Below are 144,179 nucleotides of genomic sequence, written 5' to 3'. Positions count from 1 at the left end.
GGGCTAAATAAAGTTCCTTCTTCTCCTGAGCTTTAATAGAAGCTCAGGCATCCAGCAAGGCTGCAGATTACAGACCATCTGAAAGATGGCTTGCAGCATGAAAGGAAGACACACATAGACATCTCTTGGCTATCTCCAAGGTGCGGCAAAGGCAACAAAGCAGAGGCACATTGTCCTTCATGCTGGAGGTAGTGATAAGCCATTGGTAGCTCTTTCCTCCTTAAATTGGCTGAACCCTCTTTGAAAGACATCCAAGTTGGTGGCTCCATGAAAGCTCCTTTATCATTTCTGGACACAATTCCTTTCCTTGTCAATGAATGGAGAAGATTCATGGGAGGGGTTTTCAGTCCACCCCTGGTAGACAGAGAGGAGCAAAGAGCTCTGGCGATCTTCTTGATGGAACCCAAGAATGCTGAATTGCTTTTGTCTTTGCATCGGGAGAGCAGGGCCAGACGCCACTGGTCACTTCCTCCTCCTAACCGGAGGCCTTGCCATTAAACCATCAGCCTGATGGAACGACACAGGCTTTGTGGTGAAGGGCTGTAGCTCAGTGGGAGAACATCTGCTTTGCTTGCAGAAGGTCTCAGGTTCAATCCCCAATGACATCTCCTGGCAGGGTTGGGAGAGACTTGCAGAACCACTGCCAGGTAGTGTAAACCATGTTGAGCTATGGGCCAGCAATCTGACTCAGGATAAGGCTCCCTGCCTCCCTAGTGGCACGTTCTCCCCATGACCCATCAACTGTATCTCACCTGCAAGCCTGCTATCTTCTGCACTCGCTGAAATCAGTCTGGTCCCCTTCCAGATTGTATCTATCCTGCCTGCTCTTCATCTGCAGTCCCTGCTTCTCTTCCCAGGCCTGCCTGCCTCTCTCTCTGCTTTGCTAACCCAGCCATCGTCCATCCATCAGCCTTCTGGGCCAGCCACATCTTTTATCAATCAACGTCTTCCTCCTTCCGGGGAAAACGGATGGCTGTGTGTAAGCTACACAAAGGCATTGGCCCACATGGAGCAATGTATGTCTGAAAGGAAGCAGAGGAACTTGCCTTACACTGGCTATTTGCCCAGTATTGTTTAGAAGGGACGTATCTCAGTCTGCTTTGCAAACAGAAGGTTCCAGGTTCAATCCCTAGCATCCCCAGGTAGGATTGGGAATGTACCTTTTTGGACCTTCTGGAGAGCTACAGTCATTGTGGACAATACTAATCTAGCTGGAGCAATGGCCTGAATCAATATAAGGTAGCTTACCTGTGTCTTACGTCTATTGTCAGTGGCCCTCCAGAGTCTCAGGCAGAAAGGTATCACCTGCTAAAAGATCCCTTAAACTGGAGATGCCAGGAATGGAACCTTCTGCAGGCCAAGCACATCCTTTAGCTAGCTACCTGAGCTGTGGCTCTTCCCCATGAGCTCCAACACAGTTGGGAATTGGGTTGGAATGGAGGACTGCACTTGAGAGTGTCAGCAGAATCCAGGGAGCAGGTGTGCCTTGGGGGGGGCATGGGTGGGGATGCAAGGTCAAAGAGGCAAGAGGATGGAACAACTTGCCTCTGAGGAAAAGTATGCAGTGTTTGGGGCTTTTTAGTTTAGGGGAAAGGTGAGTCAGGGATGGTATGATACAAGTCTATAGAATCATACCTGGCACAGAAAAAGTGGATGCAGAAATGTTTCCGCCCCTCTCTCATAACACTATAACATGTGGACATTCAATGAAGTTGAGTGTTAGAAGACTCAAGAAGGGCTTCTTTACACAGCCCATCGTTCAACTATGGAACTCCCTCCTGCAGGGGAGGCAATGATGGACACCAATTTGGATGGCTTTAAAAGAGGACTGGACAAATTCACAGAGGATAAAGCTATTAACGCCTGTGCTCTGCCTCCTTGGTTGGAAGCAGGAATGTTTCTGAATACCAATTGCTAGAAGTTGCAGGAGGGGAAATTGCTCTCGTGCTTGGATCCTGCTTGCTGGCTTCCCATTAGGGCATCTGGTTGGCCACTATGAGAACAGGATGCTGGACTAGATGGGCCACTGGCCTGATCCAGCAGGGCTCTTCTTATGTTCTAGGAGGGTGGCAGGCAGGACAACCAACAACCAGAGGCAGAATATGGCCAATTGAAGACCAAAGAGTGGCCATTGCCCAAGCCTGACTTGGAAACATTATAGTTCAGCCAGGTCAGGTAGAAACAATGTGCTCTCTGGAGAGTGTCCCTATGGTGTATCAAGTACCATATTTTTTGCTCTATAAGACGCACCAGACCACAAGACACACCTAGTTTTTGGAGGAGGAAAACAAGAAAAAAAATATTCTGAATCTCAGAAGCCAGAACAGCAAGAGGGATCGCTGCGCAGTGAAAGCAACAATCCCTCTTGCTGTTCTGGCTTCTGGGATAGCTGTGCAGCCTGCATTCGCTCCATATGACGCCCACACATTTCCCTTACTTTTTAGGAGGGAAAAAGTGAGTCTTATAGAGCAAAAATTACGGTAGTTTTCTTTCTTTTATATTCCACCTTCTTCCATTGTCAAACTCAAGGCTGTATACATGTGGTCTCCAGGCAGTCACCCATTTATCCACTGACCAGGTCCAGAGCTATTTTGCTTCAGTAAATTTCCATTTGTTGCTCTGCTCCCTTTCTACCTCTGGCATTGTTCACTACTCACTCCTTCATGGCCCCTGGGAGAATGCCCAGAAGGGAATGAGACCCTCAGGTTGAAAAAAAACAGCCCTTCCCTATTATCTTTCTTGGATCATATCTGCACCATACATTTAAAGCCCATGGCACCCCCTCCAAGGAATCTTGGGAGCTGTAGTTTATGCCCCATACAGCTGGAATTCTCAGCACCCTTAAAAAACTACCACTCCCAGGATTCCCATGGGGGAAGCCATGTGGGTGATGTGGATGTGACCTTAGAGCCACCATACCTGATCACCATTATGGTGCAGCAGTGAACCTTAAGAAAATAGTAAGACTCCAGCAATCTCATGGGTAGGGCATGGAGGCAAAAGCCCTCCTTTACTGAACATAAGTAGAGCCTTGCTGCTGGGTCAGGCCAAAGGCCCATCCAGTATCCTGTTCCCACAGTGGCCAACCAGATGCCTATGGGAAGCCCGCAAGCCTTCTCCCCTCCAGTTGCTTAAGACCATCACATAAGAGCAAAAAGAGAGCCTGCTGGATCATGCCAATGGTCCATCTATTCCAGCATCCTGTTCTTACGGGGTCAGCCAGATGTGCCAAAATTGCCTTGATTGAGGAGGAGGAGGAGGAGGAGGAGGAGGAGGAGGAGAGAAAGATGCTCAGGGACCACCAGTGAGGAGCATCCTGCCTCCTGCCCCTCTGAGCACCGGCCGTTTGACACTCGAGCCGCTTGGCAGTTTGATGGACGAGGAAGTGCTGATACAGCCAGCACTGTCTTCCGACTAACATCGCTCGATACTTTGCCGAATGCATCCATTTATACGCCGTGATATATAAGGCTATCAAGCGGGTGCAGTAATAGCTCCTGCGAGGATTGGGTTGGGCTCCCCTCCCCTCCCTTCCCGTGGTCCAGGGAGGAGGCGTAAATTTAGCAAAACAGCTTCACTAACCTTTGCCTGTCTATTATGCCCAAGCCTCTGGGGCCTGGTTGGAAATTCACATGTTGCCTAGGCTGGCCAAGAGTGGAGACGTTGGGGCCTCTGCCTGGCTGTCGCCAGCACCACATTGCATGGAGGACTGGTCTGCTAGGAAGAATGAGGCACTGCCCCCACCAACCTCACTCTGCGCTGAGCCAGCCTCCACCTGCCTGCCTTCTTACATAAGCAGTCCAGAGGGTGGCCCTAGCTATTAGCATCCTCCCCTTTCCATGCCCTTGTAGAACTCGGTATGGAGGAGGGGAAAACTAGAACTGGCTCTGCCTGTCATTGCCTCTGGCGCCACCTACTGTTGGCCTCCTGCCTTGCACCCTGCTTTTCCCAATGGATGCCAGGCCACAGCCTTCACTGGCCCTGCTGTGCACCCTCCTTGAGTGTCTTTGGCTTGCTGGTTGTGTCCTTGAGCTCTGATCTTGCCTCCTGCTTGCCTGGATGGAGGCTGTGTGAGAGTGTGCCTAGAAACCAGTCTGCCATCTTTCTCGCTCCACCCACGTTTGCCCCGTGACTGGCATGTGGCCCCCTGAAGGTCACCCAGAAAGGAATGTGGCCCTCAGCATGACAACAGTCCTCCACCTCTGCCATTTGTTAAAGGTAGAATCTGGTTCCACACCATCATCCTTTCTGCTGAGTAAGTTGCTATGGCTCTTCTGGAGAGATGGCTCTGTATTGTTGTACCAAGCTGGCTCTCAGTCCATTCAATCAGTCAATGACTCAGTTCAATGACAGGCGGTGGGGGGGGGGGGAGATTAATTGGACTTTTTAGTGTCAAGAAAAGGCAAGTAGAGACTTAATCTCAGGGGTGTGGGTTCGAGCCCCACATAGGGTGAAATATTCCTGCATTGCAGGGGGTTGCGCTAGATCAGCCTTTCTCAACCTGTGGGTCCCCAGATGTTGTTGAACTACAACTCCCATCACCCCTAGCTAGCAAAGCCAGAGCTCAGGGATGATGGGAGTTGTAGTCCAACAACATCTGGGGACCCACAGGTTGAAAAGCGTTGTGCTAGATGGTCCTTGTGGTCCCTAACAACTCTGCAATTTATGACTGTAAAATTATGCATGAAGAAGAGTTTGGAAGAAGAAGAGTTTGGACTTGATATCCCGCCTTTCACTCCCCTTAAGGAGTCTCAAAACGGCTAACAATCTCCTTTCCCTTCCTCCCCCACAACAAACACTCTGTGAGGTGAGTGGGGCTGAGAGACTTCAGAGAAGTGTGACTAGCCCAAGGTCACCCAGCAGCTGCAGGTAGAGGAGTGGGGAAGCGAACCCGGTTCACCAGATTATGAGTCCACCGTTCTTAACCACTACACCACACACAGCGCAGAGAAAATGGATAGAGCAAAGTTTTTGCTCTTTCTCTCAAAACACTGGAACTGAAGGTTGGGACAGTCAGGACAAATAAAAGAAAGAACTTATTCGTGCAGCACAGAGTTAAGCTATAGAACTCACTGCCACAGGAGGCAGCGATGCCCATCAACCTGGATGGTTTTAAAAGAGGATTGGACAAATCTGATGGAGAATAAGGCTATCCATGCTGGCCATGCATTGCTCCCACAGTTGCGGAGATTTTGCTTCTGATGACCAGGTGCTGGAGCCCTCAGGAGGGGAGAGTGGCTCTTGTGCTCATGACCTGCTTGCAAGATGGGGACGTTTTCCACAGTAGTCAGGGTGGCCACCGTGAGAATAGGATACTGGACATGTGGATAGCTCAGTTGGTTAGAGCGTGGTGTTGATAATGCCAAGGTCACAGGTTCGATTCCCTTATGGGACAGCTGCATATCCCTGCATTGCAGGGGGCTGGAGCAGATGATCATTAAAGTCCCCTCCATCTCTATAATTCTAAGTACACTAGATGGGCCACTCTTCTGTAGCCCAGAGCTGGAAAGACAATAAGGTTCCTACCAGAGTGGAATGGCAGACTAAGTTGTTAGACTATGCAGAAAAATGGCAAAAATGACTGGGAAAATCAGAAATCAGGAGGACCAAAGCTTCAGGAAAAGATGAAGGAAATTTATATTATATTTGGGAGACCACTGTAAACAGGAGAACTCTTTAGCAGGTCTTAAATAACTCTTGTAATGAAGCAAAGACTTTGGACATAATGGAGAACTGGAAAATTAAAGTGACTTATAGTATGCAGTTGAAAAGGTTAAGTAAAGAACCCAAGGAGGGGAGGCTAGAGATTTGGAAGAATATCGTGCATTTGTTATTATTTGTGATTTTGAATGTGAATATTAATTTGTAGAACCAAATTAAAACTATTTAAAAAGAAGAAGGATGGGCCTCTCTTCTTATGCATATTAGTCGGTTTAATGATTAACCACCTAAAGCCCTTGACTGGCCAACAGTTAAACCACAACCCTTCTGGTTTCTAACTGGCTTGCAAAATTGGCAGAGAGGCACGGCTTAACCTGGCCTTTGTGGCCACCTCCCTTTGAGGCACAGATTACCCTGCGGATGTAGTCAAGTTTAACCAGCCCGGGCCACCGTGGCTTTTTTTGTGCGAGGCGTATAACGTTGGCGGCTCCATCTCATCCTCCTTGCGCGACAGCAGATAACATTCTGGGGTCAGTTTGCCCGGTGTGGTGTTTTCCTTGGGGACACTCTTCGCCGGCTGCCAATATTGTTCTTCTCTTCCAGAAGTGAAGCTTCCCTCCGCCCCCAACCTTTGAAGTCCCCAAGGTGGGGTGGGGGAGCGGGGACGGTGGGAGGAAGGGAGGTATGATTCCAGAATCAAATATTCTGATTGTTTTGTGGGGAGACGATGCCATGCCACCCCTGTCCGAAACAAAAGAGGAAATCACCATAAACTGGGGGTGGGGTGGGGGTTGCACACAGCTGCGATTAAAATGCAGCAATTGACTCGGGTCCCTCTCAGCTGTGGGGCAGGCCGAGTGGGATTAGATCTGATTCACAAAGGAAGGAGATTGTTTTATCGGGGGCGGGGGGGAGAAGGAAGCAGGGCCAGGAAGGGTCTGCTCAGAACACATGTCAAAACCCATCTTTACATTCCAGTGTCAAACCGTTTTGCTGAGAGAGAGAGAGAGAGAGAGAGAGAGAGAGAGAGAGAGGCGAATGGCATTTAACTGCCTGGTGAGCAGAAGGAAGAAGCATTTCGAAATCAGCTGCATTTCGGGGACTGGGAAGAAGGCAATGCAACAGCGAGAAGGCAGTAGCTGAGTTACTTGAAAGGCTATATAACCCCACCATGCAGGTGGCTCAGGATTGGTGGTGGCCCTGCTCCAGGGTCCCTAGCTCAAGGAAATTCAGCAAGTATCCCCTAGGAGCTAGGCTTTTTCACAATTCCTTACTAGCAATACATACCCTCCAACATTTCTCTGATGAAAATAGGGGGTTAACAATAATAATAATACCCCACCCATCTGACTGGGTTGCCCCAGCCACTCTGGGTGGCTTCCAACATATATAAATGCATAATAAAACATTAAACATAAAAAAGCCTTCCCTATACAGGGGTGCCTTCAGATAACTCAGGGGCTGGATAACTCCATACCCTCCAACATTTCTCCAATGATAACAGAGACGTCCTAAGGGAAAGTGGGACATTCTGGGATCAAATCAGAAACTGGGACAGCTTCTGTAAATCCGGGGGTGTCCGTGGAAAATAGGAACACTTGGAGGGTCTGGCCATATCAATATACCCCCCTCAGTGCACCTACATTCCATTTCTAAACAGTTGATATTCTGTGACATCACAGCAGCTCAGCGAATCGGTTTTGAGCATGGGAGGAACTTGCCAATATCTGCTAGATGGCAAATAATTTTCAAAGCGCTCTCTCTCTCTCTCCTACCCACTCTCTCACACTATCATAGCTCAGTAATAAGAGCACCTCCTTTGCATGCACAAGGTCCCAGGTTCTAGGTAGGGTTAGGAGATACTCCTGCCCGAAACCTTTGGACAGCCGCTGCCACTCAGCGTGGGCAAGACTGAGCTGGATGGACCAATGGCCTGACTCTGTCCAAGGCAGCTTCCTCACATCTGTGTTAAAAAAAGGCTTCTGAGTCTCACGGCACAAGGCAGAAATTGGAAACATCTGAAATGTATGGACGAGCGTGGAGAATATCTGGCCGGGGTTCCATGGCGAAGAGCTTAAGAACAATACAGGACAAAACTGCCTGTGTCTCTTTGCAATTGGATGTGCAGCTAAACAGGCCCCTGCAATTCTAGCTCCTTGCCTCCCGCTAGCTCAGATGGAGAAGTTTGCTCAGGCGGCCTGACGCTGTGCACCTCAGGATGCGCAAGGCTGTTAAACAGCTGCCCAGCGTCCTCCAGGCCACGTGCCCTGCAGGCAGCAAGCCTGCGCCTGCGACAGCTTTGCAGTTTTATCAAGTGCCCAATTAAAATACTCTCACTCTGGTCGGAAGACAGCTGTGTCCTGCAAAGGCTGGGGTGACTTGACGTGTCCAGTCCAGCCTCTCACACTCTCCCATTTGCAGTAACAGGGGCTGCCCTGTTCCGAGACGAGGGTCCCCTCCTTCCTTCTTTCCCGCCCTGCTGAGTTTTCAGCTTTGCACATCAGATACCATTTTTGTCTGAACTGCATGCGGTCGTGACGATCGAGGCTGGAGGTTTCGCTCCGCGGGATCATCGCCGACCATTTACATAGCCCCTTTCCCCCCCACCCTCCAGATCATTGCTGCATCTCCCCTGAAGTAGAATATGAAGCCCTGCAGAGGCAAACCAGCCTTCTGATATATTGGAAAATATTCCTGCAAAATTGCAAGAAGGGAATATAAGAAAGAGCTCTGCTGGGTCAGAGCAACAGCCCATCTAGTCCAGCATCCTGTTCTCACAGCAGCCAACCAGATTGCTCTCCCTTATTGTGGCTTCCAGCAATGATCAAAACCTGTCCTGCTTTCATCAGACTACCAAGCCCATAATGCAGTGCGATTGTGAAGGACAGACCCCCCCCTACTGCAAGAAACTGCTCAAGCACTGTACCTGCACACATGCCATACATTTCAAGCACATGGCTTCCCCCAGAGAATCCTGGGAACTGTAGTTCACCCTTCGTAGAGCTACAAACCTCAGCTCCCTTAACAAGCTACAGGTCCCAGGAGTCTTTGAGGTAAGTCATGTGCTTGAAATGTACGGCAGGCACATGGCCTTAGATAATCATCTGAGGCTCTGCTCCAGATCTTTTCTTCCCCACTGTCTGAGATTAGATTCCTGGTAAGCAAAGGCAGTGTCAGGAGTCCAGCCTACACTCGAGTAGGACTCTGGCAGAGACACATGCCCGACTGGCATGTTCCCTCCCTCCTGGTCGATCGTTTGGGAGCTTCAAAAGCTTTTGTCAGCCTGACCATCACAGCAACTGATGCCAACTGACACTGGCACACTTAAGGGTCTGCAGAGTTTGCGCATCTTGCGTGACAGACCTCAGCAACTCAGCTTATTGGCTGTTCTACTTTATTTACATATAAACACATACAGAGCACTGCAACATGGCTCCCTCTCTCTCTAGCATCAGACAGCAAAGAGAAAAAAACAACAAAGAACAATAGTCCCACTTCACAGAACACAGCAACACAAACATCCTGTCTCTGTCACTTCCCACTCTGTGGAGTCAAAACATATACCGTCATGTGAAAGACAAAAATCCCATGACTGCAATCATAGATCAGGAATTCTAACAGGCAGGGCCTCCTCAGAGGTGGCACCATGCTTATGGAATGCCCTTCCCAGGGAGACTTGGCTAGTGTCAACTGTGTTATGATTCTGGCACCAGGAGAAAAATGTTTTTATTTGCTCTGGATTTCCAGCATGCAATGTTTACTGGTTTAAATGACTGTTCTATCCACCTTGCTGAATTTTTATCTGATCTGCAGTTTTCTTTTAATAGTGATTTTTATCTATATTGGAAGAGTGTGTCCTCTTAGCCGATGGCACTTTTTCTTATACAAAGTGTGCAGTGTTTAGCTAGTGAATCTTGTCTAGAGAGCAGACTTTACTTATTACAAGCACACAAACACTCAGAGACGCTTGTAGGTAAGGAAATAATAAAGTCGTCTGTGATAGGAAATGCAAGTTGGATAGAAAAGTTTCTAGTTCTCATTGAACTAATCTAGAGAAGGACAAGGGAGCCATGCTTGGGCCTTTGTTCTCTCAGATCAGGGGTCTGCAACCCGTGGCTCCGGAGCTGCATGTGGCTCTTTTACACCTTTGCCGCGGCTCCGGGGCGGATACTGGCGAGGGGAGGAGGCGCATTGTGCGCCCCGACACTCCCCACTGTGGCGGGCGCTGTACTGGCTGTGACGTCGCATGGGGGCGGTGGGTGCATTAGTCACGCACCGTCCCGACGTCACCTTCCCGCCCGCTACATTGTAAGGGGCATGTACGCTGGTCACTGCATTGAAAGGGGGCATGTACGCTGGTCACTGTTTTGAAGGGGAGTGAAGAACACACACACACAAAAAGGTAATTTGTTAATTTAACGTTTATTTCTATGAGGAGGAGTAATTCTGAGGGGTCAAACAAAGAAATAATTTTAAAAAGTGACAAAAAGTTATTTTTATAATGACGAGTTTTGCGGCTCCCAGTTTTTTTTTCTTCAGAAACGGGTCCAAGTGGCTCTTTTTGTCTTAAAGGTTGCAGACCCCTGTCTCAGATGATAGCTCCTGAGTGACCTCTCATCCTGAGATCCGAGAAGAAGTTGTAAAATAAGATGCCTCCTAAGACCTATCAGTCTAAACAACAAAGAGACAGAGAGAGAAGTCAGCATAGAGATCAAGATATGGGAATTAGGCTAGAAATCTGGAGGTTCCTCACCTTCTCTGTCTTAACTCCATGCATTCCCCTCTTTTGCAAGATGAGTTACACCCAAACTTCTAACCATCTACCTATTAGTCATTCATTCTGTTGCTTTCTCTGTTTTTAATTCGCCGAGCGCTGTGCCATGGAGCTGCTGATCTAGCTCGATATCTGAGCAAATATCGAAGAGTCCTGTTAGTCTTCCTCCACGTTGCAGAGGTCTCACTGGCCTCATCTACAAGTCAGGCATGTAGTGTTGCTGGTGTTATAAGAATTCTAAGGTCCCAAATATAAAATAAACGTTCATAAATGTACAAGGCAAACACATACATAAGTATATAAACCACAAGTGTCTGAAATAGAACAGGAGAGCAATCCTGAAGCCATTTTGACTCTTCCAGTGACCTCAAATATTTCTCTGCAAGGAGGAAGGAAATGGGAAACCCTCCCCATTGTCTATTGCTTACCCGTCTAAAAGGCATATGTGTGTGTGAATAGGGTGATCCTGTGACCTGGATTCAGGAATTAAAGTATTTACCATCACAAAAGAATTGCCAGGCTGCCCAGGTAAAACAATCAGTGACCATCATCAAGTATCCTGGCAAACAGGATTTCTGCTGGAGACCACCTCTTTCTGTGATGTATGTATGATGTTTCGGGGGGGGGGTGGTCTTGAGTTACAGGGTGGGCAATTCAAAAGTCTATATAAGGGCTTGCACACTATTGTTCTGGGTCCCTCCTGCCTCCTGTGTGTGGTCGTGAGCACCCTGCTGCAACAGTTAATAAAGATCAGGCTTACTAGCTGCCTTGCTTCTCAATATTCTCCAATTGGCCTCTGTTATTTTCTCCTTCCGATAGGGGACCTACTTATGAACTCTATACAGGCTCCTGGATACCCCATAAGGGGAAAGGAGCAGTATTTTCTTATAACATTGGTTCTCATGCGATGGAATGCTCTCCCAGCAGAGATTCAGCAGGCACCCTTGCTTCTGACTCCCAAGAGACTTATTTTTATGTTGATCTATCCAGTCTTCCTCTCCCCAGTCTTATGGGTCCACTCTTTTGTGGATTTACTCATTTCGTTTATTTATACTCACTCGTGAGAAAGGCTTCAGGAGCAAACCCTGAGGGGAAGTCCCTGCCCATTGCCTTGCAGAAATCTTCGGGAGAGTAGAGTCCCTAAGGCGGTTGCACACCTCCTTCCAGCAAGTCCTGCAGCCAAGCTGGTGCCAGATGTATTGTTCTGCTTTCCTTTGGACCAAATCCGTGAGGCTGAGAGGTGACAACCCAGGGCCTCCATGCACACTGCCCAGGCTTGCACCCCAGAGAGGTCATTTTTGGTGCTGCTGATGCAGGAAAAACAATGCAGGAGGCAGCAGTGACGAGTTACTGGTCTCTGCAGCCACAGCAGGCGCTGTGATTCTCCAGCAGTTTGAGTTCACCCCGGAGGTGCACTCAATTGTCTCTCAAGACAGATGGACACCAACACCACCAACAACAATGTATTTGTGAAATGTTGTTGTACACTGCCTTGATGTTATGCATGAGATGGTGGTCTGTAAATATTTTACAAATAACATGCCCAAGGATTAAGAATTTCTGGGAGATGATTTAGAATGAAATGAAAAAGGTATTTAAATATACCTTCTTGAAGAAACCAGAGGCCTTTCTCCTGGGCATGGTCGGCCAATTGGTGCCAAAGAAGGATAGAACTTTTTTTATGTATGCTACAACAGCAGCAAGAATACTTATCACAAAGCATTGGAAGACACAAGATCTACCCACCCGGGAAGAATGGCAGATGAAGCTGATGGACTACATGGAATTGGAGGAAATGACTGGCAGAATCCAAGACCAGGGAGAAGAGTCAGTGGAAGAAGATTGGAAAAAAATTAAAGTATATTTACAGAAATATTGCAAAATTAATGAATGTTAGATGGATGCTGGAATGAACCTATATGGCTTTAGCAGAAATGTTATAAAGAATTAAGTAAAAATAGATTGTTAATGGGCCAAAGTGGAAAATTTGAGGTTAGATTGTGTTAAGATAAATTATAGAACAAAAATTGAGAAAGATGGAAAGGATTTGCTGAAATAGCTAATTGAACTAGAATACAAAAGGGGAGGTGTGAGGAGGTCGATGAAACAAGTAAATGAAAGATAAAGATACGGAAATATTGGATGTGTTTTTAAATGTTTTTGCTTTTCTTGTTGTTTTGCTGTATTGTTCTTTGTTTTTCTTTTTTTCTGATGTATTGTAAGGTATTGTTTTGTTTTGTTTAACTTTTCATTGTTTCTTTCTTCTTTTTTCTGTAATCTTCAAACTTCTAATAAATATTATTTAAAAAAAATAAAAATAATATTTTACAAATAAATAAATTTGATAACAAAAACCAACAGCCTTGCCGATTCTAAGGGGGGAGAAGTCCGGTAGTTTTGAGATTTTTTTGGGGGGGTGTTTGGAGGAGGTGGTGCAGCCTTGGGACCCCCTGTGTACATCATCCAGTGTTCCATATGTGAAATATTTATTTCCTGAATTTTATATTCTGCTTGATTGTAAAACAACGAAATTATCAGTAAAAACGGTGAAAATTTTTTATTTTTTTTAAAAAACATTCACTTTTTAAATGAATAAACTGAAATTCAGATTAAAATATTTGGTGAGGCTTGTGTAAACAAAAATAAGAACAGAAGAACAGCCTCCTAGATCAGGCCAGTGATCCACTTAGACCAGCATCCTGTTCTCACAGTGGACAACCAGCTGCCCTTAATAGGAAACCAGTAAGCAGAATTTGAGCACAAGAGCACCCTCCCCTCTGTGGTTGCCAGCAACTGGTATTCAGAAGCATTTTTGCCTCCAGCTATGGAGGGTGGAGCATAGCCATCGTGGCTACGAGCAACTCATGGTCTTCTCCACCATGAATTTGTCCAATCCTCTTTTAAAGTCATCCAAGTTGGTGACCATCACTGCCTCCTGTGGCAGTTCAATAGTTTAACTATGTGCGGTTTGAAGAAGTGCTTTCTCTTGGGCAGAGAGAGAGAGAGAGGTTTGGAAGAGATTCTTACTCTCAGGTGAGAGCCAGTGTGGTGTAGTGGTTAAGAGCGGTAGACTCGTAATCTGGTGAACCGGGTTCGCTTCCCTGCTCCTCCACATGCAGCTGCTGGGTGACCTTGGGCTAGTCACACTCAGTCTCTCAGCCCCACTCACTTCACAGAGTGTTTGTTGTGGGGGAGGAAGGGAAAGGAGAATGTTAGCCGCTTTGAGACTCCTTCGGGTAGTGATAAAGCAGGATATCAAATCCAAACTCCTCTTCTTCTTTACTTGCTCATAGCAGAGTTAGCCCAATGGCAATTCCTCCAAGCACATTAAAAATTGGTTAGATTTTCATCTGCCCTCATCCACCTTTAAGCAAACACTCCACACCAAAACATTTAGGTTAGAATAAATCACAGGCATTTAGCTTTGTAAACAGGTGAACTTTTTCACTTCCAAAAGTTTCAGGAGCTACAGCAACCAAATTTTCATCCATTGGCCGTAAAATAAGAAAAGGGGTTCCAAGTGACTTAAAAACAAAGGATTTAGTTTCTTTACAAAAATAAAATAAAATCATGCGTTTGTTGCAAATGCAGACAATAGAAATATCATTTTAGAGAGATTCATTCACTTGTTTTTTCTCTACAGCTGGGAGCCATGCTGCAGCTCCAGCTTCAGAGGAAGCTCAGAGAAAGGGAGGAAGCAAAGCCTGCTGGAAGCCTGCTAAGTCTCACCCACTGGCTACTTGAGCTCAAGGCTCAGGTTAACCCTTTCATGAACATGAGCTAATAACTAGCTGTTACAACATTGCTCCCCACCAGGTGCCAAAAAGAGTAAAGTGAAGGCACCTGCCTGACGTCAATAGGCAGGGAATGGGTCAACAGACAAGTGTGGGTGCTGCCACCCTAAAAGCTTGATTTCATTATATATATGTAACATCACCAACAACAGAAAGTGTGGGTCTTTGCTCTGAGGAGCTTGCAATCCAAATGTATACAGTAAAGGAAACCAGAGAGGAAGGTGACAGGTAAGAAGGATCAGAATATTTTTCATTTCTGTGGGGGAAATTTTGCACATCCGTTTTTGCCTGAAGGCTGCTTTTATACTTCAAATACATCTGAATGACAAAAATCTCAAACGAAAAATCTTATTTGAATGCGTTTGCATAAAAATTGATGCTGTATATAACACATTCTTTCTCTGAAAGTTTCTGATATTCCTATTATAGGTATCATTTGGTTTAATAGTTTTAGGAAAAGAACTGAATCTTGTGCAACTGAATATGTTAAATATTGTTGCCTTAAATCTCACCACCTAACCTCACCAAGATAAATTACAAGAGCAAAACTTGGAAGAGTCATAAAGTTGGAAGGGAACCTAAGAGCCATCTAGTCTAATTCCCTTCAATGCAGGAATCACAGCTAAATAATCCCTGGTAACCTCTGTTTAAAAAACAGTTTAGGTAGTTAATTTAAAAAAATCCGGATGAGGGATAAGGAAATATTTTGAGAGGCATTTCAAATTTCATATTTCATATTTTGAAAGACACACACACACACACACACACACACACACCCCACTTGTAGGAGAACTGAAACTGACCATGTGGAGAAACCTTACGCACGGTTTCTGCTGATGCAAAACTTCATTCAAAAAATCAAACATGAATCAGACCATTTCGACAAACTTCTGGTCTTGTTTCAGCTCATTTCTCAACCTGCTTTTGGTGCTGTGGGTAAATATATGTCCCTGAAATTCAGATTTTTGGGTTTGTTTGTTGGGTCACATAATCAAGAAACTGGGTTCTTGGCTAGCAAACATTAAACCTCCAGTGTTCAGCTCTCTGTTTCACTGTTTGGATTGTGTGTCCTGGTGGATCAATGAAAGAGGCTCCAGTGGAAGTCTGCTAGTTGAGACCACTGGTCTTCAACTAGTAAGTCAGAATCCTCTCCTGGGTCACAGCCTGATCCAAGGTGGGTCACAACAGGAGCACTACCACCAAGCAGATACAGTGGAACCTCAGTTTTTGAGCGTCTCGGAAGCCGAACGATTCGGAACCCTAATGCTGAAAACCCGGAAGTGAATGCTTCCGTTCTCAAACGTGCCTCGGAAGTCAAACAGCTTCTGAGGCGTGTGTCTCCATTTTCTCAATGGACTTTGCCAACCGCCCATTGCGCCTCAGTTGTCAAACGTTTCGGAAGCCAAATGGTCTTCCAGAACAGATTACGTTCAACAACCAAGGCTCCATTGTATAGGGCAAAAGAATAAGGAATGAGTCCCCAAATACATAACTGGGTTTAAGGCAGGTCCTTGGTCTGAAATGGTTCAAGTCTAATGGTTTAGACTACCTTTGAATCTGGATCAGGGTTTGATTTGACCCCCTCCCCCGAGGTTTAAACTCCAAAACCCACAGCTGGACAACACCTTTGTTGTTTAGTATGCAGACCCTCAAAGTGTCCCTATTTTCCAGGGACAGTCCTTGATTTACAGAAGCCGTCCCAGTTTCTAATTTGACGCAGGGGCATGCATACCCCAAACATTTTGTGAATCTTTGTACTTTTGTCCAGTTACTGTATTTATTTCCCCCGATTTGAACTATAAAATGGTGATTTTCTTTTCTTTCTTTCTTTCTTTCTTTCTTTCTTTCTTTCTTTCTTTCTTTCTTTCTTTCTTTCTTTTATCTTAATATTTATTCATTTTCACAAACAGTTTTATACAGCCAATCGCATTTTATCACACATTCATTTTTTTTACTTCCCTCAGTTTCTCTGCCGATCTTCCGTTTACATTTATAGTTTTAACACATTTCTAAACTTAATATTGCCTTTAAATATCTCCTCTCCATCTTACTCTCTTTTTTACAATATTCCTTGTTTTTTCACAGAGTCTCTTGAAAACCAACAAGCGTTATCTGTTCATCACTTATACTAAAGTGGTGATTTTCTTGAGTCAAAGTGAGAGTACCTTAACATTTTTTTAAAGACAAAAAAGCACTGGATGTCCCTATTTTCATCCAAGAAAAGTTGGAGGGTATGGAGTTACCGGTATGTGACCTCTGAGCCATAGGTAACTATACAACCTTTAGTAACTCTGTCCTCCGAGGAGATAAGTACTGGTAACTATACAACCTTTAGAAGACATCTGAAGGCAGCCCTGTACAGGGAAGTTTCTTTTAATGTTTTGTCTTTTACAGTGGTACCTCAGGCTACAAACACTTTGGGTTACAGACTCCACTAACCCGGAAGTAGTACCTCGGGTTAAGAACTTTACCTCAGGATGAGAACAGAAATTGTGCTGCGGCGGCGTGGCAGCAGCAGGAGGCCCCATTAGCTAAAGTGGTACCTCAAGTTAAGAACGGTTATAGGTTAAGAACGGACCTCCGGAACAAATTAAATTCGTAACCAGAGGTACCACTCTATTATGTTTTTATATGTGTTGGAAGTTGCCCAACACATATAAAAACATAGTAGCCACAGTTGGAGGCAGCAATGCTGGTATTCAGGGGAAAACCAGGGAAGAGGACTCTTCAGCATCAATTTGGTCGCTGTGAGAACAGGATGCTGGAATGGATGGACCATTGGCTGGATCCAGGAGGAATCTTCTCATGTAGAGACATCCTAGGAGGGTGAAGGCAGGGCAACCCACAAAGTCTCGCTCAAGGGTGCAAGGAGCTGGTCACCGCGAGAGCTGGACGCTGGGACATATGGGCCGTTGGCCTGATCTCGCAGGCCCTTCGTGTGTGCTCATGCATTCCCATGTATGGGCTCGCGGTCCTTCACCCCAAGATATTCACAGCCTCTCCCCCGCCATAGCCCCAGATGGAACCATCACCCGGAATGGAGAGGTCGCTGGAAATGGCAGGCAAGGCAGGCCAAAAGTAATCAACCCGCCGGGCGACCCTTCACCCCTTCCTCGGCGTTACACATGCCCGGGCTAATACACTTGAGTCCAGCTGCTTGAGCAGCTGACCCCCCCTTCCTCCCCCCCAAAGGCCCCCTTGCTGACAAAAGGCCTATCTTCTCTCCACCTAAATGATTTAAATTCTAATCAAACATCATTTATAGTACATCTCGCAGCCGTCTCCTGGGAACGGCTCCCACGTGAGCTGTTGCCAGGGCAACCAGGGGGTCTCATTTCAGAAATGTCAGATTGCATTATTGTCTTCACACTTCTCTGATAACCTGGTGTCTCTCTCTCCTCCTCTCCACCATCCCTGTGGTTTTCACTGTCTCCCCCCCCTTCAACTCCTCCCCGCACCAGTCCGCCCCCCCCTTTGCAAACCCCTGCATCCCAGGAGAAAATTACCAGCTCTATTTCATTACCTGCTCTAGCCTCCATCATCACCCCTCCTCTTACACACACACACACACACACACACACACACACACACACACACACACTTCTCCCCTTTGGGGCTTGACTGTGTGGTCTGGTCTCATTTCATTTCACTAGATATGAAAATGAGACATGGATTTTTTGTGTGTGCGCGCGCACCAGCGATGATAGCACAAGCACAGTTGTTCCTGCAAATCTCCCTGGAATCGGGCTGGTTTTTGGTGGTGGGAGGCTACAGGTTCTAGACCTAGTCCCTGTCACCCACGGCTATGAGACCCAGGAGAAATCTAGGGCTATATGAGCAAGGTGCCTGCCACAGGCCTCTCACGTGGCTTTTAAAGATCCGTTTCAAAAGAGAAAACATATTTTCAGCAAGGAACAGGGCTGTTCCTTGTACACCAAGGCTGTGCATGTGTCATAAAACACACACATTTCAAAGACTCCAGGGAACTGTAGTTCATTAAAAGTGCTGGCAATTGCTGCTCCACGAGGGGTAAACTATAGTTCCCATTGTTTTTTGGGTGTATGTGTGTGTGGAATGTGCTTTAAATTTGCAAAAGAGTAGTCTCTGTATAGGAGTAAGACCTCAGAGCAAAAGAGCAGTCTCGTCTTGGAGAAAGACCAGTCAGTCCCTCACTTTGATTTAGTCTGACACCTCATTGCATGGGACTGTCCTTTGGTTTGAGGGAGCCCAGAGCAAAATGCCCTCTGCAGAACGCCTCCTACATCAGTGAACCAGCAGTGGGTGCCCAATTATGCCTCACCAAAGAAGGATGCACAAACTTGCATGTGCTATTCCCCCCTCCCTCTAAATGCAAATTTAGAAAAAACTCCCTCAAATTTAAAGTTCAACTCGCTGTAATTAGGAAGGTTGTGGGTCCCTCCAGATGTCCTTCATTTGTGATGATTTGTGCTCGCAGCAGACACACACGAACCTGCTTTCTTTTCTATATAATTTTTTAATTAATTTTTCAACATTTCATTTTCAACAATAATTAAACGTACTTTTACATCTTATACAATTTTTTTACTTCCATCATTCGCATCTGGAAATTTTCCAATCTATTCTCTTAATTTACATTTTTTACATTTCTTATTTTCACTATTACAATTAAATCTCATAGCTAACATCTCTCTTCTTTCTCTTCTTTGCAATATTTCATATACTTCTCCTTACAAAACCTCTTGTAGTCCTACTAGCGTAATTTGTTGATTACAGTTGCTCTTCAAATAATTCGTATATTTCTTCCAATCTTCTGTGAATCTCTGGTCCCGCAGGTTTCGAATCCTTCCTGTCATTTTATCCAATTCTGCGTAGTCCATTAATTTTGTATGCCATTCTTCTTTCATCGGTATTTCTTCTTGCTTCCATTTCTGAGCCAACAATACTCTTGCCGCTCACACACGGACTTGCTTTCAACACCGTTGGTGCCCACAAAAGTTTGCACACCCCATTGCTTCTTGCTGAAATCCGGTAACTTTTTAACACCACAAATGTTCCAGTTATTATTGATGACACTGATATCCTGCCATTCCTCTAAGTTGCTCAAGGAGCTCTCCTCTTCCTCCCCTTTTTAATCATTATGACGACCCTGCGAGGTAAGCTTAGACTGAGAGACAGTGACTAGCCTAAGCTCAGCTGGTGAGTTTTGTGGCTGAGCAGGGATTTGACCCCTAGTCTCCTAAGTTCTAGCCTGACACTCTTAACCACTATGCAACACTGCCTTTCTCTTGTTGCACTGGGGCACCAGGGTGTCGCTCCAGACAGCAAGAATGTGGTAACGCTGGAGAAGCATGGCAGAAGAATGTGCAGCAAATCTTGCATAAATTCACACTGAGGCACTCTTATTGCATCCATGACATGTTTCAGGCTACACCTGCGAAATAATCATAATAATACCAGTCTTCAGGGTCCTATGACCAGGAGGCCTATGGCCCCATTCACAGCTTGCATTTAAAGTGCTATGATATCACTTTAACAGTCATGGCTTCCCCCAAAGGATTCTGGGAGACTTAGTTCGTTAAGGGTGCTGACAGTTGTTAACAGGCACACACACCCCATTCCAATCACAGAGGTAAAATTCCCATAGTTCCCCGGGAAGAGGGATTGATTGTTAAACCACTGGGAATTGTAGCTTTGTGAGGGGAACAGGGGGCTCCTCACAATTCTCAGCACCCTTGCCAAACTACAGTTCCCAGGCTGTTTTGGGAGAAGCCATGTTTAAAGTGTCACAATTCTGCTTTGGATGCATAGTGGGATTGGGGCATTAAAGATCAACTTGTTGGAGTGGTCATGTTGTTCGGATGTCTGATTATCATCTTCCAAAGCAACTACTCTATTCCAAACTTTAAAATGGAAAGCATAATGCTGGTGGTCAACAAAAGAGGTTTAAAGGCTGTCTCAAGGCAAATCTAACAAAATCTATAAACACCAACAATTGGGAAACACTGGCCTGCAAGCGCTCCAATTGGAGAACAGCCTTTACCAAAGGTGTCATGGGCTTTGAAGACACTCAAACTCAGGACACAAGGGAGAAACGTGCTAAGAGGAAGGCACGCTTGGCAAATCCACACCGTGATCAACTCCCACCCGGAAACCTATGTCCCCACTGTGGAAGGACATGTGGATCCAGAATTCGCCTCCACAGTCACTTATGGGCTCACTGTGTTTATGGAAGAGAATCTTACTCGGCTACGAGTGATCGCCAAAGAAGAAGAAAGATTTACAAAATGTCATTGGAATGGGGAGCAGGCAGGGCTTAAAGTTGCCCACCCACAGGTAGACCTTTATAGCAGACAAATCAGGCACACATCTTCTCCACGATGAGGAGATATTCCAAGCTTTTATCCCGCCCCCGCCCCCCTGCCATTATTTCTAAATTTGCATCTATACTTACGCTCTAAAACTTTTGGGCACACCCACATAGCACATTCCACAGAAAACCAATCCTTCACCCTTCAAAATTTAGGAAATGTTCCCTGAGAAAATTACACATTGTTTTAGCACATAGAATGATCCCATTTGTGACCTCTCTTACTTACTCTAAATATTTCCTCTACAGAAGGAGATATCTTGGAGACCACTTTCCCAATAGTTCTTTCCCTTACAAACCCTACAAATTCTGTCTTAAGGGCATATTTTGTGTGTGAATAGGGTATGCGTGTGACCTGGATTCAAGAAGCAATGTATTTGCCATCTCAAAAGAATGGCCAGGCTGCCCAGGTAATGCAATCAGTAAAACATTATCAGGGATCTTGGCAGACAGGAGAGAAGCTACACTCTCAAATTTCTGTGAGTGTATGTATGATGCTTTTAGGGTGGTCTTTGGTTAAGGGGTTGGGCAATGTCTAAAGTTTTTAAAGAGACTTGCAAGGTGGGGGTGGAGTGTGGGAACTCTGTTTTGCAACAGAAAAATAAAGACCTGCCTTGCTTTTTCTGGATCCTGCCTCCATTTATTCTTCTCTGACCAATCATGGACTTAGGGGACTCAGAGTCCCTTGGTGAGTTGGGCAGCAAAAGCCATCCCCCCAATTTTTCTACAACACATATACATTAGATTTTGTGCAGCTTGTGTGCAAACTGGTCTCCTTTTACTTAGTGAGGCATCAGCAGCCAACCTGTTTAAAGGGCATCCCATATATATCTTCCCCAGGGACAAAATAAAGACACTGTTTCATCAGGGGCAGGGCAGGGACAAGGAAACAGGGATTGTCCTTGGTTAGGGATGGGGGCAGAAATTAGATCCGGTTTGCATTCAAAGGCAAGCCTGCCTGATTTGCACATTCCAGAGCAAAGGGAAACCGCAGCCCACCTTCAAAATTTGTCTTTCTCCAAATTCTGCGAGGAAGTTCCTCCTGCTAAGTAATGTGTGCGAAGCTGCATGGGTTCAAAAGTGTGAGTAAAAAGGCGTGCATTTGTGAGAAACGAAATGCAAAAATTCATTGCATTGGGAAAACTGCTTTGCAATTTTGCAAAGTGCATTAGGCAGAAACCACAAACAAAAAAGGCCTATTTTCAGCATAGTGAATGCTACAATGCTGATGATTTTTCAAAAGGACTGTTTTTATCTATTTTAAAAATTGCAAACTGCTTTGGAAATGTGGTGAAGTGAGCTTAAGTGTGGGAAAATGAGCTGCTGAAGGAAACTTACCGTATTTTTTGCTCTACAAGACTCACTTTTTCCCTCCTAAAAAGTAAGGGGAAATGTGTGTGCGTCTTATGGAGTGAAAGCAGGCTGCACAGCTATCCCAGAAGCCAGAACAGCAAGAGGGATTGCTGCATTCACTGCGCAGCGATCCCTCTTGCTGTTCTGGCTTCTGAGATTCAGAACTTTTTTCCTCTCGTTTTCCTCCTCCAAAAACTAGGTGCGTCTTGTGGTCTGGTGCATCTTATAGAGCGAAAAATATGGCAGTAAATAGGATGCCTGGATTTTGGGCAACCCCCCTGTTCTTTGGTTGCCCTTGACATCCAGCTCCTTCACTGGCAACCCTTTCCTCCTCCCTCCTCTTTCCTTTACCTTGTGTGTCATGTGCTTTTAAATGTTTGCCCATAGGGCCGGACCCTTATTTACACACTGTGTGTGTGTGTTAAGAAGAGTTTGGATTTGATATACTGCTTTATCACCACCCGAAAGGAGTCTCAAAGCGGCTAACAATCTCCTTTCCCTTCCTCCCCCACAACAAACACTCTGTGAGGTGAGTGAGGCTGAGAGACTTCAGAGAAGTGTGACTAGCCCAAGGTCACCCAGCAGCTGCATGTGGAGGAGCGGAGACGCGAACCCGGTTCACCAGATTACGAGTCTACCGCTCTTAACCACTACACCACACTGGCTCCCTGAGAATCTTTTTGGCAAAGGGGTGTGGGGCATTGTTATTATTTTTTTTAATACCACTAATACAACATATGCCCCCTTAAAATCCCCCAATGCTTTTGGTTCCTGCCTGGCACCTGTGTGCGCCTGGGCACATTAGAAGGGAACACGTTCACTCGCAGACTGGCACTGCCAAGTCAGAGTGGGTGGGCTCTCTCTGATGAATGTGTGCGCCTGTAATGAACCTTCTCTGCGAAGAATAAACCCGCCCTGGCCCAGGCGGTTAATATTTAACTGAATCAAGAGCCATAAATATGGAAAATGGGACTTTTAATTAAATAAGCAGCTTTTAAAAAGACCCTTGGGCCGGAGAGGCTTTTGTTTAAATATGATTGATTGGTCTCCTTTTCTCGTCTGCTTGTTAAAAGTCCAACGAGAGGGGCTGCTTGGTCCCTGTCACACTCCAGAGGCCTGGCTGCTTACAGGGATGTCTTCCAGGTGGGCCGGGCACAGGGGGCCAGTTTCTGAAAGAAGGAGGGTTTCGTATTTTAGTGGGGAAGGGCCTTAGCTTGGTGCTTGGAGAATCTCCTTTGCAGGCAGAAGGTTCACAGGTTCAATCCCCAACATCTGCAGGTGGGGCTGGGAATATCACCTGCCTAAAATCCCGGACAGCAGCTGCCAGTCAGTGCAGACGATACTGGCCTGAATGGACCAATTTTCAGACTGATATATGAGAGCCTCCTATGTTCCTATTTAATTCAGCACTTCGTTTATAACACTGAGGACTAGAAACTCATTTTTTTCCCTTTAGAGGAAGGGCTGCAACTCATTTCATTTCACTTTTAATTTGTATACAACCTTTCTATATTACTAAAAAAAAGTAAAGGACCCCTGGATGGTTAAGTCCATTCAAAGGTGACTATGAGGTTGCAGTGCTCATCTCGCTTTCAGGCCAAGGGAGCCGGCGTTTGTCTACAGACAGCTTTCTGGGTCATGTGGTTTACAAGCTGAAGAAACGAAAAAATATACAACCATCACACACCTTACAACAACATGATCCAATGCAAATAATAATAATAATAATGACAACAACAACATAACTTTAACAACTTATATCAAAGTAATATTCAATAATCCATTAGGATATAATTCAGTGGTACCTTGGTTTCCGAACGTAATCCGTTCCAGAAGACCGTTCGGCTTCCGAAACATTCAAAAACTGAAGCGTTTTCTTCTGGAAGCATTTACTTGCGGAAAACTCAATACGGAAGCCACGTGGCATGTTCGACTTCCGAAAAGCGTTCATAAACCGAAGCAGTTACTTCTGGGTTTCTGGCATTCGAAAACTGAAACGTTCAACTTCAGAGACATTTGAAAACCGAGGTACCACTGTAGTACACAAAAAACAAATATCAGCAAATAATAATTAGAAATAAAATCCCTCTTAACAATTACAACAATTAATTACTAAATGATATGCAATGTAAATAACAGCAATAAAAATAATGCAATAAATAAAACCACAATACAGGCAAACCACGTTAAAGGATGAAATTGAGAAAGAGACATAACTTGCAAAATTAATGGGGTTTTTTCAAACCTTGAACAACTCCTCTCTCTCTTCCCAGCTGTTTCTGCTGTTCTTAAAGTCATCGTCTGGGAGAGGCTCCTTGGGCTGGAGGGTGGGGCAAGGCAGGTGGAATAAACCATTCCTTGAAAGCCAGCACAAAATCTCTCTTTCCTCAGTAGTAGCACATCTGCTTTGCACGCAGAAGGTCCCAGGTTCAACCCCCAAGCATCTCCAGGGGTGGGTTGCAATATCCCCTGCCTCAAACCATGGAAACCCTGAGGCAGTGCCGGATTTACGTATAAGCTAAACAAGCTATAGCTTAGGGCCCAAAAAAATTAAAGGAAAAGAAAACTGGATGTACATTTCCAAAATATAAGATAAAAAACAAATAAAATAAAACCTACATACAGTACAGCAACTGTGTTTTGTGTTGTGTAGGCTCCTTTGATGTAAGTAATGGGCCCCGCCTGCACCCTCAAATATCACCGGTTTGTTCATTTCTATATATAGGGTGCCTACATTCTGCATGGACTAGTTGCATAGCAACATGTGCAAATGGCTTTCGATACCTATTAGGTCCATCAATGACCATACAGCATATATTCAACACAAAAAAACAGTGACAATTTGTTGTTGACAAAAGACAGCTGGACATATAAAAGGCCCCATTACCTTCAGTAGCTTAGGGCCTCATCAAACCTAAATCTGGCCCTGCCCTGAGGAATAGATGTGAGCATGCTGGCAAAAGTTGTGATGGCTTGAACCCTGGACAGGAATTCATACTGCAACAATTTGCCTGTGGTCTCATTTCTCCTTGTACTACATCAGTAAAGAAAAAAGAAATGTGTGTGTGGATCTCTGCATTGCCTCATTTGCAGGTGCCTTAGCTCTGCAACACCGAACAAAAATTGCAGAAATGCACAAGCCATGTGCTATTCTAAAAGTACAGCTGGTTACTTTATACTGAGTAAAGAGTATCAGTCCACCCAGTTCAGCTCACACAGACTGGCAGCAACTCTCCAGGGTTTTGGGCAGGAGGCTTCCCCCAATGTATTTATACACGCAGCCTATAGTTAAACTATGGAACTCCCTTCCACATGGGGCTGTGATGGCCACCAACTTGGATGGTTTTAAAAGAGGATTAGGCAATTTCTTGGAGGCTAAGGCTAGCCATGATGGAGGCTAACAAATTTCTGAGTTTGCTGTGAATAAAAAACAAACTAATGAACTTAGGATCAATCTTGGTTTGAATTATGCAAACAATAAATTTTGTTGGGTCAAAGTGAGGACTCATTTTCCAGAGGTACGGCCATACTAAATTTGACTTGCAAAGCAACTAATTTTGGATCTCAGAAGTATCTCTTAGTCAAATGACCAGGTCCAGCCCAACACATTTTGCTGCCTGAGGCAAAGGTCAATATATCCCCTCTCTCCTGTTTCCATGTGCAAAAGCCAACCAGTTTGGCAGCTGCATCTTACTTGACACTGTAACTGGGTCAGGATCCCCCGCTGCACCTGAGAGACACTGGCGAGATTAGGGCTGTCCGTGTGACATATGCTTAAATGTCTCCCCATTAACTTGTCAGCTATTACACCTGAGCTCAGACAACTGCACTGGTCATCGTTTTGCTACCAGGATGAGCTCAAGGTGTTACTATTAGTATGTAAAGCTCTCAACATCGTGAGACCAGTTTACCAGCAAGATCACCTTGCCCACTTCAATCAGGTTACAGGTCCCACATAACACCATCTTTTGGCATGGCAACACTTACAACTTTGGAACTCCTTGCTCGTTGACGCCAGGCAGACACCTTCACGATATTCTTTTTGGTGCCCGCGCAAAGCATTCTTGTTTAGACAAGACTACCCAGATGTTTACAAAACTGATGTGAGTTTTAATCTGTTTTTAGTCTATTGCCATTTTAACTTTTCATTATTGCTCATTTTTCTTAGGTACTTTGGTTTTCAAACAGCTTAGGTCTCTAACATTTCATCTCCCGAATGCCGCAACCCCGGAAGTGAGTGTTCCGGTTTGCGAACTATTTTTGGAAGCCAAACATCTGACAGGGCTTCTGTGCAGGAGCTTCCTGCAGCCAATCAGAAGCCGCGCTTTGGTTTTTGAACGTTTTGAAAGTCGAACGGATTCCATTCAGCTTCCAAGGTACGAGTGTGTGTGTGTGTGTGTAAACCGCTTTGAGGTTTGTTTTCTGCAGTCGAGCGGTGTATCCCTTTTATGATACAAAATAAATTGCTGCCCACCCTGCAAATTATGAGGCGCCCATTGAAACCACCCAAATAGTCACAGACAGTAAGCTGCCTTGTGATTGTGCTCAGGTCCTTCCTATTGTGTGCCCTGGGGAGACTAGGACAAACCCCTTCGCCGCATGAATCATTTCAAAGCGGACAGTGCCCTTCAGATGTGAAAAGGAAACCTATGTCAAGTTCAAATGGCTTGATGAGGATTAATTGCCCCCAGCTGTTTTAGGAATAACAGAACTGGTACCACAGAGGATGGATTGGTTGGATGGCTAGACAGATACACAACTAAGTTCTACTTAGCAGAAGTGTACCTAGGACGCGGATAGCACTGTTGTCTAAACCACTAAGCCCCTTGGGCTTGCCAATCCGAAGGTCAGCAGTTTGAATCTCCGGGACGGGGTGAGCTCCCGTCATTCGGTCCCAGCTCCTGCCAACCTAGCAGTTCGAAAGCACACCAGTGCAAGTAGATAAATAGGTACCACTGTGGCGGGAAGGTAAACGGCGTTTCTGTGCACTCTGGTTTCCATCACAGTGTTCTGTTGTGCCAGAAGCGGTTTGGTCATGCTGGCCACATGACCCAGAAAGCTGTCTGTAAGCAAACACTGGCTCTCTCGGCCTGAAATGAGATAAGCGCCGCAACCCCGTAGTCACCTTTGACTGGACTTAACTGTCATGGGGTCTTTTACCTTTTACCTAGGGTCCCTTGCACCCTTTGGCAAGGAGGTGTATCCGCACCCCCCCCCAATCACTTTACTTGAATAGATGCATTAGAAATTCCTACATTTTACACAACCCAAGGAGAGCGGAGGAGGAAGGGCGGGAAAAATTCACACACCTTTGTGTCACAGTACAAGAAGGACATGAAGCTTCTTTTGCGGTGGAATCTACATGAATATAAAAAGTGTTCTGAAAAAGCTTTTTAAAAAAAACGTTTTTAAAAATACATTGAATTTTCCATAAGGCTCACCATCGCCATCTAGTGCCACATTGTATATTGCACTAAAAACACACTATAAACATTTTATTTGCAACTCTATAGCTGAGTCCACATGGGTCTGATCCCGCTGAGACAGCAGGGTTGTTTTCTTGCACAGTTCTGCGTCATACACTCCACAGGTGATTTTGAAGTCCCTCCCTTTGGTGTGCACCCGCAGCAGGGGCCGGTTTCGCTAACCCCTCCGCACAACTCTGCTACTCAAGAGTAAATCTGAAGGAACCTCAGCTCATCACATCCGTTATTTTTTATGGATATGCTCTGAGCGGGACTAACGTTGGATACAAATCCAGGTGAGGATGAAATAGTGATGGCCAGCAGCCATTCCCAACGAAACCTCCACGCAGGTAGGAAACTTTAAGGCCACATTCACGCCATGCATTGAAAGCGCTGTGATGCCACTTCAGTCTCAGCTTCCCCCAAAGAACTCTGGGTGCTGTGGTTTGCTAAGGGTGCTGAGCATTTTTAGGTGACCCCCTTATTCCTCTCAGAGAGCTACAATTCCCAGAGTTCCCTGGGAAGATGGATTGACTGTTAAACCACTCTAGGAATTGCACAATGCAGTGGTTCCGAATGAGCAAAGTTCTTCAAAAGCCAAGCCAAAAGCCAAGGCTTTTGAAACTATTGACATTTCTACGTTAGTTTTTGTTATGTGAATGGTGCCAAGGACCACCAACTGGGAACCACTGGTATATGGTATAAGCTTAGCTTCCTATGTCTTAAAAGAAGGACTGGAGAGCCTCTCTTCTATGTGCAGAAGGTCCCAGGTTCAAATCCCCAGCATGTCCAGGTAGGGCTGGGAGGGACTCCTGCCTGAAACCCTGGAGAGCATCTGCCAGTCAGTGTAGGCAATATTGACCTCGATGGACTAGGGGTCTTACTTGGGATACACCAGCTTCTTTCTGCTCCCTTTTCAATCAACCTTTTGTTCGGAACAATGAGGGCTGGAATCTTGCATTATTTTCACAGATTTTGCATATCCGTATCAGAGCTTTGTGTGCAGAAAGTCCCAGGTTCAGTCCCCAGGTAGGGCTGTGAGAGATTCCCTGCCTGAAACCACTACCTGTCAGTGTAGACACTGCTAGTCTAGATGGACCAAGGGCTAGGCTCAGTAAAAAGCAGCTTCCGAGGTTTCCTCTTGGGCAGCCAATGTGATGGAGGTGACTGTAAGTTGCCTCTGGCTCAGCTAAGGTGGCTGGTCTTGCTGCAGCTGTGTGTGTGTGTGGAGTGACATTGGAGCTTAGATGCAAGACGGTTACACACACACACACACACACACACACACACACACCCTCCGTGGCCCCCTCCTCACACACTGCTCATCTGTGGTGGTTCGCAGCTACCTGAGCTGAGAAAAAAGAGAGAAGGGGGGGAGAGAGGCAACTCATCATCCGAGGGGTCCAGCCACTCGCCCCGTTGCCATGGCAGCAGCTGTGGCTTGGCGGAGGCAGGCATGAGTGATGGCGCAAGGATGTGCCCCAAGGCTCTCTCCATAAAGCCGGGATACGGCAGCTGTAAATCGCCCTCCTCGGAGCCGGTGGGCCTGGAGGAGGAGGCAGCCTCGGCCCTTCCTGCCAGGAAAGAAAAGAGGGAAGAAAAGCAAAAAAGAAAGGGATGGGGGGAGAGCGCAGCAAGGAAATATTGAAGGCTGTCTGGGCCCTTTTGATGGAAGGCACATGCCATCCCTGAGCATCTTTGGGGTGTCCAGGTGCACACATGGATTGTGCAACAGACTGAACGCTGGCCTTGGATCTGGGAAGCAGGGGCATTGTTAGATTGCAGCTCTCTCTTCTGCCAGGAATCAATTGTCTTCGCTTCCCTCCTCCTCTTCCTCATCCAATTTCTTATTTCTTTCTCTTCATATGTGGCCACCAAAACTGGGCTGTTATCGTCCCTCCCTCCCTCCCTTCCTTCCTTCCTCTCCTTCTCTCTCCCTCCCTCCCTCTGTTTCTCCTTCCTTCCTTCCTTCCTTCCTTCCTTCCTTCCTTCCTTCCTTCCTTCCTTCCTTCCTTCCTTCCCTTCTGCCAATGCTGTTTCCAAAGACCAATCCAACCCTTTGGCTTGGTTTTTATGTACTAAGATCAATTCAAATCTCAAATTGTGGGACGAGCCCTGGCTCAATGCCAGAGCATCTGCCCTGCATGCAAAAAGTTCCAGGTTCAATCCTCAGCAACTCCAGGTAGGCCTGGGTGTCTCCTCTGCCCAGAAACGAAAGCGATTTGTTGGTCAAAAGGTTCATCAACCTAAAGCAGTAAAATGAATAACCTATGGGGTAGTGGTGGATTCGCGGAAGGTCAGGTCGTCTCAATTGCAGAGAAAAGTGAAACTGAAAGTGTTAACCACAGGCTGCCCCTGAAGCAGACCCACTGAAATTGACGGAGAGGATTAATTTTGGGCCATTGATTTCAATCAATCGGCCAAAATTGGACGATGCCTTGTGTGTCTCCTTCCAGCAACTCCTGCAGCCAAGCTGGTTCCAAATGTCTGGCTCTGCTTTCCTTTGGACCAAATCCGTGAGGCCGACAGAGGGAGCGTTGTCATTGGGGCAGGCCAGGACCTCCATACACAGTGCCCAGGCTTGCGCCCTGGAGAGGTCACTTTAGTGCTGCTAATGCAGCGGTTTGGCCTCACCCCTGGAGGTGCACTCCATTGTCTCTTGAGGCAGATGGGTGCCTAGAACAACAACTTCTGAGTAGAACTTAGGCTACAGCCCTGTATCTGCTATAGGACTGATCACGTTTCAAACCATCCTCCAGTCGATTTGCAACAACCGGAGGGGCATGGCCCAGTCCAGTCGCTGTCTTTCAGCCTAACCCACCTCGCAGGGTTGTTGTGAGGATAAAATGAGGAGGAGAATTGTGTGCACAAACTTGAGCACCTTGGAGGAAAGCTGGGGTATAAATGTAAGAATCATAATAATACAGAAGGTCACAGATTCAATCCCTGCAATCTCCTGGTAGTGCAGGGAAACATCTCTATCTGAAACCCCAGAGTACTGCTGCTCAGTCAGTATAGATGGTGGCTCATAGCATCATAGAACTGTAGAGTTGGAAGGGACCCCACAAGCCATCTAGTCCAGCCCTCTGCAACGCAGGAATCTCAACTAAGGGAAAGGGACCCCTGACCGTTAGGTCCAGTCATGTCCGACTCTGGGGTTGCGGCGCTCATCTCGCTTTACTGGCCGAGGGAGCCGGTGTACAGCTTCCGGGTCATGTGGCCAGCATGACTAAGCCGCTTCTGGCGAATCAGAGCAGTGCACGGAAACACCATTTATCTTCCCACCGGAGTGGTACCTATTTATCTACTTGCACTTTGACGTGCTTTCGAACTGCTAGGTTGGCAGGAGCAGGGACCAAGCAATGGGAGCTCACCCCATCGTGGGGATTCAAACCGCCAACCTTGTGATCAGCAAAGTCCTAGGCTCTGTGGTTTAACCCACAGCGCCACCCGCATCCCAATCTCAACTAAAGCATCCATTATATGCATACTGCTACCCTATGACTCAGATTTTCAGGAACTTCAGTGTGACCAGTCTTCCCTGTTCCGTAGTACAGTGGTGCCCCACAAGACGAATGCCTCGCAAGATGAAAAACTCGCTAGATAAAAGGGTTTTTCGGTTTTGCGTTGCTTCGCATTTTTTTAAAAGCCGCTTGAAGAGGCGCAGTTGCGACGGACCGTGCTTCGCAAGACGAAAAACATCGCAAGACGAAAAGACTCGCGGAACAAATTATTTTCGTCTTGCGAGGCACTACTGTAGACTGTTGGAGAGGCACCTTTCAGGGAAGGCAGAGCTTGCTACTGGAATACAACTTACCCAGGGATTGGTCCGAGTGTGTGATTGTTGCTGAAACTTGCCCTCTGTTAGTATTCAGCTTGAACCTTGCGAAAGGTTGCCTCGCCAGAGAACAGAAGGGGGGGGGGGAGAGATCTTTGCCTTTCATTCCATAGATTTATTCTGCATTCTCACTTCCTCGTCGTGAACCCAAGGCATTCTCAACGGACTGACTCAGTAGAGAACAGCTTCCTGTGTAAATTCATGATCCACAGATTATTAGCGCTAGCGATTTTTGCTCCAGTGGTTTCCCTTTGGTCAAGGCACCATCCTGAGCTTCCTGATTTATTTATTTTCTCTGTTGTGTTTTTGTGGGATTTTAGGATGGTGCTCGTACCCAATGCTTTTTTTTTCCTAAATAAAAATGTTTAGGGGTACTCTCATTTTCCTACTCATATTGAAATACTGCCCCTCAATGAGGTCAAACTTAGATTCAGGAAATATTTAGGGGTCTGCGTCCCTCTCCCCCTGAAATAAAGCACTTCTTGTTCCTTTGCCTCTTGGCTCTGATTCTCTGTGGCACAGCTCCTAGCTCCCCTGTGCCTGAAGGCTCATGCCTGATGGACAAAAAACAAAAAACAAGCAGAATCTATCCCGGCTGCTGGAGTAAACCTGCCCCCCCCCAAAGGTACTCCAAATCACTGGGAAGAACTGCAAGGGGAACAACCCCCTCCACCCCCCCCCCAATCTCTAGGTTAAGGAAGAGGAACAGAAACGGCACCCTCTGGTGGCGAGAGAGAATACTGCTAGACCTTCCTAGGAAGTGGCGGCTCCATATTCTCCGGTTAATGTCCCATTGCTCAGCCAACTCTAAATTATCACCTCTTCCTGTTGCCACAGGGAACTCCAATAAGAAGGCAGTGGACACAACCATTCCACCTCATATATGCCGCTTACTTTTTCTTTTTTGTAAAAAAGAGGACTTAATAGCTCTGGCATTGTTTGACATTTGGGTTTTACTTACTGTAGAAAGCAGCACTAATTACTTCTGCGTTTCACTGCAGCGGCAGCAAGCTCAAGGCTTTTTATGGAGTGCCGGAGACAGCTGTGGCAAAGTCCTACCTGCCGCCTGGCGTGGAACTGGTGAGAGCCACATGCACCCCGATCCAACACCTCTTGTGCTATCAATACTTAGATCAGCCCAGAGGCAGTGTGGTGTAGCAGTTAGTGTGTCGGACTATGACCTGGGAGACCAGGGTTCAAATCCTCACTGGGTGACCTTGCCCCAGTCACCTCCTCTCAGCCCAACCAACCTCACAGGGTTGTTATGAGGTCGAACAGCTCTGGCAGTAAGTCAGAGGGGAGCAGTCTCCTGCAGGAGGCTGTGGGCTCTCCTTCCTTGGAGGTTTTTAAGCAGAGGTTGGAGGGGCCACCTGTCATGGGTGCTTTAGCTGAGATCCCTGCATTGCAGGGGATTAGACTAGATGACCTTTGGGGATCCCCCTTCCAACTCTACAATTCTATGATTCTATGAAATGGGGCAGAGAACCATGTACGCCACCTCATGTTCCCTGGGAAAGTAGGTGGCACATAGATGTGATAAATGTTGTTGTTGTTTAGTCGTTTAGTTGTGTCCGACTCTTTGTGATCCCATGGACCAGAGCACGCCAGGCACTCCTGTCTTCCACTGCCTCCTGCAGTTTGGTCAAACTCATGCTGGTAGCTTCAAGAACAATGTCCCACCATCTCGTCCTCTGTCGTCCCCTTCTCCTTGTGCCCTCCATCTTTCCCAACATCAGGGTCTTTTCCAGGGAGTCTTCTCTTCTCATGAGGTGGCCAAAGTATTGGAGCCTCAGCTTCACAATCTGTCCTTCCAGTGAGCACTCAAGGCTGATTTCCCTCAGAATGGATGGGTTTGATCTTCTTGCAGTCCATGGGACTCTCAAGAGTCTCCTCCAACACCATAATTCAAAAGCATCAATTCTTCGGCAATCAGCCTTCTTTATGGTCCAGCTCTCACTTCCATACATCACTACTGGGAAAACCATAGCTTTAACTATACGGACCTTTGTTGGCAAGGTGATGTCTCTGCTTTTTAAGGTGCTGTCTAGGTTTGTCATTGCTTTTCTCCCAAGAAGCAGGCGTCTTTTAATTTCGTGGCTGCTGTCACCATCTGCAGTGATCATGGAACCCAAGAAAGTAAAATCTCTCACTGCCTCTATTTCTTCCCCTTCTATTTTTCAGGAGGTGATGGGACCAGTGGCCATGATCTTTGTTTTTTTGATGTTGAGCTTCAATAAAAACACATCTCAAGTAGGGGGCTGGGGAGGAATAAAAGAATGAAATCTTTAAGGCAGGGATGGGGAGCCTCAGAGCTGGGGAGCAATGTGGTGCTTCAGATCTCTTTGGCCCTTGGGAATCCCCTCAGATCACACTCTTCAACATCCCTTCTTTTGCCTGGGTGGAATGTGCCACTGAACTCTGATGGAGGGTAGAAGGGGCCCTGCTGAACCAAGGGTCATGGTTTTGAGCCCCGCTTTGGGGAAATATTTCTGTATTGCAGGGGGTTGGAGTAGATGACTCTCACAGCCCCTTCCAACTCTTGAATTCTATTATTCTATGACCTGGCAGCTGGATCAAGCCAATAGCCCATCTAGTCCAAGACCCTGTTCTCCCTTTTTGTATGACACAACTGCAGCTATAATTTTGTTGGCCAAAGATTGGAAATCACAAGAAGTACCAACAGTGGAGGAATGGCAGATGAAGATGATGGACTTTAGGGAGCTAGCCAACCTGACCACAGAAGAATCTGCAACCAGAAGGAGGAGTACCAGGAGGAATGGATGAAATTTAAAGGCTACTTAGCTAAATATGCTAAGATAATTTAAATAGAAACACTTGCAAGTACCAGATTGGCTTAGGATTTAAATATGTGAAGTTATAGAATAATATATCTAAAGTTAAAATGAAAAGAAAGAAATATGTTAATTGAGTAAGTAAATTTTATGAGAAATTAGTTTTGGAAAACTGTTACAATGATATACATAGAAACTCAGCCAGGGGGATTCAAGGAAGTCACCTAACAATGTTAACAAAAGTGGAACTATTATAGTTAGGATTTATGTTTGTTTGTTGATGTTTGTTATAAATTTGGAAAATCAATAAATTTTTTGAAAAAGAAAAAGATCCTGTTCTCCCAGCAGCCAACCAGATGCTGCAATGGGAAGCCCCACAAGTAGGACCCAAGTGCAAGAGCTTCTCTCCCCTCCTGAGGTTTCCAGATTCAGAAGTATTGGCGATTCTGGCAGTGGAGGTAGAACAAAGCCATCGTGACTAGTAGCCACTGATCAAAGGCAACAGGGTGAGTCAGTGGTCCACCAACAAGGAAGCCTCACCAGCATTCAGCTCAGGAGGACAGCTGAATGGGCCTGATGGACCACTGGTCTGCTCTAGCAGGCTCCTCTTATGTTCTCATGTTTAATTACAACTCCCGTCAGCTTTGGCCCCTGGCCATGCATGCTAAGGCTGATGGGGTTTGTAGTTCCGCAACATCTGGAAAGCCAGAAGCTCCCCCACTTTTGTCCTACAACAACAATTTGTTACTTATACCCCACCCATCTGGACGGGCCTCCCCAGCCACTCTGGGCGGCTTCCAACAAAATATTAAAATACAGTAATGCATCAAACATTAAAAACATCCCTAAACAGGGCTTCCTTCAGATGTTTTCTGAAAGTCTGGTAATTGTTGTTCTCTTTGACATCTGGTGGGAGGGCGTTCCACAGAGCAGGTGCCACTACAGAGAAGGCCCTCTGCCTGGTTCCCTGTAACTTGGCTTCTCTCACTGAGGGAACTGCCAGAAGGCCCTTGGAGCTGGACCTCAGTGTCCGGGCAGAACGATGAGGGTGGAGACACTCCTTTAGATATACTGGACCAAGGCCGTTTAGGGCTTTAAAGGTGAGCACCAACACTTTGAATTGTTTGGGACCTATGCCAATTGCATTCTTGATGCATTCTTGCATTCTGCGGGCTGCAGAAGGACTTCCGACGACCGTCCTGGCTCAATCTCCCTCCTCACTCCTTGTAAGATGCCTCCCTCCTCTGGCTCCTCCTTTCCCCAGCCAGGAAGCCGACAATGAAAATTCACACCTCCGGAGGAAATTATCTCCTCCTCGCTTAATTCTCAGGGCCGCAAGAGCTGCCTGGACAAGCCTGTGCAAGAGAGTGGTGGCAAACCATCCCCCGCTTCTTCTTTCTTTCTTTCTTTTTTTTTTTAAAAAGGAGGGGAGGGAGCGAATCTTTCAAGGAGAAAATCCCCCACTGGCTCCACAAGGCAGAGGTGGGAATGAGATGCAGCTGTCTCTGGTGGGGCCCAGTGAGAGCTGCCGATTTCACGCTTCTGGATGCAGTAACTGGATTCGAAAGACGGCCAAGCGGATGTTCAAACGCCTCTCCTCTCCCAGCCCCTCGGCGGTTCAAAGAGCGCTATCAAATGGGGAGCAGCCTCTTCTCCCCACACCGCAAGGAGTGAAGGGCACCCATTGCAGCTGGACCACAGCCAAGAAGCCACAGCCAGCTTCCAGCAGAGATGAGCTAAGCTGTCCGTTTTTGTTCGTATCAGTTTTTTTTAATTATTATTATTATTATTATTATTATTATTATTATATCCCAAGGTGGTGCACACAATTCGTCTCCTCATTTTATCCTCACCACAACCCTACGAGGTAGGTTAGGCTGAGAGAAGGTGACTGGCCCAAGGACGCCCACTGAGCTTCATGCCCAAGTAGGGCTTGAACCTTGGTCTCCCAAGTCCTAGTCCAGCATTCTAACCCAGGCTTCCTCAACCTCAGCTCTCCAGATGTTTTTGGCCTACAACTCCCATGATCCCTAGCTAGCAGGACCAGTGGTCAGGGATGATGGGAACTGTAGTCTCAAAACATCTGGAGGGCCGAGGTTGAGGAAGCCTGCTCTAACCACTACACCACATGGGCTTCTGTTAATGCAGGTGGTGGTGGAGGAATGTTTTGCCCTCCGGACGTTGTGGAACCTTTGGCCCGCCATGCTTGCTAAGGGGTTTCTGGGAATTGTAGTTCCGCAACATCCAGAGCCGACTGTTCTCCACACCTGCATCAGCGCCAGACATTTACAGCTCTCTTATCCCATAGTCACAGATTCCCACAGAGAATCCTGGGAGATGTAGTTTGTGAGGGATTCTTGAGAGATGTTAGGAGACCCATATTCCCCTAACAGAGGCACCATTTCCAGAGTTCCCTAGAAAGAGGGACAGACTGTCAAATTACTCTAATATTGTGTGTGTGCTTTCCAAAGGCATCCGGTTGGGAAATGCAGAAACAAGATACTGAGTGAGCCACTGGCTTCATCCAGGACGGCTTGTCTTGCCTATCTTTGGGTGAATTTCTCCAGCTGGGCCCGTCTCCCATTTTGGACTCTTCTGCAGGGAGACTTGGAAGGTGATGGAAGGTTGCAGGATTTGGGAATTATGAGTTCAGAGGAAAAGCAAGGGAGAGGTGACCTGGTTAGACAGTAATAAAATTATGCATACTATGGAAAAAGTGGATGGAGAACAGTTTCCTTTCTTTCTCTCCTAATGCTAGAACTTGTAGATATCCCATGAAGATGAATGTTGGAAGAACGTTGGAGCAATTTCTTCACGCAGCACATAGCTAAACTGTGGAACTCCCTGCCACAGGATACAGTGATGGTCACCAGTAGATGGCTTTAAAAGAGGACTGGACAGATGCATGGAGGAGAAGGCTGTTGACGGCTACTATCCCAGATGGCTATGCTCTGCCTCCACAGCTGGAGATAGTAAAGTGCTTCTGAACACCACTTGCTGGAAACCACAGGAGGGGAGAGGGCTCTTGAGTTCAGGTCCTGCTTCTGGGTTACCCAAAGGCATCTGGTTGGACCCCGCGAGAGAACAGGATGTTGGACTAGATGGGCTATTGGCCTGATCCAGCAGGTTCTTCTTAATGTTTTAATCTATTCTGGTGCCCCACACAACTCTGGTGCTTCAAACCCTACCAGGATTCCTATTTTTGCTCTTACATCCCTGGCTACAAATGCTGGGAAACTGGAGGGAGAGCAAAATAATGGAATAGTGAACACTAGTTGGGAGTAAGACAGAGAAACCAGGCAGTGGGAACAAAGGATAGGTTGTTTTATATTAGGACGTGTTCCTTACAAATAAGTTATGTACACATTTTCTCTCTTTCAAAACTATACAAGTTATTAAGGAAGGACAAAAACTGAACTGCTGATAAGCTTTTTCTTCCTTTTGCTGGTTCATCAAGCCGAGTTGTTGCTTTTCCTAGCCAGGAAACGGCAGGCGAATGAAAGTGATGAGTGCCATCGCTTCAAAGCTGCTTGTTCAAAGGACTCTCCTCTTCGGGGTTCACGGGACAGATCCACTTGGGTTTGAGGAGGGGCCAGAACCCCCTTGTTGTTCTCTCGGCCGTGACTCAGTTCTGAACTGGGGCTGGTGGGGGAGAGAAAAGATACAGAGTGTTACGTGGGTGGCTTGATCCTTGGAAGGGAGCATTCTGCCCAGCAGAACTTGAGCACCAGGGAAGGACCTGAGGAAGATCACGTAATTAGGACCAATACCGCAGAGGAGGCTGGTTCATTTTGGCAAATAGGGGGGGCTGCCCCTCCAATTTCACACTGCCCCCAGGCAGCCCCACCTTGCCTGCCTTCTTATTTACAGCTATTCCAAGGGCTGGCACTGCTTGCCTCCTGCTCTTCCGTCTTAGGCCTCATTCACACCAAATGTTTAAAGCAGTGCGATACCACTTTGAACAGCCATGGCTCCCTCCATAGAATCTTGGGAGCTATCCAGGGTGCTGAAAGTTGCTAGGAGACCTCCACACTACCATTCCCCTTCCAGAGCTATGCTTTCCAGAATTCTCTGGGATGAGGGAATGAAGGTTAAGCCAGACTGTTAAAGGGTCACGTAACAAGCACCCTTAAGCCTCTATCCCTCTTCCCAGGGAACTCTGGGAACTGTGGCTCTAGGAGAGGAATAGGGGTCTCCCAACAACTCAGCATCCTTGACAACCCCCAGTTTCCCCAATGGTATGGCACGAATGTGGCTTTAGTGCTGCCCCTTGTAAGGAGGAGGATGGAGACGAAGTTGGAATTTGTTGGCTTCGCCTCTCAATGGCTCAGGCTCCGCCTACTGCATGGGCTCCCCACGTTCTGCCCCACCGGACTCGACAGGCACCTGTCGCCTCTGAAGCACACTGCAGCCGAGAAGGTTGAGACACAGAGAGAAAGCAGTTCCGCAGATGAAGATCTAGGTGCCTGCAAACTATAAATGCGAAATAATTGGTTTGAGGACCACTGGCAGTGGCGAAGCAGCTCTGCAATGGCATCCGGCAGAGCCCACCACCCCACAACTCTCTCCCCCTCCCCACCCAGCAAGAATTGAAGAGCTTGGGGAGGGAAGAAAGTAAAGAAGAAAAGAGGGGAACGCAATCCCATCTGGGCAATGCATCACACTGAAAACGGCGCCCCGCATTAAAAATTCACCAGCCAGTGAATTTTCAAGGGATTTGTAGTAATTAGATGACAAAATGCTGGCAAATCTCAAGCTTGCCGAAGATGTTACTGAGGGGTCAAAGACTCGACACTTTTGGCTGGGTAATTTGTAAGTGTCAATCACGCTCAGCCATCAGAGGGAGAGGCAAAGCTCTGGCGGCTGAATTCCAACTAAGTCCAAGGCTCCCAGCCCTTTAGTCACCCTCTCCCCTCCACTCTGCCTCCTCCCCGAATAATCTCAGAGGCCTGCATGCAAATGCAGAGGCTTCTCCTTCCCCTCTCAGACTTAATTCATTTATTTATACCCAGCGCCTCCAGAAGGAGAGAGTGTAAATTCCCTGTCTACATGTACCAACGATGCGCGCACACATATTCTGCGGGGATTTGCTCCTGTAGGAGGGCCACCAACTTGGGAGAGGATTAGCACAGGTTCATGGGGGCGGGGCTACCAATGGCTGCTGGCCATGATGGTTGTCTTTTGCCCCCGCTGTCACGAGGCAGTTTGGCTCCGAATGCAATAAATAAAGCAGGAATTGGAAATCTCTGACCCTCCAGACGTTGTTGGACTCCCAACTCCCATCAGCCCCAGCCATCATGACCAATGGCCAGAGATGGTGGGAGCTGTGATCCAACAGCGTCACTGATTCCACAACCCAGTCTTACATTCTTAGGCATCCAGACTAGACTACTGCAATGTGCTCTGTGTGGGGCTGCCTCTGAAGACTGTTTTTGAAACTGCCAATGGCCATGGATGATGGAAGATTTAGTTCTGCAACATATCTGGGAATAGAGGTTCTCTACCAGCGAGCTAAATCTTTGAGCTTTTCTTTTTTAAAAAAAGTACGGCCAAAATAAATTGAGGGTAGCTTGCATGGTACTCTGAAGGTTGTCCATGAGGAGTGCATTCCCAGTTAATGCCAAGTTTCCCAATTAATGCCGAGGTGTGGCACCTATGCTTGACTCTTCTTCTGGTCTGGGCCTCTTCCCACTGTCTGAGATTGCTGGGCATGCTGGCTGGAGTTGATGAGAGTTGGGATCCACCAATACCAAGAGAGCCACAAGTTCCTTATCCTTGCCTTAAGTCAGGGGGATAGGGTACACTGGGGTCTTCCCAATAGTGATGTATGGAAGTGAGAGCTGGACCATAAAGAAGGCTGATCGCCGAAGAATGTATGCTTTTGAATTATGGTGCTGGAGGAGACTCTTGAGAGTCCCATGGACTGCAAGAAGATCAAACCTATCCATTCTTAAGGAAATCAGCCCTGAGTGCTCACTGGAAGGTCAGATTCTGAAGCTGAGGCTCCAATACTTTGGCCACCTCATGAGAAGACTCCCTGGAAAAGACCCTGATGTTGGGTAAGATTGAGGGCACAAGGAGAAGGGAACAACAGAGGACGAGATGGTTGAACAGTGTTCTTGAAGCTACTAATAAGAGTTTGACCAAACTGTGGGAGGCAGTGGAAGACAGGAGTGCCTGGCGTGCTCTGGTCCATGGGGTCACGAAGAGTCGGACACAACTAAATGACTAAACAACAACCTTATACTGAGTCAGGCCACTGGCCTATCCAGGTCAGTATTACCTGCACCTCAGAAGGTGGCAGCCTCTCCTCCATCAGAGGCTTTTAAACTGAGGTTGGATGGTCATCGGTTGGGAATTTTTCAGTTGCAATTCCTGCTACCACAGGGGGTTGGACAAGATGAGCCTTGGAGATACCTTCCACCTCTACAGTTCTGTGATTCTGTGAGAGCGGACGTTGCTGTGACTCAGCTGAGCAGGCAGCGGAGAGAGCCAGGAAGAAGTTAACCAGGGCCCCAGGCGCCAAATGGGAAGCCCCCGCCAAGGCTGCTAAGCTGTCAGCCTGCCAGCCTTGCTCTCTCCTCCGTCTGCTAACAGAGATGCCTATTATTTTGCTGGCACCCTGGCCCTGGTTTGCATATTTCACTGATTCAGGTCACATCGCCGTACACACACATGCCACAGCCAACGTCTGTTGATATTCTCGGTCTCTCGCCCAGCTCCAGTTTGAGGTGAAAGCCTTCCTTATTAGCCAATTTGGATACCCATTTACTGTGAATTGCTCAGCCTGATTATTATTCATGAATGGATAAATCTGAAATCTCAGCTCCCTGCTACGCCATTTCTCCCTCTCCCGAATGAATACGCTTGGAGGGGAAAAACAGGGAGGCAGAAGTGCCGGGGCGCAAGGGAGGAGGATGGCTTCTTCCCTGCAGCCCCAAATGGGGGGGGGGGACATTAAACCATATAGGATCCGATACCCCCCCACTGAGAAACACGTGGATTTTTAACCCCCACCCCCAAACGTAAAGGGAAGCGGCATGGCAAAATGCATGTTTGCTCCTAACTTGGCAGCAAGGGCAAAGGAGCTTCCTGGATATATAACCCGAGGTTTGGAAATGAAGGTACTGTCTCTGTGCACCTGATGCCTCCCTGCAGGAAGCACAGGCAGCTGGCCTGTAATCCAATTAACACAGCCCCTTGTTTAAACTTCCCGCTCCACCCCCCCTTTTTATTTTTGAAAGGACAACCTAAGACATGGCCATCCTCAAAAGAACCACCTGAGGCACCTCGGACTCCCATTGCAGAGGTTGTGTGTGATACGTGCTGTGCCTGCCCTCTGATTTTTCGAGTCAAGGCGTTGGTGTTAACTTTCCAAATACCAGGAAGGGGATCCTCAGGCCTATTACAGTCATATCTTGGATCCTGAACATTTTGCAAGTTGAACGTTTTGGCTCCCGAATGCCGCAAACCCGGAAGTGAGTGTTCCGGTTTGCAAACGTTCCTTGGAACCCTAACATCTGATGCAGGTTCCATAGCTTCTGATTGGCTGCAGGAAGCTTCCTGAAGCCAATCAGAAGCCGCGCTTTTGTTTCTGAACGTTTTGGAAGTCAAACGGACTTCCGGAATGGATTCCATTCAACTTTCAAGGTACGACTGTATTATCCTCAAGCCTGTTGTTGTTGCTGCTGCTGCTGTTATGCCTGAACAGGACTCAAGGCAGCTAACAGGTAAAATAGGAACAGCTAAACCACGGGGGGGGGGGGAGCAAACATTTTAAAAAACCTAAACATTAATAAATTCAGAACTCTCTCTCTGATCTAATAAAGCTTAGTTAATTACATTGGTACCTCGGGTTACATACGCTTCAGGTTACATATGCTTCAGGTTTCAGACTCCGCTAACCCAGAAATAGTGCTTCAGGTTAAGAACTTTGTTTCAGGATGAGAACAGAAATTGTGCTCCAGCGGTGCGGCAGCAGCGGGAGGCCCCATTAGCTAAAGTGGTGCTTCAGGTTAAGAACAGTTTCAGGTTAAGTACGGACCTCCGGAACGAATTAAGTACTTAACCCGAGGTACCACTGTACAATAAAAACAACACAGCACCAGTCCTTCCCTTAGAAGACCAAGTCCCCCAAAGCCTGCTGCAATAAAAAAAGTCTTCACCTGGCAGCAGAAGGACAAGGAGGGAGCAGAGTCTGACTTCCCTAGGGAGGAAGTTCCACAGTCTGGGAGCAGTCACCACGAAGGCCCTGTCCTGCAGACACCTTGAGCCACCGTGAGGGTGGCAGGATACAGCCCTCCAGGCCTCTCTCTAACTGGCTATTGGAACTCTCCCCAGGACATACCCCATCTCCCCAGACCACATACATTTCCCCAGCCTTGCTTTCTATCCTCTCTTAGTAAGAAGGTAAGAAGAGCCTGCTGGATGAGGCCAATGGCTCAGCAAGTCCAGCATCCTGCTCTCTTGGTGGGCCCAGAAAATGCCTTTGGGGGCCCACAAGCAGGACCCAAGCACAAGAGCATTCTCCCCTTCCTGTGGTTTCCAGCAACAGGTATTCGGAAACCTCCGGCCATGAACGCCGAGCACAGCCATCATGGCCAGTCACCACGGATAGCTTTGTTCTCTATGAATTTGTCCAACCCTCTTTAAAACCATCCAAGTGGGTACTCCTGTGGGAGTGAGTTCCGCAGATTAACTATGCACTGCATGAAGCGGTCCTTCCTTTTATCTGTCCTGAACTTTCCGACACTCAGCTTAATCAGATGTCCACGAGTTCTACTGTTATGAGAGAGGGAGAGAAAAACTTTTTCTCTACCACTTTTTCAAATCTTGCTGGGTTGTCTCCTGGCTTACCTGGATGGAGAATGGGGAGAGAGAGAGAGAGGAATGTGTACAGAAGCCAGTCAACTGTACAAAGGGGGCAGCCAGCACATTATTTGCTTTCCCCACTTTTGCCTACGGCTATGCCCACCAATGCAGGCGCCCTGCTGCTTACTGGAGCTACTGCACTGATCCCCAACTGCCTCCTCCATTGACCAAGCAGCAAGTAGGTGGGAAAAGATCTCTCTCGCCTGAGGCTCTGGAGGGCCACAGACAGTCAGGCATAAGACGAGCCCTGCAGGATCAGGCCCAAGGCTCATCTGGTTCCAACATCCTCTTCGCACCGTGCCCAACCAGATGCCCGTGGGGAAACCCTTGAGCAGGACCCGGGAGCAACCGTGCTCTCCCCACTTGCGACCCCAACAACTGCTGCTCAGAGACATGCAGGCTCTCTCGGTGGATGCAGAACATAGCGGATGGGGCTAGTAGTCATCACAGACAGCCTCCTCCTCCATGAATTTGTCTAATCCTGTTTCAAAGCCACTCAGGTTGATGGCCATCACTGTCTCCCCTGAGAGTTTCATTGTCCACAAGTCCTAGTGTTATGCAAGAGGGAGGAAAGCTTTGCCCTATCCCACCTTCTCTGCACCAGGCACCACGGGATTAAAGACCATCTGAAGGTGATTCAGAAACTTCAGCAAATTTAGACAGCCCAGTTGCTCACTAGACATGCTTGGACTGCAACGGATATTGCCCCTAATCAACAACTACCATCATCCGATAATCACGAGTCCTTCCCTGGCTGACGAACAAAAAAAGTTAACTCCTCGACCTCCACCACATCTTTCCCACCTCTGGAAGGCAGCCCTGCGGAGGGAAGTTTTTAATGTCTGGTGTTTCATGGTTTCATGGCGCTTTTATGTTTTGCTGGAAGCTGCCCAGAGTGGCTGGGGCAAGCCAGTCAGATGGGCAGTGTATAAATAATGAAATAATAATAATAATAATAATAATAATAATATAATAATAATAATAATAATAATAATAATAATAATAATAATAATAATCCATCTTCATAATCCATTATGTTTTACCTTCCTGCTCGTTTCACTGAAAACAGGAGGGAGGATTTTTAATAATTCCAGAGGTCCGTTAACGACAGGCAGATATAAGTCTAAAAAACTCCTTTATTCTGGATTGCCTCAAGCAGGTGTGGGGAACCTTTAGCTCTCCAGATATCTCTTCCGAACGTAGCAATAACCCTTCTCTTTCGAGTAATTAATAACAACAACAACAATCACTGAAACAAACAAGCCAACTGGAGTGAAAAATGTGAAGGGGCAAGATTCAGCCTTCCAGATATATAAAAGCGAATTATTATTATTATTATTATTACTACTACTACTACTACAACAACATTAATAACAACAACCTGCACTGCCTCAGTGTTATCTTCAATACAAGAAGAAAAACAGCCAACCAGCCAGTGCTCTACTACTTAAAAACTCTTAATTAAGATTGAAGTTTCACCCACTCTGGTGTAATTAACAAATTAACTTGCAATTCCCTCCCCCACCACTAAATTCAGTGTGATTAGAATATTTCGGGGGGAGGAGGAGCAGGAGCAGCATTTATTTATTTATTTAACACCCCCCCCCCCGGCACACCGCCCCCAAAACTCATCATGGAGGCCAGAGTCTCCTTTTGACAAAGAAATTGTCAACAAGTGGTCCTTGCAGCTGTGTGTGCAATTGTCCATCAGAAGAGATTCCTTTTATACTCGTAACATTATTAGGACAAAACAAAACATTTTTTTAAAAAAGCCCCAAACAAACCCCTGGTGAAAGGAGATAAACATCATTATTGAGGGGGGTGTGTGGTTTGAGATATTAAAAGTCTTCATCAAGGCTGGAAAAAGGGGGGGGAATGGAAACAAAAACAAACCCAATCGCGTGCTGCGGGTGGGGAGGGGGAAATCAAACGGTTAAATTGATTTTCATAAAAATGCAAACTTCAGAAAGCGCTCTCTGTTCTCTTCAACCCCTCCCTCCTCGCCACCCCCCATCCCAACCTCTGGTGCCTTTGAACATCTGACTGGCAAGCATTTCATATTTCAATCTCAGCAGAACAAATTGAATTAGATGTTGAAACCAAGCTCGCCTCTGTACGCGAAAGCCTACCTGCTCTGCCTGCACTAATCCTTTACCTTGGTACTGCAGGGGAGGCAGCTGGGGGGGGGAATCCACCCTGCTATGGAAGACAGTATGGGGAGGGGAGATACATGCTGCTTGTGGCTGAACACTTTTGTTGCATGCTTGTTAGGGGTGTCCGTCTCACTCGTTATTATCCATGAGCATCACTTGCAGCTGGCAGTGCTGGAGTGGGAGGCCGGGAGGCCAACAGTAGGTGGCGCCAGAGCCAATGACAGGCACACCCAACCTAATCCTAGATGGGTTGCCTGCATTTGTATCTCCAAGGTAGCGTACATGGTTCTCTCTCTCCCTCCTCATTTAATCCCCACAACAAGCCTGTGGGGTAGGTTAGGCTGAGAGGCAGGCAGGGACTGGACCCTTCCCCAAGGTCCCCTAAGAGAGCTCTGCGGCCAAGAGGGGATTTGAACTGCTCTCCGAGGCGCTAATAGACCACTCTCCACTCTTGCCATTTATATGGGAGCCAGGGCTAGGCGATATCTGGTTTTCAACACTGCGGTATATCACCAGCTGAACATTGTGATATACTGATATATCATGATGTCTGAAATAAGGATGGAGCTATGTAGAGGCATTGGCTGGCTTCATGGTTTTTGCGACAATGTGATTTTTGCATCACACACACACACACACACACCACGATTCACAATATATTGCCAGGTCAAAAATTATGAAACCAGTATCACAATATGGACTTGAAACTTTTTTTGAACTATCTATTGATACATCACCCAGCCCTAAGGGGTGCATTCATTTCAGTACACGATTCTCAGTGAGGAATTGCCACCAACACCAGTTCAAGATTGACCTACGTTACATAGTGTGTTGACCAGAGTTGGCCACTGTGGTCCCCCCTTTGGATGACTCCAACTCCTATCATCCTTGACCATTAGGGCTGATGGGAGCTAGAGTCCAATGACACTTGGAAGGCACCATGTTGGCTGCTCCTGGTGTAAACCCAGAAGGAGGGAGGTCAACAGTAGGTGGCGCCAGAGCCAATGACAGGCACAGGGAATGAAATTCTAGTTTTGTCCCCATCCTCCTCCTCCTCCCTGCTGAATTATATACCTCCTGGACTGCTTGCAAGTAAGAAGGCAGGCAGGTGGGAGCTGTCTGAGAGCAGACTACTAGCCATGATGGGTACATTCTGCGCCCAATGCTACTAAATACCAGTTGCTGGAGGGGAGGAATTGTTCTCATGCTCAGGTCCTGTTTGCAGGTTTCCCAGGAGCATCTGGTTGGCGATGGTGAGAAGAGGATGCTGGGCTAGATGGACCTGATCCAGCAGGGCTCTCCTTGAGATGTTCTTGAGACTGAGCTTGGTGGAACAGTGGCCCAGGAGCCCAAATGGACCAATCATCTCCACCGCTTACAAGGACCAGAGGCTTGTGACTCAACTTCCTCTGGTGTTTTCTCTTGAAATTTAGCGTGGTGCAAAATTAGCAGTGCCTACTGATGTACAGAAATGGCTGTGAGAGTATGTGGGCTGTTGCTGCTGCTGCTGCTGCTGTTCTAAAACAGGGATGTCCAACCATGATCAACAGCTCGATCCCCGGGTGATAGCAGTTGATCGTGGTCTCATTTTCCTCTGCCGGGGAAAAAGAGCACGATTGCAAAAACGGAAGGTCGAGTTATCACTGCTGGTGAGTTTGGCAGAACTCTGGCACCCCCCTCTAAAAAAAAAGCTCAACAACTTTGGGTGTCCCTCCCCCAGCATCTCCACCAACTTTGGTTGTCACCCCCCCATGGGTTGATCACTGCTAGTTTTTTCCCCCAGGAGTAGATCGCAGTCTCTTGGGAGTTGGATGTCCCTGTTCTAAACCAAGGAAACATTTTGTCCCCAAAAGTGGAAAGAATTATCCCAACTATTTGGGGGAGGAAAAGATCTTTTACATACACTTGGCAAACAAAGCAGGCTTTGCTGAGAAGCGAGCAAACTCTGTCCTTAAGAAACAAGAAGGCTAAGGATCATAATGCATGTTGGTGCAGCAATGGCTTTAGACCCGGTCTTTAGGGGAATGTTTAGGGGACGCAGGTGGTGCTGTGGTCTAAACCACAGAGCCTAGGGCTTGCCGATCAGAAGGTCGGCGGTTCGAATCCCCATGATGGGGTGAGCTCCCGTTGTTCGGTCCCAGCTCCTGCCAACCTAGCAGTTCGAAAGCACGTCAAGTGCAAGTAGATAAATAGGTACCGCTCCAGTGGGAAGGTAAACGGCGTTTCCATGCGCTGCTCTGGTTTGCCAGAAGCAGCTTAGTCATGCTGGCCACATGACCCGGAAGCTGTACGCCGGCTCCCTCGGCCAATAAAGCGAGATGAGTGCTGCAACCCCAGAGTCGGTCACGACTGGACCTAATGGTCAGGGGTCCCTTTACCTTTAGGGGAATGTTGGATCAGCCTACATCACCCCATCCATAAGTACATAAGCAGAGCTCTGCTGGATCAGGCCAATGGCCCATCTAGTCTGGCATCCTCTTCTCACAGTGGCCAACCAGACGCTTGTTGCAGGACCTGAGCTCAAGAGCTTCTCTCCCCTCCTGTGCTTTCCAGCAAGTTGCGTTCAGAAGCATCGCTGCTTCTGACTCCTGCTTTCTATGGCTGCCGTCAAGGCATCTCTCCCTCTGCGATGGTTCAGAGTTCCCCTCCTCTCCCCCTTTGAGCGGCTGAGGTGCCATCACTGATCTGCATGGAAGACGGTCGCAGACAACCTGCAATGGTGCAAGGAGCCCCTCCGCCAGCACCCACATTACCCGAGAACATGTGCCCTCCCTCCCTCCTGTTCCTGGCCTATTGCTGCGCGGCACTCTTGCTGACGGGCCAAGCAGTGGGGCGGCCGCAACTCACCCCCCCCCGGCAGATTACTGGGCTTTTTTTTTTTTTGAGAGACCCCTCGGCGGCGGGGAAGCCTCTCGAGTGGCGGCTCAGGGCTCCATCTGGCCAACAATTGCCTCTCGAATACACCTGCCTCCTTGGTGGGAGGCATCGGGGGGCTCTCGTGATGAAAGGGAAGCTGCCGGCTAATCCCCGCCAGGTTAAGTCGCAGCCACCTTCCCACTGCGCTTCTGGAATAAGCACAGGGCCTCTGGAAGAGCTCTTAATTTCAGGGTGCCTCTGGATGCCTCTGACTCTGACATCTTCCTCTGGAGAGCACAGCTTGGATTCGGGGAGGGGGGTGGGAAGAGAGTGGAGGGAGGGCAGCAGCCAATCTTGATGAGGGCCAGCGCTCAATGCCAGCAGCAGCAGCAGCCAGAGGGAAGGCTTGGGGAACGTCCAGGGTGGCCAAAGATCTGAGAGCAAAACACTGCCTTCTGGCCTGTGAGGAGGCTTCCGTGAATGAAGGCAGGCCTTTCACCATAAGCCCAATCAGTGGCCCAGATTATGAGGCTTGCCCACATGGGCGTAGCCAGGGGGGTGCAGCTGCCCCCCCTCCAAACCAAGTACAGTGGTACCTCGGGTTACAGACGCTTCAGGTTACAGACTCTGCTAACCCAGAAATAGTACCTCAGGTTAAGAACTTTGCTTCAGGATGAGAACAGAAATTGTGCTCCGGAGGTGCGGCGGCAGTGGGAGGCCCCATTAGCTAAAGTGCTACCTCAGGTTAAAAACAGTTTCAGGCTAAGAACAGACTTCCAGAACAAATTTAAGTTATTAACCCGAGGTACCACTGTAAATCAATAAAAATACTTACCGTATTTTTTGCTCTATAAGACTCACTTTTCCCCTCCTAAAAAGTAAGGGGAAATGTGTGTGCATCTTATGGAGCGAATGCAGGCTGCGCAGCTATCCCAGAAGCCAGAACAGCAAGAGGGATCACTGCTTTTGCTGCGCAGTGATCCCTCTTGCTGTTCTGGCTTCTGGGATTCAGAATTCCCCCCCCTCTTGTTTTCCTCCTCCAAAAACTAAGTGTGGTCTGGTGCATCTTACAGAGCGAAAAATATGGTAACTAACTAACTGACCAACCGAGTTGCAGATAGCTCGGTTCTGCCCTCCGCAATCATATATCCTGGCTATGCCCATGCTTGCCCACATGTCATGGTTCTGCAGCAGTCCAGGATGAAATGGCAAGATTCGGGACAGGCGAAAGCAGATATTTCTTCATGCACTGCACAGTTAAACCGTGGAACTCACTCCCACAGGAGGCAGTGACAACCAACACTTTGCAGGGCTCTGCTCTGTCTCCACCGTTGGAGGCAGCGATGCTTCTGAATGCCAGAAGTTGGAAACCACAGGAGGGGAGGGACTCTTGTGCTCGGATCCTGCTTGCTGGTTTCCCAGAAAAGGCATCTGGCTGGCCACTGTGAGAACAGGATGCTGGACTTGATGGGCCACCGGCCTGATCCAGCGGGCACTTCTTATGTTTGATATTTATTGAATTTACACCCTGCCCTTCAGTCCCCCGCAAGGAGGCAAACAGGCACACAATTCAAAAGCAACCTGAAACAGCTAGGACGTTATAACTTAAGACATCTAAATATGGTAGGGGAGGACAGCGCTCTCCCAACTTTGCAGTCCCCCTCAGGGTGGGGTGGGGGCATGAAGGAAAACAGCAAGCATGACTTCCAGAATCCAGGCCCTTAGTTCTAGAGAGAAGGAATGGTTTCTTCTGCTTTCTTCAATTGTCGATCAGAGGAGCTTGGCCCACTAGGGGGAAAATGGGCAATGCCCCACCACGTTCAGACTGTCCTCAACCAGCCCCCACTTGCCTGCCTTCTTAACTGCAACCAGCCCTGGGGGCAGGCTTATTATTTTTTGAATTTATATGCCACCCTATACCTGGAGGTCTCAGGGCAGTTCTGGAAGTCTCAAGGCTGTTAGCTTCCTCCTCCTCCTCCTTAATCTCCAAATTCTCCTTTTTTAATTCAACAGGCAGAAGGATATGCGGACAAAACTAGGACCTGCTTGTTATGGGCTCTGGCTATTGTTGGCTCTAGCCCCACCTACTGGTGGCCTTCCTCCCTTCTGCCCAATCGGAACCATCCACCATTGCCTGTAAGTCTGGGATGCCCTACTTTAAGCTGAAGCCTTGTTGCTCCAGGTCAAATGCATCCTTCCAAACATGCCTGGCTCACGGGACTCTCTCCTCTGCCATCCTTTGTATTTGCCCACATCCACTTTCACCCCCAGTCCTGTCCCCCTCCCAAAAGATTGCCCACAGGGGAACACAGCCCTTAGGCTTCAAAAAGACTGTTGACCTATTAGCAACATTATCTCCCACGTTCCCTCCAGGAGCTTACTCTGACGTTCAAGATTCCTTTCCCTTGCATCTTTATATTTCACAACGACCCTACGAGCTAGGTTAGGCTGAGGGGCTGAGACTGTGGCCCCCAGGTCACCCAGCATGCTTCACGGCTGAGCAGGGACTTGAACGCTAGTCTTCCAAGGTCCTAGTCCAGTGCTGTGACAACTACACCTTACTACACCCACCCGGCCTTAGCGGAACAATAGGAAAAAAAGAGGTTTACAACTGGATGCAGGATCCTCTCTTACGTCTTCTTTCAAATAACCTTCCCTGTTATCAAGTTAACAGTAGAGAGGAAGAAAGAGAGACCCCTCCCCTTACCTCATCGTTCTGGGGCCAGTGGCATTAGCTGCTTTCCTCACCCCCTTCATCCTCCAGCTTCTCCAGGATTTCTTCCAGAACAGCTGATCGCTTTGTTTTCTTTGCTGTCGGGGAATCTGCAAAGGGCCAAGCGAGAAAAAGTTGAGGTTGTGTTGAGGGGGAAGCAGGCAGCTGTCGCTTTGTGCTCCCAGCAGCCAATTGGCATGAAGACATTCCAGGTAGGACTGGGAATGTGTCCCACCTGAAACCTTGTTCTCTAGCAACACAAAGTTGGGTGGGACAATTGCCTGGCTCACTAGAAGACAGCTTCCTTTCCATATGCTCTGCCAACGAGCTGCGGCTCTTCCCAATGGGGCACAACCCACCAGAATATTCTCCTGCAAAGATCCCCACATCTGTTATGGATGTTTGGCAACTGTGACGTATGTAACATGACCTCTGGAGCTTTTTATTCATTGAGGAGGTCATGATGTGCTAACTGGTCCTAACCCACAATCCCAACCTTTTCTGTGTTTTATATTCTATGGATTTTCTAGCAAGAATCTCCAGAAGAGCACACATGATTGTTTTCTCTGTCTCCCCCTCCCCCAGTGTGAACAAATGAATCAATTTATTTCGTCCGCTGACCAGAGTTTTCTCCCAATGAAGCTCTCAGCAATCACTTCTTGCTGCAAGGGCAGCAAGGCGATGCCACTGCACAAAGACTGCCAGAAACCGAACCTGCCGCGGCGTAATGAGAGCACGGTGGCGGCAGCTGATGGCGGTGGCGGAAAGAATGGGGAGCTGGTGTGCAGATGCAGGGAAACCCCCAGGCAAGCAAGCCAGGCTGTGGCTCTAAATGCGGGAGAGGAAGCAGCTCCCCACCCCCCCCCGATTCAGGTGGGGGTGGTGTCGGTAACATGGCAGGAACTGAGGCAGAAGGGTCACCGAGGCCGGTCCCCTCCTGCCGCGGCTCTCTCCGCAAGGCTGCTCCAGCCAGCAATCAGAAAAGACCCTCCAGGCAGTAACAGATGCTGCCGCCGCAGCCCAAATGTGGCCACCTTTGGGGCTGCGGAAGGGCAAGGCATGGTGGCTGCAGCTAAGGATGTAAGGAAGGTCCCCGTGGGGTCAGACCAGAGGCCCACCTAGCTGGCGCTCTGCCCACCAAGTGCCACGCAGGAGCTTGCAAACAGGCCACAAGGGCAAAGAGTTTATCCTGCAGAGATGGTGGCGTTCAGAGCTGCACTCTGCTTTTTCCTGACTCCGACGGCTATGCCCTGTTGGAGGCAGCAAATGCTTCCGAATACCAGCTGCTGGAGACCGCAGGAGGGGAGAGGGCTCTTGGGCTTGGGGGTCTTGCTTGGCGGCTTGCTGCAGGCATCTGGTTGGCCACTGTGAGAACCGAATGCTGAACAATGATGGGCCACTGGTCTGATGCAGCAGGCTTGCGCAATTCCGCTGCAGAGCCGCACCAGGATTTCCCTGGCTATGGCCTCGCGGTCCTGCCTTTATCTTTAGGTGGCTTTGCCAACTGCCTCAGAGCAGCCCATGAGGAGTGTTTAAGATGCAGGAGGAAAGAATTGCTCCCCGCTCTGACTGCTCACTGCTATGAACTTGAAATATTTCGCGGGCACCATGCACACTTTTCTCAAAGGGGTGGAACGGGACCTTTCAAAATCACCACTTTCCGGAGGGGAAACTGAGGAAGGAGCTGATGAACCGGCTGGGTCGTAAAGCGGAAAAGAAGAGGAAACGTATTCCTGCCCCCCCCACCTGACCAACAGCCATTAGCACCACAACCACATTGTAGAATAGCAATGTAGAGCCCCACTAAGTATAATTAATGCCCAAAGGAGGACCTTCTGGCAGTTCCCTCACTGCGAGAAGTGAAGTTACAAGGAACCAGGCAGAGGGCCTTCTCGGTAGTGGCGCCCGCCCTGTGGAATGCCCTTCCATCAGATGTCAAGGGAATAAGCAACTACCTGACGTTTAGAGGACATCTGAAGGCAGCCCTGTTTTGGGAAGTTTTTAATGACTGATGTTTTAATGTATTTTTAATCTTTGGTTGGAAGCCTCCCAGAGTGGCTCGGGAAACCCAGCCAGATGGGCGGGTAGAAATAAATTATTATTATTATTATTATTATTATTATTATTATTATTATTATTATTATTATTCTCCTCCTCCTCCTCCTCCTCCTCCTCCTCCTCCTCCTCCTCCTAGCATCTCTTGCCTCACTGTGACGCCTCTGGCTTTCTTGCCTTCTACCCCCGCCGTACTTTCCTCTGCTCACTCCGTCTCCATTTCCTTTTGTTTCTCAGCAGATTTTTATTTACCCCTCTTCTCTACCAACACCTTAGAGCTTCTTCCTGCCTCTAGACTCTGAGAGCCGACCCCTCCCTGCCCAACATTTATTGCATGCTTTGCCCACATTCCATGACTGGCCCTTCCCCTGGAGACTGTTCGTCAGCATTCCGTGACCTCACACTATTTCAACCAATCCTGGGTGCTAATGGGCAGAATAGGGGGAAATGAAGTCTCCCCACTCCTTCACCAAACTAAGTTTGGTTTAACTTCTGCAGGGCAAGTGTCAGTCATGGAATGTGGAAAGAGCATGCAAGAGGTGGCAAACAGGCTTCTTTTGGGGGAAACCTCATAGAGCCTAGGGAAAGGAAGAAAAACTAAGCAGTTGGCAGAGGAGTAAAGGGGAAAACACAAAGCCATATATACATATTTTATACAGATATCTCCTTTACTATTTCCCTAACTCAGAGAAGGATCAAGTGAACAGCAGAGGCTCACTGTGAACATTCCTTGCAAAACACGCACCCCCCTTCTGCACTTCCCCCGCAATTTTAGAAAGCAGCTCTCCATGTGGGGAACAGCTGTTCAAAGCCCGATCTCAGCCATCAAAACACCCATCTCAAACAAACAAATAAAATGTACTTGCAGGACTCGGGGAGAGGGTGTAAAATAAACACATAGGACAAGCTGCTGCATTTACTTTTAGCATTACAGCTGCTTCCGAAGATAAACAACAAGTAAATGTCACAAAACATCAATACGGGAGAAATTAACCTGACAAAAGCCGTGCTTTCCCCTGCTCCGTCCTCGACCAAACAATTTTGCATTTCTGGAGTCCCCCCCATCTAATGATTTTTTTTTTATTTTTCCAATTAATTCCTTGACAGAATGCCAGGACCAAGTTGTACTTCTGCTCTTGTACTTTTTACGAACGTTGCGGGAGATGGAATAGGCGGTGGGGTGGGGGGGAGAGTGACAGGAGCCCTTCCTATCCCACCAACGACTTGACGTAGCTTTGTCCAAGCGTCAGAGCTGAGAGCCAGGGAAGGCGTCATTTGGAGACAGGTGCCCACACCTGTTTCGAGGCTGGGACAAGATTACGATTTGGCCGCATGCATTTATTTATTTTTTAATGGAGGTAAAAGTAATGTCTTGTCTCTACAGATTTGCTAACTCGCTAAAAAATAAAAATCTGATTGGGGGGCTAGGTGGGTGGATTTTCATTTTAACAAAAGAACATAAGATGAGTATGCTGGATCAGGCCAGTGGCCCATCTAGTCCTTCTTTCTTCTTTGGCGATCACTTGTAGCCGAGTAAGATTGTCTTCCATAAACACGGTTTTAACAATGAGTCCATAAGTGACTTTGGAGGCCAATTCTTCTTCCTCCTAGCATGTTTCTCCCTTGCGTCCTGAGTTCAAGTGTCTTCAAAGTCCATGACACCTTTGGTAAAGGCTGTTCTCCAACTGAGGCGCTAGCAGGCCAGTGTTTCCCAGTTGTCTGTGTTTATACTACATTTTTAAAGATTTGCCTTGAGACAGTCTTTAAACCTCTTTTGTTGACCACCGGCATTACACTTTCCATTTTTAAGTTCGGAATAGAGTAGTTGCTTTGGAAGACGATCAACAGACATCCGCACAACATGACCAGTCCAATGATGTTGAAGACTCATTGCTTCAACACTGGTGATCTTTGCCAGCATCCTGTTCTCATGGTGGCCAACCATAAGATGCTCGTAGAGAACCTGCAAGCACGATATGAGCCCAACAGCACTCTGCCCACCTGAGATTCTTGACCTAGCGCCTCTGACAGTGGAGGCAGAACATAGCCATTGTGGCTCATAAAGGTAAAGGGACCCCTGACCATTAGGTCCAGTCATGACCGACTCTGGGGTTGCAGCACTCATCTTGCTTTATTGGCCGAGGGAGCCGGTGTACAGCTTCCAGGTCATGTGGCCAGCATGACTAAGCGGCTTCTGGCGAACCAGACCAGCACATGGAAACACCATTTACCTTCCTGCCAAAGCGGTACCTATTTATCTACTTACATTTTGATGTGCTTTTGAACTGCTAGGTTGGCAGGAGCAGGGACCAAGCAACGGGAGCTCACCCTGTCGCGGGTATTCGAACCGCCGACCTTCTGATCGGCAAGTCCTAGGCTCTGTGGTTTAACCCACAGTGCCACCTGCGTCCCTATTGTGGCTCATAGCCTTGTCCTCAATGCATTTGTCTCTTCCTAAGCCATCCAAGTTGGTGGCCATCACTGCCTCTTGTGGGAGTTACGTTTCCATAGCTTAACTATGAGCTGCATGAAGAAGTCCTTTTGTTCTATCTGTCCTGATTCTTCCAGCATTCAGCTTCATGGGACACCCATGATTTCTAGCATTATGAGGAAAAACTTTTCTCTACCCACTTTCTCTGGGTTATAAACTTTTCACATGCCTCCTTTTACTTGCCTTGTCTCTAAACTAGAAAGTCCCAAGCGCTCAGGAGCCCAGTTATGTCACCCCTTGCTTGCAGAGCTGGCAGCTTCTCGCCCTTTTTCAAACACCCTGCCTTATGGAGTGTTCCCTCAGTCTCCTCTCACCTCTCCTTGAGAGTCATCTGGGCAGCTGCCACCCCTGGTCTCTTGAGCTGCCCCCTTCCACCCCAAAGAGAGGTGCCTCCTCACACTGCCCCACAGGGGCCTGGGAAGCCCTCTCTGGCCAGCCCCAGAGGCACCATTCACCTGCAGAGCTTGTAGCCAGGGCCGCTGCAACGAACACCTGTGTAAGCCCTTGGGAGGGAGAGACAGAAGAGGGCATCAGAGGAGGGAGGGAAGGAAAGAGGGACAGAGGCCAGTGTTGCCTGCGGCACCCCTGACCATTATTCATGGCACCCGAGGGTGCCATGGCACACAGGTTGAAAACCACGGCTTTATGGCTTAAGGTTTTTTGATTGTTTGCTTTCTTTCTCTTGTTTTGCACTTTTTGATGTTGTTAACAAATCAATAACTTTAAAAAAGAAGTTTCTTAACAACTCTTTGTGCAAATTATGTACACGACGAAAAATGAAAACAGGGGACTCACCACAAGTTACAAAACCTTCTGGTTAACCATCTATCACCTTCCTATACCCATAATCCGGAATAAGAACTTGTGCTATTTGATTGTTATTCTGCATGCATTGCCTAAACACCGGCTTCTGGGTTACAGTTATTTATCTGTAGGGTGGGTTTGTTTATTTTTTAGCTGAGTTCCCTTACTTTTAAAAAAATAAAAATTAAACTTTTTTTGTCTGGGTGTGCTGGAACGGATATACGCCTGTCAGGGGTTCAGAAGCAGAGACGCAGAGAAGGGTGGAAACAGAGAGCGAGGGGGAGGAAGCCGAAGGGAGAATGAGTGATGATGACGACCCGAGATCTCCAAGCCTAAGCAGTGAGTCAGAGGACTCCCAAAAGGGAGCCCCAGTGAGCAGAGCAAGGGGGGGATCCGGGGGGACACCCCAGGAGGAAGGGAACAGAGGAGATTCAGAGAGCAGCAGCTGGAAGTCGGGACCCACGCTCATAACTGAGGGCGGCAGCAGCTGGAAGTCGGGACCCACGCTCAAGACTGAGAGCAGCAGGGAGGAAGGTAGCCAGGCATCGGGTTCCGGAGGCTGTCAGCAGGAGGGAGGGCACGAGTCAGGGGTGGTCACGCCCTCCTCAGAGAGCGAGGCAACGGTTAAGAGGAAAGTAGAGAGTTGGGCGCGCGCGCCAAGTTCAAATGCAGCGGAAGCTGGAGCAGTAAGCAGCCCGGAGAGTGAGCCAGGTCCTAAAGCCCGCCGCAAGGAGGCAGAAGGATCAGGGGGGTCAGCGTCAGAGGAGAGTAGAAGGGAGGAGGCCCAGGGGGGCAGAAGGACCCAGAGACGTAGGGAGAGGCGAAGGAGGTGGAGCAAGGCTAGGGTATTAAGCTGGTGTGCAAGAGGCGGGGACTCAGACGGGTCTTCGCCGACCTAGAGCAGAAGGTGTAGAGCTGCACGCTGCAGTTCGGAAATGAAACCTGTAACTCAATAAAGACTCTTTTAAAGTGGACGCTGTGTGGCGTGGTCCTATGTGAGCTGGGACCTGGTAGCAGCTCTGACAGTAAGACCCGTCTCTTCAAAGCTTCAGAAACCTGAAACCTCGCAGCGGGAGCAGAAGCCGCTAGGGGAGGAAGAGGGGTGTCTGTAAGCGAGCTCACAAAGGTTAGCAAGATGACGGAAGAACAGAGGATCTCCGCGCTGCAAAAGGCAGTGACCCAGTTGTCCTCAGAGGTATTGGCTTCCAAGAAACGGGAGGAGGAGACTACAGCCGCCTACAGAGACCTACACGCCAGGTTTGAAATGCTTGTTAAGCAAGGGCAACCGGGACCCAGACCGGAGGGCGTGGGATTGGCACGGAGAGCAGGAGGGCTTGTGGCTCACTTCGATGGGACTTTGCAACAGTACCCTAATTTTAGAGCAGACGTGATGTGCGCACTGCAACTGCTGGCAAAAGACTTTAGAGATGAGGAAGAGAAGGTGGGGTTCATATTGTCCCATTTGCATGGGGATGCCAAAGCCTGGCTGCGCAATTTGTGGAGGGATAAAGATCCGGCGCTTCAGAATGCAGATGCCTTTATCAAAGCGATGGATGCGTGTTTTTTGTCTACTATTGATGTGGATCTTGCCAGACGGGAGATTCATGGACTAAAACAAGGGAGGGCGAGCGTCCGGCAGTATCACGCCCGATTTTTTGCGCTGGTCAGTGCTTTAGAATGGGTTCGGGATTCGCCCCCTGTCAGAGACCTCTTCTGGGAGGGTCTAAGTTCAGCGGTTAAGGATGAAATTGCAAGGGGGGAGAGGCCCCGAAGCACGCAGGAGGTGGTCCAAAGGGCGCTGACTGTGGGGGTGAGGCTGGAAGAACGTCCATGGTGCAGAGATGAAGGACGTGGAGGGCGCGAAGCAGCGAGAAGTTTCTCTTTCGTTCCGAGGGAAGCAGCGCGTGCGCAATCCACACCTCCGCCAGGAGGGGGAGGGGAACCGATGGAGGTTGGAGGTGCAAGGGCTCAGTCAGCAGCCAGAGCCCTAGCACCGGCAGCAGTGAAAGCGAAGCCTCCTAGAGGGAACAGGAAGTGTTACATCTGCGAGGATCCAGGCCATTTGGCGAAGGAGTGTCCCCGGAGGCTCCACAAGCACACTGCAGCCTCAGCAATGGTGACTGCAGCAACGCAGCAAGGAGAACCACAGCAGGGAAACGACGATGTCTGGCTGGAGACGGAGGCACTGGGGCCCAGCCAGACGCATCTGTGAAGCAGTCCCCAGCAATCTTGCAACCCACGGATCCCCTCCCACCCAAACCAGTAGTGCAGCTCACAGCATCTCTCCAGCTACCCGACGGCGTCACTATCGAAGTGCCGCTTTCTGTGGATTCTGGAAGCAACGCAGACTTTATAGCGCAGAGCTTTGTGGAGCAGCACGCTATACAGCTATTGCCTGCCACTCTGCCCCTGCAAGTCGTCACAGTGGATGGCAGAGAGTTGCTAGGGGGGCAGGTGGTGAAGCAGACGCCACCGATGGTGATGCGCCTTGGCAACCACAGGGAAGTCATCAGTTTTAATGTCACCCAACTGTCGGACACGCCCATTGTGTTGGGCATGAGTTGGCTGGACAGGCACAGTCCGACACTGGCTTGGTACCAGAGACAACTGATCTTCGGCTCCTCTTATTGCGCAGAACACTGCATCCTGCCCCGACGGGAGGGAGAGGAGGAGGAATTACAACTGCAGTTGGGAACGTTGCAAGCGGTCCCCCACAAATACGCGAGCTTTTTGGAGGTCTTCTGCGAGAAGGAGGCGGACAAGCTACCCCCTCACCGGCCATATGACTGCAAGATTGACCTCCTACCGGGGGCGACGCTGCCGAAGGGGCGGCTATACTCCATGTCTGAAGATGAAATGCAGGAACTCAAACAGTTCATCGAGCATAATCTGGAGCGTGGCTTCATCAGAGAGTCCAAGGCAGTGGGGGGCAGTCCCGTTTTCTTCGTGAAAAAGAAAGACACGCCCCAAAAAAGACTAGTTGTGGACTACCGCCTTTTGAACCAGATGACCAAACCGTCTGATTACCCCATGCCCAGGATTGACGACCTCCTCGCGACGGTGCGCAAGGGACGCGTGTTCACCAAGTTGGACCTGCGAGGGGCGTACAATCTCATCCGCATGCGGGAGGGCGATGAGTGGAAGACGGCCATGTTCACACCGCTGGGCACCTACGAATACAGAGTTATGCCCTTTGGATTACAAAATGGCTCTCACTGTTTTCAAGCTTTTATGCATCACGTGTTGGAGGGACTCCTCTACAAGACATGCGTCTGCTTCCTGGATGACATCCTGATTTTCTCTGACTCGCAGCAAGCTCACGACCGAGACGTGAGGGAGGTGCTCAGCAGGTTGCAACAACATAGACTGTACGCCAAGCTGGAGAAGTGCCAGTTCGACACGACGGAGGTGGATTTCCTGGGATACAAGTTGTCGGACAAGGGGATAGCCATGGACAGCACCAAGGTTCGTGCGGTATTGGATTGGAAAAGCCCGCGCAACCGGAAGGAGGTCCAGCGGTTTGTCGGCTTCGCCAACTTCTATCGCAAGTTTATCAAGGGGTTCGCGATGCAGACGGCAGCAATTACGGACACGCTCAGCTCCAAAAAAAAGAAATTCATCTGGACGGAGCAGGCGGAACAGTCCTTTCAAGCGCTCAAGCATCTCTTCGCATCGGAGAAGCAACTGCTGCATATCGACCCCAGTAAACCGTTGAGGGTAGAGACAGACGCGTCAGACAGAGCCGTGGGAGCTGTCCTGCTGCAGCGAGACCCGCAGGGGGTGTGGCGGCCGGGAGCGTTCTACTCCAGAAAGCTCAGCAAGTCGGAGCAGAACTACACCATCTGGGACAGGGAGTTGCTGGCCATTCATGCAGCCTTCAAGGCGTGGAGGCACTTCCTAATCGGCGCCAAGCACACGGTGCAGGTCTGCACGGACCACAAGAATCTGGAGCACTGGCGCACGGCTCAGTTCCTGAACCAGAGGCAGATACGTTGGGCGGAGTTCTTTGCTGACTTCAATTTCCGAATAGAGTACGTCCCAGGCGACACCAACATCATGGCGGATGCACTGTCCCGAAAACCGCAATACCTAGAAGAGGTGACGCCAGCGGCGGCCATGCACATCTTCGCACCGACGGCGTGGGCGTGTGCCTCAGCTACAGTAGACCTGGATGCGGTGCGACGTGCATTGCGGGACGACTCATTCGCGCAAGACAAGATGGCGGAACTGCTCAGAGGCACGGCTACCACGGACGAGTTCCAGGTGCGGGACGGCTTGCTCCTACGCAAAGGGGCTGTCTATGTACCAGGAGACGACCTTCGCGCCAAGGTACTGCAACAGTTGCACGACGCACCCACGGCCGGTCACTTTGGCACAGAGAAAACGATGGAATTAGTCGCGAGAGACTTCTGGTGGCCCAGGCTGAGAGGAGAGGTCGCGGACTACGTCGCGAGGTGCGACACCTGCCAGAGGGCCAAGCCGGTACACAGACCACCGGCGGGACTGTTAGAACCGCTGCAAACACCGTTTGAACCGTGGGAGAGGGTGGCCCTGGACTTTGTGACGGATTTACCCAACTCGAGAGGCAAGACAGCTGTGCTAGTGGTGGTGGACTTGTTCACCAAGATGGCACATTTCATTCCGTGTGCGAAGGTGGCCACGGCGGAACAAACCGCCAAACTGTTCATAGATCACGTGTTCAAAGTGCATGGCCTGCCACGGTCTATCCTGTCCGACCGCGGACGCCAGTTCATCTCGTCTTTCTGGCAGAAGCTGATGGGTTTTCTCAATGTCAAGGTCAATCTGGCATCAGCAAGACACCCGCAGACCAACGGGCAAGCAGAGAGGGTCAATGCCATCATGCAGCAGTACCTGAGATGCTATGCCAATCAACAGCCTGCGACGTGGGTGGATTACCTGCCGCTAGCCGAGTTCGCTTACAACAACACGAAGCACGTGTCCACAGGAGTGACGCCGTTCTTTGCCAACAATGGGAGGAATCCCAGAACCTTCCCGGGACTGGAGAGAGTGGGGGAAGGAGAACCACAGACGGCGGACGCGTTCGCGTCAGAGCTGCAGGCGGTCCACGATCAACTCAGACGGCAGCTGGAGCTAGCTAAGCACGCCTACAAGGTGCAAGCTGACAAGCACAGGCGGGTTGGCGAAGTGATCCAAGTGGGAGACTGGGTCTGGTTGGCAGCCCACGCAGTGCCGACCAGGTCGCTTGCCAAGAAGAAGTTGGGGCACAAGCAGATCGGTCCGTACCAAGTCGAAGCGCAGATCAACCCGGTAGCCTTCCGACTGGCGCTGCCGGAGGGTTCCAGAATGCATCCGGTGTTCCACAGGTCGGTGCTCACTCCCTACAAGGCACCTCACAGGTTCCAGGAGCCAGGGACGGCGCCAAGTCCGCTCCGGGAACGGACGGAGACGCGGGAGGTGAAGCACCAGGACCACATCAACGAGGTCACGGAGATTTTGGACTCCAGATGGGGGGAAGAGGGAGTCGAATACCTCTTAGCCAGAGAGGGCACCCGGGCCAGCGCCAATAGCTGGGTACCAGACTACGCTTTGGAGGAACCCCTGCTCAAGGACGAGTTTCATGCCCTCTTCCCACACAAACCCATGCCAGCGAGCTTCTTCGACGACTGGTTGTTCACACCCACACTTTCTTCCAGCACGTTCCATGGATTCGACTCAGAAGGGGAACCCGCACGGAGCACCCGTTCCCCAGAAGGTTCACCGGCAGGTTCGGCATCAGGCAACTCGTATTGGTGGGACGATCGACCTGAGGAGCGATGGCGCAGGAAGTGGCTGGAGATGCCAGGTCGAGCGACCGACGCAGAGACTGACATGGACGTGTTCGGGGAGGACCTCGGGTTCGAGCACGGCGGTACAGAGATGGAAGAGCAACAAGTCAACGTCGACGACCGCGAGGGGGAAGACTCGGAGGTCTTCAGTTGGCGGCCACCCACGGGGAGCGACCTGTATCCAGCATTCCCTCCCATGATGATGGAGCGCCCAGCACCCACACCTGACAGCGGGGAGGGGGGAAGGGGGGGCTTCGAGGGGGGGATGGATGTCAGGGGTTCAGAAGCAGAGACGCAGAGAAGGGTGGAAACAGAGAGCGAGGGGGAGGAAGCCGAAGGGAGAATGAGTGATGATGACGACCCGAGATCTCCAAGCCTAAGCAGTGAGTCAGAGGACTCCCAAAAGGGAGCCCCAGTGAGCAGAGCAAGGGGGGGATCCGGGGGGACACCCCAGGAGGAAGGGAACAGAGGAGATTCAGAGAGCAGCAGCTGGAAGTCGGGACCCACGCTCATAACTGAGGGCGGCAGCAGCTGGAAGTCGGGACCCACGCTCAAGACTGAGAGCAGCAGGGAGGAAGGTAGCCAGGCATCGGGTTCCGGAGGCTGTCAGCAGGAGGGAGGGCACGAGTCAGGGGTGGTCACGCCCTCCTCAGAGAGCGAGGCAACGGTTAAGAGGAAAGTAGAGAGTTGGGCGCGCGCGCCAAGTTCAAATGCAGCGGAAGCTGGAGCAGTAAGCAGCCCGGAGAGTGAGCCAGGTCCTAAAGCCCGCCGCAAGGAGGCAGAAGGATCAGGGGGGTCAGCGTCAGAGGAGAGTAGAAGGGAGGAGGCCCAGGGGGGCAGAAGGACCCAGAGACGTAGGGAGAGGCGAAGGAGGTGGAGCAAGGCTAGGGTATTAAGCTGGTGTGCAAGAGGCGGGGACTCAGACGGGTCTTCGCCGACCTAGAGCAGAAGGTGTAGAGCTGCACGCTGCAGTTCGGAAATGAAACCTGTAACTCAATAAAGACTCTTTTAAAGTGGACGCTGTGTGGCGTGGTCCTATGTGAGCTGGGACCTGGTAGCAGCTCTGACAACGCCCAACCAAAAATCCACCTATATCTGTAATCAATAAAGTTGTGGCCGTTGCTACTCCAGATCATTGTCTGCTTACGTTTATTAATCACATCTTACATTTAACCACTGCCTGGTAGGGGGCTGTGGCACTGTGACTGGGCCCGCAATAAACTAACTTTCTTTTTGGTGAGTTCCCCCGCCTTTTTTCCAGAAAAAGCATTGTTTATCTGTATGATGTTGCTATATGTCAAAAGAATTTAATAAAAATGGGGGGGGGGGGAGAGGAAAGAAACAACACAACACAACCAGGCTTGGATGAAGCACTTCTGGCTAAATCTGCTCTCATCATTTCAGCGCCTGACATATGAAACAGAGACACCCCCGCCTCCCCACATCCTGGACCCCCACGACCTCCCAAGCTTTCCATTTGCGTCTCGTCCCGCCCCCCTCCATCCAAGGCGTGCTCGCTTCTCCCCCACCCTCCATCCCAAGCCTCAGCCGGGCCTGAAAATTTCCCCTCCTGTCAGTTTAATTCTTTGATCGATGGGGAAGAGCAGGATGCTTGGCCTCACACAGCTGGCCTCCCAAGTTACCCCTGGCAGGAGACCGCCGGCCCTGCTGGTGACGGCTGAGTGAAATGTTTGTGGAGCGCACGGAACACAAGTCAATAGTAATTTAGCGGGATTGGGAGCGGGCACCTCCTCCGCACGAACCGCGGCTCCCGAGAGGGGGGAAGTGTGCACAGGATTATTACTGACTCACTCGGAAATATTTCCAAAACAAGCCTCCGATTAAAGGGGGTTGGGGGGGTGGGGAGGAAGGGCGGGGGGCCACAGGAGCTGGCGGCTGCCGTGCTTGGCACTAAAATGTCTCGCAAACCCATCACGGAGCTCGCAAGCGGAGAGAGGAAAATTCAGGCAGTCACGAAGGAAGCTGGTTGCTCAGCTTGGGAGCAGAAGGAATGGGCGAGGCCCAGGATTTGGAGGAAGCCTTGCTGGGTTCTGGAAGGGATAGCGGTGCTCTTGAGAGGCCTTGCAATCCGGAATACAGACGGTAAGGCTGTCTGGGATCACTAGGTACAATGGCTACGTTCTCCCTCCTGTGTCAGACGGTAAGATGTCTCCAAATACCAGCTGCAGTGGTACCTCTGGTTGCGAACAGGATCCGTTCTGGAGCCCTGTTCGCATCATGAGCATAACGCAACTTGCGTCTGCGCGTGTCGCGATTCACCGCTTCTGCACATGCGTGTGACATCATTCTGAGTGTCTGTGCATGCGGCGAAACCGGGAAGTAACCCGTTCCGTTACTTCCGGGTCACCGCGGGATGCAACCTGAAAAGATGTAACCTGAACCGAACGTAACAAGAGGTATGACTGTACTGGGAATTGCAATTGTGTTGCTCAGGTTCCGAAGCTCACTGGGTGACCACTGCCACCAGCCATTGGCTCTCAGCACAACCCGCCTCACAGGGTTGTTGTGGTGATTAAATTGGGGGGGGGAGAGACCACACACACCACCTTGAGCTCCTTGGAGAAAAGGTTATAAATGGGTTATAAATGCAATAAATAAATAGATGAAGAAAGCAAAGTTCCCATGCGTGAGACCAAGGAGATGCAGCAAACCGAGCTCTTGCAATGCCAACGTTCAACAGAAGTCAGGTTACGCCAGCGAGGCCAACAAAAGGTACTTAGGGACGTCACTTTTGGAAAGCGTGGAAGGGACACAAGGTGCTCCAAGGCAAGATTAAGAGATATTGAAGCCAGTGCCTGCAACACGATGAGAGGAACTTGACACTGACTTCAACAACAGACAGGTACGGCTCAGGAGGACAGAATCTGGAGGTGGGTCTCGCACCAGTAGCCTTCGCCGTCGAGAAAAGTCATGCGTGTAAGGATTTGCCAGTATTTTGTTTAAGAATATATCCCCCGCTTTAGTATTAAAGAAAAACGCTTAAGTGGCGTACAAAACTCAGTGCATAAAATCAGCAGTGCCAAAATATTGATTGCCACATCATTATAGCAGCGGATAAAACACAAAACTGCTGAGCATGGGAGCCCAGCTTCAATGACCAGATTCAGCACCTTGGGGGCAGGGGAAAGCCTGGGCAAATAAAGAAGTATTTAAAAGACAATCCAAAGCAAATTAATAGAGGGGGAATCCTGTACGGTGGAACGGAGAGAGCTCCAAAAGCACTGGGAAAGTCAGCCATGGAAAAGGAGTCAAGTTTTTACAGGATAACCACATATTCAAGTAACACAGTCGGGATATATATCAAGTTTGTTGGAAAGACAAAAGAAAACGATAATGGCTGTTCTGAAGCTGAAGTTGCCAAGGGGGTCCACAGGGGCACAATTCCTCTCTTGAGGGTCTACATCCTCTGAGCATCGCCCACCCCATTCACTGCCACCTTCGTCAACACCCAAAAGAAACACAAAAGCTGCAAAGTGGATTCCCCCAAATTAGGGTTGTTGTGATGTGGACAGTTCATGGCTTATCTGCATCAGAGGTGAAGACCCTCAGGCCTGGGGTTCTGGCCAGCCTTTGGAATGGTACCCATCTTCCTGAGGATACACCCCATCACTGTCCCTGCTTTGCACTCTGATGCTTTTAACTGGCTGGAATGACTCCTTGTCCTGTGCGAGTGTCTGGAGGAGGTTGGAGGACGGATAGCGGCTAACAGATTGAGGTTGAATCCTGACAAGACAGAAGTACTGTTTTGGCGGGACAGGGAATGGGTGGGGGTGGAGGACTCCCTGGTCCTGAATGGGGCAACTGTGCCCCTGAAGGACCAGGTGCGCAGCCTGGGAGTCATTTTGGACTCACAGCTGTCCATGGAGGTGCAGGTCAATTCTGTCTCCAGGGCAGCTGTCTACCAGCTCCATCTGGTATGCAGGCTGAGACGCTACCTTCCCGCAGACTGTCTCGCCAGAGTGGTGCATGCTTTAGTTATCTCCTGCTTGGACTACTGCAATGTGCTCTACGTGGGACTACCTTTGAAGGAGACCCAGAAACTGCAACTAATCCAGAATGCGGCAGCTAGACTGGTGTCTGGGAGTGGCCACCAAGACCATATGACACCGGTCCTGAAAGACCTACATTGGCTCCCAGTACATTTCCGAGCACAATTCAAAGTGTTGGTGCTGACCTTTAAAGCCCTAAACGGCCTCGGCCCAGTATACCTGAAGGAGCGTCTCCACTCCCATTGCTCAGCCCGGACACTGAGGTCCAGCTCTGAGGGTCTTCTGGTGGTTCCCTCACTGTAAGAAGCAAAGCTACAGGGAACCAGGCAGAGGACCTTCTCAGTAGTGGCGCCCGCTCTGTGGAATGCCCTCCCACCAGATGTCAAGGAAATAAACAACTACCTGCCGCTTAGAAGACATCTGAAGGCAGCCCTGTATAGGGAAGTTTTTAATGTTTTATGTTTTATTGTGTTTTTAATATTCTGTTGGGAGCCACCCAGAGTGGCTGGGGAAACCCAGCCAGATGGGCAGGGTATTATTATTATTATTATTATTATTATTATTATTATTATTACCCTTGAACTGTGGTGATGCCTCTTGCATCCTGGGGTGGAGATGGGTCATGTCTGCTTTTGCCACAGCCACTGCTGGCACGCGGACCCCAGAAAGCCACCTGTGAGAAAACATGGCCCTTGGGCTGGGGGCGGAAATCCCTCACTCCAGATAAACCCTGGGGAAAGAGCTATGGTTCCAGAGACCCTGCCTATGTGCTGCCTGCCCCAGTAAAAGACAATCCTCAGCCTCAAGGAAAGCAGATTGGGGCTGGCTCCCTTTTTGTCCATGGAAGCCAGCCCTTCTGGGACAAGTGGCACGCTGCCAGCTGCAGAGGTCGCAGCGTCCAAGGTGAGTGGATAAGTGCACTGACCTTCTGCATGGAGTGGTCTGCCAGCAACAAAAGGGACCGGCGATGGAAGGAGGGGCCCGGAGAGGAAAGGCAGAGAGGAGCATGTAGCCAAATACTAAAACCCATTTCCTCCGACCCGAGAGAACAGCAAACAAAGATTTTTCGAGCAGATACCTCCGGCACCATTATGCTCTGTCCAACGGGTTTCTAGGTACTGCAGCCGGGAAATGGGGGCTGAAAGCCTCTCTCTGCTGCGGGCCTGCTGTTTGAAATGCCCTCTGGATGAATAGCACACAGCTAGCAGCGTTCGCTCTCTGCCCCCGCTTGCACTTGGCTTTTCTGCCAGCATCTTTCTCTCTCCCCCCCCAACCCCCCCCCAAACAAACACATCCCCAGAAACATGTTCCCTCTTTGCTGGCTTGGAGAAGTGAGGGACAGATATGAGAAATAAAAATAAATAGTAGTCTAGGCTTTGGCGGAGGGGGAAAAGGCGATGCATGCAATTAGTTGTTTGCAAATGTGTAAAACCTCATCAGGAAAGGGAGTGAGTTGTTTCCTGCCTTTCAAAATCAAAAGCACTGGTTTCAGAAATGCATTCAGCACTCCATAGTCTGCGGGGGTTTGCTTCCGTTGCTCTATGCATACCTCAAGGCCGGCCCTACCATTGGGGGAACATTAGTGGGGGACATTTGGCCCATCAAATGTTGCTGAACTACAATGCCCAACATTGCTGGCTACTGGCCATGCTTGGTAAAGCCGACAGAAATGGCCATTCATACGGAGGACCAAAGGCTCCCCACTCCTGCGTTAGGAAAAGTGAGGTGGCTGCCTGAGGTACGATAAGCTGGGGGGTCGGGGTGGGCAGGGAGTGGTGGTGCAGTGTCAGAGAACAGAGCTCTGGGCACCGTGCATGGGTTGGCCTGTCCACTCTAAGCCGGTCTGCTGTCTTCAGGTATGGTGGAGGATGCTGCCCGATTGTAATGACGTCAGGTGTTTTAAAGAATTGTCCAACCTACCTGTCAAAGTCAGCCCATAGGGCTAGCAGGGTGGAAGGAAGATAGCGACTAAGCAGGATTGAGCTCTCTGCCCATCAGCTAATGTGCAGGTAGTTCAATCCTGCTTTCTGCAAGGTGCAAGTGCGCTAGTGAGTTTGCTGCAGGGAATTTGCTCATGTACCTGAAACAAACAGGACTGAATTGTACACCCGCCATCTTTTGAACAGGGAGTTCCAGCCTGCTTTCCGCAGGGATTGTGTATGCGATGTGTGGTTTGGGGGGAAAGGCTCTGTGGGCCATGTAGAGAGGCGTGGTGAGCCAATTCTGACTTGCAGGGGAGAGGTTCTCAACCTGTGGCATTGGATAAATTGATTCTGAGTAACCCCCCCTAGGCCTCATCTATCCAAGATCCTGATTCCGTTTCAACACCTTCCTTGATCTTGTGCGGATTCTCTCAACCTCAAGTCTGCAGTGGTGGGGTCCCAACGTTTACAACAACATGTGTGGATCCCTTTTTCAGCCCGAGGGCCACATTCCCCTTTGGGCAAACTCCCAAGGGCCGTGTGTTGGTGGTGGGCGGGGCCAGAGGCAAAAGTGGGTGGAGCAAGAAACACAAAATGTTATCTTTGCGGTTTCAGCGCAGGCCCCTCTGCATCCTCCCTCCAGACAAGCAAGGGACTTGACATCAGCTCTTTTCCGAGAAGTGCAAAGTGGGCAGGGGGAGACTGAGCCAAAGGAAGACCATTGATCTACGTCTTATTCCCAGTGCTAGGTTGGGGGGGGGGGGACAGGGGACGAGAGCCTTACACTAATATTTGCCAACCAGTACATTTGCACCTGTCAATGCTTGTCGATAGCTGCGTCGGACAGCAGTTTCCGTCTCTGGCCTGTCAATGCTGGGACTCTGATCCAAAGAGACTAATCCACTGCTCCTCAGAGGAGCCTTCTCCCTTTCAGTAGGATTGCACATCCCCGTCAACAGAGGCAGCACAGCGGAAGCAGGGGCTAACCAGAGGGAGCTATGCGGGGCTTTGTGAATCCAGGTTTCAGGGCCCTCTTTAGGAAGAGAAGGGAGAACTTGGTGGTGTAGTGGTCAGAGCATGGGGAGGCAAACTAAGGCTCGGGGGCTGGATCTGGCCCAATCGCCTTCTAAATCCGGCCCGTGGACAGTCCAGGAATCAGCGTGTACTCTACATGAGTAGAATGTGTCCTTTTATTTAAATGCATCTCTGGGTTATTTGTGGGGCATAGGAATTCATTCATTATTATTTTCTCAAAATATAGTCCAGCCCCCCACAAGGTCTGAGGGACAGTGGACCGGCCCCCTGATGAAAAAGTTTGCTGGCCCCTGGGTTAGAGTGTTGGACTAGGATCTGGGAGAGACAAGGGTTCATATCCCCACTCGGCCAAGAAGCTGGCTGGGTGCGACCTTGGCCCAGTCCCTGCCTCTCTCAGCATAACCCACCTCACAGGGTTGTTGTGAGGATGGGATGAGATGGGGGAGAAGCCTTGAGATGAGATGATTAGATGGGAGAGTACAACTGCAGCCGTTGGCAGGCAAAATGGGGCCAGTGAATGGGACCCATCTGCTACAAATACAGTCATACCTTGGAAGTCGAACAGAATCCATTCCGGAAGTCCGTTCAACTTCCAAAACGTTCAAAAACCAAATCGCGGATTCTGGTTGGCTGCAGGAAGCTCCTGCAGGAAGCGTTCGGCTTCCGAAAGAACGTTCACAAACTGGAACAATCACTTCCGGGATTGTGGCATTTGGGAGCCAAAACGTCCGAGTTCCAGGGCGTTTGGGATTGAAGGTACGACTGTACTAGAAGCCTGGCACAGGAATGCAGGAGGCTGCCTTATACTGAATCAGGCCATCTTGGTCAACGGCCCACACTGACTAGCAGCAACTCTCCGGGGTTATACTGAGTCATACGCTTGGTCCATCTAGCTCACTATAGTCTGCACTGACCGGCAGTAGCTCTGCCTGTCTGGTTTCAGGGGTCACTCCTGAAATGAAGATGCTGGGGATTGAATTTAGGACCACTAAGCTGCAGCCATTCCCCCCCCCCGAATATCCATGTGCACAACCTAATTTGAGCTACGGCAAAAGGGCAATAGGGTCGGGGCAAAGCTTGAACAAGTTGAGAGAAGAACCATTCCTTATGAAGAACAGTCGAGGGAGTTGGGTATATTTAGCCTGGAGAAGAGAAGACTGAGAGGTGATATGATAGGTCTGAAGGTCTATCCCTTGGGAGATGCAGCAAGCTTGTGTTCTGCTGCTCCAGGAGGTAGGGCCCAAATCAAGTTACAAGAAAGGCAATTTCGACAATACACTAAGGAGAACTGTCTGACAGTAAGAACTGTTCAACAGTGGAACAGGCAGCCTCAGAAGGTGGTAGGATTCTCTGTCAGTGGAGGTTTCCAAACTGAGGTTGGGTGGCCTTCTGCCAGGGATTCCTTAGCTATGATCTCTGCATTGCAGAGGGCTGGACCAGATGACCCCCATGGGTTCCCTTCCAATTCTACAATTCTGTGATTTCATTATTCTAGGTGCAACAATCTATTGCCACAGCTTGGCCCTGACAGACAATGGCTTGCAGGTTACAAAAAAAGCGGTATACAAATTCCACTAAATCATCATCATCATCAGTGAAAACAAAATCAACAGAAATGACAACTGAAATAGCACATATGTGCTACAGTACCGTGAAAGTGCTCCGCCGTTTTCCGCCTCAGGGCCTCCACTGTTTCCTCCGAGTCAGCCCATTCCAAGACCAGCCTCCTGCCGTACAAATGAGTGCTGTGGCAGAGGGCGTTGAAGGCTCTCTGTGGAAAAAGGAAGCAGGAAGGACGCTGTTCAGCTTGTTTTAAAGAAAAGTTGTCACCACTGCACCTCTCTCGTTCTGCCCTCCCCACAAATGCAGAGGTCGATGGAGCCCTAGTGTGCACCGAGTTTCCTCGGTAGGGGAACCGAATTGGTTCGGCTGGGCTTCCTGGTAAAGGAGCATTTTCAGAGAGACGAGATCCATCACAAACTGAGCCATGTGAAAGATAAAGGGGGTGTGTTTTTTCCTAAAAGGGAGTTTTCTGATAGCATCTTCCCCCAAAAGTAAATGTACGTGGTTGGAAGATAGGGAGAGAGGCTGGAAAGCTAGCTGCTCAATGCACAATATAAAGCTTGCTGCTTGAGACACAAGGGAAAGCTAGCTGCTCAAGATACAACAGAAATGCACCCACTGTCAATACAATAGATATCTACATTGATGTCTGAGCTAGATGTCTGCACTGAGTGACAGTGGCTCTCTGGGGTTTCAGACAGGGGTCTCTCCCAGCCCTACCTGCCAATGCCTTAGACTGAACCTGGGACCTTCTGCATGCAAAGCAGATGTTCTAAACCAGGCCCAGGCAAACTTGGCCCTCCAGATGTTTTGGGACTACAACTCCAATCACCCCTAGCTAACAGGACCAGTGGCCAGGGATGATGGGAGTTGTAGTCCCAAAACATCTGGAGGGCCGAGTTTGCCTATGCTTGTTCTAACCACTGAGCTATGGCCCTCTCACTAGGATACACCTCATCCTGGTGGACAGCATAAGGAAGTGCCTTGGACCACCCAGCTTAGTAGTGTCTGCACTGACTGGCAGCAGCTCTCGTTTCAGACTGGGGACATTCCTGGCCCTACCTGGAGATGTCACCTGGGACTTCTGGGACCCAAGGCAGGTGCTCTACCACTGAGCTATGGCCCTGGTCCTTCCCTTGGGCAGAGAGGACTCCTGCTTTTCTGCTGGAAGTTCTCCCGAGCCCAAGGGTGGAAGAGTCTTTGATGGGAGAGCTGCCACTGGAACATCCATCTCAGAGGCGGCCAGGCCTCACATTGTGTCATCAGGAAGATAGTGGAGTTTATCACAGAAGTGATGGGGTGATTTGAGTCATTTCTTGCAGACAACATGACTATAGGTGGGCAGAAAAGGAGCTAGCTGGGGCTTGAAGGAAGAGGCCTTTCCTGGAAATGGAAACTGTAGAGAAGGCCTTCCCTGGGCATTGGAAAGGGTGCCTTTCCTTGACACTAGCTGTGTCCTCTTCCGGAGAATGAAAATACTTTTTTTTATTTGCTTAAGGTTACCTTCTCCTGCGGTTGACATTCCTTGCAATGCCGCAAGCTTACGGTTGTTTTTATTTGCTGCTGCTGTTGTGTGCGTGTTTCTAAATGCCTATTTTCACACCGAAATGTTACCCAATTAGCAGCGCAATGTGTTGGCTTAAATAAACACCGCTGTGGGGTGGAGGGAGAGGAGAGGAGAGGAGAGGAGAGGAGAGGAGGAGGAGCCAGCTACAGGGAGTTGCAAGAGCTGTTTATGTTGGCAGAAACCGTCGTCGTCCCGGCCCTGGCAAGCAACTGTGGCTCTAATTGTAGGCTCTCGTTTACTAATTTGTACTTTTTAATTTCACACTTCCCAGCGTTGCGTGCGAGAGGGAGAGCACGCAAGGTTGTGTTGCGCAAACCTACATGCACATGAAGCCTCGACAGCTGGGCGCCACCAGATTCTTGAGGTCTCACCCAGGCGGAGTGTCATGTCAGTTCCAAAGCCCTACCAGTTTCCATTCAGCTTTTCACAGCCTTAAGGACAGGTGGTAGGAATGCTCTTGGAACCATATTGCACCAGTGGCGGTGTAATGGTTAGCATGTTGGACTAGGACCTGCGGGAGCAGGGTTCAAATCCCCACTCGGCCACGAAGCTCACTGGGTGAACAAATAATATGTGTGACTCCATATTTAGCGAGAGCTAAACGGAGCTTCATGATGCCTCTGAATTTCCACCCCTGCTTGCAGAAAGGTGACAGACTTCTGGGAAATGATACATGATGAATTTTAAAAAGATGTTTAAAATAGCCATTCCCAAGAGGCCTGAAGCATTTCTTCTGGTGATTATAGGGGCAGAGATTCCAAAAGATGTTTAGGTATGCTCCTACCGTAGCCAGTATACTGTATGTGCAGAGGTGGAAGGAAGTCTCAATGAAAGAAGAATGGATTTTAAAGTTAATGAACTGGGCGGAGATGGCAAAGTTGACAGCAAAAATAAGAGACCAAGAGGATGAGAACTTTGTCAAACAGTGGAGGTCCTTTTAAGACTACAGTGGTACCTCGGGTTACAGACGCTTCAGGTTACAGACTCCACTAACCCAGAAACAGTACCTTGGGTTAAGTACTTTGCTTCAGGATGAGAACAGAAATCGCGCGGCAGCGGTGCGGCGGCAGCAGGAGGCCCCATTAGCTAAAGTGGTACCTCGGGTTAAGAACAGTTTCAGGTTAAGAACAGACCTCCAGAATGAATTAAGTTTTTAACCCGAGGTACCACTGTATTTGAGAAAAGAACTATAGAAATGAAATCGCGAGCAGGATATTTGAATAATAGGCAAGGGAAGGAAAATAAATAAATGATTCTAATACAAGCTATAATGCACAATAGAAAATAAGTGGCCGTTGTGGCAGCAGATAAAGGAATGCAACAGGAACATCACAGAGCATAGCTGTCAATTTTTTCCTTTTTTTGCGAGGAATCCTATTCGGAATAAGGGAATTTCCCTTTAAAAAAGGGAAATGTTAACAGCTATATCACAGAGGGGGAAGCCAAAATGTAAGAAATTATTATATTGAAAGGGAATTAAAGAATGTCAAACTTTGTGTAAAAAAACCCCCTAAATAAATTATTATTAAAAAATGAATTTCCATTCCGGGGGGGGGGGTGTCCTTTCCTTAATGTGCACATGTACTGGGTGTCAATCTACATGCAGTGCCCAGCTTCAAATATCTGGCTTACTGTTGGTGCTGAACATGCTTCATTTTTAAAAATGAAATATACGAAGCATCTGTAAACATGGGTGTACAAGCAAATCTCCACCTGTCAGCCTGTTCTGTCTGTAAGGTAAAGGTAAAGGTAAAGGGACCCCTGACAGCAAATGTAAGAATCTGGGTTAAAATCTGCTGGTTCAGGCCAGTGGGAAGAACACAAGAAGGACCCGAGCCACAAGAGTGATTCTTCCTGACTGTGGTTTCTAGCAACAGGTTCTTCTGAACATGACTTCCTCCAATGGCTTTCAAGGAGGATTGGACAAATTCACGGAGGATAAGGCTACTAGCCATGATGAGGATGCTGTGCTTTGCATCCGTGTTTGGGAGACAGTCATGCTTCTGAATACCAGTTGCAGGAAGCCACCAGAGAGGAAAGTGCTCTTGCGCTCATGTCCTGCTTGAGACCTTGCCATGGAAATCTTGTTAGCCACTGTGAGAACAGGATGCTGGACTAGATGGACCACTGGCCTGACCCAGCAGGTAAACGGTAAAGGGACCCCTGACCATTAAGTCCAGTCGTGACCGACTCTGGGTTGTGGCGCTCATCTCGCTTTATTGGCCAAGGGAGCTGACGTACAGCTTCTGGGTCATGTGGCCAGCATGACCAAGCCGCTTCTGGCGAACCAGAGAAGTGCACGGAAACACCGTTTACCTTCCTGCCGGAGTGATACCTATTTATCTACTTGCACTCTGACATGCTTTCGAACTGCTAGGTTGGCAGGAGCAGGGACCGAGCAACGGGAGCTCAACCCGTTGAAGGGATTCGAACCGCCGACCTTCTGATCGGCAAGCCCAAGAGGCTCTGTGGTTTAACCCACAGTGCCACCCATGTTCCTCTGTCTGTATTGGGGCTTAAATTCCACACACCTTGGGAGTTTTGTTAGCATGACTGTACATATAGCTCACAGATGCAAGGAGAGAGGGAGGAAGGGAGGCAAGTGTCTGGGTTTCAGAACTGCCATAGATCAAGGAAGCAGGCCACCCGAGTTCACCTCCCAGGGGGACAACAGCTCACCAGATCTAAATGCTCTTAATTTGGGGGACAGGGCCACTCTGCCTCTCAGCTCCCCGTTGCCCTATTAAATGCTCGGCCCAAAGAGCCTGGAGGCAAAGACCATTAGCAGGACACAAAAGGCAGACAACATTAGGCTGTTGATAGATTTCCCATTCTTCCTAAAAAACAAAGGCTCATCAGCGCTTGGGTGGAGGACATTCCCTGCAGTGCCAGCTGAGCTCCTCCTGCTGAAAGAGGTCTGTGCCTCACCCCTAAATGGGAGGTTTCTTGGTCCTTCGGAGCAGCTGAATTTTTAATACTGCCAGCGCCAGGCCTCCGCTCTGGGCAGCCACACAGACTAGAGCCGGGGAAAAGAGGAACGCTTTGCAAAAATGATGCCGAAACAGATCCTATATTGATATCTTTTCCTGGGGTAGCCAAAGCAGTGCCCTCCAGATGTTTTAGATCAGGCCCGTCCAAATCCCAAGAGAGTAAGATCTACTCCCAGTATAAAAAAAACTGGCAGTGTTCTACCCATTGTCAATGAGGATTGACCAGAGTTGCTGAGCTGTCTGGGGGGAGATCAGAGTGGTTGAGCTTCTTTTGGGGAGGATTAAAAAGAGTTGCGGGACGTGGGTGGCACTGTGGGTTAAACCACAGAGCCTAGGGGCTTGCCGATCAGAAGGTCGGTGGTTCGAATCCCCGTGATGGGGTGAGCTCCTGTCGCTCAGTCCGTGCTCCTGCCAACCTAGCAGTTCAAAAGCATGTCAAAGTTCAAGTAGATCAATAGGTACCGTTCCGGCGGGAAGGTAAACAGGAGCTCATCCCATTGCAGGGATTCGAACTGCCAACCTTCAGATCGGCAAGCCCTAGGCTCTGTGGTTTAACCCACAGTGCATATTAAAGGTAAAGGTACCCCTGCCCGTACGGGCCAGTCTTGCCAGACTCTAGGGTTGTGAGCCCATCTCACTCAAGAGGCCGGGGGCCAGCGCTGTCCGGAGACACTTCCGGGTCACGTGGCCAGCGTGACATTGCTGCTCTGGCGAACCAGAGCTGCACACGGAAACGCCGTTTACCTTCCCGCTTGTAAGCGGTCCCTATTTATCTACTTGCACCCGGGGGTGCTTTCGAACTGCTAGGTTGGCAAGCGCTGGGACCGAACAACGGGAGCGCACCCCGCCGCAGGGATTCGAACCGCCGACCTTTCGATCGGCAAGCCCTAGGCGCTGAGGCTTTTACCCACAGCGCCACCTGGGGGTGAGTTTATAGAGCCAAGGGGGCGGTGGCATAAAAAGATCGTTTGGGAGCTCTTGATCCCAAAGGCACCTGTGATGGGATGATGAGCTGCTTGTGCGTAAAAGCCAAGTCCCTCAGAGTTTGTTCAAGTCCGCAAACCTCTGTCTGTAACGGAGCCCCTTAAACATGGCTCCGTCAGTCGCTGGCAGATTCCGACAGTGGTTGCTTTCGGAATCGCTTCCAACATAAAAGCTCCTTAACGGAAACACGTCTTCTGGACTCACGGCGTGACAGTTTCCGGCGAGGAGTGGGTGTCCCCATGGGAGGTCCAGAAACCTCCCCACTGTTCTCGCTGGAAGTGTCTCTGAGCCATTCCTCCTGCTCACTTTCCCTAGGAGACCCTCCTCTCCCCCTGCTGGTTCCCTCTTCAGCTGCTGAGTCTCTCCCAACCTCTGTGAGCCCTTCCACCTCCTGTCCTTCCGATGGCAGTTCCCTGACAGCACCAAATTGGCTACCCTGGTGTTATAGGGTTAAGAACGTAAGTACAGAAGATGACCATGCTGGCTATTAGGCCAATGGCCCATCAAGTCCAGCACTCTGTTCTCAAAGCAGCCAACCAGATCAGGGGTCAGCAAACTTTTTCAACAGGGAGCTGGTCCACTCCACTGTCCCTCAGACCTTGTGGGGGGCCGGACTATTTTTTTTTGAGGGAGGGGAATGATGAAAGAGCACCACGAGCCCTGGTGGCTGCTTACCCATTTATCTGCTTACCCGCAGCGGCGGGACAATGAGTGGTGCACAAAAGGGCCCTGGAGAGGGGCTGCTTAAAATGGCGGCCGCTCAAGCGCTGCTGCTGCTGCTGGCAACAACAAAGCCCAGCCCCCTTCCTCCTCTAGGCAGGGCGGGGAGAAGCTAGGAGGAGGGAGGGAGGAGGCACTGCTGGCGCCGCCGTGGGAGGGAGAGGGAGGCAGAGGGGAAGAACGTGCGCGCTGGCGATCCACACGGCGATTCCCGGACCATCCGCAGATTGGATCCAGAAGGCAATTGGGCCTCATCTGGCCCGCGGACCTTACTTTGCCGACCCATGAGATACCCCAACGGGATGCCCCAAAGCAGCACCTATGTGCAGGAGAACCTCTCCCTGCTTTTGACTCCTAGCACTGGTACTCACAGGCATGCTGCCTCCATCAACGGAGAGAGAACAAAGCCATCATGGCTAGCTACCGATACCCTTATCCTCTGTAACAAACTGCTTATTGAAAGTAATTTGCTCCAATTTGTTGGGAGGTGGATGAGGCAACCCTGGCTTTAGGCCTGATTCGTTTGCAGGGGAGGTTAGGCGATGCTGCGCCGAAACAAGTGTGACCCCCACACTTTCTAGGGAATTTCCCCGTTGCCTTCCTTAATTGTCACGCAAGAGCGCCAAATCAGCTTTAAATGCACAGGTAGGATTTGCCGGCACGTGACTGAATCTCACCCCAAGATCAGCCACAGACCGGAAGCACCTCTCACTGCTCACCTTAGCGTCCTGCTTTGTGAGGAAGTCCACGAAACCGAAACCACGGTGCTTTCCTGTTCCAGCCATTTTCTTTGGCAGGCGAACGGTTTTCAGTTCTCCAAAGGTACTAAAGGCAGGTGATTGGGGAGCAAGGGAGAGAACAAGAACAATAAATAAATCAAAAGCAATAAATAATCAAGAGCATAAAGGGAGGGGGTTACCTCCCTTTCAACACATGCTCATAGGCAGCATTAGAAACTCAAGATATATAATCTAATCGCCAAATGGCACCTTAAACCTAGGTGTCCAGGCGCCTTTTTTGTTGTTATTTTCATTTCTATACCGCTTCTTTTTCAAAGAACAAATCTCAAAGCAGTTTACAACACACTGAAACATCAAATAAAACCATCCAGAACAAAACAAATTCAAGCTTGAAGGAAAATATTTCAGATCCTTCTCTAAGTGACATTTTGCTTTCTGTAGTCGCCGCCATCCTGGCATCCAGAGATTCCCATGGAACGTTAGGAAGGACTTTCTAATGGTAAGAGTGGTTAGACAGCGGAACTGACTCCCTCGGAAGGTGGGGGGTCTCTCCTTCACCGGAGGTTTCTAAACATGGATTGGATGGCCGCCTGTCTGTGATTCCTTGGCTGTGATTCCTACATTGTAGGTGGTTGGACTAGTAGAGTCTTGAGGTCACTTCACACTCTACAATTCTATGATTCTAATGCAGGGGTCAGCAACCTTTTTCAGCTGTGGGCCGGTCCACTGTCCCTCAGACCATGTGGTGGGCTGGACTATATTTTTTTGGGGGAAATATATGAACAAATTCCTATGCCCCACAAATAACCCAGAGATGCATTTTAAATAAGTAATTTCGTTGTCCCCGAAGGGGGCAATGACAATAAAGATATTATTATTAAAATAAAAATAAAAATAAAAGGACACATTATAATCATGTAAAAAAACGCTTGTTGCGGGCCGGATTTAGAAGGCAATTGGGCTGGATCTGGCCCCTGGGCCTTAGGTTGCCAAACCCCTGTTCTACTGCATGGACAACCCACCTATCTACTAGAGCAATTACCTTCCTTACAGTGGACGAAGAATGTTGGATATGTGACCCACAGGCTGAAAAAAGACCCCCCAGCCCCACTTGGTAGGAAAGCGAGTTCTTTCTTTGTAGACCTATAAAGCCTTATCTCAAGCTTTTCGAATCCATGGCTCCCTTGACCATCTACATTCTTTCTGCAGCACCCCTGTGGGGCTCAGGAGCCCAGTTATGTCACCCCTTGCCTGCAGAGCTGGCAGCCTCTCACCCTTTTTCGAACACCCTCCCTTGTGGAGCGTTCCCTCAGCCTCCTCTCCCCTCTCCTTGGGAGTCCTCTGGGCAGCTACTGCTGCCCCTGATCTCTGAGCTGCCCGCTTCTGCCCCAGAGAGGGGTGCCTCCTCACACTGCCCCACAGGGGCCTTGGAGGAGGATGCTCCTAGCTTTAGTGGCCCAACAGAGACTGTCCAAAGGTGAACATGTGGCCAACACCTTACTTTGGGAGGCAGCAGTGGCAGCAACGGGCGCTGCTGGGCCTGCATGGTGGAAAGGCTCCCCTTCAGCACTGAGCACTCAGCTCCCAAACAGGCCTTGCACACAGCAAGCACAAGAAAGGCCAGTGCCCAGCCTCCCACTTGCCCGTCCATTGCCAACAGAAAGGGTTGGTGGGCTGACTGACTGGGCTCCCTTGCCCACTTGCTTGCTTATTCTGATGCTGCCTCAGCTCCTGGCAACCAGCACCCCCTGGCCAGCCCCAGAGGCACCATTCGCCTGCGGAGCTTGGAGCCAGGGCTGCTGCAACAAACAGCTGTGCAAGCCTTTGGGAGGCAGAGACTTGAGAGGGCATCAGAGGAGGGAGGGAAGGAAAGAGGGACAGTGCTGCCCGCAGCACCCCTGATCATCATTCAGGGCACCCCAGGGTGCCACAGAACACTGTTGGGCCCTATACGGTTTGGGCCCAAAACTATTGTTTTCAACTGGTTTGTTTTTATTGCTTTGCATTTTGTAATGTGGTTTGTAAATGCTGGGTGCCACCTTGAGTCCCAACTTGGGAGAAAGGCAAGGTATAAATGCATAAATAGAGCCCAATGAATTATATACGCCTCGCTTTACGATCCAGTGTGTGCATGTGGTACCAGGGTGGGGGCAGCAGCCTACCTGTCCCATAGATTTTAACTGCCCCCCCCTGCCCCACCTTGAAATTCCACTGTGATGTTTTCCCCCCACTGCCAAGAACTAGTCGCTTCTTTGCCAGGTCTGCTTATCAACACCTATGCACAAATTGGGAACAATGAATATTTAATGCATGGGCTCCAGAATAAGGAGGGAGGGGGGGATATATTTCTCCAGCAATCTCCACACTAGCGGGGTGGGGTTGGGGGGGGCGGCAGTTGGCTGGGCCAGTGCACCGGCTGGGAATAAACGCGGTAAAGTGCCGTAAACGCTCTCGTGAAATGATAGAAGCTAAATCCGGGGAGTTAACCTGCTGCACTGCCAGCATGACCAGGCATCCATCTGCCGAATTTCCTCAGGATGCGCCGTGTGTAAGTAGGGCATTATGAAGCCTCAAAATGAATCTGCACGTCTCCCTCCTCCTCCGAGCCTCCCCTCTCTCCCTGCCTCCCTCCCTCTTTTTCTTTGAAAGCAGCATTAACGAAAACACAAAACAAACTAAAACAAGGGAGAGGCAGCAGCGGCCTCGGAGAATCAGCAGCGCTGTCGGGAGGCTAAAGCAGCGGGAACCTTGCGCGTAATCTTCCAGGAGTCAGGGAAGGAAGGAAGTAAACAAGAAGCCGAGGCCCTTTGTTGTTAAGCGGGTCATTGTCGGCTGCAAAGTTGAGACTCCTACAACAGCCCTTCGGGCGTTCTGCCGGCATGGAAGGACAGCGCATGATTGACTTCGGAGCCCTTGATAGATCTCTCACCTGCAGTTTCATATGATCTGCCTCTGAAGCCATCTTCGAGTGTGGCAGCACCGAACCGTTGGAACTCCCTGCCTGTTGACACTTGACATACGCTCCTTTTGGCACCCATTTAAAACATTTGTGTTACCTGTCTACCAGCCACAGAGAATGATTACATGTTTTAATCTCTCTCTTTTTAGCTTATGGATTATTTTCATTATCCTTTGAATGTTTTTTACGTACTGTGGTACCTCGGGTTAAGAACTTAATTTGTTCCAGAGGTCTGTTCTTAACCTGAAGCACCACTTTAGCTAATGGGGCCTCCCGCTGCCGCCGCACGATTTCTGTTCTCATCCTGAAGCAAAGTTCTTAACCCGAGGTACCACAGTACATCTGGGTTAACAGAGTCTGTAACCTGAAATGTCTGTAACCCGAGGTACCACTGTATCTGTATTTAACTGTTTTTTACTGATAAGGGCCAGTACAGTATACAGTGGAACCTTGGAAGCCGAACGCCTTTGAACTCGAACGTTTCGGCTCCCGAACGATCGAAAACTGGAAGTGATTTTCAGAAGCCGAATGTCTGGCGTGGCTTCCGATTAGTTGCAGGATGCTCCTGCAGCCAATCGGAAGCCGTGCCTTGGTTTTCTAACTGTTTTGGGAGTCGAACGGACTCCTGGAATGGATTAAACTTGAAAAGGAAGGTAAGACTAGTTTCTCCTGGGGTCCACAGAAGGGATTTAATGGGCACATGGCAGAATTTGTTTTGTTTTACTTCATCCTAGGTTTTGGGGTGTTTTTTATAAGCTGGCAAAAACAATACAAAGATAAGATAGTGCTATAAAACTACGCCCAAATTGTCTTCACCTGAGAAGGGAGTACACCGGTAAGACTATAAACTCTCAAAAGGCGTACACAATTCCTGTAAGTTTGAGCAACATTGCCCTAAATCATAGTTCTAAAACTAACCTCTGGTTTGGGTTAGTTAAAAACAACTTCCTCTTCCCAAAAATTCTATTCTTCTAGATGCAAGGGATTTTTCCTTCTTTCCATGGAAGAGTGTTCAAATTATGACAGCTCCTGCTTGCAATTTGAAGCAGTACAGTCCTGACCCAAGTTGATGACCTCAGTGAGAATAAGGCAGCAGTTATAACCCAAAAGTATATGTGGGGGGAGCGAGGGTTGTATATGAGAGAGAGAGAGAGAGAGAGAGAGAGAGAGAGAGAGAGAAAGAGAGAAGGGGGGAGGTTTTTGGGAATCAACTGTTTTCTAGGGATCCACAGGAAGGAGAGAAGATTCCAGCAGGCTTCCTTACCCACCGAGCCAGGGGGAACAATGGGGTAACCAAGGACTCCTTGTCCAGGGACACCCCCCTCCCTCCCCCACTGTGTTGATAATTAGAATCCATAACATGGCCATTGACATCCCCAAGCTGCGAAAAAAACGGAGGGGAGGGGGGGGAATGCTTTAATGCCCCCCTTCCTCTCCAAGCCCAAGCAAGCCGCTAACACCTCTCTTTTCCAATTACGATGTTCACCTTTTGAGGAGTGGGAGAAGGCACCAATTACCCTCTCCAGAGCACAATGTGCCCTGCCTGTGAAGAATAATTTATGTTTTGATCAACAAGAAGAGTTCTCACGTTCCTAATTTGTTTTGTAGCATGGGATGGGATTGGGGGTCTGCGTGCACATGAGTAGAAAGGGTGCGCACCGGGGGTGGGTGGGGAGCCTTCCCCCCCCCATGGAACCCAGGAATAATTATGGGCCTCTTGAGCTCTGGCAGCTAAAATGTGCACAAGCCCCTGTTTGTATGCAGATGCGTGGAGGTGGCAACAGGGAGGGGGTGCGCTTGGATACATTGTGTGTGTGTGTGTGTGTGTGTGTGCGCGCGCGCACGCGTGCGCAAGGCTGGACAGTAATCTGTTAAAGGGTCCTAGCACTGCACATGCAACTCAATGCATTCAACGGCATGCACCACAACAACCCTGGCACAGCAGAGATGCAGTGTGGTGCAGTGGCGAGAGCGTCGGACTAGAACCAGGGTTCGAATCCCCAGCACTGAAGCTCGCTGGGTGCAACCTTGGGCCAGTCCCTGCCACTCAGCAGGGTTGTCGTGGGGAATGGAGGAGAGGGAGCCATGTACGCTGTCTTGAGCTGTCTTGTGGGATATGAATGCAATAAGCAAATACAGTGGTACCTTGGGTTACATATGCTTCAGGTTACAGACTCTGCTAACCCAGAAATAGTACCTCAGGTTAAGAACTTTTCTTCAGGATGAGAACAGAAATCGTACTCCAGCAGCGCGGCAGCAGCAGGAGGCCCCCATTATCTAAAGTGGTGCTTCAGGTTGAGAACAGTTTCAGGTTAAGAACGGACCACCAAACCGAATTAAGTACTTAACATGAGGTACCACTGTAAATAAAATGTGCAAATAATTTGTTTTTTAAAGGTGTGGGGTACCTGTATGTGACTTAGAAGGATACAATAACCCCCAAGGATTTTATCTGCACTGGGGAGGTGTGGGGGAACCTCTTCCAGTCTGAGGGATGTGCTCCTCAGAGGGCAAGCTACCAGGGGCAAAGGTGGGAGTGGCCAGAGGCAAAAGAGGTGTGTCCTGAAGACCAGAACAGAGAGGAAAGGAGGGTCACATTTGACCCCTGGACCCAAGGTTCTCCCGCACCTCCGACTCATACCTATTAATAGGCATTATCCAATATGCGTTGTGAGAGACACAACAAGTATGCTACATTATACAAGGGAAGGACATTGGGCCCAGCTAGCCCGGAATGGTTCCTTTTTTTTCTGACAGGCAAGTGGATCTGAGGGGAGAGAGAGATTTTGTGCTGGCCACCATGGCTTCCTCCACTTGCCTTAGCCCTAAGAGCCTTTCCTAGACCACGACTTTGAGAAAATCAGGAACAGCTGGGAAGAGAGGAGTACAGGGGTTATCTTAAAAAAAATAATTTTAAAAGCTGTGCGTCCCTGTTTCTCAAGTTGATCCTTTTACATGGTTTTGTATGCTCTGTGGTATTGTATGTATTGTGACTTGCCATTATTTTATGGATTATAGTTGGGTAATTCTTTATTCTAACTGTTAGGTGTAAACTGTTTAATTACTATTATTTGTTGATATTTAATTTTACTGTTTGCTTTTATATTCTAATAGGTTATTGAATGTTTCTTTATTTGATATAAGTTGTTTATTTGGTATAAGTTGTTGGTTTTAAAGATACATTTTTATTGCGACTTTTTTTTTTTGCATTGGATCAGATCATTATTGGGTATGTGATCTTTTGCTGTCAATTTTGTTGTTTCTTCAGCTTCAAAGCCGCCTTGTGTATAGTATAGAATATAGAATATAGAAAAAGGGTGTGCAAATCAAAAGCGAAACAAAATGAAATCTGCAAGGTGGGTTGCTCACCCAGTCTTGCAAATGCATGCATTTATTTACGAAAATTGCACTTGACTGCAATAAAGCCTCAAGAGAGATTTACAAGCACGCACACACAAAATCACCCTTTTTTAAAAAAAACGACAACGGGTCAACATACAAACATAGGAAGAACTGCTGGATCAGGCCAATGAGCCAATGACCCATCTAGTCCAGCATCCTCTTCTTACAGTGGCCAACTAGAAGCCCCAATGGGAAACACACAAATGGGACCTGAGTTCCAGAACACTATCACCCACCCAGCAGTTTGCTGGAACTGGTAATTCACAGGCATTCACAGCCACCAGCTGTGAAGGAAGAGAAAGGGCATCGGGACTAGTAGCTGTAATGGCCTCTTCCTCTAGGGATACAGTGGTACCCCGGGTTACATACACTTCAGGTTACGTACACTTCAGGTTACAGCCTCCGCTAACCCAGAAATAGTACCTCGGGTTAAGAACTTTGATTCAGGATGAGAACAGAAATTGTGCTCTGGCGGCGCGGCGGCAGCAGGAGGCCCCATTAGCTAAAGTGGTGCTTCAGGTTAAGAACAGTTTCAGGTTAAGAACGGACCTCCGGAACGAATTAAGTACTTGACCCAAGGTACCACTATATATCCAACCACAGTCCATAAACCCCAAATACATGGATATATACATATCCAACCTTCTCTTAAAACCACCCAAGTCGGTGGCCATCACTGCCTCCTGTGAGAGTGGCAGAGTTTAAATTATGTCCTGGCATGAAGAAATACTTTTATTTTTGCTGTCCTTAATCTTCTCCCCCCCCCCTCTCTCTCTCTCTCTCACACACACACACCACAGTTTTATTGGATGGCCCAACAACCCACGGCTGCCGTGGCTTCGCCTTGTTCTCCAATCTCCCTTCTCCTGCATCTGCCATCTTCCAAAAAGACAATCCAAAGCAAGAACAACAGGATGGAGCCAGGGAGGGGGAAAGAAAGTTTCCAGCCAGCTCTGGAGGATTTCAAAGGCAATCCAGGAGTCACAGATGGCAAACGAGCCATTGGAACAGATTTGCTCAGCAATTCCACTTCCCCAACCTGCCCACCTCCCCCCCCCGTCTCCGTGGCACATCTTGCATTCGCAACAGCGTGCATGGGACTTCACAAGTAAAAAAACAACAACAGAAAAAAGCAGAAATGAAAAGAACAAACACATTCCGACGACACCGAGCGCTCCCCTCCATAAATCTTTATTATTAACCTGATTATCTGCAAAGCATTCTCTTCTGATGTGGCACAGAAGAACAAGCTGGTTTTTTCCACAATGGGAAGAAGCAGCCCATTCAGTGTGTGTGTGTGTGTGTGTGTGTGTGTGTGTGTGTGTCTTCAAGCTCAGCAAAGGATGGTGGGAGCTGCCTTGGGAAGGGTCTTAAATAGGCTCCCTCCTCAGTCACCCCCCCAAACCAGCCAGGGCCTTCCCTGAAGGCAGTGGCAGGGCAGCTGCAAGTTGCCACTTTAAAATCCAGTGTGGCAAAGTGGTCAGAGTGCTGGACTAGCACCTGGGGAACCAGGGTTTGACTACCAACTCAGCCATGAAGCTCACCGGGTAGGTGAAATTGGGCCAGTTATTTCCTCTCAGCATAACCTACCTCACAGGGTTGTTGTGAGGACGAACCGGGGGGAGGGATAAGCACGTACACCACATCAAGCTCTTTGGTGGAAAAGGTGGGATATAAATGCAACAAACAAACAAACAAACAAACAAAAGCATTTACCAACCACTTAAAAATCTTAAAACCACTTAAAAAAATAGAAAACGGCTGCTGGTGCCAAGCCAGTTGGCTTGTTCTTACAGTGGCCAACTAGATGCCCCAATGGGAAACACACAAATGGGACCTCAGGTCCAGAACACTATCACCCACCCTGCAGTTTGCAGGAACTGGTAATTCAGAGGCATTCACTGCCTCCAGCTATGAAGGAAGAGAAAGGGCATCGGGACTAGTAGCTGTTATGGCCTCTTCCTCAATGGATATATCCAACCACACAGCTTTATTGCAGTCCAACTGGCCTGGCACCAGCAGCCGTATTCTATTTACTTACAGTATTTTTCGCTCTACGGGACGCGGGTGGCGCTGTGGGCTAAAGCCTCAACGCCTAGGGCTTGCCGATCGAAAGGTCGGCGGTTCGAATCCCCGCGGCGGGGTGCGCTCCCGCTGTTCGGTCCCAGCGCCTGCCCACCTAGCAGTTCGAAAGCACCCCCGGGTGCAAGTAGATAAATAGGTACCGCTTACCAGCGGGAAGGTAAACGGCGTTCCGTGTGCGGCTCTGGCTCGCCAGAGCAGCGATGTCACGCTGGCCACGTGACCCGGAAGTGTCCCCGGACAGCGCTGGCCCCCGGCCAATAAATGTGAGATGGGCGCACAAACCCCACAGTCTGTCAAGACTGGCCCGTTCGGGCAGGGGTACCTTTACCTTTACCTTTATTTTTCGCTCTAGAAGCACCAGACCATAAGACGAACCTCGTTTTTGGAGGAGGAAAACAAGAAAAAAATATATTCTGAATTTCAGAAGCCAGAACAATAGGAGGGATTGATGCGCAGTGAAAGCAGCAATCCCTCTTGCTGTTCTGGCTTCTGGGATAGCTGCGCAGCCTGCATTCGCTCCATAAGACGCACACACATTTCCCCTTACTTTTTAGGAGGGAAAAAGTCTTATAGAGCAAAAAATACGGTACTTATTCACTCACTCATTCACTCATTCCTGCAGGGATAGCTCTGCCAGCAGGGCATGAGACTCTTCGTCTAAGGGTCGTGGGTTTGAGCCCCATATTGGGCCAAAGATTCCTGCACTGCAGAGGGTTGGACTAGATGACCCTTGGGGTCCCTTCCAACTCTACCATTTGTTCATTTGTTTACAGATTTAACAAAATAAGACATGGAAATAAAAATTATTATTAATAATAAATGAATAATACTAATAGTGACCAACCCCCACCCCCAAACTCACCACCCATTTATATTACAGATACCAATATTCTTGGTACATGCATTGTAAGCTCAAGTTAATATAAGCCCCCTGCACATCCCATAGGTGATTCACATGGAGCTGATGTCTACATGAAATTTGTTTAGAAGTAGCCCGGGCAGCGAGACCCTGAGACCTCACTAAGTCTCAGTTTGAGAGGCCTACGAGATCGGAGGGATTAGAGCAGAATTCAGTGTTAATGTTAGTTTTCAAGAAGGGAGAAAAATAAAGATATTGTGGCGATGCTGAGAATTAAATACAGTGGTACCTCAGGTTACATAAGCTTCAGGTTACAGATGCTTCAGGGTTACATACTGCGCTAACCCATAAATAGTACCTCGGGTTAAGAACTTTGCTTCAGGATGAGAACAGAAATTGTGCTCCGGCAGCACGGTGGCAGCGGGAGGCCCCATCAGCTAAAGTGGTGCTTCAGGTTAAGAACAGTTTCAGGTTAAGAACAGACCTCCGGAACAAATTACAGTGGTACTTCAGGTTACAGACTCCGCTAACCCAGAAACAGTGCTTCAGGTTAAGAACTTTGCTTCAGGATGAGAACAGAAATCGTGCTCTGGCGGCACGGCGGCAGTGGGAGGCCCCATTAGCTAAAGTGGTGCTTCAAGTTAATAACCGTTTCAGGTTAAGAACAGACCTCCGGAATGAATTAAGTACTTAACCCGAGGTACCACTGTAAGTTCTTAACCCGAAGTACCACTGTACTGGCTTTAAAAAAACAAAAACAAAAAAAGAGAAAACACTCCTTTATTTCAAAGAAAGCCCAGGGAAAAAGCAAGTTTCAGTTCTACGGCTGGCAGAGGCTTTGTGGGCCTGTATGAGCCGCGAATCGCAATCCTGCAGCCCCACCCACTCCCTGTCCCTGGCGTGGGGGTGAAGATGGGCTTCATCTCTGCAAAATGCATCCCATTGCCACAAAATCTCTCTCGTTTTTTAACCACTGCAAAACAGCACCACCCGCCCCTCTGCAAACTATCTTTAAACATCTCTGCTTTGCACTAATTGGACGATTAGAGAGGGATAATAGCTGCTTTTCTCCATCCTATCTCATCTCTTTCTTCTCAGAAGGAAGGAATGAGTGTTCTGCCCAATAGGGCGAGCTTTTTTCGTCTGCCGAGGTTCCCATCCACGGTCAGTACCAGCCCCTTGGCGTAAGATGGTTAAATGAAACATGCAAGGCAGAAAATGCTCTCTCTCTCCCCATCCCTACCCCCCCCAAAAAGGCCCCCTCCCCTCCCCGCCATCCCACCCTTCGCTCTTCAGATGACTCCAGTTCAGCTAATCCCATTACAAGAAAATAACGTGGATAATTCAAGCTAATGAAATCATTACAAGGATGCAGGCAGCCAGAGGTGGACATTGAGAGCTAATTTAAACACTCTTTCTCCAGCGTCGGCGCAGGAAATATCTGTAGGTGGAGGAGAAAGGAAGAAGGAGGGGAGGGGGAACCCCCTAAAAAAAAGGCAGCCCTCCTCTCTCATTATTGCAGAGATCTGGGCAGCAAATTCAAGGGGAAATGGTCTGAACCATTTCTCTCCCCCCCCCAACTTCCCCATATTACTATGATCACGGTCATCAATAACGTCTCCTTGGCAACCTGGGGGGGGGGAATAATGAATGAATGATGTGCAAAAAGGAAAGGATGGGAATATACCTCCTGACACGCTACAGCAAGCCTGTTCCCTGTCTGCAGGAGGAAAGAGCGGAAGCTTTTCGACACAGCCAGATATAAGAACCGAAGAAGAGGCTGCTGGATCCGGCCAGGGGCCCATCTTAGCCCAGCATCCTGCTCTCACAGGGGCCAGAGCCAGATCCCTGGACGGAGACCTCAAGCAGAAACTGGGATTCAGAAGGACTGCTGCCTAACTGTGCACGCAGAGCATAGCCCATCATGGCCAGAAGCCGTCGACAGCCTCATCCTTCATGAATTTCTCCTGTCCTCTTTTAAAGTCAGCCAGGCTGACAGCCGTCACTGCCTCCTGTAGAAGGGAATTCCGCAGTTTAACAAGGCACAGAGTGAAGAAGTCCGTCTTCAATCTTCCAGCGTTTGGCTTCAATGGATGCCCACAAATTCTTGTGTTGGGAGAGAGGGAGAAAAACCTTTCTCTATCTGCTCTCTCTGTGCCATGCCTGGTTATATAGTCCACCTAAGTCAGGCATAGGCCAACTCGGCCCTCCAGATGTTTTGAGACTACAATTCCCATGTTAGCTAGGGATGATGGGAGTTGTAGTCCCAAAACATCTAGAGGGCAGAGTTTGCCTATGCCTGATCTAAGTCCACTGAAATCCACAGCAGAAGCATTCTCAGATGGATGCACAGTGGTTTATGATGAACACACAACTTTCATCCATCTGCAACTACTAACATAGGAAGTTGACTTATATTGAGTTGGGCCCGTGGCCTATGTGGTTCAGTATTGTCTACACTGACTTGCAGCAGTTCTCCAGGGTTTCCAGGGGGGAGACTCTTTCCGTCCTACATAGAGATGCTGGATATTGAACCCAGGACCTTTGGCATGCGAAGCTGATGCCCTTTCACTGGGCTACAGCCCTTCTCAGAGAGTGGCTGGATTTCACAGTGGTTGTGGCTGGGTTTTCCTGGCGTGGGTTTGAGTGTAAGATGACTCTGATGTTATCCCCTCTACCCTTGAAATGTTACAGATGCTACCAGTTTGCCAGAGAGGATGCAGGAATGAACCAGAGGAAGTGCTATTAAAATGCACTGAGTATAGCATTTCAAGAATCTCAACTTTTAATTTAAAACAAAATACAAAAAAACCAAGATGCTAGTCCTTATCTGTAGTGGGAATTGGGGTTGCTTGTGCTTAAACTGCAAACTGCTTCAAGCTAGCCGTATAGCTAAAACTTTCCCTGGTTTGACAGCCCTTGAAACGCGACTGTCTTAGTCACTGGCAGAATCCGTCAGTGGGCGTGACCTAAATTTCTTCCAACATAAAAGTTGTTTGACTCCAAGTCTCCTCCTAGATTCTCTGCGTGGAAGCCTTCTGCGAAGCGTGGGCGTGCCAAGCGGAGGTCCTGTGCTCTCTCCGCTGATTTCACTGGAAGAGTCTCTGAGCCTCCCCTCCGCCTTACTCTCAGCTTCCCCTTTCTCCCTGGTGTCCCCTGGATTTCTTTCCCCAGGGGAAGCTCTCTCTCTCTCCTTGCTAGTTCCCTCCCCTGCATCACTGAGCGACTTTCCTCTCCTCTTCCCTCTGATGGCAGTTCCCTGACATTATCACTGAGAAGATATTCTGGAATGCGGATCAGTACAGTCTGCTTAACAAACCTCAAACTGGAAGGAGCAAGCCCTTGTGAAGCAGTTCTCAAACAACTGCCTCAGAAAAAGGCATGGAACAACAACAACAACAAGCCCACTGGGTTTGCAAGATATCCCTTTAAAAATTTGAATAAAGTTTCGTCGTGTCAGAAAATAGCAGGACTCTGAAGAGTTGGGGAATTTAAGTTATCTAAATCCACCCAGCTTGCACATTGCATATTGCCAATGAATCCAGGATGAAAGTGTATTGAATAAATAAAATCTGTGCATTCTAGGTGTGTGGTTATTTTGCAAATCCTTTAATGCTTTTCTGCTCTCAGAATTCCCACCCACCCCATTCCACCAAGCTGCAGCGCTGGCAGTAACAAGATGCCAGACAGAGAAACCAGACCATTTGGTTCCTCCAGTGTTTGAAACTCCCATTGTTCTAGGCGAACTTTGCGACAGGGAATTTCATCAGCGCATGCAGGTTCTGAGCTCTGGGCGCAGTACAGCGCCTAAGATTTCAGATTAAGACTGCAATGTGGAAAGAAAGGAGGACCTTTTTCTGCCTCCCCACTTCCAGCTACTCTCTGAAGACTGAAGAAGAGACCCTCTTAAGAATATCAGGGGCGTGGGCAAGGGAAGGACTAGACCATGTGAAAAATGAACATAATATTTCAGCTGCAGTTCATTCATTTTCAGCTTTGTATTCTCATTATTAAAAAAGCGTGCCTAGATATTCCGTTGTTGCACCCATAACCTAGGTTTAATGTGCCATTTAGCTCCTAGCTTTCACATCTCAGTTTCTAACACTGGGCTCCTCCTCTCTTTGAACTGTTTCTATTCCAGCTGGTTATACAAGAACCTTGCACCTGATAATTAGTGCCCATGCTTACTTTTTTCCTCTTCCCTCCAAACCCTCTTCTGCCAACCTGACGGGAGGGACTGCCTTGCTAATGAAGCTTCAGAGTTAACAATGCTTTAAATAAATGTACTTCAGTTCCTTTAAATGGCGCAAACTATTTAAACCTTTCACCCTCAGAGAAGGGGATTCATACCCACTTGTCCCTTTATCTGTTGTCGGACCCTAACTCCCATCATCCCTGATGAGCCATGTTGGGCTGGGGAAGATGGGAGTTAGCTGTCTGCCTTGTAAGAAGCTCTTCTGTGTCAGTTGGTAAAAACATGGCGTTGATAACGCCAAAGTTGCAGGTTCGATCCCCAAAAGAGACAGCGGCATATTCTTGCATTGCAGGGAGTTGAACTAATATCAGGGGTCAGCAAACTTTTTCAGCAGGGGGCCGGTCCACTGTCCCTCAGACCTTGTGAGGGGCCAGACTATATTTTTTTGGGGGGGGGGGAATGAACGAATTCCTATGCCCCACAAATAACCCAGAGATGCATTTTAAATAAAAGCACACATTCTACTTATGTAAAAACACCAGGCAGGCCCCACAAATAACCCAGAGATGCATTTTAAATAAAAGGATACATTCTACTCATGTAAAAACACGCTGGTTCCCGGACCATCCACGGGCCAGATTTAGAAGGCGATTGGGCAGGATCCGGCCCCCAGGCCTTAGTTTGCTAACCAATGGACTAGATGATCCTCAGCGTCCCTTCCAACTCTACCATTCTATAATTCTAAACCTTCTCCAGTTCTATTCTTTGCCAAAAAATGCTCCCCTCTCTTTCATGATTAGTTTAAGGAATTTCTCAGCCACCTTCAAAGTGCAAACATCTTCCCAGTGTGGAAATCAGTACTTAAATATTTTGAGGCAAACATCAAAAATTCACCATTAAAACAAGCAAACAGAATCAAAACAAGCCAGCCACACAGACACACACACACACAAACACACACAATTACAAAACGCTAACTCACACTTAACGAAAACAACTTACAGGAGTGCTGGTGAAGCTTTTCCAGCCCAAGGGCCGCACTGCCACCTAGGAAGACTTCCAGGGCCACATGGTTGGGGTGGTCAGAGGCAAAAGTGGCCAGAGCAGTGAATGAAAATGTGACCTTCGTACAGCAGGCCAGTTTCTATACACAGCCTTCTATACTCCCATAACAGCAAGCAAGAGAGTCACACCACTGGGGTTTAAGAACGCGTCCCAGCCAGGCAAAAAATCTGGGAGAGTATGAAGAAGGTTCTGACAAGGGGTGTGGCCCGAGGAGAGTCCTCCGTGGAAACACGGGGAGCTCCGTTTGGCCCTCAGGGCTGAGGTTCCCCACCCCTGACATACAGCAACGCAAATGAATGAAAAGCAGATTCGCTTCTTGAAAATCTTCAAATCACAGCTGAAAGAAAACAAGGAGGGAGTCGAGCGTACCTCTGAGGAGGGAGTTTCACAAATACGGAGCCACCATTAAGAAGGCCCTGCCCCTTGCAGCCGCCATCCTAACGCCCCATTGCTTCTACTCAGAAGAGGAACATAAGCAATCGCGCGTCTTTGACTGGGCTGTTTGCAAAAGCTTGGTGGCCAAGCGCCTGATATTTAAGATGTTTTCAAAGTGTGTGGCTGCGTTTTTGCTTTTTGGAGGTTTTATTGCTTCGTCTGGTACTGTAGGTTTTTTCTTTCTTTTGAGATATCGTTCTCTGCCTATATCTACTGTATTTAGAAACTGTTTAATAAACAATTTATTTATTTTTGTTAGTCACTTTTCAGGCACACATCGTTGCAGAGACTCATTCATCCATTTTAGAGACCATTATGGTATAAAGCAGTCTTTCACTTTTCTCCCTCTATCCCTCGCTCTGTGAATGAAATAAACAGCCCCTACCACCGCCACAGCTACCACAGGGGCGATGGGGGAAGAGAAAGAGTGGCACGCTTAGCATGAGTGCTGCCTTTAAAAATCCCCCTCCAGTAGAACCTTCTGTTTCTGCCTCTCTCCCTCCCTCCCACTTTTGACCCGTTTTTCATTCATCCTGCAACACACGTTCCCCGAAACTGGCGAGGTGTCACAAGGCAAGCAAGGATCGGGCAGCCTCTGAATAAAATAACAAAAAAAAAGGCAGCCGTGAGATATCATAATTAGAACGGTCATTAGCAGCACACTCAGCAGAGGGTCTTGCAAATGAAGTGTAGATTCGGGTCTCTTTTCAACCTACCGGGAATATGAACAATCAGTCGGATTAGTTAATGGGACCAGTTGCCAGGGGTGGCAGGAAACGAAAAATGACACTTTTTGCCGACAAGTTTTTTTCTTTCTTTTTTTTAAACATGCTGCTAAGAAAGCAGGTGACATCGGAGAAAGAGAGAGGAGCTACTCTCTCATCTTCAATTCAAGTCCCAGACCAAATGATTCTGTCCTTATTTATCACATTTAGATTATTTCTCTTCAAAATAGAGAGCACTCCCCACCCTGTTTTATCTTCACAACAACCCTGTGAGGTAGGCTGTGTGTGTGTGTGTGTGTGTGAGAGAGAGAGAGAGAGAGAGAGAGAGAGAGAGAACGAACATGTGGCAGTGATAAGTAGGCCTGATACATCACCCATGATCGTTTTGAGGGCCAGAGAGCAATGGCGCCCTCACTCAGAGGTATATTGTGGGTGAGGCTTTTCTGTGCATTGCCTTCTCTACTGCTTCCTTCCTCCCTGTGCCGGAAGCTGGTGGTGGAGGGAACTGAGGCCGGGCGGCCAATGCTGCTTGTTCCTCCCTCTGCTTTTCAACATCACAGCATATCACTATACAGTGGTACCTCGGGTTAAGTACTTAATTCGTTCTGGAGGTCCGTTCTTCACCTGAAACTGTTCTTAACCTGAAGGACCACTTTAGCTAATGGGGCCTCCTGCTGCTGCCGCGCTGGCCAGAGCACGATTTCTGTTCTCATCCTGAAGCAAAGTTCTTAACCTGAGGTAATATGTCTGGGTTAGCGGAGTCTGTAACCTGAAGCGTATGTAACCTGAAGCGTATGTAACCCGAGGTACCACTGTACTGAAATGTTTGGCTAGTGATACATCATGATGTTGAAAAGCTAACATCGCCCAGCCCTAGCGATGAGAACAGAATGCTGAGCTAGATAGGCCTTTGGGCTGATTGAGGAGGGATTTTGTTGCGTTCTTATGGGGAGGGTGTATGTGTGTTTGTTCACAGCAAATATCAAAATCTGGGTTAAAATCTGCTGGTTCAGGCCAGTGACCCATCTAGTCCAGCATCCTGTTCTCACAGTGGCCAACCACAGTGGGAAGCACACAAGAAGGACCCGAGCCACAAGAGCGATTCTTCCTGACTGTGGTTTCTAGCAACTGGTTCTTCTGAACATGACTTCCTCCAATGGCTTTCAAGGAGGATTGGACAAATTCACGGAGGATAAGGCTACTAGCCATGACGAGGATGCTGTGCTTTGCATCCGTGTTTGGGAGACAGTCATGCTTATGAATATGCAGGAAGCCACCAGAGAGGAAAGTCCTCTTGCGCTCATGTCCTGCTTGAGACCTTGCCATGCTCATCTGGTTGGCCACTGTGAGAATAATAATAATAATAATAATAATAATAATAATAATAATAATAATAATATAATTTATTATTTATACCCCGCCCATCTGGCTGGGCCTCCCCAGCCACTCTGGACGGCTTCCATAAAAACCAAAAATACAGTAAAATATCACACGTTAAAAACTTCCCTGAACAGGGCTGCCTTAAGATGTCTTCTGAATGTCAGGTAGTTATTTATCGCTTTGACATCTGCTGGAAGGGCGTTCCACAGGGCGGGCGCCACTACCGAGAAGGCCCTCTGCCTGGTTCCCTGTAGCTTTGCTTCTCGCAATGAGGGAACCGCCAGAAGGCCCTCGGCGCTGGACCTCAGCGTCCGGGCAGAATGATGGGGGTGGAGATGCTCCTTCAGGTATACTGGACCGAGGCCGTTTAGGGCTTTAAAGGTCAGCACCAACACTTTGAATTGTGCTCGGAAATGTACTGGGAGCCAATGTAGGTCTTTCAAGACCGGTGTTATATGGTCTCGGCGGCTGCCCCCAGTCACCAGTCTAGCTGCCGCATTCTGGATTAGTTGTAGTTTCCGAGAACAGGATGCTGGACTCGATGGACCAATGGCCTGACCCAGCAGGACTCTTCTTATGTTCTTCAGAATATGTGGGAGAGAGCCTGCTTAAATACCTCTGAGCTGCAGCCCTTTTGCAGTTCTGCAATAGCTAATTCTGCAGCATTACAGAGAGAGCAAGAGAGACAGAGTGCGCGCAAGGGAACCTGTGGATGGGGAAAGGGGGTTAACAGAAATGGGAACGCAGATCTGAGGTGGTGTTGCAGAAAGAATACACGAACATGAACACACACACACACACACACCCCAAGTGATGACATGCATAAGTGAATGTGTAATCGCAAATCCACCACCACTGGCAAAGCTGTCACACTGCCTCTCCTCAGCGAAAAGTGTGATATCTCTCTGGTGGAGCCAGCTCACACATAGGCAGCTGCCAGTCATCAGCTGAGAGCCAGTCGGACCGAGACTGGGGAGAACCCATGTTCAAATCTCCCCACATGTTATGCATTTTGCTGGATTGACCATCCATACTTCAGAGGGACAGTTATCCTGGGGAGGGGAGGGGGCTGTGATTCAACAGCTGATCTGGTGTCCGGGTAAGCAGTCAAAGGCAGATGTAGAGGCTGCTCTGGGAATGTGGGCAACTAGAGGGCATGGGTTGGGCTGGGTGCAATAGTCAGATCAGGTCTGAGGTTGCTAGCCCCCTTGCAATCCACTGGCAGCTCACATTGTGAATTGTATGCTTGGGTGTTTATTTAGGGAAGGGCAGGAGCTACGTGGTAGAGCATCTGCATTGCACACCAAAGGCTTTAGGTTCAATCCTCAGCCTCTCTGGGTTGCTTTAGAAGCCTCCTGCCTGAAAGCCCAGAGAACAGCTGCCCATCACTGCAGAGAAGGCATGGGGACAGAAATGCAGTGGTACGCTTGCGATAGTCACAGCAACACCCCTTCTAATATTATACGGCAATCTTATGGTTACAGAATAACAGCATTTAAGGATGCATTGCAACGTTCCAGGGCCACCGCACACATAAGTGAAATCGCATAAAGTTGGGAACATCCTTAATCGCGTAAAGTGGGGAGCACTTTAATAGCGAGGGGTGCCAGGAATGGCATGTGGACATGGAAAAGGCACCTCCCACCCTGTGCCACCTTCTCTCACTTGGGCAGCACTCCCAAGCAACTTCCAGGCACCAAGAAAAGGAAAGCCTATTTATTTATTTATTTCGCAGCGACCCGCATAAACGCGATTGCACACAAATGGAATGCCTGTACAGATCTCCATGTGTTGCCTTTCAGCTAGATCTACTCTTTTCAGGAATGTGAACCTGGAGAAATGATTTAGAGTGTTCCAATATCTGCTTTCAGAGTAACTTAAGCTGTGCTTTCCTTGAAGTCCCATTGTACGTAACAGAACTTGCACCCCTTTCTCTTGACACTGGACGCCTTGTGCTTTCAGTGCCCCTTAAGGCTTAGCTTTGGAGCATACCTCTCCCTGAGTGGCCCTAGGAGCCCACCCTCAGCAGCTGACTCTCCTCCTTTCACTCTAATTGGCTCCAACCAGCACAAAGGGTGAGAAGGCTTCTTTCTCAGTGGCTAAGAAACGTTCCCCTTCGTGCTGATTGGGTGGCTCTGGAATGCTGGATACAGGGACTCTGCTGCAGAAATAGTGATGGGTCTTCCACCAACACCTCCCTCCCGGCAACCCTGGACCACTATATGGGGAAGCTTTGGCCCACTGGATGTTGCTCAACAACAGGCATAGGCAAACTTGACCCTCCAGATGTTTTGGAACACCCACCATCCCTAACTAACAGGATCAGCGATCAAGGATGATGGGAGTTGTAGTCCCAAAACATCTGGAGGGCCAGGTTTGCCTATGCCTGCTCAACAACAACTCCCATCATCCCTGGTTGCTTGTTAGGGATGATGGGAGTTGTAGTACAGCAACACCTGGAGGGACGAAAAGTGTCCCACGTTTGGTGAAGACAATGCCGAGATAAGCAGACCAATGCTCAGATTCAATATAAGGCAGCTTCCTAAGACTTAATAACCTGGGCCAATTTTCTCAAAATTGGAATCCGTGCTGCATTGTCTCAGCTCCTGGCCAGCCCCTGCCTGCCCGCCACCCTCTCCAACAGCCCACTCCCCGAATGATTACTTCTTGACAGCTTCTCAGCCGCAGCTGGAGCGGAGAATGACAGGCAGAGACAGGTACGTCTGCGTTGCTACAACTGTCACAGTAATTTAGCACTCCAGAGCGGCTCCCACGGAATAATTTAACCAAGGAGGAGGTGGGCGAATGGGTAGGGGTGGGTGCTGCTGGGTGGTGTTGCCCAAGGGATCTCAGTTGTCCTGCTAGCACAAGACTCTCTTCCCTCCGCCCCTGTGCCCATATCTAGGGAAAGGGGTAGATTCTGGAGGCTCCACGCTTAATTGTGATGGCCTGGAACTCAGGCTCAGAACCAGAGGAGTCTCAGTCCACACCGGATCCTTTGCCTCAGGCGGCATCTGAGCCAAGTCTGGGGCAAGATTCCGAAGAGCCTCAGTCTGCACACGTTCCCTTGCAACAAGCACCAGCTGGGCTGAGTCAGGGGCCTGAGCCTGCCCTGGCTCCAGATACGGGGAATACCTCGTTGCCTTCAGCTGGGCAATCACTTACAGCTGCTCCACTACCAGTTGGGTCAGGAGAAGCTTAGGTGGCCTCTGGGTCTAGTAACCCACCAACATCTCCCGAGCTGCAGAGACTAAGGTCTGAGAGAAAGAGAGACCTGAGTACTCGCAGGAGGAGTGCTCGCCTTTGGGTAAAACAGGGAGGTGAGTCACCGGGGGATCAGGACCAGCCGTTACCCCGAAAAAGATAAAGAGCTGTCGGACCCCGCCCCAGGTTGCAGGAGCAACATGGCTGTTTGCTAGTACCTGCCTGAGACCCTGTGCCTGACCTTGCCTGGTTTCCTGCCTCATGTCCTGCTTTGGCCCTGTCGGACTGACTCCTCGCGGAACCCCTGCATTTGGGACTGGACCTGGACCACGTTGCTCGGGTTACCCCCGGGCCCAGCACATTAATAACCAGAGAAATGAAGGTATTGTTAAGGCTACAAACAGGCGGCCAAGGCGAATCAAACCTGAACAGGGCCCTACTTCCATGACCCAGATTGGGTGGGGAGGGGGGGACAGGAGGGGGCGTGGCCACAGGCCCCTCCATGTCACCAACTGAACTGTCAACCGTGGCACCATCAACACAGCTGGTGGCGCCGCACTTTGCCATCCCCTTCATCAACCTGATCTCGTTTTTTGACAGAATTACAAGCCTGGTAGATGAAGGCAACGCAGTGGATGTAGCCTACCTTGATTTCAGCAAGGCATTTGACAAGGTGCCCCATGATATTATTGTAAAGAAGCTGGTAAAATGCGGTCTTGACTATGCTACCACTCAGTGGGTTTGTAACTGGCTGACTGACCGAACCCAAAGGGTGCTCATCAATGGTTCCTCTTCATCCTGGAGAAGAGTGACTAGTGGGGTGCCACAGGGTTCTGTCTTGGGCCCGGTCTTATTCAACATCTTTATCAACGATTTGGATGATGGACTCAAGGGCATCCTGATCAAATTTGCAGATGACACCAAACTGGGAGGGGTGGCTAACACCCCAGAGGACAGGATCACACTTCAAAACAACCTTGACAGATTAGAGAACTGGGCCAAAACAAACAAGATGAATTTTAACAGGGAGAAATGTAAAGTATTGCACTTGGGCAAAAAAAATGAGAGGCACAAATACATGATGGGTGACACCTGGCTTGAGAGCAGTACATGTGAAAAGGATCTAGGAGTCTTGGTTGACCACAAACTTGACATGAGCCAACAGTGTGACGCGGCAGCTAAAAAAGCCAATGCAATTCTGGGCTGCATCAATAGGAGTATAGCATCTAGATCAAGGGAAGTAATAGTGCCACTGTATTCTGCTCTGGTCAGACCTCACCTGGAGTACTGTGTCCAGTTCTGGGCACCACAGTTCAAGAAGGACACTGACAAACTGGAACGTGTCCAGAGAAGGGCAACCAAAATGGTCAAAGGCCTGGAAACGATGCCTTATGAGGAACGGCTAAGGGAGCTGGGCATGTTTAGCCTGGAGAAGAGGAGGTTAAGGGGTGATATGATAGCCATGTTCAAATATATAAAAGGATGTCACATAGAGGAGGGAGAAAGGTTGTTTTCTGCTGTTCCAGAGAAGCGGACACGGAGCAATGGATCCAAACTACAAGAAAGAAGATTTCACCTAAACATTAGGAAGAACTTCCTGACAGTAAGAGCCGTTCAACAGTGGAATTTGCTGCCAAGGAGTGTGGTGGAGTCTCCTTCTTTGGAGGTCTTTAAGCAGAGGCTTGACAACCATATGTCAGGAGTGCTCTGATGGTGTTTCCTGCTTGGCAGGGGGTTGGACTCGATGGCCCTTGTGGTCTCTTCCAACTCTATGATTCTATGATTCTATGATCAGAGATGGATGAATCTCTGCCCCACCACAGGTGGGGAATTCTGGTCTTCAGGAATCGTGGGAGGGGGCTGCTGTAAGACTGATGGCAATGTGCTACACGTCGGCAAGGGCTCCCAAGGTGGCATGGCAGGGGAGCCAGCCAGAAGGTCTCCCCACCCAGGGCCAAGGAGGGTGTCCCAGCTGGTGGTGGTCTGTGCCATGCTGCATAAAGTGGCAAAGACATGGAAGCTGCCCGTGGACATTGAGCTGGGACCACTTAGTCTTGTAGCTGGGATGTGGGCTGGGATGCTGGGATCCAGGGGTGTAAGACCACCCATGCCATGACAAGGATCCAAGAGCTTTAGAGGTGGAAGTAATCTAGTCCAATGTCCTGCAATGCAGTTATCATAGGCTCATCGCCTCTGGATGGGCAACTGGGGCTCATATTTAATTGAATTACTCACCCTGGAATACAGTTCGGGAGTCATCGTACTAGATATTACAGGAGCGGTTTCTGGGGAATTTCAGCAGCGAGTAATTGTTCAGATGCAATGCAACAGGTTACTTACGCCCATCCACACCTGATTTGTTCACTGAAACTGAAGACGAGTTTCACAGAAGCCAGGTGGCCACATGGGGGTTACAATAGTGACCAAACTGCAAAAGAATGAATCTAGGAGGGAGGTGTCCTTATCAAAAATTAAATGATGCTTTCTTTTTTCTTTAAACTAAGTAGACTTTGAAGAACTTTACTTTGTATAATTCCAGAAAACGACTTTGGCTAGATTAATTATTTTAATGAGGGGAATAGGGAAAACGTGCACAGAAGATCAAATAAATGCAAATCCACTAAGGTTGTGGGGATTCTCATTAAGCATTTCCATTAAAGAAATGGCAAGATCTTGGAATGCGAAATAATTCTCCAAAAGAAAAGGAAGAGGTTGCTCGCTCTCTCCTTCAGGGCTTCAAAGCCAGGAAAATGGGCACAGAAAACTGAACTGGAGCCAGAAAGATCTGGCACAACCTTAGAAGAGAAATGAAAAAAATTCTCTGTCGTTAGCTCATCTGCCACAGAGGCAATCGTTCTTAATGGGGTTTTCCGAGTAACGTCTACTACATATTTTGGAAAGTTGTTTGCTTGCTCTGCATTTGGACAGTTCTCGAGGTATCATAGCCAAATCTGCCATGGCAGTTCCTAAGATCAAGGAGCAGGGTTTTTCCCCCTAATGTTTCTATACAACTGGGTGCAGTTTTAAATAAAGATGGCAGACTTAAACTTTCAAAACGCCACTGATTATATAACAAAATCCTGAGAGATAAGAGGAGGTTTCCGTCTATGTTGCAATACAACTGGATGCCATTTTGAACCAAGATTGCGAATCGAACCTTCAAAACTGCACTGATTCTATGGTTTCTCAAAATTCCTAAACAGCACCAAGTACATTGACCTTCTTAACAGATGAAATAAAAGGAACCACTTATAGAATAATACAGATGTTAGAATGATCTATGATATTGTTAGTTGACAGATGTTTTTTTAAAAAATGCACTCTACATTATTCTACAGTTTTTATAATATGGTACTAAAAAGGGACCACGCCTTTCCTTGTGCCTATATAGGAGCAACTGCTATTAATTTTGACTTTTCTGCAATTAATCTGCATTAATTTACAAAGCCCTGAACAACTTAGGTCTGGGGCACCGTAGGGACTATCTGTACCCTTATATCCCAGTTTGATGACTGAGATCATCTGTAGGAACATTGTTATCCATTCCCTGAGTTAGCGAGGCTCATTTGATAGCCACAAGAAACCGAGCCTTTATTGTCATTGGCCCAATCCTGTGGAATACTCAATAGAGATTCAGCAGGCGCCTTCTGTTTCAATTTTCAACAGCCAGCTGAAAACTTTGCTACGGCGTCAGGCTTATTTATGCAGGCAATTAAGAATACTTCTTTCCACAACAGCTGATTTCTGATCTTAAAATGTGTATGGCTTTATGCATGGCTGCTGCAAACCACCCTGATTTCTTTAATGAATAGATAACTGCTTGGCCACTGTGAGAACAGGGAGCTGGGGTAGATGGGCCTTTGGACTGATCCAGGAGGATTAGACAAATCCATGCGCTCTATGTGGGGCTAATTTGAAGGTGACTCGGAAACTACAACTAATCCAGGATGCGGCAGCTAGACTGGTGACTGGGAGCAGCCACTGGGACCATACCACACCAGCCCTGAAAGACCAACATTGGCTCCCAGTATGTTTCCGAGCACAATTCAAAGTGCTGGTGCTCACCTTTAAAGCACTAAACAGCCTCGGCCCTGTATACCTGAAGGAGCATCTCCACCCCCATCATTCAGCCCGGACCCTGAGGTCCAGCACTGAGGGCCTTCTGGTAGTTCCCTCACTGCAAGAAGTGAAGCTACAGGGAACCAGGCAGAGGACCTTCTCAGTAGTGGCGCCCGCCCTGTTAGAACATCAGGTGTCAAGGAGATTAGTAACTATATAACCTTTAGAAGACATCTGAAGGTAGTCCTATATAAGGAAACTTGTGGATGTTTAATGTTTTATGGTGTTTTTATATATGTTGGAAGCCTCCCACAGCGCTGGGGCAACCCAGTCAGGTGTGTGGGATATAAATCATCAACATCATCATGACAGCTTTGTTCATCTCCTGCTTTGAGGCCTTAACAATTTTTTGTCACTGTGAGAACAGGATGCCTGGCAAAACAGGCCATCAGCCTGATCCAGCCGCAAATCTCTTCTTAGTTTCACTGTCCATGCTGGCTAGGAACACTGGGACTTGTATTCCGCCATGTTGGCTATACCTATCAGAGTCTCAACTCCGCCACCCCGAAAGCAGTGATGTGAAAAGACTATCCAGGGGCCATTAGCACACATCCTATTGTTTATTTCTTCTCTGGGCCCCAGCGCTTGGAGAAATACAAACAGCCCTAGCGGCCTTTGAAACAGTTTAAGATGGTGGTGTTGCAAGGTGCTTATTTGGGGTGGGAGTGGGGAGCACCTACGCCTCCTCCCCTCCGCCATTAATCACATTTTAATCATATTCAGCATGATGCCAGAGGTGTCTGCAGCCAATAAGAGGTGATGGCAGCCAGCTGCACTTTACTGACAGAAGCTGTCAAAACAGCCTTGCAAACAGGAGCTGGAGAAGGAGGGGGGAGAGCTCGATGATAGTGCGAAAATGAGATACAAAACAAGGGGGCATGGGGAAAGGTGTGGGGATGTAGCTGCTCACCCCCCCCCCCAATTTGAGTAGCTTAGGGATAAAAAGGAAATATCCAAGCAAATGTTAAAGATGCGGCATAAGCACTTAATCGTCGGTGGAGGTGGACACACACAAACACAAAGGGGTACCAGGTGGAGGAATAGTGGTGACCGCCACGGGGAGATAGTTGAAGACATTGCGTTGGTGCTCCAAACATCCCTGCAGAAGAGATCAACTCTTGTTTCCATTATGCAGGTGGGGTAATTGAAGCTTTGAGAGGTCGTGGCTTACCAAATGAGGCTGGATTCTGAGATTTGTTGTGGACAAATCCAGACCATAAGAAGCCCAGAGCAGCCCTCCTAGCTCAGACCAAAGGACTATTTAGTCCAGCATCTTGGTCACTTGCAGTGGCCAACCAGGTGTCCCAATGGGAAGCCCACAAGCAGGTGGTGAGGGTGGGGCAAAAGTTCTCTCCCACTGCTGAAGACCAGCAGCTGGTCTTCAGAAGCATACTGGCTTGCTCAGGGAAGGTAGAATGCAGCCATTGTGGCTGTTGTTATTTAGTCATTTAGTCGTGTCCGACTCTTCATGACCCCATGGACCAGAGCACGCCAGGCACTCCTGTCTTCCACTGCCTCCCGCAGTTTGGTCAAACTCATGTTCGTAGCTTCGAGAACACTATCCAACCATCTCGTCCTCTGTCGTCCCCTTCTCCTTGTGCCCTCAATCTTTCCCAACAACAGGGTCTTTTCCAGGGATTCTTCTCTTCTCATGAGGTGGCCAAAGTACTGGAGCCTCAGCTTTACGTTCTGTCCTTCCAGTGAGCATTCAGGGCTGATTTCCTTCAGAATGGATGGGTGTGATCCTCTTGCAGTCCATGGGACTCTCAAGAGTCTCCTCCAGCACCATAATTCAAAAGCATCAATTCTTCGGCGATCAGCCTACTTTATGGTCCAGCTCTCACTTCCATACATCACAACTGGGAAAACCATAGCTTTAACTATATGGACCTTTGTCAGCAAGGTGATGTATCTGCTTTTTACGATGCTGTCTAGGTCTGTCTTGGCTGTCATCACTACCTCTTGTGGAAGTGAGTTCCATAGTTCAACTACGCAGTGTGTGACAAACTTGCTTTCGTCTATCCTGAATCTCCTAACATTCAGCTTCTTCAGGTCAAATTCAAAGCTGACCTTATTCATGTCTATCATCTACAACATCCTCCTCAATCATCCACATCTATAATTATCCATAGATTTTGAAGTTTCTTTGTCTGTCTATCTAATTCCTATGCATTCAGACAACTCATAATGATATTGTAACAAAATTTGGCGTGATGGTTCCTGAGACTGAGGAACAGGTTATCCTCTATGTTCGGCTACAAATTGGACGCCAATTTGAAGCAAGATGGCAAACCCGAACCTTTCAAAACTCCAATGCTTTTAACAAAATTTGGCAGGATTGTATGCCATACCCAACAACCTTAGAATGAAAATAGGTGTCATTATCTCCCTGGCATTAAGAAGTAGGGCTGGGCGATACTGGTTTTCAATATCGCAATATATCATCAGCTAAACATCATGATATATCAATAGATCACAGTGTCTGAAATAAGGATGGAGCTATGTAGAGGCATTATCTGGCTTCACGGTTTCTCCCACATTGTGATTTTTGCTTAGCATGCACACATCATGATTCGCAATATATTGCCAGGTCAAACATTATGAAACCCATATCATGATATGGACTTGAAACCAGTTTTGGACGACACATCATGATTCGCAATATATTCCCATGTCAAAAAATATGAAACAGATATCAAGATATGAACTTCAAAACAGTTTTGGAAGATATATCGCCCAGCCCTATTAAGAAGCTATACAAATAATTATCCACGTATAAATCTCAGTGTTTTTTGGTTTCTAAGAATTCTTGCGCAATGCCAGGAAGTACTGTCAGCTAGCATATATAAAATACAAACACAGATACGGAAAAAGATTTAATCTTCTCCTTGATATGCTTGTTTTATTCATATAGGAAGTTTTTGTTTACATAAAGGAAAGAAGATTTTATCTCCTACCAGTAGCCAAAACACAGGACAACCCAGTAAATGCTTAGGGACGAGAACATAAATACATGCAGAAGAGGTAGGAAAATCGGACTGGTCTTTCTCTACACGAGGGCTAGCCAATACAATGGCAGCTTCAAGTTCCCATCAGCCTCAGCCAGCATGGCCAACAGTCAAGGATGATTAGAGTTGCAGTCCCACATCCAGAGAGCAGCATGCTGACTACTCATTCTCCGTACAGCCATGTAGGCATGGTTCTAGTCCTCAGGGAACCATAGGTAAAATTGCAGTCTACAAAGGGGGGAATTTTTAAGGGGTAGAAAGACCATACATAGCAGCTTATGAGGAGACTATAGCAGTGTTATAGTCTCCTACAGCATTGGTTCCCAAGTGCTGGTCCACAAACCACAGGGGGTCCGTGGCACCATTCACGTAACATAACAAAAACTACCACAGAGATATCAAAATTTTGAAAAGTAGTGGGTCCATGGCTTGGATTTTGAAAAACAGGGGGCCCACAGAACTTTAGCCCATTGGGAACCACTGTCCCACAGGGTTCCTTACTCATCTCAGATAAATATATGGAGCTGGGTGTTACCTTGGTGTAAGAGGTTAAATGCAAGTACAGTGGTACCTCTGGTTAAGTACTTAATTCATTCCAGAGGTCTGCTCTTAACCTGAAACTGTTCTTAACCTGAAGCACCACTTTAGCTAATGGGGCCTCCCACTGCTGCCACGCCGCCGGAACACGATTTCTGTTCTCATCCTGAAGCAAAGTTCTTAACCTGAAGCGCTATTTCTGGGTTAGCGGAGTCTGTAACCTGAAGCGTCTGTAACCTGAAGTGTATGTAACCTGAGGTACCACTGTAAAATACAACAGCACCTAATTTCTCAAGAAGATACGCCTTCCCTGCAACCTGCCATGAAATTTTGGAGTAACCAGTTGTGTAGCTAAGAGGGGGGTGGGGGGAAATTTGAAGGGAGAAGCACAATACAAGGCACCCAATCCCATCAGCTTCCCAGGTTAAAGGTACTCAGGATGGGGAGGAAGCAAAATAAATAAATAAATCCCCCCCCCCTTTTAAACAGCCAAAGCTGCTCCTTCAGGAAAGAAAAAAAGAAAGAAAAACCCATCCATTTGGCAGGGAGGCCGTGTGCACCTTCCCCACCCAGCCCCTGCTAGGCTCCACTGGAACAGACACGATGCAGTCCTGCGTGACAGCACGAAATTAATACCATTTTGGGGAAAGCTGGCAGTGAATAATGAGAGTCTGAAATACCTTGTTTCCTCCGTTCGCCTCTTTTAACCCTTGCACTGCTGCAGCTCTCTAGCAGGGCCACGGCATGAACACCGCCAAGTTTGGGAAATTTGTGGGGAGCACCGGAGACGGTCCCAGGTTGTTGTTGGGAGTTGGGTGCGAGAATGGGGGTCATTGGGCAAGATGCTCTCTACCTGTGGGTCTCTTCTCCTTCCGAATGAACCTACCCTCTCTTCCTTCTGTTATCTCCACTGCCTTCTCACCTGCCCAATGCCTATGGACCCAACCAGCACACCTTCCGCAGAGAAAAGACGATGAGCAAATGAACGATGTCGCAGTGTTTTTAGTTTAGAGAAAAGGAGAGCCAAGAGGCAACATGACAGAAGTTGATAAAATTCTGCAATGCGTAGAGAAAGTGGACAAAGTTATTCTCCTTTTCTCATGACACTAGAACTCCTAGACATCCAATGAAGATCAGTAATGTCATCTGCGGATTTGTGCGATGCTCTCCAGGCTGGTGACTGGGAGTGGCCGTCGTGACCATATTACACTGGTCATGAAAGACCTACATTGGCTCCCAGGACGTTTCCGAGCACAATTCAAAGTGTTGCTGCTGACCTTTAAAGCCCTCAACGGCCTTGGCCCAGTATACCTGAAGGAGTGTCTCCACCCCCATCGTTCAGCCCAGACACTGAGGTCCAGCTCCGAGGGCCTTAATAATAATAATAAATTTTATTTATATCTCGCCCTCCCCAGCCGAAGCTGGGCTCAGGGCGGCTAACAACAATAAAAATAATCCAACATTCTAAAAACATTCATTATAAAATTAATTAAAATCAAATTAAAATCAAATTGATGGCAACCATTAAGCAAAATTCTGTGCAGATTGCCAGAGGAGGGGGTCAGGCTGCGCCCTGACCAAAGGCCTGGTGGAACAGCTCTGTCTTGCAGGTCCTGCGGAAAGATGTCAGGTCCCGCAGGGCCCTAGTCTCTTGTGACAGAGCGTTCCACCAGACTGGAGCCGCGGCCGAGAAAGCCCTGGCTCTAGTTGAGGCCAGCCTAACCTCTCTGTGGCCTGGGATCTTCAGGATGTTTTTATTTGCAGACCGTAAATTTCTCTGTGGGACATACCAGGCAGTTCCCTCACTGTGAGAAGCAAAGTTACAGAGAACCAGGCAGAGGGCCTTCTTGGTAGTGGTGCCCGCCCTGTAGAACGCCCTCCCATCAGATGTTAAGGAAATAAACAACTATCTGACTTTTAAAAGACATCTGAAGGCAGCCCTGTTTAGGGAAGTTTTTAATGTTTAATGATGTATTGTGTTTTTAACATTCGGTTGGGAGCCGCCCTGAGTGGGTGGGGAAACCCAGCCAGATGGGTGGGGTATAAATTTATTATTATTATTATTATTATTATTATTATTATTATTATTATTATTATTATTATTATTATCATCATTATTATCATTATCATTATCATTATTATTACTACTACTACTATTACTACACTGACTGCCAGCAGCTCCCTGGACTCTCAGGCAGGAGTTCTTCCCAACGCTAACCTAGGAGATGCCTGGAGCCGCATGCAAAGCAAAAGATTCAGGGAGGATAAGGAAAAAGGGACTTTTTTAGTTAAACTATGGAACTCGCTTCTGCAGGAGGCAGCGACGGCCGCCAACTTAGATGGCTTTAAAAGAGGATTGGACAAATTCATGGAGGAGAGGGGTTATCAGTGGCCATGATGGCTGTCCTCTGCCTCCGTGGTCAAAAGCAGTGATGCACCTGAAAAAAGGTTGCTGCAAACTGCAGGAGGGGAGAGGGCTCTTGTGTCAGGTCCTGCTTTGCAGGTTTCTCACGGGCATCTAGTTGGCCACTGTGAGAACAGGGTGTGGGTCTACATGGACCCACTGGCCTAATCCAGAACCCTCTTCTTACTTTCTTCGACCGCCCTTCCTTCGCCTTTCCTTGCTGATTGGGAACCTGACTGCCAGCCTACCTTTGACAACATTACCTGCCTCTGATTCTTTCGACTCTGGTCTGTCCGTGCCAGAATGGGACCAGCTGGTGCCAGCTGTCTCAGAGCTTGGCTGAAGACACACACACACACACACACACACACACACACACCACAAATATATATTAGGCATTTTAAGAACTCAGCCACGGTCTACCTGCATTTGCACCTAAAACTACCAGGGAGAGTTTTCAATTCTGCTGCCAGCTAGAAAAATCCTTTGCCCACTGCCATTTCGATTGCAGTCACCGCAGGAGGAGAAAAACTACTTCTGAGAAGTGTTCATTTCAGTGTGCGTGTGTTTTGCAGGAGGGAAACGAAGCCACTGCTGAGTTTTGTTTAGATGCTCTTCTGGAATATATATCTTTGCTCTAAAGCCCAGAGTGAAGGAGCTGCCTGGCACAAACAACTGACAGCAAGACTCCTTGTTCTCTGGAGCGAGGCTGTTATCTGTGGGTCTGGGCTCCTCTGTGCATGGAACAAAAAAGAGAAGGGGGAAAAAACTAGCTGGCAGCCAGTGCACTCAGACCAGGTTTGGCGTTATATGCTGAAACTGCCTTGCCCCTGTGAGCAGCCTAGCTGCTGAATTCTGCACCAGCTGAAGTTTCCAAACTGTCCCCACATATCTCGCATTGCGGCAATCTAACCCAGAGGTTAGGCTATCCCTGTCCAGAAAGGGGTGCAGCTGGGTCACAGAGGCTACCTGAGCCTCAAGCGACAGAGATGGATCCAGTAGTAGCCCCAAGTTACGGACCCGCTCTTCAGAGGGTGTGCAACTGCATTAAGAGCAGCCCAGACACTGAGATCCAGCTCCAAGGGCCTTCTAGCGGTTCCCTCACTGCGAGAAGTGAGGTTACAGGGAACCAGGCAGTGAGGGCCTTCTCGGTAGTGGCACCCGCCCTGTGGAACATCCATCCATCAGATGTCAAGGAGATAAGTAACTATACAAGCTTTAGAGGACATCTGAAGGCAGCCCTGTATCGGGAAGTTTTTAATGTTTAAAGTTTTACAGTGGTACCTCAGGTTACATATGCTTCAGGTTACAGACTCTGCTCACTCAGAAATAGTGCTTCAGGTTAAGAACTTTGCTTCAGGATGAGAACAGAAATCGTGCTCCGGCGGCGCGGCAGCAGCAGGAGGCCCCATTAGCTAAAGTGGTGCTTCAGGTTAAGAACAGTTTTAGGTTACGAACGGACCTCCGGAACGAATTAAGTACTTAACCCGAGGTACAACTGTATTATGTTTTTATATACGTTTGAAGCCACCCAGAGTGGCAACCCAATCAGATGGGCAGGATACGAATAATAAAATTATTAATATTATTATTAAGAGCAGGCAACGTCTCAGACACCTGGTAAAGGGAACTGCCCACTAACAGTGCCTCAGCCTTTTCTATTCCATTAACTAGGCCAGTCCAGCACACCGACTTCCACACCTGGAGATGTCAACATAACCTTGAGGCTGGACTACTGCATACCCTCCAATATTCCTCCGATGAAAATAGGGACGTCCCATTACATAATGACGATTTTACTATTTATATCCCCCACATCTTACTGGAAAATAGGGACACTTGGAGGGTTTCCCACTGCAATGGGCTGCCCTTGGGCCTGGTTCGGAAGCTCCAGCTGATACAGAACGTGGTGGCCAGACAGCTGATGGGCCACATAGCTGACCCCATTGCCAAAATATTTACACGGGCTGCCCATCTACCACCAATACAGGTTCAAGGTCTTGTGTTACTACAAAGCCTGAACAACTTAGGTCCAGGGTACCTTAGGGATCGGCTTAACCCTTACATGTCAACTCAATCACTGAGATCATTGGCAGTCCTGTGGAATACTCTGTCAACAGTGTTTCTGCTTTAGTCTTTAAACTCCTGCTGAAAGCTTTTCTATCGCCAAGCTTATATGCACGGGCAATTCAGAAAACATCTGCATGTAACAGTTACTCAATATCTGATTTTAAATGTTTACATGGTTTTTCATGGTATAGATATATACCTCTGTCATAATCGCTTTGATTTCTTTTCTGATGAACAGCGATCTTCAAGCATTTTAATATATAAATAACAATAAACATTTCGATGTTTTAAGCAAAATAATATTGGTCTACGCTACGGCTACCTAAACCGCCAAACACAGCTGAGCAATTATTTGTTTAAGATACTTAGATGCTGTCCAATGACAAAAGATCTCTGGGTGTACTTCAGCAGAAGTTAAGAACACAATTAGGTAACAAAAGACATAGACCATAGAATCGAAATGCAGCATGAAAGCCAGCAATCACAGACTGCATGCGCAGAGCTTAATAACAGTAAAAGGCAGAGGTTTTCATAAGAGTCAGAAATTTCTCAAATCCTTAAAACTCCAAATAAGCAAATAAAAGCAGAATAAATTACCAGTTGATATTACCTGGAGCTACGCACAAGCAAAAGAAAACCTGGTTCCCCACCCCCATACCAACAGAAACCCAGGATAATGGGAGTGAGATTCTCAGGGTCTCTGTGGCTAGGTCCCATACAAAATTCGCACATGCTCTCATCATGAAACCACATGAGAATATAGCTTCTATCAAGCCAGACCATTGATCCATCTAAGTTAGCAGTGCCTACACTGATGGGAAATGGCGCTGCAAGGTTTCATCCTCTCCCAAGTTTTCAGGTTCCTAATCAAAGGGGTGATTTCCAGGCACATTGAGCTGAACATGGGTAGCATTGTCCTGCAGACCTACAAGCTCAATGTGCAAAGTTTCAAGGGGTGAGGGTGTGGCATGCAAGAGAGTCCCTGAGAATCACATACAGCTCCATCCATTTAGAGTCCTTGCTCTAGGAGTCATCCACGTTTCAGGTCAATGGGCACAGTTGGATTTTTGAGGTGGTACCACGGGGGTGCCACCCACTCTGGTTATTTCTTTCACTCGCTCCAATACACACACACGGACCCCACCCCTCGAGACAGAAAAGAGAGAGAAAGCGCCCACACAATTCACTTTTGTATGGATCTGAGCAAGAGCCTCACCCGGAAGACTTAACCTGAGCCTTGAAAAACACATAGAGCTGAAAGATGAAGCGAGAAAGAGCGCCGTTCTTCCACCTTCCTCCTTCAACGCTCTGCATTTTCCAAGTTTTGCTCTATTGTATTTCGAACCAATTATCTTTCCCCTCCCTTTATGTTGTTTGTATGCTGATAAATGATTTCCCTCCACCACCACCCGCCCCACGTAAAAATGCTCTGGGCCTATAATAAACCATTTAAAGCACCTGGTGATCTTCCTTTGTTCTTTAAACCAGGTCAGAGCACTTGTCAATCAAGCCGGGCATTTATAATTCTGACTGGCAGTGGCTCTCCAGAGTTTCAGGCAGAGAAGGGTCTTTTCCTGTCACCTGGTACCTGATCCTTTTCCCCTGAAGATGCCAAGAACTGAACTGGGGTCTACGTGCAGAGAAAGTGCTCTGACACTGAACTATGACCGCCCCCCCCCCCACCCTAGTGGCTTTCCTCCCTGGCTCCTAAAATAACCTCTGATCCCAAGGACTACCTTTTCCTACTTCATTCATTTCTCTCCATGCTATACCTGCACTAGAATCGCAGTTCTAAACGTGGGATGGGGACTGAATGAAGCTTCTGCTCCTGCCAACTTTGCTCTCTTGCTTTTGACTGTCCCTTACTCAATGGGGGAGGGAAAGGCACTCTGCACATGCTCAGAGGAGCCTTTTTTTGGCACGCCGGGAACCTAGTCAGACTAATGGGTGGTTAGCCGAGGGAGGGAGCAAGCAAGGAAGCAGCTCCTACCCCCCTGGTTCTTCTAAAATGGGACACTGGCCAAGCGCTCTTTAACCCCTTGTTCCCCAATCCCAATGTTTCTCTCCCCCCCCACACACACTGCAAGATTACTGCTAACTCCTGTCCACAAGCAGATACGCAAAGCAAAAAAAGGGATGGGTATATGCCACTGTCATGCAAAAGGGAAGGACTCCACCGATGCCCCACTCGGCTCATTGCGCCTGGGAGCCTTCTCCCCCATCTTTCAGAGCAGACAGAGCAGTCAAAGGGCAAAGCAGCCAACACCAGTCCTCCGGCCCTCACTTAGTTCAAAATGCAGCAGTCATTGCAAAAGAGACAGAAATAGTCACCCGCTAGGAAATACAAGAGAGAGATTTGACACCAGTCCTGAATTTTCCTGGGTTTCACATCTGCTGAGACAAGAAGGGGTGCTGGTCTTTGTATTCTGGCATGTACTCAGAAGGTCCCCGAACAAAATCAAAATCAAAACCAAACCATTGGGTAAATTCTAAGTCTTTACACACTGTCAGCACAGGAACAACAACCCAAAACTGAAAAAATAAATGGAGGGTGAGAAAACGGCACATGCGTTTTTTGGGTCCACCGAGATGCTCTGAGCCACGCTTGTGGCTTCTGAGAAAGGTACAAAGGGGCACTCTTTTCGCTCCGAGCTGGGAAGCGAAATCCTCTGTGCGTTTTGTGCTCCCTCTGCCATCTTGCACCCCCCCCCCCCGCTAATTTGTAAGCTTGCAAATCCTGGTGGGGAAATGAGCGTTTCCTCCAGCTCAAACAGAAGGGAAAAAATAGCAAGTGCCCACAGAGGAGAGGAAATGTGTCTCCAGCCATTCCCATCATCAATGCAGGGGGGAGCATCCCTGGCCCAGGCCAACAACCATTTCTGAGGATGCAGGTTAAGGCAACAGACGCCGGCTTCCGCACACACAAGAAGCTTGGTTTCTCCCACCTCCACCTGACCAGAGCCTTTAACCTCCACCGGCAGCTATCATTGCCTAGCAAGAGCCTTCCAGTGAGAGCTTGAGCTCTCCTCTCCAGCAAAGGCTAAGAGTGCCCCCTGGCGGTCCGGCAAAGGAAGAGCAGTTGGTACCCACACAACCCTTTGATTCACAGGGGTGTAAAAAGCATGTAACCACGGTGATACCAGGGTTCCCCGTTAAAGGGGTCTTGGCCATACGCCGAGAGGTTGTCATTGCTCTCCCCTCCAACGGCGGCGAAACGGGGGGCGGGCTCTCTGCTTGAACATACGTTCTCCAGAGCCAGCCCAATCCCCACACATTCTGGATAACCCTGATGTCTCCCAGATCCCCAGCTGGGGACTGGGGAAGATAAACACCCAATGCCTAAGCCAAGGTCTCCCTACATCTGAAACTTAATAAAGTTGTGGCCAATTTTAATCCCATAGCATGTTGTCTTGAGTCAGTATTATGCTCGGGGATCGCCTGGGGTTGGAGGGACTCTGCCTGTCCACGCGATGACTGCTCCCATGTCAAATGGGGGGCACCTTTGCGTGGTCACATGCGGCCCCCCGGATCCCAGTGCGGCTCCTGGTAGTTCGGGCTGGCTTCATCCTCCCCAGGCTGGATACCTGGAGGTCTCCGCTTACCCCAATTGCCCAATCCTGCCTGGGGAGGCGTTGCCAGGGGATTGACCAGGTAAGGAGACAGGCTTGTTAAGAGTAGGGAGGGGCCCTCCAAAGGTCATCCAGTCAAGCCCCCTTGCAATGGAGGAATCACAACCCGAGGCAGCTGGTGTGCACTGGGACTGGTGGGGCAGGAGGCAGGGAGCTGGACCCAGAAGCAATGGCAGATGGCAAAGCCACCTAATGTTAGCTTTGTCTCCATCATCCTCCCTGCTCAGTTCTGGAAGGGCCTAATCGAGAGGAGGAAGATGCCCCGAATTAGGCGAATGGGTCCATCTCTCTCAATATTGTCAACACTGATTGGCAGCAGCTCCCAAGGACATCAAATGGGTGGCAGGGAGAGGGGGGCCTCTCTTTTCCAACCCAACAATGGGGTCTCTTCCAGACTGTTGTAAGGGAGACAGAAACCAGGGGGTGCAGAGGTGGAACGGCATATCATTGAAGAGATTGTGGCAGGTAGGAACCCTGAACGAGAGTACTCGATTCCATAACAGGCAGTGGTAGATCACACCCACCCCAACACCCTGTTAAAGGCAACCCCTCTTTGTTTTCAGCCAGTTCAACTTGGCTAACGAAAGCCACAGCTCGTGCCCTTTGCTAGTCCAGGGAGCCGCAAAAGCCAGTGAAATAACACAGATGGGAGTCCAGAGAAAGGAAAGATGATCGTGATAGAACTGTACTGAGCCAACTGAACAAGAACAGCATATAACTTGAGGGGGAAACAAGAAGACAGGGGTGTAAGTCTGTCTCACTCCGGGCCTTGTTCATAGCAGGAATACATTCAACGAAATGTATAAAGACAAAACTCCCTCAGAACGACGCAGCCAATCATAGCACACTATGTGAGGATCATGCCGCAGTGATTGGTTGCTAAGCAACACCTGCCCTTGCCCCGCTCTGGGCTAGTTGATTTTAACACGAATAGAATTAACCAATCCCAACAAGTTGCACTTCCAAGACACAGGACATTGAATGTGGCTACAAGAAATACCTCCTTACCTGAAAAGCTCTCTGATTTCTTTCACGGTTGCCTGGAAGGGGATATTACGCACTAAGATCTTGGAGCTCTTTTGCTTCTTGCCGGTTTGCTTTTTCCGGGCCGAGACCGCAGCTGACCTGGTGGATCAAAAGAGACAGGGGTGAGCTCATCCCTCCATCACCCCCAGGATCTGCCTCCTCCCCAACTAACAGGAGTTTTTGTCAATGTCAGCACTGCTAAGTTTCCTCGGGGTGCAAGAATGTACAGCTTTGCTCCAGACCAAGATCACCACCCTGGGGTGAAATGGCAGCATAGATGCCAAAGCCAGCTGGCAAAAGATGCCCAACTCCACATGTCCATCAAATAGGAGAATCCATTGAAAAGTTTCGGCTCTTGGGAACTCCTGATGTGGATGATGGCGGCTGCCGGAACCTCAACTGCCCCCAAACGCAAAAAGCTTACTGGACTTGCAACTTTCAAGTTCGTATAAAAATATGTGGAGTTATAATAGTAGTAATAATAATAATGATGATGATGAATAATAATAATAATAATAATAATAATAATAATAATAATAATAGATTATTTATACTCCATCCATCTGACTGGGTTTCCCCAGCTACTCTGGGCAGCTCCCAACCGAATATTAAAAAAAACCCACAACATTAAACATTAAAAACTTCCCTAAACAGGGCTGCCTTCAGATGTCTTTTAAAAGTAAGCTAGTTGCTTATTTCCTTGATATCTGATGGGAGGACATTCCACACGGAGGGTGCCACTACCGAGAAGGCCCTCTGCCTGGTTCCCTGTAACCTCACTTCTTGCAGGGAGAGAATTGCCAGGAGGCCCTTGGAGCTGGACCTCATTGTCCGGCTGAACGATGGGGGTGGAGACGCTCCTTCAGGTATACTGGGCTGAGGCCATTTAGGGCTTTAAAGGTCAGCACCAACACTTTGAATTGTGCTCAGAAATTTCCTGGGAGCCAGTGTAGGTCTTTCAGGACTGGTATTACATGGTCTTGGTGGCCACTCCCAGTCACCAGTCTAGCTGCCGCATTCTGGATTAGTTGTAGTTCTGAGTCACCTTCAAAGGTAGCCCCACGTACAGAGTATTGCAGTAGTCCAAGCGGGAGATAACTAGAGTATGCACCATTCTGGCAAGTTCAGAACTAGCTGAAAAAGCAACATAAATGGCCTGCAAGACCTGGAAAAAAACCATGCTGTTTAGTGGGGTTTTATCTCATATACAACAAATGCACACACAGACAAGACTCCCACTCCATTGTGCAACGTGAAATTAAGTCTCTCCCGGATACACTGCACTGCTGAGGGGTTGCACCTCTGTTATGTTTATTGTATTGATTTGTTCAATTTACTTCAATAAAATTGGGTTGGTTTGTTCTTGTTTTTAAAGCAGGAGCTTTAGTTTGGGCAAGGCTAGGAGCAGGTTTCGATTCCTGCACTTCAGGGGGTTGGTCTGGATGACCCCTGTGGTCCCTTTTCCAACTCGACAATTCTAGGTACAACTCCCAAGTCAGGAACTTACTTGACAGCTCTTTCGGAGATCTTCACTTCCAGCTGATGACCGTCCACAGAGCAACCCTGTAAGAAAGCAAAGACTGCTAAGGGGGGAATGCAAGAGACCTCCAAGTATAAGACACCCAAAGCCGCCTTATATCTAGAATTAGACCACTGGTCCATCTAGTTCAGTATTGTCTACACTGACTGGCAGTGGCCCTCCAGGGTTTCAAGGCAAGGGCCCTATTTGGAGAGGCCAGGGATTGAACCTGGGACTTTCTGCATGCAAGGCAGATGATCTACCACTGCACTATGGCCCTTCCCCAACTTAGGAAGCAGACTTACGCCAGGTCAGACCATTTGTCCATCTACTCCAATACTGCCTACTCTGACTGGCAGCAACTCTCTCAGGCAGAGAAGGGTCCTTTCTTGCCGCCTGGTCCCTTTTAAACTGGAGGGGCCAAGAACTGAACTCAGGACCTTCAGCACACCAAGCATGCACTCTTAACAAGCTACAGTCCCCACTCTCTGCATGTGGAAGAGAAGAGGCGTTCGGCCATTACCTGTAGCTGTTTGAGGGCTTTCTGAGCATGCTCTGGTTTCTTGTATTCCACAAATCCAAACCCCATGGAAAGGAGCGCTCCTGGAAAAGAAGGGCAAAAGGTGTTGGGTGCGCTGGAGGGGAGAGAAAACATTACCTACCAGTTTTAGAGGGACAGAAATATCGGAAGCTGTCTAGGCGAGAGACCACGGTGACATGATGACTGGTGTTTGCTGATAGGGCAGAAAGCAGGGAGGCCAACAGTAGGTGGCGCCAGAGGCAATGGCAGGCTAAGCCAACTAATTCTTGGTTTGTTCCCATCCTCCTGCTTGCTCAGTTCCACAACGGCAAAACAGAGAGGAGGAAGTTGACAGCAGGGTCCATCCCATGGGGTGGTTTTTACGTAAAGAGGCAGGCAGGTGGGGCAGTGCCCCACTCGCTCCAACAGACCAACCTCCTCTGCACTGGCCCAACGAGCTGAAACTTTGCTGGTGGTGCTGCCACTGGGGTTGGCATTGAGCCATGACAGGGTCTCCCCCTTTCTGCGATGCCCTCCCTGGCGAGGTGCATCTATCTCCCTCATTGTTGACTTTCAGGAAGAATGTCAAAAACATCCCTGTTTACCGAGGCATTTGGCAGCTAAAATATCTTGTTCCTGGCAGCCCTGTGGACCAGTGTCTTTATAACGCTTTTAACCGTTTCTAGATTTTTAATTTTACCTCAAGGAATGTTTCATTCTTGGTTTGTTTGCTGCCCTGGGCTCCTTCAGGATGAAGGGCCATATACACACTGAAATGCTAATAATAAGCACCATCATTGTTTATATTTTTATACAGTCGTATTTCGGAAGTCAAACTTGTGAGTCAAACATTTTGGCTCCCGAACGCCACAGACCCAGAAGTGAGTGTTCCGGTTTGTGAACGTTCTTTGGAACCCAAACGTCTGACGCAGGTTCTGATTGGCTGCAGGAGCTTCCTACAACCAACTGAAAGCCGTGCCTTGGTTTCCGAACGTTTTGGAAGTCGAACGGACTTCCAGTACGGATTCCGTTTGACTTCCAAGGTATGACTGTATTGTTGTTTTATGTTTTTATATTGATGCAGACTGCTGTAACAGGAATCTTATAACACAATGATATTTTATTTATAATTTTAGGGGGGAATACATAAGTCAGTACTTGCTGGTACCAAATAATGTTGACTTTTTCTGCTGCTCATGGCATCCATCCTGCTATAGCAACCCTTTGACCAAGATATGAGTTCCAGCACCTGTTTTTTTCACCACAAAAGGGGGGGGGAACGCACCCTAGAGCAGTTTTTGCCAACCTGGACTACAGCTGCCACCAGCCCCTCCCAGCACAGCCATTTTGTACCTCAGCTCCCACTAGGTCCCAGCCAACGTAGCCATTTTGGACTACAACTCCCACCAGTCCCACCTAGCTCATCTTTGCTAGGGGGATGATGGGAGTTGTAGTTCAAAGCACACAGAGGGTGACCGGTTTGGCACAGGCTGCCCTAGAGGGTGACAGAATACCAACGGCTAATTAATCGGGCAAGAGGACGTACCAGCTTTATCTTTCTTCTTTGAGATGGCGCAACTCTTCACAGCTCCCACCTTGGAAAAAACCTGGAAGAAAAAGTTGTACGCTTCTTAGTTTAACCCCAGAAAAGGGGAAAAATAACAACAATTTGCAAGCCATCCAGAAACAAATGCTAAACTTGCGCCACATACCAGTACATTTCTGGAAGCGGCTTTTACTTCACGTAAAAAAAAGCTCGGATATAACGCAGACAACTAACAGTTAGGAAAACTGCAGATGAACAGAACACTGTCGTGTGAATGCAAAATAATAGTTGAAGTTCCTGCCTTCGGCCAGAGGCCCGGGGAATAAACACAATGCACTCAGCCATTAGACACGCACCTCTTGTAGAGTCTCCTCTTTGGTGACAAAGTTGAGGTTCTTTATGAAGAGTGTGCACCCAGGAATGCTTTCCTCCTCTTCTTCATCCTCCTCCTCTATTTCGGCTTCCACTGGCTGCGTCTGAGCTCCTTGGCTTCCACAATCACCTGCAAAATATCAGGCAGGATCGCAGCCATCGCCACCTAGCAGCCAGTCACTCAGATTTAGCTTGGATTCCCCGCCCCCCTCCTAAAAAGAGGGGACATTATAACAAGCTTGCAACCTGGTGGCTAGTCAGTATTGCAGTTTTCCCACATTTTAAGGGACTCAAAACAGGCAGGTGGCACAGCTGAGCATTGACACTCCAGAATGTTAAAGAGGATTCCGGACAGGAAAAAAAAGTACTTCCTTCACATGCCACAATTGTGGAATTTGTTCTCATGTGATGTTGTGACAGCCACCAGCTTGGATGGCTTTGAAAGAGGATCAGACACATTTGCGGAGGGTAAGACTAGACAGGGTGCTACCAGACAGGGGTGGCAGTGTTCTGCCTCCACTGTCGGAGGAAGCATTTATTTATTTTATTTGTTTCATAAAATTCACGTGCCGCTTGATTTGTGAAAAGAAAATGCTCAAAGAGGTTTGCAAGAGGAAGAATTTTTTTTTTGAAATTATCAGTTGTTTTTAAATCTAAAACCTGGAAAAAAATTAAAATCAAGGATAAGTGGATTAAAACACATGTAACTACATGTCTGGATAGGTTCATCTAAACAAAAACATTTTAAGCGGGTGCAAAAAAAGAGCACAGGGAAGGCACCGGCCTGATTTCAAGAGGCGGGGAGTTCCAAAGTGTAGGTGAAATACTGATTTCTTACAAATGTGGAATGGGTGTCCTGTTGCACCTGGTACAATGCCAGCTCTTCAGACAGAAGAGATCCCAAAGGTAAACTGCCCCCAAGTTGTTAAGGGCTTTATATACTAATAGTAATACCTTGAACTTGGCCCAGTAGCAAACTGAAAACCAGGGCAGGTCTGTAATATGCTGACAGTGTCTCACTCCTGTCAGCAATTGTACACTGTCAGGGAACTGACATTGGAGGGAGAGGCGAAGGGGAGGCTCCCAGATGATGCTGGCGAAGGACCCAGCAGCAGGGGGAGAAACAGCTCAGTAGAGGGGGAAGCCAATCAGCGCAACACCAGGGATGAAGGGGGGCAGACGGGGGAATTGGAGAGAGGGCTCCAGGACTCTTCACTGGACATCAGTGAGGAGAGCCCAGGTCCTCCGCTACCCACGCCTTCCCTGCGCAGAAGACTCCCGCGCAGTGAGAGGAGGAGGAGACTGGGTGTCAAACAACTTTTATGTTGGAAGAGGTTCAAGAAACGCCCACTGACGGATTCTGCCAGTGACTAAGGCAGCCACCATGAGAAGGGGCTGTGCAGTCAGAAAGGTTTAACAAGGCAAATTAACCGAGAAAGGCACCAGCTTATGCACGAGTAACTCATACCTATTACATACACTAACTGCAGCTTCCAGATCAAGTACAAGGAAAACCCCACATAAGTTTTGGAGCGAGGTGGAGAAGCACACTGGGGGCAAGGGGAACACGACAAAACCCTTCTTCCTCTACACCAGCCATATTTGGCCTTCAGTCCTCCAGATATTTCTGAATTACACTTCCCAGCTGGACTATGCTGGCCAGAGACAACGTCTGGGGACGTGAGGCTGAAGAAGCCCGCTCTACACACTTATGACCTGACGCATCCAGGCTGAACATTTGCAGAGCGCTTCTCTCTGTGTGTTTAGCCCCAAACTGGGGGACCTCAGACCCAGCTCCCCCCCAACCATGCAAGATATTTCAAAATGCAGTCAAACCAACGATTCATGTCTTGCTAGATAGACACACGGCAGGAGCTGACGCTCACAGAGTTTTCTTGCAAGTTTGCTAGAGAGAGACTTTGTGAAAGACACTCTCACCATGCCCTGACAGTGGGAGGGCATAGCTATACGTAGTTTCCTACCTGCCTGGGCACAATCTCTTTCTCGTCTCTTTCTACCAAGCCAGAAACATGAAAACATCTGCATTGGAGTTCAGGCTCCATCTCAAACAAGACTAAAGAATGTTTTTGCAAACGAATTGCCGTTTTTAGGCTGCCTGAACAAAGCAGTTCTTATTCTTCAACAAATATTCTGAGTCAGTAAATGTTATTTTCCCCTTTTACAAGACTGTTTATGTCAATATTGTTTTGTGGGGAAGAAAAGGGGGGGGGGATACCAGGAGAATCCAGTCTGCCTTAAGGCATCCTGGATTATTTAAAACTAAAAGGCTAAAACCATCCTATCTAAGCTTCCTTTTAATCTGCAAAAGGGTTGCCACTCTGCTGAACGTGAGGAAGGAACGATAATATCTAATAAATATATCCACTCCTAGAATCTATTCAAATCCCAACAGGAAATTTGTCCCTGAACTTTGATAATGCTTGAATGATGAAGGGTATGCAGCTATGTAGAAACAAGTCTACTGCACAAACGAGGGGGGTGGGGTTTCATTTGTTGCTCCACCCACTTTTGACTCTGGCCCCGCCCACTGCTGGAATGTGGCCCCCCAGGAGGTCTCCCAGAAGGAAATGCGGCCCTCAGTCTGAGAGAAAAAAAAGAGACCCCCTCCCCTTTGTTTAAAGCCAGGCAAAAATTCCAATTACAGGCCTTTTCTAAAAGGGGGGGGGGGGACACACAACCCTAGAGAGGCAGCGAATTAGCAAACATAGACATTCACTTTGTTGATTCTCTGGAAAAGAAACCAGATTAGAGCTGTGGGGAATGAAGACACCCCCCCCTTTCCCCCCCATTCTACCGTTTCCACAATAATAATAAAACGAAGTCAGCCTCACGGAGCTCTTTTGTAATCAGACGGAGGAATTTACTGCCACTTTCCCCCTGGGTGCCAGAGGCTGGCAGCGGAGACCCTTATCGGCCGCGAGCAGATTTCTGAGGGCCGCAGTGCTAAAAGCCCTTTATCTAGAGGTGAGGGTCCTGGCTGTGGGAAAGGGGAAATTTGCTTGCCGGGGCTGGCGTGCAGAAAGGACATGTGGCTTTGCCTCTGTGCCTCCCTTCTCCTTTGGGAAGGAGTACATACAAGCAGGAGATGGTGGGTTTTTTTTTAAATGTTTTTAAAATTAGTGGAGGGGAGCAAAACGCAAGTTGATAAATGAAAACAGAGGAGGGTTGTGTTGCCGAAATCAGGGCATCTGTAGCAGGGCTGGGAATTAAAAACATAAGAAGGAAGAGATCCCTGCTGGATCAAGCCAGTAGCTCAACTGGTCCAGAATCCTGTTCCTGGACTTGTGGGAAACCTGCAAGCAGGATTCAAGAACAAGAGAAGAATCCTGTGGCTTCTAGCAACTGGTATTGAGAAGCATTGGTGCCTCAGACTGTGGAGGCAGAGCTTCGCCATCATGGCTGCCAGCCCTTTCCTCCACAAATTTGTCTAATCCTCTTTCTCAAGCCATCCAAGCTGGCACATCCTGTGGCAGGGAGTTCCGCAGTTTAATTACGTGCTGCATGAAGAAGTACTTTTAACACACAAAGAGGGCCTGCCAACCACAGATTTGCTCCTCCTTCTGCCCTCTCTGGCAGAGTCACCCAGGAGGTGATCAATGAGCCTTGGTTGTACCTGACCAAGCTCTTTTCAGCAAAGCTGCACCGAAAATAATGGGCCTAAGTTAGGCCCTATCGGCAGCATTTTTAAATTTCATTGATTAAATTTCTTCACTGCCCTTCATCCGAGGATCACAGGGCAGTTTCCATATAAAAACATAAAAATACGTAACATAGTAACAAACAAAAACGAAACCCCCCCAACCCACAAATTTAAAAGGCTATAGATATGCCTGTGAGGAGAGGAATATACTGTATTTTTCCGTGTATAAGACTAGGGTTTTTTTTCATAAAAATTAATGTCGAAAATTATGGGGCACCTTATACACGGATAGTGCTGAGGGTGGATTTTCTTAGATCTGAGTCCCCCCAAAACAGGGAGAGTCTTATACATGGGGGGGGGGGGTCTTATAGACGGGAAAATATGGTAATTGGGCCTGGCGCCTAATGATATGTAATGAAGGCGTCACACGAGTCTCCCTGGGGAGCCCGTTCTTGTGTTGCCCCTTTTCAGTCTTCCACACGAAGAAAGGCCTCGGATGATGACTGCATTACATGTACATTCATTTAAAGCTGCAGGATTAGACCCTGAGGAGCTTGGGCAAAGCATCTTTTAGAATTCCTTCTCCCTCTCTAGGAGGAGAGTGCTGCAGGATTCCAGCCCGCAATTTCTTCAGGAGGGAAAAGGTGACCGGCCACAGAGCAAGTGGGAAGTGGGGGTCTGGAGGCAAACCGTTTAAAACAAAAAACAAAAAAACCACCCACACATACATTAAAAACAGACAGTGCATACCAGTTCCAGGCTGTCCATCGCCTTCCTTCTTGCCTCCTGGGATCTCAGGTTCTCTCTTTGCAGGGCCAGAGAAGACACCCATAGGTGCCCATTCTAGGTACAGGGGGATATTCTTGAACTGAGTGGTGGGGAGAAAAATATCAGTTTGTAAAAAAGAAAAGGTTCTGACCTCCTTTTTACTCCTTTGCCTAGTCCTCAGACCTTAGTTGGCACAAAAGAGTCTTTGAGAAAGAGTATTCTTGCAGAGTATTTCTGCGTTTATTCTTAAAAAGTCTTCTTCTCCAACCACGGCCAACAGCTTTTACACACACACCAAATACAACCAGCTTTCTATCATCCAACCAACCCACACCCAACACTAACATTGACCACTCTATATATACAGGTACAATTTGGTGAAAAGTTGCATGAGTCATTGTAGGCCACTGACTCATGCTGACTTAGTTCTTTTAGCATTAAAGAAACACCCAGTGAGCTTAATGGCCCATTGGGGGGGTCTGAACCCTGGTCTCCCAGATCCTAGTCCTACACACTTAACCACTGCACCTCACTGGCTCGGATTCATCCCAAAGGTTATTATTTTTTCACTGTTAATTTTTCTTGTAATCTAACCCACTCCATCCCCCATCTAAGAATTCTCAGACAATGGTGTGTGTTTTCCAGAGAGCCAGTGTGGTGTAGTCTCGTAATCTGGGGAACCAGGTTCATGTCTCCGCTCCTCCACATGCAGCTGCTGGGTGACCTTGGGCCAGTCACACTTCTTTGAAGTCTCTCAGCCCCACTCACCTCACAGAGTGTTTGTTGTGGGGGAGGAAGGGAAAGGAGATTGTTAGCCGCTTTGAGACTCCTGAAGGGGAGTGAAAGGCGGGATATCAAATCCAAACTCTTCTCTTCTTCTTCTTCTTCCAGGACAAATGTCTACGTAGATGCTCTCAGAAGCCAATCCCAAAGGGCTTCCTGCTCAGTTAATGGATATCATCAGCAATGTCTAGGCAACACGATGACCATGTACATACGCAATAGACAATCTTTACAGAATTCCTTCAAACCATAACAAGTACAAAATGAAATCTTTAGTCTCAAAGTCTCTCATTATTACATGAGAACTGTTCCACGGCATTTGATATTTTCATTTACATACATTCATTCGATATAAGATGGGTTTATGAAGCAATTCTATATCCGCCCACCACGCTGACGAAGAATTCTACGAAACAGTAGTCAATATCCGGAATCACTGTTCAGTGTTGGACACTGTATTTGCTGAACATACAAAGCTTCACAGCTTGTCTTTCATCGTACAAAGTCTGGTACCTCGCTTCATTTAAAGATTTTCAGAGACTTTGGGACTAAAGATTTCATTTTGTACTTGTTATGGTTTGAAGGAATTCTATAAAGATTGTCTATTGCATATGTATGTGGTCATCGCGTTGCTTAGACATTACTGACGTTCTCTTTGCAACACAGGGGTTTGTCCAGTTAATGGATATAACAGATATAAATAAGTAAGCAAACAGAATTTAATTAAATGTAGTCAGGAAGGAGTTAAAAGTCAGAGCTCCACAGAAATAGCCCTGCGGGCGCATAGAGTTCCATGAGGCTACTTGGGAGGTGGGCAGCCATCTTGGCTGAGTCCAAGCTATGCACGTTTATTCATTTATTGACTCACACCTTTTTCTACAAGGAGCAAAAGGCGGTATGCATGGTTCTCAAAACACACACATCCCGGCCCTCCTCATTTCATCTGCAAACAACAGCCCTATGAGGTAGGCTAGGCTGAGAGGCGGGGACTGTGGACCAAGGGTCACCCACCATGGGCTTCATGGCTGAGCAGGGGATCTGAACTGTGCTCTCCCAGGGCCTAGGCCAGCACTCTAACCACTACACCGCACATCCTCACCTTTGAGTAAGCCAATTTCGTGAACGCCCGCTTAGCTTCGGTGGGCTCCAGGAACTCCACAATGGCCGTCACCCCTCCTTCGGGGAGCAGCACCCGGCCAAGGCTGCCGTGGGCCCCAAAAGCCTTCTCTATTTCGGCTGCCTCTGTTCCAGCAGGCAGGTTCTTCACCAGAATCACGGTCTTGCTCCGCTCGCCAGCAGCCTGGAGGAAGAAGAGGGAAGATCGTGACTGCCCTACGAAGGAAGCTTTTGCAACGCTTGGGACTTCTTAGGCTGCAGGAAAGGCAAGTTAAGAGGCAACACAACAGAAGTTTACAAAAGCAGATAGACAAAAGTTTTCTTCCCTCTCTCATTGAGCCAGTGCTTGTGCATGTCCTATGAAACTAAATGTTGGAAGATTCATGTAGTAAGGTTAAAGCTTACTGGGAAATGATATACAATGAATTGAAAAGGATGTTCAAAATAACTTTTATATAAAAAACAGAAGCTTTTCTTTTGGGAATTATAGGGACAGAACTATCTAAACTGTATAGAAATTTATTTATGTTGCTACAGCAGCAAGAATGTTACTTGACCCAAAGTGGAAAGAAGCAGAAGTCCCAGAAAAGAAAGAATGGATACAAAAACTTATGGAATATGCAGAAATGGCAAAACTTACAGGAAGAATAAGAAATCAAGATAACAAACTGTTTATAAAAGAATGGGAATGATTTATCGGATATTTACAGTTGAATTGTAAACAGATAAAACATTAGCAGGGTTATTGTAACAACCTGCAGTTTTATAAGAGTATATATTTACAGGAGACACTTAAATGAGCAGGTTAAATGAATTTGGATATGCAGAAGAAATTAAAAAATAAATTTAAGGGAGCGCAGAAAGTGGGGGAAGGAAGTCAAATTTTGAAATGTTAAATGGATTGTAAAATTAATGAAAGGTATAAACTTGAAAGGTATAAATAAAAACTTTTTTTAAAAAAATGTTGGAAGATTCGTGACAGGTAAAAAGACCCTCTCTATGCAGTGCATAGTTCAGGGGTCACCAAACTTTTTCAGCAGGGGGCTGGTCCACTGTGCCTCAGACCTTGTGGGGGGGCGGACTATATTTTTTGGAGGGAAATGAATGAATTCCTATGCCCCACAAATAACCCAGAGGTGCATTTTAAATAAAAGGACATGTAAAAACACACTGATTCCTGGACCGTCCGCAGGCCGGATTTAGAAGGTGATTGGGCTCCTGGGCCTTAGTTTGCCTACCCATGGCATAGTTAAACTACGGAACTTGCCCCTGCAGGAAGCAGTGATAGCCACCAACCTGAATGGTTTTAAAAGAGGATTAGACAAATCAATAGAGGAGAGGTCTATCAAAGGCTACTAGCCAGGATGGCTACGCTCTGCCCTTCATAGTTGGAGGCAGGAAGGCTTCTGAATCCCAGCTGCTAGAACGAACAGGAGGGAACGCTCAAATCCTGCTTTGCTGGTTTCCCACAGGCTGTGGCCATTTTGGGAACAGGATGGTGGACTAGATGAGCCATTGGCCTGATCCAGCAGGCTCTTCTTAGAACGGAAAGCAAGCGCAGGATTCATTTCCTACCGGGCTCCAAAATGCAGTCCACCCGGCCTCCCAAGTCATCCAGCACATTCTGGGGGAAGAGAACGCCTCTCCTCCCAAGTGAGACAAGCAGGGTGTGTACCTCTCTACAGGAACATACTGGGTGAAGGACATGGGCTTGGTGGGAGAGGATCTGCCTTGCATTTAGGTCCCTGGTTCGATCCCCAGAATCTCCAGTTAGCTGGAAGAGTCCCTTGTGTGACTCCCTGGAGAGCAGCTGCCAGTCCGTGTAGCAATTGCTAGCCTAAATTGACCGGTGGTCTTCCTCTGTATAAGGCACCTTCCTCTGTCTAAAGGGAAGGGCTGTAGGCTCAGTGGTTAGGATGCCTGCTTTGCATACGTAACGTCCCAGGTCAACCCCCAACATCTCCAGGTAGGGCTGGGGTGGGGTGGGGGGGATGTCCCTGCCTGAAACCCAAGAGAGCTGCTGCAATTCAGTGCTGACAATACTGAGCTAGATGGGCCAATGGTATGACAGCATAAAACAGTTTCTTACACTCCTATGTCTCAAAGGGGAGAAGCCATAGCTCAGAGGTTGAGAATTTGGCTTTGCATGCAGAAGGTCTCAGGTTCAATCCCCAACATCTCCTGCCAGGGCTGGGAAAGGCTGGAGAGCTGCTGCCAGCCAGTGTGGTCAATAATGAACCAGTGATTTAAGACTGCAAAGCCAATGCACATTTACAGGGAGGGAAATCCCAGTAGAGGGGCAATTCTGACTGGGGCGAACTCCCTGCTTGAAACCCTGGACAGCTGCTGCCAGTCAGTGTACACAATACTGAGCTAGATGGACCAATGGTCTGACTCAGTAGAAGGCACACTTGCATGTTCCTCTCCCGGGGCACATGGTGTTTACCTGGCTGAAGGAATCCAGGCTGACGCCGTTGTCCAGCAGGAACTGTCGGACCTTCTGAACAAGCTCTGTTTCCCCCAGAGCCACTCTCACGGCCACGCTCCCCTTGCCTTCCTGCCAAGAGACAATATCATTTATTTATTTCAGAAAATTTATATACACCACCCGTTGTTTTTTTTAAAAAAACCAACAACCTCAAAACAATCTGCAAACAGACAAAAACAACTGCAACATCCAAAAGAATTAAAACCAGAAATAAACTAAATATGCATCAGCAGCTGCCCAAATGAGTACACAGTGATGGCGCCAGCCTGATGTCAATAGGCAGAGAGTCCCAAAGGGCATTGCACTAAATGAGCCTTGGGGTCCCTTCCAAGTCTACAGTTTTGTGATTCTACATAGGCACCATGTTGCCCTTGTTCTTCAGGCAAGAGAGAATTTTAGATACGTAAATAGATATGGATATTGCCATTAACACAGCTGAAAGAAGGGATAGAGGTTTTAAAAAACGTTATATAATGAGTTGGAAAGGATGTTCAAAATAACATTATTTAAAAAAACAAAAACAGAAGTTTTCTTTTGGGAATTCTGGGGACAGAACTGTATAGAAATTTATATATGTATGCTACTACAGCAGCAAGAATTTTACTTGACCCAAAGTGGAAAGTAGCAGAAGTCCCAGGAAGGGAAGAATGGATACAAAAACTTATGGAATATGCAGAAATGGCAAAGCTTACTGGAAGAATAAGAGATCAAGATAACAAACTGTTTATAAAAGAAGGGGAATGGTTTGTTGGATATTTATAGTTGAATTGTAAACAGATAAAAACATTAGCAGGGTCATTGTAACAAGCTGCAGTTTTATATGACTATATATTTACAGTAGATAATTAAATGAGCAAGTTAAACGAATGTGGATATGCGGAAGATACGAAAAAATAAATTTAAGGAACTGCAGAAAGAGGGGGAAGAAAGTCAAATTTTGAAATGTTAAATGGATCGTAAAATTGATGAAATGTATAAATTTTAAACGTATAAATAAAAAACAATAAAAAATGATTATTTAAAGAAGGCTCACGTCATCAAACACTTGGCTCTTCGTGGCATTGTACTTCTGCGCAACAGCATCAGCGACCGCATTCACTCCCATGAAGAGGGTGTTCCAGTTATGAGAGCTATATTCGTGGGGGGGGGGGGAGGAGAAAAATAAAATAAATATTTATCCCATTCGGTGTCAGTTTTGGAACTGAACTGATTTTACGTATGCACTGTTTAAAACCTCTTATGAAATGATGCTCGGCATTTCACAAGACTAGCACTCGTGAACACCCAGTGAAGCTAAATGCTGGAAGATTCAGGCCATCTTCCCGCAATGCGTCGTTAAACTATGGAACTCCCTGCCACAGGAGGCAGCAATGGCCACCAGCTTGGATGGCTTTCAAAGAGGACTGGACAAATTCATGCTGGACAAGGCTATTGACAGCTACTAGCCACGACGGCTATTAGGGCGGTTCATAAAAAACTTTTTTTAAAAAATGCCTGTTCCAAAGGTCTTCTCTTACTACACTAGGGATTACATAACTGTACAGTGGTACCTCGGGTTAAGTATTTAATTTGTTCTGCGGGTCTGTTCTTAACCTGAACCTGTTCTTAACCTGAGGTACCACTTTAGCTAATGGGGCCTCCCGCTGCCGCTGCGCCACCGCTGCGCGATTCTGTTCTCATCCTGAAGCAGAGTTCTTAACCCGAGGTGCTATTTCTGGGTTAGCGGAGTCTGTAACCTGAAGCGTCTGTAACCCGAGGTACCACTGTATCTGAAATTTCCTGCCTATCAGTTAATATCTTGACCCTCCTCCACAAAAATAGCTGTTTACATGGCCATTTCCCTAGGTCGTAAAGGCTGAAATTTCAATTCAGTGGAGCAGGGTCAAGATATTAACTGATATGCATGAAATTTCAGATATAGCTATATAATCCCTAGTGCAGTAAAATAAGACCTTTGGAGCAGGCATTTTCAAAAAAAAGTTTTTTATGAACTGCCCTAATGGCTATGGTCTGAATCTACTGTCAGAGGCATCGTAACCTCTGAATAGCAGTTACCGGGAACCACAGGTGAGCTTGTGAGTTTTCCTTGGGGGCATCTGATTGGCCACTGTGAGAACAGGATGCTGGACTGGAAGGACCATTGGCCTGATCCAACAGGCTTGTGTTATGTCCTTATGCCACATGTTTCTAATTGATTTTTTTTAAAAAAAAATATGTATGCAATTCTTTCGATTGTTTAGGTAAAGGTCCAGGACCCCTGGACATCTGGCTTTCAGGCCAAAGGAGCTGGCGTTTGTCCACAGACAGCTTTCCAGGTCATGTGGCCAGCAGGACTAAACCGCTTCTGGTGCAACAGAACACTGTGACGGAAGCCAGAGCGCACGGAAACGCCGTTTACCTACCCACTGCAGGTACCTATTTATCTACTTGCACGGGCGTGCTTTCAAATTGCTAGGTTGGCAGGAGCTGGGACAGAGTGATGGGAGTTCACTCAGTCGTGGGGATTCGAACCGCCGACCATCTGATTGGCAAGCTCAAGAGGCTCACTAGTTTAGTGCACAGCACCACCTGCACCCATATGTATGTTTCATAGAGATTCATTTGTAAATTTCTTCAGGGTGCCTTGTGGGAAGTGATTCATAAATAAAATAAATACAGCGGTACCTCGGGTTAAGTACTTAATTCGTTCCGGAGGTCTGTTCTTAACCTGAAACTGTTCTTAACCTGAAGCACCACTTTAGATTACGGGACCTCCCGCTGCTGGAGCACAATTTCTGTTCTCATCCTGAAGCAAAGTTCTTAACCCGAGGTACTATTTCTGGGTTAGTGGAGTCTGTAACCTGAAGCGTATGTAACCTGAAGCGTATGTAACCTGAGGTACCATTGTACACAGTTAGTAAGATTAGCAATAAGTAGGCAGCGCTGGGGCTTAATGCACACACAAACAAACCTGGAACTGTTGGCTTTGTCCTTGGACGCCTTTTGCTTCTTGTAAGACGACGCCCCAGCAGCATCGGAGTCCTCCCCTTCTTCCTTCTTAATGGTGGAGGGCAAAACGTGCAGCATCCGGCCCTAGGAGAAAAGACAGCAACTCTGGAACTCCATGCCAGATGAAGATAGACAACGTAAAGAAAGAAAAAGAAAAAAACCCTTCTCAAACTCTGGCCCCACTTCAACAGTGTTTTCTAAGCCATAAAATGTCTTGTGTGAACGGAATGTTCTTAAATGACGACTACTGAATGAAGTACTTCACCAGGGAAGGTGTTTCATAAAGGGGGAGCCACCTTTAATAAAAATACATTAAAAAAATAAAATAAAATAAAGGGGGAGCCACCACCAAGAAGGTCCCGTCATGGGTGAGCACCCAGCGGCAGAACCAAAACCAAAAGGAGCTTCCCTTCCAACCACAGAGCCTGAGATGGTTCCAGGCTGGGTCTTTCTCATTCCTTGAAACCTGATCCTTAAAAAAGAAAAATCGAGAAACCTGGGATGGAACTTGGGGACCCTGCTGCCCGCAAACCCAGTGGATTTCCTCACAAAGTGACAGCCGTTCCAAGTCAGTCGTACCTGGAAAACCTGCCCATCCACTTCTGCAAAGGCTTTCACGGCATGTTCCGGGATCATGTAGGTGATGAAAGCAAAACCTTTGGGTTTCTTGGTGAGACTGTCAATGGGGAAATGGATCTCAGAGAGGGGCCCTGGACAGAACGAGAAACAAACACACATTTCCACAAAGAAACCCTTGTGGCTGCAGAACGCAGCGGCCAAAGAAGACACAATGCGGTGATGAGGCAACAATCGCACCATAGATTTAAAGCGCTGTGATATCACTTTTAAAAAACTGTGGCTTCCCCCAAAGAATTATGGGAGCTGTAGTTTGTGAAGGGTGCTAAGGGTTACTAGGAGACTCCTGCTATTTCCCTCACAGAGCTAGAACTCCAGAGTTCCATGCGAAGAGCAATTCATTGTTCAACTGCCGAAGGCCTACCATATTTGGAAAATATTGCTTCCAAGTCTTCTTCGGTGCTGGAGTAGGGAAGGTTCCTCACAAAGAGCCTCCCGGATTCGGAGAGATCTTCCTCCTCTTCATCATCCTTCTTTGTCCTTTGCCAGACTTGGGCCACGTGTTTTGAAGGGAGTTTTGCCTTCCCAGCGCTCTCTTCGGGAAACACCTCAATGTACCGCCCACCTGTGAAAAAAAAGCACAGACGGAGGGGAGAAATAAATATAAAAAGACACAGCACAAAAGGAAAACAGAATGAGAGGGAAGAGGAAAGAAGCAAACCTAGGTACAAGTTCAAAGTCATCTGCAAAGCTCTGATTATATTGTACCCAAATGGTACCCAAGTTTGTAATGTGTCTGTGACATTCACACACTATAATTTTAGACGTGTATCTGAGTATCAGGAAAGAAAAGCATTTTTGGCAAACCCAGAAATTCAGAAACTAAATTGACTATTAAACCTCCTCGTGGATACATACCCATGTATTCGTGATTTCGTTTCAATGCTTTCTGCACCTCTTCCTCACTGTTAAAATCAACAAACACATAACCTGGGAGAGGGATGGAAACACACAGGGAAGAACGTTATGACATTTCATTCAGGTCTTACAAAGAGCAGATTTTACGTCGGGGCAGAACAGGAAGCTGCCTTATGCTAAGTGAGGTCATTGGTCCATTTAGCTCAGCACTGCATACACTGATTGGCAGAAGCTCTCTAGGGTGGCAGACGGGAGTCCTTCGCCACTCCTAACTGATGATGAACCCAGGACCTTCTGCATGCAATGAGCGGTGAGCCTTCGCCGCAAAAAAAAATTCCCCACACCAATAAAAATATAATTTTTTTAAACAACAATTCCCCACAGCATAGGTCACTCATTGCGATGCTTGGAGACCTTCAGGTGATGAGCAACTATGGGTAGTAAGTTTAATAAATGAAATGAATGTTACCTGTCTTATTCCCATGGGCGTTCCTTGCAATCCTGATCGCCACTGGCCGGAGAGGCACAAGAAACTCCTTGATATTTTGCTGTGGAGAGTAGAAGCTCAAGTCACTTCACAGGGGAGTTGTTAGGCAGCCCCTTTTCCCCACACTACAATTTTCAGAGTTTCTTGTGAAGAATAATTTGACTGTTCAGCCACATGGGGAACTGTAGCTCTGGGAGAGGAGTAGAGGTCCCCCAACTTCAACATCGTTATTTATATCTCACCTATTTCCCAGGCCGGGACTCAAAGCAGCTTGCAAAAATTAAAACAATGGTCTGGCTTCTCTAAGGGGAAGAGTTCCAAAATTTGAACCAAGAAGGCCCTTCTCCTGCAACCCCACCAAGCATAGTAGGAAGGCCTTCCCCAAAGATCTCAGAGCTCAGGCAGGTTTGCATGGGATAATGCATTCCCTCGGATAGCCCAGGCCTAAGCCATATATAGCAAACTACAGTTCCCAGGATTCTCTGGGAGAAGTCAAGGCTGCTTAAAGTGATATCACAGCGTTTTAAATGAATGGAGCGATTGGAGCCCTAGATAAGCTCCTGCAAAGGGCACCTACCTCTGTGACGTTGAACGGGGCGCCTCGCAGCTTCACCGTGTATGGAGTGGTGGGCTCATTTGCACCGGCCAAAGTTTTTGCCTGTGCGATGAAAGACACATGTCGTCAACGAAAGTCTAAAGAGGTACCATATTTTTCTCTCTATAGGATGCACCGGACCATAGGAGGGGGAGAAGAGGGGAAAAAATTCTCCCCCTCTCTGCTCAGGGCCCTTCAGCGAAGCAGCAGGAGAAATGGAGCCCCTTCCATTTCTCCTCCCGCTTCACTGAAGGGGTGCTGCGCAGAGAGGGAAAACTGTGCAGCACCTCTCCAGCGAAGTGAAGCCTGGAGAGCAAGAAGGATCAGTGTGCACAGACTCCTCTCGCTCTCCAGGCTTCAGGCGGCTATCCGCAAGCCTTTGGAGCGCAGCGGGAACTCCTGCTGCGCTCCGAAGGCTTGCGGATAGCTGCCTGAAGCCCCCGGAGTGCAGCCTTTGAAGCCTCCGCAGAGCAGCGGGGTGCCTTCACCCTGCTGCCCTGCGGAGGCTTTGCGCAGCTAACCCCAAGCTAGAACAGCGAGACAGAGTGCTGCGCAGTGCTCCGTCTCCCTGTTCTGGCTTTGGGCTTAGCCGTGCAGCCTGCATTCGCTCTATAGGACGCACACACATTTCCCCTTAATTTTTGGAGGGGGAAAAGTGCGTCCTGTAGAGCGAAAAATATGGTATTTCGTGGTGCTTCCTTTATAACCTCTCTAGGCCAAGGCATGCTGGAACACAACACAAACTGCCTAATATCAGGTCAGACAATGCATTCAACATACCTAACACCTGCCTGGTTTGCACATCAACAGTGAGTGTGGACTAAGACCTGGGAGGCCACACTTCCAATCCCAACTCAGCCATGCAGCTTACTAGGTGGCCTTGGGCCAGTTGCTGCCTCTCAGCCTAACTCGCCTCGCAGGGCTGTTGTGAAGGTAAAATGGAGAGGAAGAGAACTTTGTATGCCACCTTGAGTTCCTTGGAGGAAAAGTGGGATACAAATGTAATAAACAAAGAAACGGAAACTAGCCTACTGTACAAAAGATAAAATTTACATTTATTACTCTGCCTCCCCCTTTCGACTCTGGCCCCAACCACTGCTGCTATGTGGCCTCCAGAAGGTTGCTGAGAATGGAATGTGGCCCTCATCTTGAAAACTCTTCCCTTCCCTTAGACCAGTGTTTCCCAAACTTGGGTCTCCAGCTGTTTTTGGACTACAACTCCCAACACCCCTCGCTAGCAAGACCAGTGGTCAGGGATGATGGGAATTGTAGTCCAAATACAGCTGGAGGCTCAAGTTTGGGAAACACTGGTCTACACTATAAGTAGAATGCCATCCAGGGTTGGGTTGGGGGCCTACCTGGGATGCATCTTTCAGTTTCTTCTTCCCCTTCATGACACTTCCCTGTCCCTTGATCGTTTCATCCAGCCCAGGTCCCGTTGCGAGGACAGCGCCTGGGGCTTGCTTCTGGTGGGGCTTCTCATCTTCTGCCTCCTCTTCTCCTCCATCAAAGTCCCTGCTGTCTAACTCCTCAGTCTCACTCTCCTCCCCAGACGAAGGCAAGGACCCATCGCCCTTCACCACTTTAGACCTCAGGTAGTCCATGTCAGAGAGCTCCTGCCTGGCCGCCATCTTGCCCTCAGAGGTTTTCTCTTTTCCTGCAAGTTGGGGACAAGGGGAAGGAACAGAGAGTCACCTCCTTGTGTGCTTTTTGGGGAGTCTACCTGGTAAGCAAAGGACTTGCTCACGGACCAAGATGGCTTCAGATTTAGAGATGGAGACTCCCATTCACCACCCAGAGCTACAATTCCCAGAGCTGCCTATGAAGAGGGGCTGACTGTTAAACCACTCTGGGAATGGCAGCTCTGTGAGGGTAACAGAGAGCCTCTCCGAACAACTGTCACCACCCTTAAGGAATTACAGTTAAGGGTGCTGAGAGCTGAAGATCCCAAGGAACTCTAAGAATTGTAGTTCTCTGAAGGGAACTGTCCCCTGACCACTTTTAGCACCCTATAAACAAAGTGCAGTTTCTAGAATTTTTTGGGCCTGTTTAAAGTGGTAGAGTAGCACTTTCAATGTGTGGTGTTAATATGGCCATAGAGGAGGCATAGGCAAACTCAGCCCTCCAGATGCTTGGGGACTACAACTCCCATCATCCCCAATCAATGGTCCTGTTAGCCAGGGATGATGGGAGCTGTAGTCCCAAAACATCTGGAGGGCCGAGTTTGCCTATGCCTGCCATAGAGGGAGCAAGTCTCACTATTAGTAAATAGCTATAGTGGCAGGAGGAGAACTCCCCCCCCCCCTATAAAGGTCTGCTAATCCACTGGGAGGAAGCAGTCAGGGGCTTCGGCACATGGTGGACGGTGCCAGAGCCTGCTACAGGACCCACCAACAAACGAAAACAGAAGCAAGTCACTCCAAAGAAAAAGAGACTTCTCAGTGGTGGCACCATGGCTGTTAAATGCTCTCCCTAGAGAGGCCACCCTGGCACCTTCCTGTGGTCTTTTCCAAACCTGTGAAATGTTTTATTACCCCAGTCTTCTTTTTTAAAAAACAAAAACAAACCAATTTTAACAAGTGCATAATTTAGCTTTAAATATATTTTACTTCTATGCAGTTTAAACAGTTTATTCTATTTTTATGGGATCAATGGACTAATTCAATAAAATTCCATTGTGTTCCAGTGCCGTTGGTCCATTTGTGAGATGAGTACTTTTGAATCATCTGGTTTTCATCTTCCTTTCTTTTAGGAAAGCCTTTTATGCTGCAAACAGTGGCATTGTATTGTAAATATTCGTTTTGCATTCATATTACACAGACCCCTTCACTGCATTGTGTTCAACAACTGCTGGAAACCTTTCTGTTTAGATATGTAATTTTATTACGTCCGTAAATGTGTTTAAAAAATGTGCCGACTCTTATCTTGATAATTTTTTTGTGTCTACTTGTTATTAAAGTATGTTGACTCTATTGGTATATTCTTATTAATATTTTACATTGTTGTGACATAAAACAGTTGGAGGTATGTGGGTTTACCAAAAAAAAAAAAGAATTAAAAATTGATATAAAATTGGTTAACTAAATAAACGTTTTCTATTGCTTTGTAAATATACATATATATTGTGCATACATATTTATTGGGCTACATCCAGCAGTATGAATAGACCCATTGAAAACAAAGGACATGGGTAGCTTGGGCCTATTAATTTCAACAGGTCTGCTTTGAGTAGATCTTAAGTTGGCTATGCAACCTGTTATATATTTTAATTTCTGTTTTATGGGCTCCACCAAGAAATCAGCATTACTGGGCAAACTTTTAAGATATCAGTTTATATCCAGCTAAGCCATATCCATGAGCAGAGTGGACCCATCGAAATCAGTGGGCCAAACTTAAGTCATGTCCATTAATCTCAGTGGGTTTCCTCTGAGTAGGACTAATATTGGTTAGGACTAATGAGATAATGAACTAAAATAAATAAAGCATCTTGCCCTATGAAAAAGGATTATACTGAAGGCAAATGAACATATGGTCACAAATCCAATACATTCAGGCACAGTCCATAAGAAATCCAGTTGCAGCAGACTTGTAACTTACAAGAACTTATTATAAGACTAAACCTTAACACTATAGCATACAGAACAGAGCACTAGAGCAAAGAGGTAGACAGAGAAAGTAAGAAACCCAGCCTCCTCCTGGCCTGACTATAATAGTCAGCACGACCCTGGCAGAAAGGATAACAAAACCAGTTTAAACCAGCTGTATTCAGCTTCCCAGGAGAAATAACCCAAACTAGAGCCTTCTGCCTGTTTCTTTCACATAGAAAGAAAACTTCCTAGAACCCTCTTGAATTAAGCAAAACAAGAAAGATCTCTACTCATCAGATCAATACTTTCTGTACTAAGAAATGCAAACTGACAATTCTGTACAGAGGAGACGTCGCAAAAACCAAGGAAATGACACTCGTCCTTCTTCCCCCTCCCCCCTCAAAAAACACAGGTAATTAAGGTGTTAAACCAGGAGCTGGAAACCTAAAGGCCCATGGGCCACAAGAAGAAGAAGAAGAAGAGTTTGGATTTGATATCCCGCCTTTCACTCCCCTTCAGGAGTCTCAAAGCGGCTAACATTCTCCTTTCCCTTCCTCCCCCACAACAAACACTCTGTGAGGTGAGTGGGGCTGAGAGACTTCACAGAAGTGTGACTGGCCCAAGGTCACCCAGCAGCTGCATGTGGAGGAGCGGAGACACGAACCCGGTTTCCCAGATTACGTGACTACCGCTCTTAACCACTACACCACACTGACCCATGGGGGTCGTTTAACCAGCCCATGGACCCCCGCCGCCCGGCTCCTGTGCACCACACTAAACCAGACCAGAGCAGAGTGGGGACTGCCTTCCACGACGCTGGACGGCTTCCCACTGGCTGCAGGAAGCTCCTGCAGCCAATGGGAAGTTGCGCACGCCTCCTCTGCACTGGAAATAGCATTTGTGCATGCATGCGTACTCCAGCCCACCACGGCGTCTGTGGGACCATGAACTGCCCCAAGCCACAAAAACTTTGGCGGCCCCTGTGTTAAACCCTAATTAAACTGGGCACACTACAGCTCAATTCAGTTCAGGACGCAACCCCCTTCTCCCCGTGAGGCTTGGAGCGGGTGTGTATGCATGCACAGCCCTGCTGTTCTGCTATGCTAACTAGACCAGTTCCCAAACTTGGGTCTCCAGCTGTTTTTGTTTTTTTATATATATAATAATTTTTTTATTGCGTTTTTTCCAATTACAAATAAAACAGAAAAAAGAAGAAACATAGAAAATAGAAAAGAAGACAGAAAATCCAAACCATTTCAACAACTTATTTCAGATATCTATCGGACTTCCCCACATCTCCCGCCAAGTGCGTTCTTAACAATAAAATTATCAGCAAGTTATACCCTTGTTTCATGTGTTTCTTTATACTTTCAATTGCAATTGAAAGTCTCCAGCTGTTTTTGGACTACAACTCCCATCATCCCTAGCTGGCAGAACCAGTGGTCAGGGATGATGGGAATTGTAGTTGAAAAACAGCTGGCGACCCAAGTCTGAGAAACACTGAGCTAGAGTCTCCTTGCAGAGCAAAGCCACTTGTGAGATGCAGAGTCTCCCAAACAAGCCCTATGTCCAATTACCTTGGGTAATTCCCTCCTCTCGTTCCTCCTCTCCACCCTCAGCTTCCCTCTCGCTTAGGCTCTCCGACTCGTCGGAGTCAAAGTTCAGATAATCGTCCGTCTGCTTGGCTCTGCTCTTCTTGGGCTCCTCCACTTTGGCATCGTTCGACCATGTGGCCGCCTTAGAACGCTTCTGGTGCACTGCTAGGAAGTCTTGAAACGTCTCCTCTTCTTCCAGCTGTCAAAAAGAAGGAGAGATGGAAAAGGGGTCACCAAGGTAAGAGAGAACATCAAAAGCTGGCATGAAGGGACTACCCAGCACTGTAGGAGAGTCCATCTTTCATGTGCAGAAGGTCCCTGGTTTCACCCCCAGCATTTCCCCTCTTTTTTCCAAAATTTCAAAAACAAGTTTTTTTTACATATTGTTTACATTAAACCATAATTTATATCTGTATCTTTATGGGGTTCCCTGAACCCCCAGACTTCCCCCCACCCTGCCTTTGGCTTCCAAAATTTATCTTCCCTTTTTAACTGCATCTAATTAACTTTATCCAAATTATTATACAGTGGTACCTCGGTTTAAGAACAGCCCCGTTTACGAACAATTCGGTTTACAAACTCCGCAAAACCGGAAGGAGCGTCCTGGTTTGCAAACTTTACCTTGGTCTAAGAACAGAATCTGAACTGTGGAAGGGCACCGGCAGCAGGAGGCCTCATTGCGGAAAGCGCGCCTCAGTTTAAGAATGGTTTTAGTTTAAGAATGGGCTTCTAGAACAGATTAAGTTCGTAAACCAAGGTACCACTGTACTTCATTTTTATCCTTTGTTGTTTTAAGTTACAGTGCTATGTCAATCCTGCTAACGTTTTTAAATCTTTACAATGTTCTTTAATATATTCTATAAAGTTATGCCATTCCCCATTAATTTTTTTATCCTCTTGGTGCCTGATCTTCCTGGTCAGCCTTGCCATCTCCGCATAGTCCATCATCTTCATTATCCATTCTTCTTTCGATGGGGCTCTTTCTTCTTTCCATCCCTGGGCAAATAGTATTCTAGCCATGGTCATCACATACATAAACAGTACTTTCTTATCCTTCGGTAATTCCACCCCTGGCATTTCCAAGTTATTGCTGCATATGTAGCATGCTTTATGGGGAGTTGGCAGTGAATCTGGTCAGACTAGGACCTGGGTTCAAATCCCCACTAGGCCATGAAGTTTACTGTTCTTCTGCCAGTCACTGTCTCTTAGCCCACAACCAACCTCCCAGGTTTGTTGGGGGGGGGGGATTAAGTGAGATGAGGGAGAACCATGTACACAACCTTAAACTCCTTTGAGAAAAAGGTGGGATATAAATGCAGCCAATAAATAAATAGCTTATGCTTGCCTCCTTTAACTCCCCCGGTCGAGTCTTCTTTTTCTTTTTCTCCTGAAAAATACGGGTTTTTTAAATGGTTAGTTTAAAATGACAGGAGGTATTTAATACCAATTTGCATACAGCTTTCAAGAGAAGGAAAGACAGAGCGAAAAAAACCAAACACCGGAGGTCTTTCCTTAAGATATTTTTGACAAAGTGAATTAAAAAAATAATCTTACTTGTTTTGCTTCTTTATTACCAGAACTTTTTGTAAACTTTTCAGGAGCTTCCTTTAACACTGGGGGCTTGAGAGAGTGTTTGCTCCAGGCTCTGGGTTTCTGTGGGTCCCCAAAAGACTTACAAAATTCAACCTGCAAAAGTATAAAAAAATGGTTATGGTGCAGGTCTTTATGATTTGATGGCACATTAGACTTGAGTAAATATGGTATATATGAACTTTCACACAACATAAAGGCTACTTCCAGGAATATAGTGCATGTTTAGTACTAATTTCTGTGGGGGGGTTTTCTGGAAGCAAATCACAGAGAGATTAACACTAAACTTGTGCTGTATTACATTATATTTCTGGAAGTAAATCATGTGCAGATATAGGCAAGGAAACGACAGGGAAATGGAATAAGCTGCTGTGTGAATGCAGTCTTAGTTGGATACAACTCCCTCCAGATTTTTTTTTGTTGTCTTCCTGATAGGCAGCTAGGTTTAGAGCAGTGAACAGCAATCCTGACTCTTTCTCCCCACCTGGTAAAAAAACCACAACATCCTGCATCACTACTTGACATTATAGTGCATCTGAAAGACACCTCACCGTCACTCTGGCTGTGTCTATGAAGCTTTTGTTGAAATGGGCAAGGGCCACATTGGCTTCCTCTTCTGATTTAAAGCCAATAAACCCAAATTTGCGGAATTTGCCATCCTTGGTGAATTTCAAACTGCAGTCGGTCAGCGTGCCAAATGCAGCAAAGAGGTTCCGGAAGCGCTCTTCCTTCATCTAGAGGAAACAGATTTGTTCAAGCAGTGTTAAGAACACAACATGTCGGTAACGGGGAACTCAAAGCCCTTCAGGTCTTGCTGGACTAGAGCTCCCATCACAGGAAACTGCCTTAAACTGAGTCTGACCATTGGTCCACCTACCTTAGTACTGTCAACACTGACTCACAGTGGCTCTTCAGAATTACAGGCTAGGGTCTCTCCAAGCCCTACCAGGGATTGAACCTGAGACCTTCTGGAAGCAAAATAGATGTTCTGCCACTGAGCTGCAACCCTTTATCCCTAGCAAAGGGGCTGATGGGAACTGGGATTCCAAAACCATCTGGAGGACCACAGGCTCCCCATCCCTGCAGCAGACAGTCTGCGGGCAGAAGGAATCTTCAAGCCACTGTGGGATGCTGGAAGTTGGGCTAGGTAGATTTTTGGTCTGATCCATCAGGCCTGTTTTTGTAATGAAGGGCAAACATCTGGGGCTAGCAGCAGTTCTCAACCTGTGGGTCCCCAGATGTTGTTGGACTACAACGCCCATCATCCCTGAGCTCTGGCCTTGCTAGCTAGGGGTGATGGGAGTTGTAGTTCAACAACATCTGGGGGCCCACAGGTTGAAAAAGGCTGGTTTAGAGAAAAGGTGAAGAGGAAGCAGCACGATAGAGATACATAGGATTATGCATGATGTAGAGAACATCCCCATCTCCCATAACGCTAGACAGCCAATAAAACTGAATGCTGAAGCATTCAAAAAGAAGAAAATAAATTCATCCCTGCAGCATAGTTAAACTATGGAATTCTCTCCCACAACAGGCAGCGATCGGCACCAACACGGATGGATTTATAAGAGGCTTAGATAAATACTAGCCCCAATGGCTGTGTGCTAATTCCACTGCCAGAGGAAGTATGCCGCTGGATACCAGTTGCTGGGAATCACAAGCAGCGGGGAGTGCTGCTGTGTTCACATTTGTGCCTTAGCACATACAAACATAAGATCCCCGCTAGATCAGGCCTATGGCCCATCTAGTCCAGCCTCCTGTGCTCACCCTGGCCAACCAGATGGCTGTGGGAAAGCAGGATTCGAGCCCAAGGACAACTCTCCCCACCTATGAATCCCCTCAGCTTGGAACCAGAGGCATAATGCTTCTAACACTGGAAATAAAGCACAGCCATTATGGCTAGTAGCACGCAGTTGCCGTGATCCATCAGACTGTTAAGCTCTTGGCCCAGAGTCCCTTTACCCCACGCGAGTCACGTCCACACCAGCCCAAACTGCCTTCTGCACACCGCCTCTCACCCCGTTCGGCAGGTTCTTCACGATAAGTCGCGACATCTTGAAACAGCTGCGTTTTCTCCCCCTCTTTCAGGACCGGAATCCAGCGAGAACCGCTTCAAGGGAGAAATAACATTACTCCTGGCAGCCACGCCGCACCCTGGGCGCCGCCATGTTGCGATGTAGCTGGAGATCACGTGACAAGAGGCTCCACCTCTCCCTTAAAACGCATGCGCGGCGGAAGAAAAGCTCCTCCTCTGTTAAAGCGGCTGAGGCTAGATTTGAGAAGTCACCCAAAGGGGATGCAGAGCAAAAAGACGCCTTGTCGCCACTTCCGGTTCTGAGTGGAGTTTCTGCGGGGGAAATCCTCGCAAGGGAATAGGACCAGGGGACCATAGACATATAGAGTGATTTGCCTATTTTGCAATCATAGAGGCAAAACCAATCAAAATAGAAGAGACATATAACAGCTGATATCCTTTTGAAGGTGTTGTGCAAGCAGGGATTCTCGGTATCTTTCTGGGTTTTTTGTTTCTTATTATGCATTTTGTGTTTTATATATATATATATATATATATGCATAATAAAAAAACAAAAAAAATCAGAAAGATACCGAGAAAATAATATATTTATAAAGTTTTGGTGAACCGCCCTGAGATCTAGGGATGAAAGGCAGCAAAGATATATTATAAATAAATTAATAAGAATAATAATTGGTAAGCAAATGAAAAGCCATACTGAGTGGCATGAGTCTCATTGAACGCCCCCTTTAAATGTTTGTACACCTGTGCATTGTCATACTGTTGTATTATGGATATCTAGTGATCTTTGAGACTTGTGGGTGAAGGGCATATTTATGCATTTCCATATAGTATAAATAGCAACATAACATTAACAGATGGAGAGGTCGCGGATATGGTTATAAGGTGCTTTGGGATTGGATGAGAATACTAATTTCCACCACCAGGGGGCATTAAAATATTATATATGATACTGTACTGTACTTCCTTTCCCATCAGTGGGATTTCTTACCTGCCGTATTTTGGAATCTGTGTAATCCACCAGAGAATAAACAGTCAAATATATACATATTTCAGGGAAGCAATTTTGTGTCAATAAAAGCTTCATTGTGTAATAATTGTGTACTACTTATGGCTGTAGAGCTATAGCCTGCTCACTAAGCACACTTTTCCAATTTCTGTTATTTCTGCAGAATTTATTCTCAAATGTTTGCCATTTAGATTATTTTTATTTTATTTTACTTTTATTTTTTTTAGTGTCAGACTAGGACCTGGGAGACCAAGGTTCGAATCCATTCTCAGCTTTTTTGGTGGCCTTGGGCCTGACACTGCCTCAGTTGTTGTGGAGATTAAATGAGGACGGGGAGAGTCATGTGTGCCACCTTGATCTCTTGGGAGAAAAAAAGTGGGTTATGAAAGCAATAAACAAATCAATCTTCTTCTTCTTCAACAATCACTCATAGCCAAGTAAGTTTGTCTTCCGTAAACACGGTTTTAACAATGAGTCTGTAAGTGACTGTGGAGACCAGTTCTGGATCCACACGTCCTTCCACAGTGGGAACATACATAGGTTTCTGGAGCTGATCACGGTGTAGATTTGCCAAGCGTGTCTTCCTCTCAGCATGTTTTTCCCTTGCGTCCTGAGTTCGAGTGTCTTCAAAGCCCATGACACCTTTGGTAAAGGCTGTTCTCCAACTGGAGCACTTGCAGGCCAGTGTTTCCCAATTGTTGGTGTTTATACTACATTTTTTAGACTTGCCTTGAGACAGTCTTTAAACCTCTTTTGTTGACTACGAGCATTACGTTTTCCATTTTTAAGTTTGGAATAGAGTACTGTACAGTGGTACCTCAGGTTAAGTACTCAATTTGTTCCGGAGGTCCGTACTTAACCTGAAACTGTTCTTAACCTGAAGCACCACTTTAGCTAATGGGGCCTCCTGCTGCTGCCACGCCGCCGGAGCCCAATTTCTGTTCTCATCCTGAATCAAAGTTCTTAACCTGAAGCAGTATTTCTGGGTTAGTGGAGGCTGTAATCTGAAGCGTATGTAACCTGAGGTACCACTGTAGTTGCTTTGGAAGATGATAATCAGGCATCTACACAACATGACCAGTCTAACGAAGTTGATGTTGAAGATTCATTGCTTCAACACTGGTGATCTTTGCTTCTTCCAGTACACTACTATTAGTTTGCCTATCTTCCCAAGTAAAATTTTTCGGTGACACTGTTGATGAAGCAATAAACCTGTGGTGGTTTTGGCAAGGTGTTGTTCCACACAGTCTCCAAGTGGTGGCAGTATTCTGGTTTTAAAACCTCATGTTCTGCCAAGCTTTGAAGGTGAACATGTTGATTCAGTCAAATTGAACAAGAAGCTATTTTCCCCCTTCCCCACAAACCCTGATGATTAAAGGCACTAATTGATTGCTGCAGGACATTGGATGTGGCTAAGTCACTGATAACAGCTGCAGAAGGATGCAAGGATGGAAGACCCAAAACCACAAGATTGTAAAACTCTCAACAGGCTCCTGCATAATCTCTTTCAAAACAGGCATGTTTGACAGTGGAACTCATGGACACAGGATATACAGTGGTACCTTGGTTCCCAAACTTAATCTGTTCCGGAAGTCCGTTCAACTCCTGAAACCGTTC

General features: G+C 47.9%; 1 protein-coding gene across 2 annotated transcripts; it reads right to left on the bottom strand.

Annotated features, from left to right (window-relative positions):
- Positions 1–37,329: 37,329 nt before the first annotated feature.
- RBM19 (RNA binding motif protein 19) lies at positions 37,330–141,714 on the bottom strand. Of its 2 annotated transcripts, XM_082202883.1 has the most exons (25): positions 141,537–141,714; positions 140,070–140,252; positions 139,483–139,614; positions 139,274–139,315; positions 137,911–138,127; positions 134,105–134,403; positions 132,729–132,809; positions 132,134–132,212; positions 131,665–131,736; positions 131,171–131,371; positions 130,750–130,880; positions 130,133–130,254; positions 128,216–128,312; positions 127,141–127,251; positions 124,678–124,878; positions 122,778–122,895; positions 118,351–118,496; positions 117,995–118,055; positions 116,452–116,531; positions 115,917–115,972; positions 114,392–114,508; positions 77,287–77,392; positions 70,394–70,514; positions 50,614–50,729; positions 37,330–37,668 (listed from the first exon to the last, which is right to left on the bottom strand). In XM_082202883.1, the coding sequence occupies exons 1-24, from the start codon at positions 141,570–141,572 to the stop codon at positions 50,638–50,640; spliced, it is 2,901 nt and encodes a 966-aa protein (XP_082059009.1). In that variant the 5' UTR covers positions 141,573–141,714; the 3' UTR covers positions 37,330–37,668; positions 50,614–50,637. The 2 variants fall into 2 exon arrangements, 1 of the variants encoding a protein (XP_082059009.1); XR_014214478.1 differs by lacking the exons at positions 37,330–37,668; positions 50,614–50,729; positions 70,394–70,514; positions 77,287–77,392; positions 114,392–114,508 and having other exon boundaries at positions 117,995–118,054; positions 118,349–118,496.
- Between the last annotated feature and the right edge of the window lie 2,465 nt (positions 141,715–144,179).

Source organism: Podarcis vaucheri (genome assembly GCF_965113315.1).
Source record: "Podarcis vaucheri genome assembly, chromosome: 16".
Taxonomy (NCBI): Eukaryota; Metazoa; Chordata; class Lepidosauria; order Squamata; family Lacertidae; genus Podarcis; species Podarcis vaucheri.
This window is presented reverse-complemented; position numbering and strand designations above follow the sequence as displayed.

Coding starts and splice junctions, on each gene's coding strand:
- RBM19 (XM_082202883.1), bottom strand. CDS start 141,572: ATGTCGCGACTTATCGTGAAGAACCTGCCGAACGGG. Junction 130,881..131,170: donor AGCAATATTTTCCAAATATG/GTAGGCCTTCGG, acceptor CGTTCTGTCCAG/GGCCCCTCTCTGAGATCCAT. Junction 115,973..116,451: donor AAGCCCTCAAACAGCTACAG/GTAATGGCCGAA, acceptor GCTTTCTTACAG/GGTTGCTCTGTGGACGGTCA.